Source organism: Ornithorhynchus anatinus, chromosome X5 (assembly GCF_004115215.2).
Source record: "Ornithorhynchus anatinus isolate Pmale09 chromosome X5, mOrnAna1.pri.v4, whole genome shotgun sequence".
Taxonomy (NCBI): domain Eukaryota; kingdom Metazoa; phylum Chordata; class Mammalia; order Monotremata; family Ornithorhynchidae; genus Ornithorhynchus; species Ornithorhynchus anatinus.
The window spans coordinates 1030001-1144514 of record NC_041753.1 but is presented as its reverse complement, the minus strand read 5'-3'; the positions used below and the strand labels follow the sequence as shown (position 1 = coordinate 1144514).

The window sequence follows — 114514 nt, the reverse complement described above, 5'->3', positions numbered from 1 at the left end:
CTGAGGCTCAGAAGTGAAGTGATTTGCCCACAGTCACACAGCTGACAGGTGGCGGGGCCGGAATTCAAACCCATGACCTCTGACTCCCAAGCCTGGGCTCCTTCCACTGAGCCACGCTGCTTCTCTAATAATAATAATAATAATAATGTTGGTATTTGTTAAGCGCTTACTATGTGCCGAGCACTGTTCTAAGCGCTGGGGTAAACACAGGGGAATCAGGTTGTCCCACGTGGGGCTCACATCTTCATCCCCATTTTACAGATGAGGGAACTGAGGCACAGAGAAGTTAAGTGACTCGCCCGCAGTCACACAGCTGACAAGTGGCAGAGCTGGGATTCGAACTCATGAGCCCTGACTCCGAAGCCCGTGCTCTTTTCCACTGCGCCACGCTGCTTCTCTAGGCTGTGAGCCTGTTGGGCAGGGATCGTCTGTTGCCAAACTATACCTTCCGAGCGCTTAGTACAGTGCTCGGCCCACAATAAGCGCTCAATAAATACAATTAAATGAGTGAGCCCGGGGTTTTGCCAACGGGCCCTTCTGAATGCTCCCAATTCTGGCTCCGCCATTTGTCCGCCGTGTGACTTTTGGAAACGTGATTTGTCCGGCGCTTACGATGTGCCAAGCACTGTTCCACATGCCAGGGTGATCGCAGGCCAATTAAGGCTTCCAATCTAAGAGGAGGGAGAACGGGTACCGAATCCCCATTTGACAGTGGGGGAAACGGAAGCACTGAGAAGCCGAGCGAGTTGCTCCAAGATCACACGGCGACCTAATAGGAATTAGAACCCAGGTCCTCAGACTCCCAGACCCACGCTCTTTCCTCTAGGCCATGCTGAACCCTGGGGCAAGTCCCTTCTTTGTGCCTCGATGACCTCAGCTGTAAAATGGGGATTAAGATTGCGGGCCCCATCTGGGACCGGGCCCGGGTCCGATCTGGTTTGCTTGTACCCACAAGAGCATTTACCTACAGTGCCTGGCACGCAGTAAACACTTTTAAGAGTGTAATTATGATTATTACTCCCCACCCCCGGCTCCTTCCCCCGGGGGCGGGGCAACCCCTTGAGGTCAGGGACCGTGTCTCCTCCTCCGAGGGACAGAGACACACAGTGAATGTGAGAGAGAATGTGTGTGTGTGGGCATTTACACGCGCTCAATAAATACCATCGCTTGCGTGTCCAAGTTCCAGGAACCCCGCTGCCCGGGACAGGGATGAGGCCCAGGCCCTTTGCCCCCTCCCACAGACAAAAACACGCCCCCCTCCCGGTTAAACTGGGGCTTAAGCTCACCCCCGACCTCACGCTGTATGGAAAGGAGACTCCGCGGCTCAGAATGGGTGGAGGGACTGTCTTTTATTTCAAAAATTCATCTTTTGGGTGCGTGTCAATTTTCAGTATCAAAACCGTGCTGTTCCCGTTTCCCGGCCGCACCCGGCCCTCGAGGAGCAGCGCTGCCGCGGGGTTTCGGGGGGAGGCGCTGGGGCCGGAGCTCTGCCCGTCAGGTCGGGGGGCGGAATCCAGCTCCCCTTGGTTAATAAGAGGCCCCCCGGGGCCCTGGTTGGCCCACTACCCCTATGAAGCAAAGCAACAACAACACAAAAAAAAAACAAACAAAAACCTGTATATAAAATTTAAAAAGAGGTTGGTATTTTTTCGGCCCATAAGTGATTCAAGCTTTTTCCCTCCTGGCGTTATGGGGGTGGGGGTGGGAGGGGGAGGGCGGGGGGCAGAGCCCAGAGGCCATGGCACTTTAGGGGGCGAGGGGGTGTGAAAATCTCCCCTCCACAATAATTCCAACACAAAATAGAAAACAAGGCAGGCGGCTGGTGGGGAGGGACGGTCCGCGGCCCAAGCCGGACTCGACCCCGGTGAGGGCAGAGCGCTGGGGTGGGGAGGGAAGAGGGGGCGGGGAAGGGGCGTGCAGGGAGAAGCGTGCAGGAGCCAGCGTGGACCCTCGGAACGAGGCCTTAGTTCCCGGGACCCCTCCCGGGCGCGCACGTGGAAAGTCTACGGAAAACGGCAGGCCTCGCGGCAAGGATGACGGGGGTGGCCGGCTTCCCTTGGAAAATTGGTCCCACGGATTGGTCTCTCACCACCCCCTCGCACCCCACTGACCCCAGCGAGGCAGGTAGGCAGAGATTGGCACGGGTGCAGGGGGACGGAGCGGGCAGGCCCGGGATAGGGGTGGGGGGTGGGGTGGGGGGAGAGGAGATGGGGATGGATTCGGGGGGGGGGGGGGCGGGGCGGGAGGGGTGTTGAGGTCCGCACTCCTCTACATCTCGTTCAGATCCAGCAGGGTCTGGTCCAGCATCCGCTGTGTGCACAGGTGGTCTTCTTTGGTGCGTTTCAGTTTATCTGGTGGGGCCGGGGCGGGGAGGGGGAAGGGGACACAGGGGGAAGAGGTTACGGTCGAGGGGGAGGGGCAGCGCGCACTTCCCGTTAACTGGCGGTGACGGGCCGACGGCGCTCGACCCCGAGTGATCCTTACCGCGGTCCTCCCCCGAGCCCCCGGTACCTGCCAGTCCCGGGACGGGGCGAGGGGAACCTTCGGTCGGGGAGGGAGGGGGGGACCGGGAAGGCTGGCGCCAAGGGCGCGGGGCGCTGGACCCTCGGCTCCCGCCGACGCCCGGAGGGAGTGGAAGGAATAGGGAAGACCGGGAGTGGGAAGAGAAACACGGGGGGGGCGGGGGGGAAAATCACGCTCACTTCCCCAGCATCTTGGGGGGTTGTGGAAAGAGACCATGAACCCCCCTCCCCCATCTACCCACACCCACAAGAAGCCCCACTCCGGCCCCGTGAGTCCCTTCCGACCCCTGAATCCGCGGGGTGAGGATGTGCAGGCCGCCCCGGGCTCCGGTTGGCCAAGACCCCCTCCCCGATCGGCCCCTCTCTAGCACCACGACGACGACGACAAACAAGTTGCGTGACCGCACGCTCTCCCCCTCCCTCCAGGCAGTCACGGAGAAGCCCCCCTCCGGCTCGGGGAGGAAGAGGAATGGAGGCCGGGCCAGGCCCCGGCCGCCGTCCCCCACCCCCCTCGCCCCCGATCAGTCACACAGATCGCGCAACATTAGCTTCAGCTCGGTAGAGAGCACGCGGTTTCGTTCAAGCTGGCCGGAGAGGCGCTCTGCAGGGGAGGAGGGAGCGGGAAGAGGCCAGGGAAGACGGAGGACGGAGAGATTTGGAGGAGCGGGGGACGGGGAGGGAGGACAGGCAGGGATGGAGACAGAGAAAGAGAGAGAGGGAAGATTAGTCAGTGGTGCCAGTTCGCTCGCCATGCAGCGGGGGAAATCAGAAGGGGACGAGAGGGCAGACAGACAAAAGCAAGGGAGTGGGGGGCAGGGGACAGCCCGAGGCACCACACACGTGGGTTTGTGGGGGGCGGAAGGCCACGAGGGAGGCGAAGCGTGGAAGAGCCGAGCCCCCGACCGACTCCCGCGTCCGGGATGGGTACGGCACGGGGTCCCCGGTGGTCGGTAAAGCCGAGCGACGCCCCCGGCCGCCCACCGAGAGGCTCGGGAGGGGAAGGGAGTCGGACGACCGCGAGGGATGCCGCGGGTCGGTTCTCCGAACCGGCCGGATGCCCGTCCGGGGACTGGCGGGGGTCAACGCCGCCCTCCCCGACGCACCCATCGGCCAACCCCCGAGCGGGAAGACTTTGGTTTTCCCTCCAAGACCCCTCCCCCGTCCGCCGCCCCCAACCCAGCCCCGTGAGCCTGGCTTTGTGCAAGAGGCAAGGTGCGGGGGGTCCGGGGATCCAAGGATTCTGTCACCGTGGGGCTGGAGGGGTCAGCTCCCACTGACGTCCACCCCAAGTCCCTCAGTCCCGGGAGCAGGAAGGGGAGGACGGATGGAGTCGCGACGCCCACTCCCCACCCCAAACGCAGGGTAGCTGCCCCAGGCGGCGAGACCGGCGGTCGGCTGGAGGGGGCTGAGAATGAGGAGCGCCAGGCGGACAGGTCAGACTCAGTGGCCACGGGGGCGGGTCGTGAGACCTCAGCTTGGGAACCGACAATCCCTGGAGGCCTTTCGGCCGGAAAGGCCCGGCGTCCCCCCGGCTCCACCCCCCACCACTTACCTGTCCAGCTGGAGCGGGGTCCACCAGTGGGGTGGGAAAAAGGGGGCGGTGGGGGGGAGGGAGGGACAGATGGGGCGACGGACGTGGACTCGGCCACGCCACGGGGAGACTCCACGCGTCAGACACCAGCCTCCCCCATCCGACCCCCAGCCCCGTGACCCCGTCGGCCGCCCGAGGGCCGACGGCGGCACGTTTGGCCGATCCCCACCCCCGTCCCAGCACGACTCGAGGCGGGCGGCGGCTTGGGGGAGAATTTTAATGGCGGCGGAAGGCCACGCGGAGCCGGGCGGGCGGCGGCGGGTCCGGAGCGGAGCCGGGGGTGGGGGGCGGGGGGCGGCGTGGGCTTATCTGTGTGGAGAAGGAGACACGGGGTGGGAGGTGAGGAAGAGGGGCGGGGAGGGGGGTCACACAAGCCACTCTCGGCGGAGCGGGAGAGGGAAAGAAGGCCAGGAACGACAGGCCGAGGGAAGACTGGGTTAGTGGGGGAAGGGCGGGGGACGCCAGCCTGGTTTTAGGTCCACGGCACACGCTGGGACACGTGTCCACACGGAGGCCAAACAACCGGGTTAACGGGAGGAGTGAGAGACGGGACGATCCACGGCACACGGAGGGAAAGATCTGCACACGCTCCCCGTCGTAGGGCGGGGGGACGACTCATCTCCCTTCCCACGGGCCCCTCACGGACTCCTTTTTTTTCTTAAATGGTACCTGTTAAGCGCTTACTATGTGCCAGGCACTGCACCGGCTGCGCAGATCGGACACAAGGCCCCGTCCCTCCGAGGGCTGTCTTAATTTTCCATTTTCCGGATGAGACAACCGAAGCCCAGAGAAATGACTTGGCCAAAGTCACACGGCAGGGAGGTGGCGGGATGAAGTCTCCGCTCCGCCACTTGCCCGCTGCGTGACCCCGGGCGAGTCCTTAACTTCTCCGTGCCTCGGTTCCCTCATCTGGAAATGGAGATTGAGACTGTGAGCCCCACGTGGGACAGGGACCGTGTCCAACCTGGTTATAAGACAGCCGCCCCAGCACTTAGAACGGCGCTTGGCTAATCTAAGCATTAAGTACCCGTAATTATTAACAACCGCCCAGGTCCTTCTTAGTCCCAGGTCTGGGCTCCAGCCACTAGGCCATGCTGCTCCTCAGCTCTCCGGCCCCCGATTCCCTCTGCTTGTTCAGGACTCATCTTCTCCTGTCCCAGGCTCCCCTTCCTCCGACGTCTAGCTCTTCGAGAGTTTGATACTTCCGCCCCCTCCTGCCTCCGTCCCTCTGGATCTGCCCGACCGCCCCCTTAAATCAGAACCTCTCCAAGGGCACAGAACGGGTCTTCCCCCTCCGTCTCTTCCTCCCCCCTCCGTGGCCAGCTCTAGCCCCTTCGTGGGGCCGGGATCGAATCCCGCTCCGCCACTCTTCTCCTGGGTGACCCTGGGCCGGCCACTTCCCTTCTCTGGGCTTCAGTTCCCTCCTCTGTAAAATGGGAATTAAGGCCGCGAGCCCCACGTGGGACAGGGACCGCGTCCAACTTGACTAGCTTCTATCAACCCCGGCGCTTAGTATGATGCCTGGAACATGGGAAGCTCTGAAATGCCATTTTACACAAAGGGGGTGGGGGGAAAGGGGCGACTACCAGTCCCTCCTCAGCACAACTATCAGCTCAACCGTCCGGCCACGGCAGACCGCACGAGCGCTGAATCCAGTGCCCCGGACGCCCGAGCTGTCGCTCAATAAGTACTCACCCGACTGCTCCCCCAAGCCTCCCGCCCCCCGGCAGACCTAGCGAGCGGCGGAGGGGGAAGCCTCTGGGCCCCCCCCGCACGACGGACAGGCAGGCAGGCGAGGCCACGGCACACGCATGCCCCACGCAGCCCCATAGTTACATGGAGGTCATGTCATTGAGGGCGTGGTCCAGCTCTTCACTAATGGCCTTGTACTTGAGTTTCTGCGCATAGAGCTCGTCTGGAGGGGGGCGAGGGAGGAGCAGCAGCAATAGCAAGGTGGCCAGAGAAGGGGGCAGAGGAGGAGGAAGAGGTTGGAGGAGAAGAGGAGGAGGAGGAGAAGAGGCGGAGGAGAAGGAGAAGAGGTGGAGGAGGAGGAGAAGAGGCGGAGGAGAAGAAGGGGCAGAGGAGGAGGAAGAGAAGGGGCAGAGGAGAGGAGGAGAAGGGGCAGGAGGAGGAAGGGGCAGGAGGAGGAAGAGAAGGGGCAGAAGAGAAGGGGCAGAGGAGGAGGAGGAGGAGGAGGAGAAGGGGCAGAGGAGGAGGAGGAGGAGGAGGAGAAGGGGCAGAGGAGGAGGAGGAGGAGGAGAGGGGCAGAGGGAGGGAGGAGGAGGGGGAGAGAAAGGGGCAGAGGAGGAGGAGGAGGAGGAGGAGGGGGCTGAGAGGAAGAGGAGAAGGGGCAGAGGAGGAGGAGGAGGAGGAGGAGAAGGGGCAGAGGAGGAGGAGGAGGAGGAGGAGAAGGGGCAGAGGAGGAGGAGGAGGAGGGGCAGAGGAGGAGGAGAAGGGGCAGAGGAGGAGGAGGAGGAGGGGCAGAGGAGGAGGAGAAGGGGCAGAGGGAGTGAGGAGGCAGGAGGAGAGGGGCAGAGGAGGAGGAGGAGGGGAGGGAGAAGGGGCAGGGAGGAGGAGGAGGAGGGGGAGGGCAGGAGGGGAGGAGGAGAAGGGGCAGAGGAGGAGGAGGAGGAGGAGGAGAAGGGGCAGAGGAGGAGGAGGAGGAGGAGGAGAAGGGGCAGAGGAGGAGGAGGAGGAGAAGGGGCAGAGGAGGAGGAGGAGGAGGAGGAGAAGGGGCAGAGGAGGAGGAGAAGGGGCAGAGGCGGAGGAGGAGAAGGGGCGGAGGAGTCGGCGCACAGCAGAGAAGTTTCCTTGTGACCACAGGTAGCGTCGGCAGGAATTGAACACCGCGCCCCCATCCCGCCCCCCAACCACCCACCGACTCCCTCCCGGCCATAGGGTGGTCCAGTAAGGGCAGGCCCGCCAGAGATTCACGGGCACCGTGTCCACTCACTCCCCGGAAACCACACCCCACTCAGCGCCGGCTCCCATGCCTGCCTGGGCGGGCGCCACCCTCACCCAGGCTCCCCCGACGAGGAGGCGGGCACCCAGGGCTCAGGGCCAAGACCCGGGGCCCACGGCCGGCCGCCCCGGGGAACGGGCCACCCCGGCTGGGTGGGACTTGCATGTGCGAGACCCCCGGCGTGTGCCCCCCCCCCCCCCGCCCACCCACCAGCAGGTCAGCCCGTACCTTCCAAGTCGTCGATTGTCTTCTCCAGCTTGGCGACCGACCGTTCGGCGAACTCGGCCCGAGTTTCCGCCTGGGGGGAGGGGGACCGGCGCAGGTGGTTAGGCCCCGGTCAGGGGTGGCGAGGGGCAGGTCGTCCCCCTCCCCGCTTGACCTCTCACCCCCGGCACCGCCGCCGACCCCTCACCTCTTTAAGCTTGTCTGTCAGGATCTTGATCTCCTCTTCATACTTGTCCTCTTTCTGGGAGTACTGTCGGGGTGGGAGAGAGAACGGGGCCCGGCCTCAGGTACCGGCTCCCCTCACCGACCCCCAGACTCGGGCAGGACGACGTCTCCCTCTCCTGCCCTAACAGGGCGCGCGCGGGCACGTACACACACACACATACTCTGCCCCCACCTCCCCATCACGCTGCCGGGCACCCGAGGGCGGGGACCGTGTCTTTTTCTTCCCCTTTCCCCGGCACGGGGAGCGGGGTGGGCGCGTGCCTGCCTTTCTGCCCCGGACCTCCGAAGGCCCGGAACGTGAGTCTTCCTCTGTCCCTCCCCCAAGTGGGCACGTGTACATGTGTGCGTTTGCGTGTACTCGCGGGCGTGTGCCTTTCCCCTCCGGACTGGCAGCTTCCCGAAGGCCTGGAACGTGCGTCTTCCTCGGTCCTTCCCCCAGCGCACACGTGTACGTAGGTGCAGGCACGCATTTCGCCAAGCCGGCAGGCAGCCCTTGAGGGCAGGCACTACCTTCCTCCTCCCTCGGTGCCCAGGCACACGGAAAGAGGGGGACGGTGTGCGTATGTGTGCGTCGGGGGGGGGGGGATGTGTGTGTTGTGCGCACGCACACGTGTGCAGGGAGGCTTGTGTGTCTCCCACCACCCCACGCCCCGGCGGGAGGCAGCTCTGGCGGCTTCCGGAGCTGGCCGACGGCACCAAGGTCCCCCTCGGGCACCAGAACTCTGCCTCCGCGGGACGGCGGGGAGGGGGCCGGCCCCTCTCGCGCGTCGACCAGCCCCTACCTTCTCGGCCTGAGCCTCGAGGGATTTCAGATTGTTGGTGACGTTCTTCAGCTCCTCCTCCAGCTCGGAGCACTTACTGCCATCGCGGGGAGCAGGGGAGGGGGAGCGCCAGAGAGAGACAGAGACAGACACCGAGAGAGAGGAAGCGCGAGGAGGGGACAGACGCGGGAATCCATCCCGAGGCGGCAGGGGTCAGGAGTAGAAGAGATGCAGAGACAGAGAGAGACACAGAGAAAGGAGAGAGGGAGAGGTCCGACCTTGCTGGACAGGCCCCACCCCCCCGTCCGCCCCTGCCCTCCACCACCCACGACTGGGGCGGAAGGGAGGGAAGGAATAAGGGAGCTGGGCGGGGCGGACCCAGGGCTGGCAACCGGGGATCAGCCCAGTGTTTAGCACACGGTACCCTTCCTTACCAGGGCCCCGGCCTGCTCCCCTGAAGGCTACCTTCCGCTGACTCAAACCCGCCAGGACAGGAGGAGGAGGAGGGAGTTAGGCAAGGGGTGAAGGGAAAAAAATAAAATAAAGGACACAGAAGATGGAGCATTCCACGTGCAGCGGAGGCAGGGGGAGGGGACGGAGCATGCCATGTGTAGCGGCGGCGGGGAGGGACGGCGGCACAGTCACGCATTCGAATCCCCGCGTGCCCGCCCTCCCCCGCCCCCCCAGTACCTTCTCCTCGGCCGCGTTCAGGCCCTTGAGGTTCTGGTCCATCAGTCGGATCTGCTCATCCATTTCCCGACAGCGACTGTGTTGTGGCCGTCATTCCCGGGGGGTGGGGGTGGGGGGGGCACAAGCAGGGAGGATGGGGATGGGGGAGAGCATGTTAAATCAAACACAGGCGATGGAGGGGGCGGTGAGGACACAGGCCAAAACGGGGTGGAGGTCAGAGGGCGGGTCACGAGCATGCCATGCAACGGGTGAGACGCACAGGCAGCTCCGCAAGCCGACGGCGGTGACGGGTGGAGTCGACGGGGCCAGGGAGGGGGTGGGGGGTGGGGGGAGAGGGCATCTGTCCCGGCCTCTGCTTACTCTGGCCCCTAGCCTGAGCCCAGTCCCCCCACCGCCCTCCAGAGCCCCCCGGACCCAGGTTTGCCCGGGACGGGGGTGGGGAGGGTCGTCCCCGGGGGGGGGGGAACCACTCACGATTCGGCCAGTTCTGCCCGCTCTTCCGTGCGCTCCAGATCCCCTTCGATGATCACCAGCTTGCGTGCCACCTGGGCCAAACCCACCCCGCGACCCGAGCGGTGGGGGGGTCAGCCAGAGGCCGCACCCACCCTCCCTATCCTTCACAGCTGGCCGGGCCTCGCCCTCCTCTTTAGGCGCTTACTCTGTGTCGGGCCACTTGCCAGCTGTGTGACTGTGGGCAAGTCCCTTAACGTCTCTGGGCCTCAGGTACCTCATCTGTAAAATGGGGATTAACTGTGAGCCTCACGTGGGGCAACCCGATGACCCTGGATCTCCCCCAGCGCTTAGAACAGTGCTCTGCACAGAGTAAGCGCTTAACAAATACCGACGTCATTATTAAGCGCTGGGGTAGATGCACCGTAATCAGGTTGGCCACACTCCCCGTCCCCCAGCCTTCATCCCCGTTTTACAGATGAGGTAACGGAGGCCCGGAGGAATGAAGTGACTCGCCCACGGTCACGGAGCAGACGAGCGGTGGTGCCGGGATTTTAAACCCGGCTCCTCCTTTCTGATTCCCGGGGCCGGGATCTATCCACCGGGCCACGCCGCCTCTCTTCCGCCTCCCAACACCCTCTTTGGATCGGGCGAGGGGGTCCCATCCGCCTGGCCCCGGGGTTTCGGCTTCGTGTTCCTCTCTCCGCGTCTCCTCCTCCTCCCCCCGCCCGCCGGCAAGCAGCCCGGTCACCCCGTCCCGAGCCACTCACCTCCTCGTACTTCCGGTCGGCCTCCTCGGCGATGTGTTTGGCCTCCTTCAGCTGGATCTCCTGCAGCTCCATCTTCTCCTCGTCCTTCAGGGCCCGGTTCTCGATGACCTTCATGCCTCTGCCCGGGGAGGGGGGGATACGGAGGAGGTGGGGGACGGTCCGGCGTCGACGCCCCCGTGCCACCGGCCCGGGGCCGGCGGCCGAGCCCCGGACGGAGGGAGGGGAAGACGGACGGACACGGGGACGGGAGGGCTGGGGGGACGACGACGACGGACGGCCCCGGCCCACCTCTCGCTCTCGTCCGCGGCCTTCTCGGCCTCCTCCAGCTTCTGCAGGGCCGTGGCCAGCCGCTCCTGGGCGCGATCCAGTTCTTCCTCCACCAGCTGGATGCGGCGGTTCAAGGAGGCCACCTCCGCCTCGGCCTGCGCGGGGGCGGACGGACGGACGGGGCGGTCGGGCACGCCGTGTGTCCTCGGGGAAGCCGTCCTTCCTCTCCGACCTTCCCACCCCCGGCGCCTACCCACCCGGGGAGGCCGAAGGAGCCGCGAGGCCCCGTGGCCGGAGCCCGGCGGGGACCCGGGTTCTCCTCCCGGCCCCGCCGCTCGTCTGTCGTGTGGCCTCGGGCGGGTCGCTTCCCCACTCCGGGCCTCGGTTCCCTCGTCTGTAAACGGGGACGAGGACCGCGGCCCCGCGAGGGGACAGGGGACCGCGTCCAACCCGCTCAGCTCGTAGGCGCCCCGCGCTCCGCGCGGGGCCCGGCCCGGGGGAGGCGTCAGATCGTTGCGGGCCGGCGAACGCGTCTGTCAATTCCGCGGGACCGTCCCCTCCCGAGGGCTCGGTCCGGTCCCCCGCCCAGAGTGAGCGCTCCACAGCTACGGCCGAAGAGACGGAGGAAGGGTCCCGCCCCCCGCCTCGGCCTCCGCTCCCATCGCCCCCCGGTCCGCGGACGCCCTCCCCGCGGGACCGCCGAACCCTCCCCCGGGGGAGGGTTGGGGGGGGGGGGGAGACCTTTCGGCCTCACCCCGACCGCCCACCCCCGCGGGCCGCGGGGACCGACCGTGGGTCCGGGGGAGGGGCGGGTTGCCGGGGCGACAGGGCCGGCCGGGCCGGGAATTCCTGGGAGGGCGGGGAGGACGTGCCACCCGCACAGAGTCACAGACGCGCACACACACACACAGAAGACAGCCAAGGCCGGGCGGGGCTGCGGCGCAGCCCCGGAGCGGAAATGCTAAGCGGGGCGAGGCCGGCCACATTGCCCCCCTCCCTCCCAGCCCGGCCCTGCCCTGGGGGTCCACCAGGTCCCAGCCCCCCACCCGGGGGTCAGAGCTGGGGGGTCGAGGGACCCCTCCCCCGGGATGGACGTCGTTGGAGGAGGCGGCGGGGGAGAGAGCAGATAAGGATCTCCTCCCGGGGTGACCCGTGAGGCCCCCCACCCCTCCTGGGACCCCGGGGGGCGGGGGGCAGGCCAGGGGCCCGCCCGACCTCGGGCGGCGGCTCGATCCCCGCCGCCCCGCCCCGCGCCCAGGGGAAAGTTCCAGGGAGTTGCCCGCTCTTCGCCCCAACCGGGCGGAGGAGGAGGACGGGTGGGGGGGGGGAAAAAAAAAAATCTAATCAGCCCTCCCGCCCCCCACCCCCCTCGAGGCCCGATTTCCTTCTACCCACCCCAGCGCTTAGCACAGTGCCCGGCACCCAGAACGAACACCGCAGCTATTATCACTACACGCTGTGGGCGGGGATCGTGTCTGGGAATTGCCCCCCCCCCCCCCCCCGCCCCAGCGCTCAGTACGGTCCTCTCGCTCAGTAAACAGGACCGCCTCCCGCGCCCACCCAAGCGCGGGGCCCTCCACGCCGGAAGCTCGTTGGGGGCAGCTAGGGTGTCCGTTTATAGCTAGAGAGTACCCTCCCAGGCGCTCAGTACAGTGCTCTGCACACAGCAGGCGCTCAATAAGTACGACTGACTCCCCCGGACGGCTCCCGGAGCCGGGACCTTCTGCTCTGGAGCTCGTTGTGGGCAGGAAATGGGACCGCTTAGGGCTATAGGGCACCCTCCCAGGCGCTTAGTACAGTGCTCTGCACATAGTAGGCGCCCATTAAATACGACTGACTCCCCTGCAACACCCCCCCGGATCTCAGGCGCGGGGCCTTCTGCTCTGGAGCTCGTTGTGGGCAGGAAATGGGACCGCTTTGGGCCGTAGAGTACCCTCCCAAGCGCTTAGTACGGTGCTCTGCACGCACTGAAGGCTCAATAAAAAGGACCAGCCCGATTCCCGCACGCTCCCCCCGGATCTCAGACCCCGGGGCCTTCTGCTCAGGAGCTCGTTGTGGGCAGGGACTGTGTCCGCTCCCGGCTAGACTGGCCTCTCCCAGGCGCTTAGTACAGTGCTCCGCACGCGGTAGGCGCTCAATACATGGGCACGCCCCGGAGGGGGACGAAGCCAGGGGGCCCCGGCTTCCTCTCCGCCAAACTGCTGCCTCATTTCCTGCGAGGAGGGGCGGAAAGGAGGCCGGACTCGGAGGCTTTCCTGCCGCCGCGGCCCCGCCCCAGCGCTTAGCGCAGCGCTCGGCACCCCGTAAGCGCCGCCGTCACAGGTCGTGGGTTCTAATCCCGCCGCCGCCACTCATCGGCCGGGTGACTGTGGGCCGGTCGCTTCCCCGGACCTCAGTGACCCCCCTCTGGAAAATGGGGATGAAGCGCGGGGGGGGGGGGGCGCGGGCTCATCCCCTCCTATCTCCCCCGGCGCTCAGCACAGTGCTTGGCGCCTACGCAAGGTCTCCATCATTATTACAAACCGTGTCTCGGTGGCCAGAGGCCGGGCTGGGGAGTCAAAGGTCGTGGGTTCCAATCCCGCCTCCGCCACTCATTCATTCCAGAGTACTGATCGAGCGCTTACTATGTGCGGGGCCCTGGACTAAGCGCTGCGAATGCACAGACCGACACTCATCAGCCGGGTGACTTCCCTGGAAAAAGGGAGCGCCCCAGGTGGGCCGACGCCCTCGCCCCAGCGCTTGGCACAGGGCCGGCGCGGACCACGGGCCGCCACCCTTCCCATGCATCCATCCCATGGTATCCCCTGAGCGCCTACTCTGCGCAGAGCGCTCGGGGCGGCACGTTATTAACCTAAATACGAAGGGGAATGAATGCATGACGGCATGAATGAATGAATGAATGATTGCGCCTCCCTCCCCTCCCCCTCCCCGCCCCCGGCGGCCCTACCTGCTCCCGGGCCCGCTTCTCCCCCTCCACCTCCCGCTGCAGCCGCTCGGCCCGCTCCTCCGCGTCGTCCGCCTGCTGCTGCAGCACCTGGATCTTGCGCTTGACGGCCTCGATGGTGGTGATGCCGGCCATGGTGCCGCCGCCGCCGCCGCCCTGCCCCGGCCCCTGCCCCCCCCCCGGCCCTGCTCTTCCCCTCCGCTCCGCTCGGAGCCGCCGCCGCCGCTTCTCTCCCCCGCCCCGCGCTTCCGCCCGCTCCGCCCTGAAATACCGGAAGTCGCCCACCCCGCCCGGAAGTGACGCCGCCCCGGCCGCCCCGCGCGCCCCTCCTCGCCCGCCAATCAGGAGGGCCGGGGGCGAAAGGGGGCGGGGCCTGCGGCCGCCTCGCTGACCCGCCCCTCCCCCCTCCGCCCGTCAATCACTCCCTCAGCCACTCATTCATTCATTCGTTCGTAGGGATTGAGCGCTCCCTGGGCGCGGAGCACTGGGCTAAACGCTTGGAACGTACAATAGGGCAACAGATCGATGCCATCCCTGACCCACAACGGGCTCCCAGTCTAGAAGGGGGGAGACAGACCACACAACAAAAGTCATTCATTCATTCATTCGTATGGATTGAGCGCTCCCTGGGTGCAGAGCACTGGCCTAAGCGCTTGGAACCCGCAGTTCAGCTGCAGAGAGGGACCATCCCTGCCCACAGCGGGCTCCCAGTCTAGAAGGGGGGAGGCAACACAACAAAAGTCATTCATTCATTCATTCGTATGGATTGAGCGCTCCCTGGGTGCAGACCGCTGGCCTAAGCGCTTGGAACCCGCAGTTCAGCTGCAGAGAGGGACCATCCCTGCCCACAGCGGGCTCCCAGTCTAGAAGGGGGGAGACAACACAACAAAAGTCATTCATTCATTCATTCGTATGGATTGAGCGCTCCCTGGGTGCAGAGCACTGGCCTAAGCGCTTGGAACCCGCAGTTCAGCTGCAGAGAGGGACCATCCCTGCCCACAGCGGGCTCCCAGTCTAGAAGGGGGGAGGCAACACAACAAAAGTCATTCATTCATTCATTCGTATGGATTGAGCGCTCCCTGGGTGCAGACCGCTGGCCTAAGCGCTTGGAACCCGCAGTTCAGCTGCAGAGAGGGACCATCCCTGCCCACAGCGGGCTCCCAGTCTAGAAGGGGGGAGGCAACAAAACAAAAGTCAGTCATTCATTCATTCGTATGGATTGAGCGCTCACTGGGTGCAGAGCGCTGGCCTAAGCGCTTGGAACGTGCAATTTGGCTACAAAGAGGGACCATCCCTGCCCCACAACGGGGTCCCGGTCTAGAACGGGGGAGACAGCAAAGAAAAAAGTCAGCCAGTCAGTGATTCGTATGGATTGAGCACTCACTGGGTGCAGAGCACTGTACTAAGCGCTTGGAAAGTACAATTCAGCAACAGAGACCATCCCTACCCAACAACGGGCTCACAGTCTAGAAGGGGGGAGACAGACAACAAAACAAAGCAGTCAGCCAATCGTATTTATTGAGCGCTTCCTGCGTGCAGAGCACTGGACTAAGCACGTGGAAAGTACAATTGGGCAACAAAGAGAGGCAATCGCTGCCCAACAACGGGCTCACAGTCTAAAAGGAGGACACAGACAGCAGAGCAAAACAGTCAGTCATTCAGTCATATTTATTGAGCGCTTCCCGAGTGCAGAGCACTGGACCAAGCGCTTGGAACGGACAATTCGGCAACAAAGAGAGGCAATCCCTGCCCAACAAGGGGCTCGCAGTCTAAAAGGGGGAGGCAGACAGCAGAGCAAAACAGTTAGTCATTCAATCATATTTATTGAGCGCTTCCTGAGTGCAGAGCACTGGACCAAGCGCTTGGAACGGACAATTCGGCAACGAAAGAGAGGCAATCCCTGCCCAACAAGGGGCTCACAGTCTAAAAGGGGGAGACAGACAGAGAAACAAAACAGTCAGTCATTCATTCGATCGTTATATATTAAGCGCTTACTGTGTGTCCAGCACTGTACTAAGCGATTGGGAGAGCGCGCTAGAACAGTAAACAGACCATAATGGGGTGGGGCAGTAGAGGAGGGCAGGGGAGGGGGAATTTTACAACCCTTCTCTTCCCCCGACCCCCCAACTCCCACTCTGGCAACCGAGCAGGCCCCGTCACAACTGCCCCTTCCTCAACATCATCACCAGCAACGTCAGAAGTATATATCGGTCGCCTACTATAAATAAGAATAATAGTGGTATTTGTAAAGTGATGATTATGGTATTTTGTTAAGTGCTTACTATGTGCAGAGCACTGTTCTAAGCGCTGGGGGAGATACGGGGTCATCAGGTTGTCCCCCGTGAGGCTCCCAGTCTTCATCCCCATTTTACAGATGAGGTAACAGGCCCAGAGAAGTGAAGTCACCCAGCTGACAAGTGGCAGAGCGGGAATTCGAACCCATGTCCTCCGACTCCCAAGCCCGGGCTCTTTCCACTGAGCCACGCCGCTTCTTAAGCTCTGGGGGAGGGGCCTCGGTTTCCTCATCCGTAAAATGGGCACGGTGAGACCTGCCTCTCCCTGCCCCGAGGGGAGGTTGTGAGAACGTAAATCAGATAAGGGATGTGAAAGAAAGGGCTTTGGGGAAGTCAAAATGTGGTGCAAATTTGAGGTATCATAAAGTGACCCCATCCCTTCCTGGCCCTTTTCCCCTTGAGAAAGATAAGGTCAGGGCTCCCACAGACACACACCCTCCCCTACACACTCCGTCCCCTCCCAGAGAGACAGAAGGCCGGCCTGCCCCCTCCCCAGATCTCCTCTCCCCTGGATGGGGCTAGCTCAGGGTCTTTGCCAAAATGGAGACCCCCAGCGCCCCGCTCCTCCTCCGACTTTCTGAACTCAGTGAGGTGTTTGAGGAGGAAGGAGAGACAAGCGAGAGGGAGAGAGGGGAAGAGGGCCATTTCTGGCCCAGACATTCTTCAGCCCCAGCCCCAAGGGCTGTAGGCTAATAATCATAATAATGTTGGTATTTGTGAAGCGCTTACTACGAGCAGAGCACCGTTCTAAGCTCCGGGGGAGATCCGGGGTCATCAGGTTGTCCCACGTGAGGCTCACAGTTAACCCCCATTTTACAGATGAGGTAACTGAGGCTCCGAGAAGTGAAGCGACTCGCCCACAGTCACCCAGCTGACAAGGGGCAGAGCGGGGATTCGAACCCATGACCTCTGACTCCCAAGCCCGGGCTCTTTCCACCGAGCCACGCTGCTTCTCTTAAAGAGCCGAGGGCCCCACCCTCAGGGATTTGATTTTTTTTCCCCGAAGAAGAGGGAGGCCTGTCTACCCCGGCTCCATCCCGCTGCAGCCAACGTTTGCGCCGCAAGCCGAGCTCCCGCCTGCCTCTCTGGAGGGCCCCGACTGGACTCTCGGGGTTCCCATGGGCTGGTGCTCGGACCGACCCTGTAGGGTGACCTTTTGGTCCTTTTGGGCTTGGGAGTCAGAGGTCACGGGTTCGAATCCCAGCTCCGCCACTTGTCAACTGCGTGACCGTGGGCAAGTCACTTCACTGCTCTGGGCCTCAGTTCCCTCTTCTGTAAAATGGGGATGAAGACTGTGAGCCTCACGTGGGACAACCTGATTACCCTGAATCTACCCCAGCGCTTAGAACAGCGCTCTGCACATGGTAAGCGCCTAACAAATACCAATATTATTATTATGATTATTATTTTCCCTTCTCCACCTCCTGAATCCCATCCCCTCTCCGCTGGAGACAAAGGGATCAGGAATCCCTCAGTCTGGAATCAGTCGGTCGATCCTATCTAATAATTCTGGTGTTTGTTAAGCGCTTACTATGTGCCCGGCACTGTACTGAGCGCTGGGGTAGAGGCGAGCAGATCGGTTTGGACACAGTCCCTGTCCCACGTGGGGCTCACAGTCTCAATCCCCATTTTACAGATGGGGAAACCGAGGCAAGGAGAAGTCAAGTGATTTGCCCAAGGTCACGGAGCAGACAGGCGGCGGTGCCAGGATCATTCATTCATTCAATCGCATTTATCGAGCGCTTACTATGTAGAGAAGCAGCGTGGCTTAGTGGAAAGAGCACGGGCTTTGGAGTCAGAGGTCATGGGTTCGAATCCCGGCTCAGCTACTTGTCAGCTGTGTGACTTTGGGCAAGTCACTTAACTTCTCGGTGCCTCAGTTACCCCATCTGTAAAATGGGGATTAAAACTGTGAGCCCCACGTGGGACAACCTGATTCCCTTGTGTCTACTCCAGTGCTTAGAACAGTGCTCGGCACATAGTAAGCGCTTAACAAATACCAACATTTATTTTATTTTGTGTGCAGAGCACTATACTATGAGAAGCAGCGTGGCTCGGTGGCAAGAGCCCGGGCTTGGGAGTCAGAGGTCATGGGTTCGAATCCCGGCTCTGCCACTTGTCAGCTGTGTGACTGTGGGCGAGTCACTTAACGTCTCTGGGCCTCGGTTCCCTCATCTGTCAAATGGGGGTGAAGACCGGGAGCCTCACGGGGGACAACCTGATGACCCCGTATCTCCCCCAGCGCTTAGAACAGTGCTCTGCACCTAGTAAGCGGTTACAAAGACCGACATTATTATTATTATTACTATTATCACCCAGGAACCTGCCGCCCCGCTCCCCAGTCTTGGCTTTCAGGGCCCTGGACGTCCCCCACACCGCCCCGGTGGGGTGCAGAACGGCCCGGTGCCGCCCCGGAGGACCTAAGGAAGAGTTCACCGTCAACTCTGAGCCTGAAATTCTGCTCTCCCTGTCCCTGTTGAGCTTTGGCTTCATCTTAGCTTTGTGTTTCATCTCTTCTTGTGGATCCGTCGCCAGTCCCCTCTTCCCCCTCCCCCTTTTTTTTTATGGTATCTGTTAAACGCTTCCTAAGTGCCAAGTAGAGTTCTGAGCGATGGGCTGAGCACAAGACAGTCAGGTTGGACCCAGTCCCAGTCCCCTATGGGGCTCCCGGCCCTAAATTGGTGGGAGGGGGATCAAATCCCCCTTTACAGCTGAGGCAACCGAGGCACAGAGAAGTGACTTTCCTAAGGTCACAGAGCAGACAAGTGGCAGGGCCGGGATTAGAACCCAGGTCCCCTGACTCCCAGGCCCACGTTCTTCAAACCAGCCCACGCTGCTTTCTATTTTCAGATTGTTAGCCCTCCTAGGGACAGGGAGAACGTCTGACTCCCACCTGTGCGTCCCTTCCCGGTGCTCAGTACAGTGCTCTGAGCCCATTAAACACTCAATAGTTACTACTAAAACTAATAATAATGGTGATATGCGTTAGCGCTTGAGAAGCGGCGCGGCTCGGCGGAAAGACCCCGGGCTTGGGAGTCAGAGGTCACGGGTTCGAATCTCCGCTCTGCCACTTGGCAGCTGTGTGACTGTGGGCGAGTCACTTCACTTCTCTGGGCCTCAGTGACCTCATCTGGAAAATGGGGATGAAGACTGGGAGCCTCACGTGATGACCCTCTATCTACCCCAGCGCTTAAACAGTGCTCTGCACATAGTAAGCGCTTAACAGATCCCAACAGTATCATTGTTATTACTATGCGCCAGGCACTGTACTAAGTGCCAGGGTAGAGAGAGGCGGGTGGGTTGGGCACAGTCCCCGGCCCACGTAGGGCTCCCAGTTGTAAGCCCCGTTTTCCAGATGAGGTCACTGAGGCCCAGAGAAGGGACGTGACCGAGGTCACACAGCAGGCGAGTAGCGGGAGCAGGGAGGAGGACTCGGGTCCGTTCCGCTGAAGCGCGCTGCTTCTCCCTGCGGGGAGGGACCCTGGGGGGGGGACGGGCTTGGGGGGGCTCAGAGGGTCACGCCAGCCCACCCCCCTCCTGGGCCTGATTGGGCAGCTGCGGATGGGCCGGCTTGGGTGACCGGGAGGAGGAGAGGGGGACGGGGCGGCCGGCCAAGCCCCTCTATTGTTTTCCTAGAAACGGTCCCAACGATGGATTCCTTCCAGGGGCACCTCCATCCCCCACCTCTGTCCCAACCTACCCCCGCTAAACCTGCCTATTTTGGCTGCTGGTCCACCCTGCCCCCCCTCTCCCACCTGTCTCCGGCCCCTCTTTGACCCCCGGGGCTACACGGACCAGAGGGAAGGGCTGGGGGGGGCGGATGGGGGAGGAGGAGTGCCTGGGTGGCAAGAAGAAGAATAATAATTGCGGTATTTGTGAAGCGCTTCCTATGTGCCACGCACTGTACTGAGCCCTTGGGAGAATACAATACAGAAAAGTAGCGCGGCTCAGTGGGGAGAGCCCGGGCTTGGGAGTCAGAAGTCATGGGTTCGAATCCCCGCTCCGCCGCTTGTCAGCCGGGTGACCTTGGGCAAGTCACTTCACTTCTCTGGGCCTCGGTGACCTCCTCTGTCAAATGGGGATTAACTGTGAGCCTCATCCTCAGCCTCATCGGCACTGAGTAAGCGCTTCACAAATACCAACATTATTATTATTCTCTGGGCCTCAGTTACCTCATCTGTAAAACGGGGATGAAGACGGTGAGCCCCAAGTGGGGCAACCTGATCACCTTGTATCCCCCCCAGTGCTTTGCACGTAGTAAGCGCCTAACAAATGTCATCATTCGTTAATTAACACTGGCCGGATCCTCCTACCTATAATTCATCTTAGTTTCTGTCTCTCCCTTCCCCGCTAGTTTATAACCTCCTTGAGGGCAGGGGTCAGATCAACTAACTTCACCGGCCACCTTACGGTGCTCCTCAAGAAGGTCATTCATCCGTATTTACTGAGCACTTACTGTACGCGGAGCACTGGATTAAGCACTTGGGAGAGGACGATACGACAATAAAGGGACACATTCCCTGCCCACAACGAGCTCACGGTCTAGAGGCGGGGAGACGGACAAGAATAGAAATAAATTCATGACGGATGTGGGCATGAGTGGTGCGGGGCTGGGAGGGCGGGAGGAATAAATGGAGAGAGTCGGGGCGACCCAGAAGGGAGTGGGAGAAGAGGAAAAGGGGGTTCAATCATCCCTGGAGGAGATGAGCTTTCAATAAAGCTTCAGAAGGGGGGAGAATCGTTGTCGGGGGATTTGAGGAGGGAGGGCGTCCCAGGCCAGAGGCAGGACGTGGCCCACGGGTCGGCGGCGGGACCGGCGAGATGGAGGCCCGGGGAGGAGGTCAGCGCCACAGGAGCGAAGTATGCGGGCAAGGTGATGGAGGACTTGAAACCCAACGGTGAGGAGATTTTGTTTGATGCGGAGGCGGACGGGCAACCACGGGGGCTTTTCGAGGAGGGCGGCGACGTCCTGAATGTTTCTGCTCAACAGGTACTACTGTCTGCCCAAAGTCACAGCCTCTCTGGCTCCGACTTCCTTTTTTTATGGTATTTGTTAAGCACTTCCTATTTGCCCGGCACTGTTCTAAGCACCGGGGCAGATGCCAAATAATCACAAAGCAATAATAATAATAATAATAAGGTTGGCATTTGTTAAGAGCCTACTATGTGCAGAGCACTGTTCTAAGCGCTGGGGGAGATACAGGGGAATCAGGTTGACCCATGTGAGGCTCACAGTCTTCATCCCCATTTTCCAGATGAGGTCACTGAGGCCCAGGGAAGTGAAGTGACTTGCCCACAGTCACACAGCTGCCAAGTGGCGGAGCCGGGACTTGAACCCGTAACCTCTGACTCCCAAGCCTGTGCTCTCACCACTAAGTCACTTCCTCATCTGTAAAATGGGGATAATCTCCGCCCCCCCCTTAGACCGTGAATCACATCGGTGACAGGGAAGGGGACTCTCTAGACAGTGAACTCGTTGCGAATGTCCGGCTTAGTGCCGTGCTGTCCTTTCCCAAGCGCTCAGTACAGTGCTCTGTACCCAGTAAGCGCTCAATAAATAAGATTGAATGAATGCATGACGGGGAGCCATCTCTTTACCTTCCATCTACCGTACTGCTCAGCGCTACTTAGCGCCTGTAAAACGAGGACTGAGACTGTGAGCCCCACGCGGGACAGAGGCCGTGTCCAACGCGGTTTGCCCGTATCCACCCCAGCGCAGAGTGCCTGGCACGTAGTAAGCGCTTAACAAATTCCACCATTATTATTTTTATCAGGGAGCGTTACACGGAAAGAAGAGCTAGACACCAAATGGGTCGGGTTGGCTGAGAAGAGACGGCGTCCGTTTTCTAGCCGGGATGAACGGGGAGCCGGAGAGGGGGTCGCGTGTGGACCTCCGCTCGAGGCGGCGCTACGGAAACGGGACCTGAACTCGGCACCCCGGCTCTGGCCCGGCCCCCGCTGCCCTCCCGGGGAGGTGGGGGAGGGCCGGGACTGGGGATGACCAAATAGAGTCTCCTGGTGGCCCTCGCCCCCCTCCGCCCCCCTGAATCCTCGCCGCCCCCCACCCCCAACCAGAATGCCAAGCTCAGGGACAATGCGACCTTTTCCTTTGTGAAACCCAAGCCGTCCAGCCTCGGCGGGGGAGAGGCTCAAGTAATGCCCTATTAATACCCATCTGCGTGCCAGGCTCTGGACACAAAAGCCGAGGGGTCCCGGGGGTGGGAGGAGGGGACGGGGTGGCAAGCGCCCGGTCTTATGCCCAGAGGAAGGTGACCCCATCCATCCCTAGGGTTCTCGTTGGGCGGGAGAGGCGGGGAGGTCGTGAAAGATTGCGGGGGGGAGGCCTGGGGGCGGGGAGGGGGTCAGAGGGACCACTGGGATCACGGCGGGGAGTCACGCGGAGGAGGGGGAGAACAATAATAATAATATTTGTGGTATTGTTAAGCGCTTACTATGTGCCAGGCACTGTACTAAGCACGGGGGTGGACACAAGCCAAACAAGTTGGACACAGTCCCTGTCCCATGTGGGGCTCACAGCTTCAATCCACATCATCATCATCATCATAATCATAAGTACTTGTAAGCGCGTACTATGTGTAAGCACCCTTCTAAGCACTGAAGTAGATAACAATAATTATGGTATATGTTAAGTGCCTAATTTGGGCCAGACACCGTACCGAGTGCCGAAACAAGGCGATGGGGTTGGCCACAGTCCCCGTCCCACGTGGGGCTCGGAGTCTTAATCCCCGTTTTACAGATGGGGGAAGTGAGGCACAGAGAAGTGAAGTGACTTGCCCAGGGTCACGCAGCAGACAAGTGGTGTTATTATTCTCATTATTATAATTAGGCTTGGGCATTCCAGGTGTCCCGTAAAGGCGAGACGGGGAGGTGTGTGTGTATGTCTCTCTCTCCCCCAAGTTCTTCTCCGTTTCCACCTGTTTCCCCCGCGCCGGGCACTCACGTCAGCCGCCTTCTTCTCGGCCAGTTCCAGCTTCTCCTGGGCATCCTTCAGGGCTTCCGAGTACTTGTCCAGTTCATCCTCCGTCCCCTTCAGCTTCTTCTGCATGGCAGCCAGCTCATCCTCTAGCTGTGGACCACCCAGGTTGGGGGGACGGGGGTCACCGACGGTGCCCCCGCCCCCCCGGCCTCCGCGCCGGTCCCCCCTTCCCCACCCCGTCCCCCAGGACGAGATGGCCAGGTCCGACGGGGAGGAGACGCCGCCCGAGTTGGACGCAGTTTGGTGGCCGGGGATCAGAGAGGGCGTCCGCTCAACCCGAGGTCACGCGGCGACGGAAGTGCGGCTGGCACTTGGGCCTCCCGACACCCGGGGCGGGGGGGGAGGGTCCTTGCTTTGGACCCCAGACTCACAGAGACGCTTCCTCTGGGTGAGGAGATGGGGAGATTAGAGGTCGGAGGGGTTGGGCGGGGACCGGGGAGAAGCCGAGGATCAGAGAGGCCGCGGGGCCCGTCCCGGGAGGCACAGCAGCGGGTGAACGGCGAAACCGGGGCGTGGGTGGCCGGGGGGTGGGTGGCGGTGAGACCCCAGTCCAAACCTGGCTGCTTAACCTGGATCCACCCCAGCGCTTAGAGCAGTGCCAGGCACCCGGTGAGCGCTTAACAAGTACCATAATCACTTTGATGGTGATGGCGATGATCGGCTCACCTGCTTGCTCCTCTCCTCGGCCTGCTTCTGCTCCGCCTCGGCCTGCTCCGCCCGGTCTAGGGCGTTCTCCTTGTCCAGCTTCAACATCTGCATTTTCTTCTTGATGGCCTCCATGGCGGGAGAGACGGGGGACGGAGCCCAGAGATGCGACGGAGAGACGGGGGAGAGATACGGGCAGGGGGCCGCTGCCGACCGGTGCCCCTGCCCGTCCCGCTCCTGGGCTTTTATCCCCGTCGGGGATCACGCCCAACACCCCCTGCCTAGCCTATCCGGGACCCCCCAACCCCCCACCCCCGTGGGCAGGGGGAGGGGTTGCCAGGGGAGAGCAGCTGGGAGCTGATTATAGACAATGGAGAAGTGTTTGGGGGGGGGGTCTCCCATCTGCAGCCCCCCCACCCTCACCAGGCGGGTGGAGTGACGTCAGGAAGGCCGGGGGGGGGGCTGGTCTGAGTTTTGATACCTGCCCCACCCCCCAACCATGTGTCCCCTCGGACTCTTTAAATAGAATCCGGAGACCGTCTCCCCGACCCCCACCATGCCTGGCGGAAAGAGCCGGGGCCCGGGAGTCAGAGGACCCGGGTTCTAATCTCCCGCTCCGCCGCTCGCCTGCCTCGCCACCCGGTGACCCCTCTAGACCGTCAGCTCGTTGGGGGCAGGGAACGTGTCTGTTTATTGTTGCATCGACCTCTCCCAAGCGCTCGGTACAGTGCTCCGCACATGGTAAGGGCTCGGTAAATACGACTGAGCGAATGAATGAATGGACCAGGGAAGCGGTCTAGAGGAGTCTAGCACAGGCCTGGGAGTCAGAAAGGCCTGGGTCCTAATCCTCGGTCTGCCACTCGTCTGCTGGATGTCACTGGGCGAGTCGCTTTGCTTCTTTGAGCCTCGGTTCCCTCATCTGTAAAATGGGGTTGAAGACGGAGAACTCCGTGTGTCCAACCTGATTATCTTGTATCCATCCCGGCGCTTAGTACAGGGTCCGGCACAGAGTGAGGGCTTAACAAATACCCCACCCCATCCCACGGAGCCCCCGAGGAGCTTCGGGGGTAGCGGGGGGCTGAAGGTCGTTGAGGGAGAAGGAGGGCACGGGTAGTCGCCCAGCCGCTGTAGGAATATGTCTGATATTCAGGTGAGGTCTAGCGTAACAACCTAATATCAAACATATCACACAGAGGTGGGCAGCGGCTCCCCCGCCCCCGGGAGCCGGGAGGGCGGAGGCCGGGAGGCCTTTCAGACGTGGGGGTGGACCGCCCCCCCCCCCAGACCAACCGATCCAGCTCTGCCTGGGGTCTGGGGTCCCCTCCTGAAACGAGATGTTCCTCTCTTTCGATGCCCGGCCCCCTCAGATCCTGCCTCCTCTCTCCGCCCGGCCCCCTCTCTGCCCCTCCGGCTCCACTGCCCATGCCCTCCTCCTCCGTGCCCACGGCTTGTGCCCCCGCCCTGCCCCTCAGCCCCCTCCGCCCATAGCACCCCTACCCCAGCCCTCAGCTCCGCCGCCAAAGCCCCCGGCCCTCCACGCCCACATCCCCCTACTTAGCCCGATGAGGCCGGTCCAGCCCGGAGAAATGGCCGGGGCGGAGTGGGCGGCCTCGCCAGCCTCACCCGGCCCAGCCGCCGGTTGCCCCGGCCGCCGGGGGTGCCCTTCCTCCCTCTGGAGGTTTCCTGCCACCCCTTCCGAATCCAGCCCGGCCCCCTCCACCCACGCCGCTGACCCTCACCCGCCTCCCGGGCTTCCCTGCCCCGAACGGAGGGAGCGGGCGAGGGGGTCCCCACACGGGGCGGGGGGAAGTGGTATGGAGAGGGGGAGCTGGAGGACACGAGCAGCACCCCCGAACCCCGGCCACCCCCACCACCGAGTCCAACCCCACCCGGGGGGTCAGGAGCTGGGACCAGAGTGGTGGACTCTCCAGGCACCCCCCGCCCCCGACCCCAGCCTCCCTGGCCTGAGTCACCCTCCGATGCCCCGCAGCCTGTCATGTGAGCAGAATTGAAACCCGAGATAGGGAAGGAGAGGGAGGAGGGAGGGGTGCCCTCACCCCAGCCGGGGCCAGGGTGCCAGGGGCAGAGGGGCACCCGGGGAGGGGGGTGGGCCGGGAGGGAGCGGAGGGCACCCGGGGAGAGCGGGGCAGCGGGGGGAGAAAAGGGGGCAGAGGGCACCGAGGGAAAGAGGTAGGGGCAGGGGAGGAGAGGATGGAGGCTTCTGCCATCCGGGAGGGACCGGGATGGGCAGAGGCGGCGAGGGGCGCGCGAAGGGACCCGGGGCTCCGGACTCCTGGCCGGGAGGGGGTGTCCCGCCCCCGCCAACCCCCACCCCGGTCCGGATGACCTGAGACTCTTTACCTGGCAGCGGACGACAGCGCGGGAGAGGCCTGATTTCTCTCCCGGAGCTGCCGTGGCTAACATCCTTTATAGAGGCCCAACCTGGGGGCGGGGGAAGGGGCGCCCATCTGTCCTCGTTCCCCCTCTCCACCCCCGGCCCCGGTGCCCCTGGGCCCGATCGACACCTCCATCCCCGCCGCCCCTCCCCGCCCCCACCGGCCGGGGCCGATCTCTTCAACTGGGGCAGCGGCTGCCCCGGGGTTCACCGCGTGACGGACGGGCTTGGGATCGATCCGCAGTCCCCGGGCAGCCGTGCGCCGGGGGTGCCCGGTGCCCCCCGTCCCGGCTCACTGCCCACGCCTGGCTGCCGTTCTGTCCTCCGGGCAGCACGGGGGCGAGGGGGGCGTCTGCGGGCACCTCGATGCCAGCCTGGCCTGGCCCAGAGGAAAGCAGCAGGAAGGGGTGGACGGGGTCCTGGGGGCACCGCGGTGGGGTGGGGGGGGTGGAGGGAGAAGGACAGAGGCCGGGGGTACCGGGAGAAGCAGCGTCGCTCAGTGCATAGAGCCCAGGCCTGGGGGTCAGAAGGTCGTGGGTTCCGATCCCGGCTCCGCCGCTTGTCTGCTGTGTGACCTTGGCAAGTCACTTCTCTGGGCCTCGGTGACTTCATCTCTAAAATGGGGATTGAGACTGGGAGCCCTTCACGGGACAGGGACCGTGTCCAACCCGATGTGCTTCTACCCACCGCAGTGCTTAGAACAGTGCCTGGCCAACTGTAAGGACTGAACCAATACCATAATTCTTAATTACTCTCATTATTACCAGGCGCAATGGGGCTGAGGGTACCAGGAGCAGAGGGGCAGAGGCTGGGGGTACGGGGAGGTGAGGGGCTGGGCGTAATAATAATAATAACAATAGTGACATTTCTTCAGCACTTACTATGTGCCAGACACTCTTCTAAGCGCTGGGGTGGATACCAGCAAATGGGGTTGGACACAGTCCCTGTCCCGCCTGGGGCTCCGGGTCCCGATCCCCCTTGGACAGATGAGGGAACCGAGGCCCAGAGAAGTGATGTGACCTCCCCAAGGTCACACGGCAGACAAGCGGAAGAGCCGGGATTAGAACCCGCGTCCTTCTGACTCCCAGCGGGGTTGGGGGTGCCAGGAGGAGAGGGGCTGGAGATAGCGAGAGCGGGAGCAGTGTGGCCTAGTGGCTAGAGCCCAGGCCTGGGAGTCAGAGGACCTGGGTTCGCATCCGGGCTCCGCCGCTTGCCTGCCGGGTGACCTCGGGCAAGTCACTTCACTTCTCTGTGCCTCAGTTGCCTCATCTGTAAAATGGGGCCGGAGACGGCGAGCCCCACGTGGGACAGGGACTGTGTCCAACCCGATTTGCCGGTAGCCACCCCGGCGCTTAGCACGGTGCCTGGCACATAGTAAGCGCTTAACAAACACCGCAATTACTATCAATGGGAGGAGAGGGGGAGAGATGGGAGGCAGAAGCCTGGGGCACAGGGGCTGGGGTCTCTCTGGATGTTTGACCAGGAAGCTAATCTTGATCCAAACTGGTTTGGCGACCCCCTACCTGGGCAGCCCCCTGCCCCGGCGTGAACTTAGAGAAGCAGCGTGGCTCAGTGGAAAGAGCACAGGCTTGGGAGTCAGAGGTCATGGGTTCGAATCCCGGCTCCGCCGCTTGTCAGCTGGGTGACTTTGGGCAAGCCACTTGACTTCTCTGGGCCTCAGTCACCTCATCTGTAAAAGGGGACTAAGACTGTGAGCCGCACCGGGACAATCTGATCGCTTTGTATCCCCCCCAGCGCTTCGCACATAGGAAGCGCTTAACAAATACCAACGCTATTATTATTATTATATAATAGTAACTTATTATTATTATTCAGGTGGGGGGCCGGTGTAGGTAGGGTGTGCGTACGAATCGAGGGTGGCCAACGGGTTGGTTGCGGTGAGAGTGGCTGAGAATGCTTCAGCGGGGAGCCGGAGGGTGAGAGGGACCCCTCCCGCTCAGCTCCCGGCCCCCCCACCCCAAGCGGATGATGGAATGGAAACAGACAGTTCTCCGAGGGGGGCGATCGGGGAGCGGGGCTGGGGTCGATGGAGCCCCGGGGCAGGGAGATGTCAAGGTCAGGGAACGTGGAGGGGGCGGGGGGGGGGGGGGGGGGGGAAGTGGGCAAGGGGCAGCGGGAGGGGGAGGCCGGCGGACGGACAGAGAGATGGCCTAGAATAATCAATGGAGAGATGGGGTGGGGAGGTAGAGAGACGGATCGCCGGGCAGAGAGAATGATAATTATAATAATGATGGGATTCGTTAAGCGCTTACTATGCCTTAAGCGCTGTTCTAAGCGCCGGGGTGGGTACTAGTTAATCGGATTGGACGCAGTCCCCGTCCCGCATGGGGCTCCCAGTCTTAATCCACCTTCTGCAGATGAGGCTCAGAGAAGTGAAGCGACTTGCCCCGGGTCACACGGCAGAGGAGCGGAGGAGCCGGGATTAGAACCCAGGGCCTCCCTTAAGAAGCAGCATGGCGTAGCGGCTAGAGCATGGGCCTGGGGGTCAGGACGCCAGGGGTTCTCATCCCTGATCCGCCGCTGGGCTGCCGGGTGACCTTGGGTGAGTCGCTTCCCTTCTCCGGGCCTCAGTTTCCTCATCTGCAACGTGTGAGCCTCATGTGGGACAGGGACTGTGTCCAACCCGATTCGCCTGTATCCAGCCCAGCGCTTAATATAGAGTGCCTGGCACATAGTAAGCGCCTAACAAATACCATCATTATTATTATTCTGACTCTACGCACTAGGCCACGCTGGTTCTGAGACGACGGGGGGACAGACAGAGGGACGGATGTGGGAGGCGGGCAGCGATCCAGGCTTTGACGGGAAGGGGAGGAACTAAGGCAGGGCAGGGACAGGGCAGGGGCAGGGGCAGGGGCAGGGGCAGGGACAGGGCAGGGGCAGGGGTGAAAGGTCAGACCAGCCCACGCCACCCTCTCTCCAAGGACAACCAGAGGTCGCTGTCAGCTGGCCAGCCTTTAATCCCAAAGGGCGCCCGACTCCAGGTGGCGGGGGGCAGAGAATCACTGGGGGTGGCAGAGAATGGAGGGGGCAAAAAATCGGGGGGTGGCAGAGAAAGGGGGGCAGAGAACCCGGGGGCGTCGGACAGTGGGAGGGCAGAGAACCGGGGGGGAGGTCAGAGAATGGAGGTGGCAGAAAACCGGGGTGTGTCAGAGAATGGGGGGGGCAGAAAATTGGGGGCTGTCAGAGAAGGGGGGGGCAGAGAACCGGGGGGACCAGAGTATGGGGGGCAGAGAGCCAGGGGGTATCAGAGAATGGGGGGCAGAGACCCCGGGGGGTGTCAGAGAATGGGGGGCAGAGAGCCAGGGGGTGTTAGAGAATGGGGGGCCGGGAACCGGGGTGTGTCAGAAAGGGGGGAGCAGAGAACCGGGAGGTGACCTGGAGGGAGAGAGCCGGGGCGGTGTCAGAGAATGGGGGGACAGGGAAGCAGGGGGTGTCTGAACTGGGGGGGGCAGAGAGTCGGGGGTTATCAGAAAATAGGGGGCAGAGAGTCGGGGGGTATCAGAGAACGGGGGGGCAGGGAAGCAGGGGATGTCTGAACCGGGGGAGCAGAGAGCCGGGGGGTGTCAGAGAACGGGGGGCAGAGCAGGGGGTGTCAGAACTAGGGGCGCAGAGGGCCAAGGGGCATCAGAGAGCCCGGGGCGTCAAAGGACGGGGCGTGAGAGTTCCGCGGGCAGGAAGGCCGGAGTCAGGGGACCGGGTTGGGGGCGGTTTCCCGGGTCCGGAGGGGTCCTGGAGAACGGCCGGCGGCTCCGGGGGCCCTCACAGCCGCTCCACGTAGAAAGCCTTGCCCAGCAGGTTGAGCTCCCGCTGGTACTCCCGCCGCTCCGTCTCCAGCTGGTGGAGGAGGGCGGCCCGGCGGACCTGCGGCCGGGAGGAGGGGGCCCGAGCTCAGCCCAGCCCTCCCCAAACCGGACGGACTCCGCCCGCGCCCTTCGTGGGGAAGCAGCGTGGCTCGGTGGCAAGAGGCCGGGCTTGGGAGTCAGAAGGTCGTGGGTTCTAATCTCGACTCCCCCACTCGTCTGCTGGGTGACCTTGAGCAGGTCACTTCACTTCTCTGGGCCTCAGTGACCTCATCCGGAAAAATGGGGATTAAAAAATGTGAGCCCCACGGGGGACAATCTGATTACCCTGTAATAATAATAATAATAATGTTGCTAGCTGTTAAGCGCTTACTAGGTGCAGGGCACTGTTCTAAGCGCTGGGGGAGATACGGGGTCATCAGGTTGTCCCACGTGAGGCTCACAGTCAATCCCCATTTAAATAATAATAATGTTGGTATTTGTTAAGCGCTTACTATGTGCAGAGCGCTGTTACAAGGTAATGAGGTTGTCCCACGTGAGGCTCACAGTCTCAATCCCCGTTTTACAGATGAGGGAACTGAGGCATTGAGAAGTGAAGTGACCTGCCCACAGTCACACAGCTGACGAGTGGCGGAGCCGGAATTCGAACCCATGACCTCGGCCTCCCAAGCCCGGGCTCTTTCCACTGAGCTACGCTGCTTCTGTATCTCCCCCAGCGCTTAGAACCGTGCTCTGTACGTAGTAAGCGCTTAACAAATACCATCGTTATTTTTAGTAGTAGTATTAGAGAAGCAGCCCGGTGTGGTAATAATAATAATGATGATGTTGGTATTTGTTAAGCGCTTACTATATGCCGAGCACCGTTCTAAGCGCTGGGGTAGATACAGGGTCATCAGGTCGTCCCACGTTAGGCTCACAGTCTTAATCCCCATTTTACAGATGAGGGAACTGAGGCACCGAGAAGTGAAGTGACTTGCTCAAAGTCACACAGCTGACAAGTGGCCGAGCCTGGATTCGAACCCTTGACCTCTGACTCCAAAGCCCGTGCTCTTTCCACTGAGCCACGCTGGTGGAAAGAGCCTCCGCTTGAGAGTCAGAGGTCATGGGTTCGAATCCCGCTCTGCCGCCTGTCAGCTGGGTGACTGTGGGGGCAAGTCAGTGCCTCAGTGACCTCATCTGTCAAATGGGGATGAAGACTGTGAGCCTCACGTGTGGCCACCTGATGACCCTATGTCTCCCCCAGTGCTTAGAATAGTGCTCTGCACATAGTAAGCGCTTAGCAAATACCAACATTATTATTATTATTATTAAAATGGGGATTGACTGTGAGCCTCAAGTGGGACGACCTGATTCATTCATTCAGTAGTATTTATTGACTGCTTACTATGTGCAGAGCACTGTCCTAAGCTCTTGGAATGGACAAATGGGAAGCAGCGTGGCTCAGTGGAAAGAGCCCGGGCTTGGGAGTCAGAGGTCATGGGTTCGAATCCCTTCTCTGCCCCTTGTCAGCTGTGTGACTGTGGGCGAGTCACTTCACTTCTCTGTGCCTCAGTTCCCTCATCTGGAAAATGGGGTTTAACTGTGAACCTCACGGGGGACCACCTGATGACCCTGGATCTCCCCCAGCGCTTAGAACAGTGCTCTGCACATCGTCAGCGCTTGACAAATACCAACATTATTATTACAAATGGGTAACAGATAGAGACGGTCCCTGCCCTTTGACGGGCTTACAGTCTAATCGGAGGAGAAGGACAAAAACAATAGCAATAAATAGAATCAATATAGACCCTGTATCTCCCCCAGCGCTTAGAACAGTGCTGTGCACATAGTCAGCGCCTAACGCATACCAACGTTATTAGTAGTATTATCCCGGCGGGGTGCAGTTCGGAGGGCGGCCGGGAGGAGGCGCCGCGGGGCACAGAAGCGCCAGCCCGGACCACTCCCGCTCTGCGCATGCTCCGTCTGGGGGGCGCGAGGCCCGCCCCTCGCGCCGGCCCCGCCCTCTGACGTAAGCCACGCCCCCAAGCCACGCCCCCTTAACGCAGGCCCCGCCCCGTCTCACCTTCAGCAGCTGCTTGTTGGCGAGCGCCACCTCCTGGACGATGGCGTCCCGACGCGCTCGCAGGGTCTGCAGGTCTCCCCGCTCGCACAGCCTCGACTCCCGCAGGCTCTGCCGCCGCATCGTCTCCCAGCTGGCCGGGCAGGGGTTAACGGGGGCATGGACCCCCCCCCCCCCCCCCTTAATCATCACGGTGGTATTTGTTAAGCGCTGACTAGGTGCAGAGCACTGTGCTGAGCGCTGGGGGAGATACAAGGTCCCCAGCTTGTCCCCCGTGGGGCTCACGGTCTTCATCCCCATTTTACAGAGGAGGGAACTGAGGCCCAGAGAATAATAATAGTAATGGTGGCATTTGTTAAGCGCTTCCTATGTGCTGAGCACTGTTCTGAGCGCTGGGGGAGATACGGGGTGATCAGGTTGTCCCCCGTGAGGCTCACAGTCTCCATCCCCATTTTCCAGACGAGGTCACTGAGGCCCAGAGAAGTGAAGTGACTTGTCCACAGTCACACAGCTGACAAGTTTGCGAGCCCTCCTCTGTCCTCACCCCTGGACTCTACTGGACCCTCGGCCCTCCCGAGACCTCACCTCCTCCAGGAGGCCTTCCTAGGCTGAGCCCTTCCCACCGCACTTGGGCCTATTTGCATATATTCTTTATCACTCTTTATATATCATATCTGCACATAATAATAATAATAATTATGGTATTTGTTAAGCACTTAGTATGTGCTGAGCACTGTTCTAAGCGCCAGGGGAGATACAGGGTCATCAGGTCATCCCACGTGAAGCTCACAGTTTTAATCCCCGTTTTACAGATGAGGTGACCGAGGCCCAGAGAAGTAAAGTGACTCGCCCACGGTCACACAGCCGACAAGTGGTGGGGCCGGGATTAGAACCCACGACCTCCGACTCCCAAGCCCGGGCTCTTTCCACTGAGCCAAGCATATGTGCATATCATTCTTTATTCATTTTATTCCCCATGCGTATAGATCTAATAGATGGTTCTATTTGTCTTGGGCCTATTTGCATATATTCTATATCACTCTAGTCATTTTATTCCCAATGTGTATAGATCTAATAGATGTTTCTATTTGTCTTGGGCCCATCTACATATATTCTTTATCACTCTATTCATTTTATTCCCGATGTACATAGATCCCTGGTTCTATTTGTCTTGATGGTACTGACGCCGGGCTCCTTGTTTTATTTGGTTGACTGTCTCCCCCTTTTAATAATAATAATAATAATAATGTTGGTATTTGTCAAGCGCTTACGAGGTGCCGAGCACCGTTCTAAGCGCTGGGGGAGACACAGGGTCATCAGGTCGGCCCACGTGAGGCTCACGGTCTTCGTCCCCATTTTTTACAGATGAGGCAACTGAGGCACCGAGAAGCCAAGTGACTCGCCCCAAGTCACCCAGCTGACAGGTGGCGGAGCCGGGATCAGAACCCATGACCTCTGACTCCTAAACCCGGGCTCTTTCCACTGAGCCACGTTTTAGACCGTGAGCCCGTTGTCGGGCAGGGATTGTCTCTATCTGTTGCCCGATTGTACATTCCAAGCGCTTAGTACAGTGCTCTGCACATAGTAAAAGCTCAATAAATTCCCGACTCTGCCCCTTGTTAGCTGTGTGACTGTAGGCGAGTCACTTCACTTCTCTGTGCCTCAGTTCCCTCATCTGTAAAATGGGGGTGAAGACTGTGAGCCTCACGTGGGACAACCTCATTCCCCTGTATCTACCCCAGCGCTTAGAACAGTGCTCTGCACGTAGTAAACGCTTAACAAATACCAACATTATTATTATTAGTAAATACGATTGAATGAATAACAACTGTCTCCCTTTGTTGCTGTATTGTACTTTTCCAGGTGCTCAGTACAGTGGTCTGCACATAGTAAGCGCTCAATAAATACGATGGAATGAATGAATAAAAATAATAATGATAATTGTGGTAATTGGTAAGCACTTATTACGTGCCAGGCACTGTACTAAGCGCTGGGGTGGATCCGAGCAAATCAGTTTGGACACAGTCCCTGTCCCACGAGGGGCTCACAGTCTCAATCCTCATTTTAAAGATGAGATCACTGAGGCACAGAGAATAATAATAATAATGGGTGTTTGTTAAGCGCTTACTATGCGCCAGGCACCGTACTAAGCGCTGGGGTGGATCCGAGCAAATCGGGTTAGACCCAGTCCCTGTCCCACGTGCGGCTCACAGTCTCCAGCCCCATTTGACCGATGAGGGAACTGAGGCACAGAGAAGTCAAGTCACTTGGCCAAGATCACACAGGAGACAAGTGGCAGAGCCAGGATTAGAACCCATGACCTTCGGACTCCTAGGCCCGCGCGCTGACCACTCCACCGTACCGCTCCTCAGCATGTAAGCTGAGAAACGCCTTGCCGTAAATTCGGTGTGGGCAGAGAACGCGTCTACCGACGACTCTGTTGCGGTGAGAAGCGGCGTGGCTATTTCATTCCGTGGTATTTATTGAGCGCGTACTGTGTGCAAAGCACTCTACCGAGCGCTGAGCCGACAGAGCACGGGCCCGGGAGTCAGAAGGACCTGAGTTCTAATCCCACATTTCTGCTGCGTGAACTTGGGCTAGTCACTTCACTTCTCCGAACCTCAGTTCCCTCCTCTGTAAAATGGGGCTGAAGAGCGTGAGCCCCATGGGGGACGGGGACCGGGTCCAGCGCGAACCCCGGCTCTGCCACTTGGCAGCTGTGTGACTGTGGGCAAGTCACTTCACTTCTCTGGGCCTCAGTCACCTCATCTGGAAAATGGGGATGAAGACTGTGAGCCTCACGTGGGACAACCTGTATCTCCCCCAGCGCTTAGAACAGTGCTCGGCACATAGTAAGCGCTTAACAAATACCAACATTATCATTAAGTTGTATCTACCCCGGTGCTTAGAACTGCGCCTGGCACATAGTAGGCATTTACCAAGTACAATAATGATAATAATAGAGTACTCTCCTAAACTACTCTCCTAAACTCTTAGCACAGTGCTCTGTACCCAGTAAGCGCTCACTAATTTAATTTTAATTTAATCATATTCGTTAGGCACTTACTATATGCCAGGCTCTGTACTAAAGCAGCGTAGCTCAGTGGAAAGAGCCCGGGCTTGGGAGTCAGAGCTTGGGAATCCCGGCTCTGCCACTTGTCAGCTGTGTGACTTTGGGCAAGTCACTTTACTTCTCTGTGCCTCACTTACCTCATCTGTCAAATGGGGATGAAGACTGGGAGCCCCACGTGGGACAACCTCATGACCCCCTATCTCCCCCAGCGCTTAGAACGGTGCTCGGCACATAGTAAGCGCTTCACAAATACCAACATTATTACACCCAGGTCCTTGACCGATCCCCCCGCTCTCAACGTCTCCACCCCCACGAGGGTTCGTGGGAAATGGCCCCCTCCTCCTTTTCCTTTCATTCATTCCATAGTATTTATTGAGCGCTTTCTATGTGCAGAGCACTGTACTAAGCGCTTGGAATGGACAATTGGGCAACAGAGAGAGACGATCCCTGCCCATTGACGGGCTTCGTTTCCTCGCACCTCTCTCCCCATGGGGACCCTGGGCATCCCCCCCGGAGGAAGGGGTGCCCGGAGACCCGTCCGGGGTGAGGGGCTCTGAGGGGATGGGGCAGTTTCACCCCCCACCCCGGGGGAGACGGGGAAGGGTCTTCTCCCGGGGGGTCAGTTACCTCTCGCAGGACTTCCGGAACGCCATCTCCTGCTGGAACATCTGGGGGGGAAAGGTCTCCCCCGGTCAGCAGAGAGCTGGGCGGGGGGCACTTACCCTCACGGGGGGTGGGGGAAACGTTTTGGGGAGAGGGGGAAGAAGGGGAAGGGCTCAGGGAGGTGAGGCGGGGGGGATCGGAGAGGGCCAGTGTGGGAGAGAGGGACAGGATTTAATAATAATAATCACGATGGTCCTTGTTAAGCGCTTACTCTGTGCCAAGCCCTGGGGCAAGCTAATCAGGTTGGACCCAGTCCCTGTCCCCCAGGAGGCTCAGACTCATCCCCATTTTACAGATGAGGTGACATCGACTTGCCCAAGGTCACGGCCGATCAAGAAGCAGCAAGGCCTAGTGGCCAGAGCCCGGGTTTGGGAGTCAGAGGGCGTGGGTTCTAATCCCACTCCACCATTTGTCTGCCGTGGGACCTGGGGCAAGTCACTTCTTTGGGCCTCAGTTCCCTCGGTTGGAAAATGGGGGTGAAGACGGTGAGCCCCAGGTGGCACAGGGACCGGGTCCACCCTGATTACCGTGTATCTCCCCCAGCGATTAGAACAGTGCCTGGCACATAGTAAGCGCTTAACAAATACTATAACTATTAAGTGGCGGAGCCCCATGTGGGACTGGGACCGTGTTCACCCTGATTACCGCGTATCTACCCAAGCGATTAGAACAGTGCCTGGCACATAGTAAGCGCTTAACAAATACTATAATTATTATTCTTAAGTGGCGGAGCCCCATGTGGGACCGGGACTGTATCCGAGAAGCAGCGTGGCTCAGTGGAAAGAGCATGGGCTTGGGAGTCAGAGGTCATGAGTTCGAATCCCAGCTCTGCCACTTGTCAGCTGTGTGACTGTGGGCAAGTCACTTAACTTCTCTGGGCTTCAGTTACCCCATCTGTAAAATGGGGATTAAGACTGTGAGCCCCACGTGGGGCAACCTGATTCCCCCGTGTCTCCCCCGGGGCTTAGAACAGTGCTCTGCACATAGTAAGCGCTTAACAAATACCAACATTATTATTATTATCCCCCCTGATTACCGTGTATTTCCCCCAGTGCTTAGAACAGTGCCTGGCACAGAATAAGCGCTTAACAAATACTATAACTGTTAAGTGGCGGAGCCCCATGTGGGACAGGGACCGTGTCCACCCTGATTACCGTGTATCTCCCCCAGCGATTAGAACAGTGCCTGGCACATAGTAAGCGCTTAACAAATACTCTACTATTATTATTAGGTGGTGGAGCCCCGATTGGCTTCAGGGGAGGGGGGAAGAGGACAGGGACCACTTGGGGGGAGGAGGAAGAGGAGGATGGATGGGGGTCTCGGGGGCAGGTTGGAGGAGTCGTTCGGCCGCCCCCCCGCACCTTCTCCAGTTTGATCATCTCTTCCAGGCTGTGGTACTTGGGTTTGAACGCCATGGTCCCAGGCCCGGGGGTCCCCCCGCTCCCTGCTCGTCCCCTTTGGCGTCCCCGTCACCATGGCGACGGCCCGACCCTCCCGCCCTCATTGGGCGACGTCGTTGCCATGGAAACCACCCCCCCCCCCCGCGGGAAGTCCCCGGATGGAAACCTCTTCCTCCCCCCTCCCCATCTCGGAGTTGGGGACGGCCTAGTACGTAGCCAATCAATCGTATTTACTGAGCGCTTACTCTGTGCAGAGCACTGGACTGAGCAGGTGGGAGCGGACGACGGAACACTAGGACAGATTGCCTGCCCGCAATAATAATAATCGTATTTGCTAAGCGCTTACTATGGGCCAAACGCTGATCTAAGCGCTTAGTAACAAGTTTACAGTCTAGAGGGGGAGACTTATTTATTTATAGCCAAGTCCGAGCCTATAATTTATTTACCTCTCTACCTATTTTTTAATCGACATTCGTTTATATTAGTGTCTCCCCCTCTAGATTCTAAACTTAGTGCCGTCAGGGAATCTGTTATGGTTTCTACATTGTCTTCTCCGAAGCGCTCAGTACAGTGCTCTGCACCGGGTAAGCGCTCGATAAATATGATTGAATGAATGAATGCCCTAGTGAGAGCTCACCTCCTCCAGGAGGCCTTCCCAGACTGAGCCCCCCTTTCCTTCTGCTCCCCCTCCCCCCCACCCTCTGCTCTCCCCCTTCCCCTCCCCACAGCACTGTGCCTATTTGTCGATATTATTTATTACCCTATTTATTTTGTTAATGAGGTGAATATCTCTATGATTCTATTTATCTTGATGATGTCTGCGCTAGACCGATGATGTCTGTTTTGCTCTGCTGTCCGTCTCCCCCCGTTGGACCGTGAGCCCGTTATTGGGCAGGGACGGTCTCTATCTGCTGCCCAATCGACCATTCCAAGCGCTTAGTACAGTGCTCTGCACCTAGTAAGCGCTCAATAAATACTGTTGAATGAATGAATAGTAAGTGCTGAATAAATACCGCTGAATGAGACAGACACTAATATCAATAAATAAAAGAGGAAGATGGACATGAGTGCTGTGGGGCTGGGAGAGGGGATGAATGAAGGAAGTCAGGGGAGACACAGAATAAATGAACTGTGGTATTTTTTAAGTGCTTACTATGTGCCGAGCACTGTTCTAAGTGCTGGGGGATACAAGGTGATCAGGTTGCCCCACGTGGGGCTCACGGTTTTAATCCCCATTTTCCAGATGAGGTAACTGAGGCACAGAGAAGTGAAGTGACTTGCCCAAAGTCACACAGCTTGAGAACCTAATGGTGGGGGTCCCCAGCCCCCCAATACCCCCCAGTCCATCCTCTGGCCCGGCCCACCCTCTTGCCTGTCCACTGGACCCGCCCCCAGCCACTTTTTTTTCCTTCTGGTATTTGTTCAACGCTTACTAGTAAGAGGTCGTGGGTTCTAATTCCGGCTCCGCCGCTTGCCAGCTGTGTGACTTTGGGCAAGCCACTTCACTTCTCTGGGACTCAGTTCCCTCATCTGGAAAATGGGGATTAAAACCGTGAGCCCCACGTGGGGCAACCTGGTCACCCTGTATCCCCCAGCGCTTAGAACAGTGCTTTGCACACAGTAAGCGCTTAACAAATACCACCATTTATTTAACAGTAACAGTGCTTTGCACATAGTAAGCGCTTAACAAATACCATTTATTTATGTGCTCAACTGTGTGCTTGGTGACTGGGAAGACTAAGCCTTCCCAGACTAAGCCCCCTTTTCCTCAGCTCCCCTTTCCTTCCGCGTCACCTCGACTCGCTCCCTTCGTTCTTCCCCCACTCGACATTTATGTATATACGTATAGATCTATAATTTTATTTCTTTACATTGATCCGCTGCCTGTTTCCCCTCCTCTGGACTGTGAGCCCGGTGTGGGCGGGGATGGTCTCTCTTTATTGCTCTATCGGCCTTCCCACGCGCTTTCCACAGTGCTGTGCACTCAGTAAGCACTCAATAAGTACGACTGAATGAATGACGATGTGGCAGGCACTGTACTAAGCACTGGTGGAGATACAAGATAATCAGGTTGGACACAGTCCCCGACCTGGAACGCCGTCCCTCCTCATATCCGAGGATCGATGACTCTTCCCCTCTTCGAAGCCTGATTGAAGGCACCCTCCTTTCCTCTTCTCCTCTCTCATTCACCCTGACGTCCTCCCTTTAGTCATAATAACGTTGGTATTTGTTAAGCGCTTACTAGGTGCAGAGCACCGTCCTAAGCGCTGGGGTAGATACAGGGTAATGGGGTCGTCCCACATGAAGCTCAGTCTTCATCCCCATTTTACGGATGAGGTCACTGAGGCACAGAGAAGTGAAGCGACTTACCCAGTCACACAGCTGCCAAGCTCATCCTCCCCCCGCCTCAGCTCCACGGTCCTCGTGCACATAGCTGTAATTTTTAGTTATTTATTTAGTCACCTTGTGTCTCTCTTTCTAGACCGCGAGCTGCTGGTGGGTAGGGAATGGGTCTGTTTTTTGTCACATGGCGCTCTGCCAGGTGCGCCGTACAGTGCTTTGCACACAGTCGGCGCTCCATAAACGTGATTGAATGAAATGCAGGACTGTCCTACACGGGGCTCCAAGTCTTCATCCCCGTTTTAGAGAGGAGGTAACTGCGACAAAGAGAAATGAAGTTCAGACCTCCTTCAAGAGGCCTTGTCGGACTAATCCCCTCCCTTTCCTCCTCTCCCGCTCCCTTCTGCGTCCCCGACTCGCTCCCTTTCTTCATCCTCCCCGTTATCGCTCGCTGATTTCCACTCTTGTCCGTCTCCCAGCTCTACACCGAAACCTCACTGTGGGAAGGGAATGTCTGTTTATTGTCATATTGTACTTCCCCAAGTGCTTAGTACAAGTGCTCTGAAAACAGTCAGCGCTCAATCGATGTGATACAATGGATGAAAGTGACTTGCCCAAGGTCACACGGGAGGAAAGCGGCAGAGCCAGGACTGGCCTTCCTGGTCGATCTGATTCCCTGGGAACTTTGAGAACTCATTAATGACGACTTCGAGTCGTCTTTCCACATCTGAGGGGGTGGTATTTGCGTCTCCTCTCACCCCACCGTGTCCCCCACACCTCTCCCGTCAGCCTGGACGAGGACATCCCCCCTCACCCCGTCCACCCCTACCTGTGAAGACCGGGCCCCATAATAACATTTGTTGAGCGCTACGTGCCAAGCGCCGTTCTAAGCACCGGGGTAGACGCAAGTCAGTCGGGCTGGACGCAGTCCCTGCCCCACCCCGGGCTGACGCTCTTCGCCCCCATTTTACAGCTGAGCGAACCGAGGCGGAGAGAAGCGAGGCGGCTTCGTTTCGTGAGACCTTTCTTTTATTAAATAACCCCTTCACAGAATCAGGCTGCGGCGTCCGTCCGTCCGGGGAGACCGGGGAGTCCTTTCCCTTCGGGCCCTTGGGGATTGAATGAACCCCCTTCCCCGATTCGGGCGTGTGGGGAGGCAGCCAAAAACTAACCGTCGTCATGAGGGAGGCGGGCGGGTAGGGGCATCGGGGCGGGGGCGAGGCGGGAAGGGGGGAGGGTGTGGGTGGGTGCTTTGGGGAGGGGGGCGTCCGGGGTGACGTCACAGGGTGCTTTCCAGTGTATTGTAGCTGTCCTTGAAGCTCTTCAACTCCAGGAAGTGCTTGGCCCTCTTGCTCCTGTGGGCGGGCGGGAGGTACGTCACCTGGATGGTGGAGGGCGACGGGGACGAGGGCAGGGGAGCCTCGGGCGACTGAGTCAGGTCCTTGGCCGCCGTCTGGTGCTGCCGCTGGGAGCCGGACCCCCGGGCCTTGACGCTGGGGGGAGCGGGGGAGAGGGGCCGCTCACAACCCACCCCCGCCGCTGACTCCCGCCCCGCACCTCCGCCCCCCGCCCCGGTGCCCGCCCCCCGGCCCGGCTCACGTGGCCGCCAGCTCCCGCAGGGCTTCCCGGTAGCTCAGGTACTCGCTGCGGCCGAAAGCCTGAGGGAGCGACGGGGAGTCGGGTCGGTCGGTCATATTTATTGAGCGCTGGCTGTGTGCGGGGCACTGTACTAAGCGCTGGGGGGGGGGGGGAACGGACAATATAAAACTATAAAGGACACGTTACTGGCCCACAGTGAGTTTACAGTCTGGGGGGGGGACAGACATAACATAATAAATAAGTGGAGCTGGGAGAGGGGATGAAGAGAGCAAGTCATGGCGATGCCGAAGGGAGGGGGAGAAGAGGAAAGGAGGGCGCAGCCTGGGAAGGCATCTTGGAGGAGGTGGGCCGTCGATAAGGCTTGGAAGGTGGGGAGAGTCAGCGCCGGTCAGATACAAAGTAACTGTCTGTCGGATACGACGGGGGTGAGTGAGGCCCCGAGGGGTGGCTGGTTGCCTCCCTCCCTCCCTCCCTCCCTCCGGCCCGGCTCTCTCACCCCCGTGCCGTAGCGCGCCGTCTCGTAGCCGTCCAGCAGGGTGTCGACCAGGGCCTTGCGGACCCCCTTAAAGGGGGTGGCGGAGGTGCGTAGTTCCAGCAAGTAGGAGCGGAAGCTGGTGCCCACCAGGGAACGCGGGTGCCGGCTCTCCGCGTGGTGGAACGGGATCTCTGCCGGGGGCGGAGGGGACGGTGCCGCTGACCCCGGGCCCCCAGCCGGACCCGGATCCCGCCCCGGCACCCGCCCTCTCCCCCTCGCGCCCGCCCCTCACCTGAGGTCCGGATGGCATCCAGGGCTTTCATCCGGTACAGGTAGTTGAAACAATCTGCCGACACGAGGCCGCTGTTAGCGGTCGGCCCCGGGACCTCGGGCTCTTCTCCCATCGGTCACCCCCCGGCCCCCCGCCCTGACGCTCCCTCCCCTCCCGGCGAACCCGCCGAGCCACTGCTCTCCCCATCTTCAAAGCCTCCTGAAAACCCACCGTCTCCGGGAACCCTTCCCTGCTTAACCCCCCCGCCCCCAACATCCCCAGCACACCCTCCCACCTCGGCGCTTCTGCGTCGACTCCACCCCCGAGCATTTCCGGGCACCCGCAGCTGCTCTGCCCAGGCTGAGTTACACAACACCTGTTTCCTCACGCGGTCGGTCAGTCGAACGTATCTGTCGAGCGCTTACCGTGTGCAGAGCACTCTACTGGGAGCTCCATGTGGGCAGGGAATGTGTCTTTTTATCGTTTTATTGTACACTCCCAAGCGTGTAGTACAGTGCTCTTTACTAAGCCTCCTGGCTGACCTCCCAACCTCCTGTCTCTCCCCACGCCAGTCCTTACGTCACTCTGCTGCCCGGATCATCCTTCTGTAAGTGTTCGGGACACGTCATCTCCCTCCTCAAAAATCTCCCCTGGTTGTCTATCCACCTCCGTATCCCACAAAAACTCCTCGCCACTGGCTTTAAAGCCGTTCACCCCCTCGCTCCCTCCTACCTCACCTCGCTTTTCTCCTTCTCCAGCCCAGCGCGCACATTCCGCTCCTTTCGGGCCGCTGACCTCCCCGCCGGGCCTCCAACTCCTGTCGCCGCCGACCCCCGGCCCACGTCCCGCCTCTGACCCGGAACGTCCTCCCTCCTCAAATCCGCCAGACAATTGACTCTCCCCGGCTTCAAAGCCTTATTGAAGGCTCACCTCTTCCAAGAGGCCTTCCCGGACTAAATCCCACTTTTCCTCATCTCCCACTCCCTTCTGGGTCACCCTTTCTCCCTGTGCTCTCCTCACCCCCAGCTCCACTCCATGGCACTTACGTACAAATCTGTAATTTTATTTGTATTGACGTCTGTCTCCCCCCCCCCCCAGATCGTGAGCTCTTTGTGGGCAGGGAATGTCACTGTTTCTTGTCGTTTTGTGCTTTCCCAAACGCTTAGGACAGTGCTCTACACACGGTAAGTGCTTAATAAATACTATGGAATGAATAAATGAGCTCGAACGAATGACAATACAGTACGCATGGCATGGTAGATAAGAGCACGGGCCTGGGAGTCAGAGGGTCGTGGATTCTAAACCCGGCTCTGCCATTTGTCTGTTGTGTGCCCCTGGGTGGATCACTTCACTTCTCTGGGCCTCGGTGACCTCATCTGTCAAATGGGGATGGAGACTGCGAGCCCCCCGTGGGACAGGGATTGGGTCCGACCCCCTTTGCTTGTAGACACCCCCAGCGCTTAGTACGGTGCCTGGCACACAGTCAGCGCTTAACAAATACCACAATTATCATTACGACAAAAACAGAACCAACACATCCCCTGCCCTCAACGAGCTTAGAAGACTACTCACTCCGTGGACACTCCCAAGTCCTTAATACAGCGGCCTACACGTAGCGGGCACTCGAATGCTGCCGATCGAGTCTCCTTCGTCTGCCCGTTCATTCAAGAGTATTTATCGAGCGCTTACTATGTGCAGAGCACTGTACTAAGCGCTTGGATTGTACCATCCAAGATCCCTGCCCATCTCTGGTTCCCACGGAGAGTGTTGTGTGGGAGCTGTCACTCACAGATTAGCGTGTCCCCCCACGGGCAGGGAACCTATCTCATCCAGACTCTCTCCTTGTCATGCCCCCCCACTCCCTGGCACGGGCCTCTGCCCAGCGTGGAGCTGTGCTGGGCACTGCCGGGACCCCCATACCTGGCACGGTACATTGGTTTCCTTGTGCCTCCAGCTGCAGCAGCCTGGCATCGTCCTCGGCGAGGAGTCTCGGCTCGTATTTGACGTCTTGGACCTTGGACAGGCGAATATCTATCTCCTCCTTCAGGTCCTGCTCCCGGGGCGGGGAGGGAGGGAGAGAGGAGGCAAGATTACCCTCCAACGGGTCACCTGGCCGGCTGCCCAGCCCGGCACTGCCCAGAGAAACTGCACAGTCTATCGGCAAGAGCCCGGGCTTGGGAGTCAGAGGACGTGGGTTCTAATCCCGGTCCCGCCACTCAACTGCTGCGTGACCTTCGGCAAATCACTTCACTTCTCTTTGCCTCACTTCCCTCATCTGTCAAATGGGGATGAAGACAGTGAGCCCCACGGGGGACAACCCAATTCCCTTGTATTTTCCCCCAGCGCTTAGAAGAGTGCCTGGCACCTAATCAGCGCTTAATGCCGTAATCATCAACGAATACCGTCATTATTATCGTAGCTGGACAGGGGTCGGTGAGCAGCTGGGGATAGGACAGGGCAAGACACCACCCGTCCCTCCACCCCACCAGTCAGTTGCAGCTGGAAGGCTTAGGGTGAGAAGCAGTGGCAAGAGCGCGGGCTTGGGAGTCAGAGGTCGTGGGTTCTAATCCCGGCTCCGCCGCTTATCAGCCGTGTGACTTTGGGCGAGTCACTTCACTAGGCCTCGGTTCCCTCATCTGTCAAATGGGGATGAAGACTGCGACCCCCACGTGGGACAACCCAATTCCCTTGTATTTTCCCCCAGCGCTTAGAAGAGTGCTTGGCACATAGGAAGCGTTTAACCAATCCCATCATTATTATTACAGGACGGCTTTACCCTTTCGTTGGACACTATCGTGGGGGGGGGGGGGGGTGGAGAGGACCGCACGGGTGAGGGGTGGGGCGTCTGCCGGGAGACAGGGGCGCCCCCTTAATAATAATATTGGTGGTATTTGTTAAGCGCTTACTATGTGCCAAGCACCGTTCTAAGTGCCGGGGGAGATATCGGGTTATCAGGTGGTCCCACGTAGGGCTCCCAATCTGCATCCCCATTTTCCAGATGAGGGGACTGAGGCACGAAGGGAAGTGACTCGCCCAAAGTCACCCAAAAGACAGGCGACGGAGCCGGGATTCGAACCCACGACCTCTGCCTCCCAAGGCCGGGCTCTTGCCACCGAGCCACGCTGCCTGTGAATAACGTCCCGATGCCCCTTCCCAGGGTGGGATGGGCCTCCCCTTAGCGTCTACTTTTTTGGGGGGGGAGGGGGAGATGGAGAAGCAGCATGGCTCAGTGGAAAGAGCCTGGGCTGAGTCAGAGGTCATGGATTCGAATCCCACCTCCGCCACTTGTCAGCTGCGTGACTTTGGGTGAGTCACTTCACTTCTCTGGGCCTCAGTCCCCTCATCTGTCAAATGGGGATGAGGATTGTCAGCCCCACGGGGGACCACCTGATGACCTTGCCTCCCTGTGCCTCAGTCCCCTCATCTGTCAAATGGGGATGAAGACTGTCAGCCCCACGGGGGACCACCTGATGACCTTGCCTCCCTGTGCCTCAGTCTCCTCATCTGTCAAATGGGGATGAAGACTGTCAGCCCCACGGGGGACCACCTGATGACCTTGCCTCCCTGTGCCTCAGTCTCCTCATCTGTCAAATGGGGATGAAAACTGGGAGCCCCACGGGGGACCACCTGATGACCTTGCCTCCCTGTGCCTCAGTCTCCTCATCTGTCAAATGGGGATGAAGACTGGGAGCCCCACGGGGGACCACCTCATCACCTTGCCTCCCCGTGCCTCAGTCCCCTCATCGCAGACTGTCAGTTGCATCCCCTCCCGCGCTGACCACAGTGCTCGGCACAGAGTAAGCGCTTAACAAGGCCCGTGGCCCCGGGCCCCACCTTGGGCGCGTTGTGTCCCACCGGGACGTGGGGACCCCGTCGGGACTTCATGGCGAAGCGCATAATTTGCCTCTTCACGAAGATGAAGAGCAGCACGAAGACCTGCGGAGGAGGAGGAGGAGGAGGAGGAGGAGCGTGAGGAGGGCGGCCATGAGGACGGCGGCCATGACAGGACTCGACGCCCTCGGGCCTAGCCGGGCCCAGACCCGTGGCGGGTGAGGGGAGCCCCCCGAGCCCCCGCGCCCCGCTCGGTCCGGTGGGTCCCGTGGGTCCGGTGGGTCCGGTGGGTCCCGCGGGTCCGGTGCCCCCGGGCGGGGCGGGTGTCGGGGCTCCGGCTCACCAGGCTGCCGTAGGCCATCACCAGCACCACGTTCACCCCCGACAGCCAGTTGCCGCCGCTCCCGCCGCCGCCGCCGCCGCCGGCCGCCATCCCCCCCGGCCCCCTCCCCCGGTTATCCCGGGGGCGTTGGCGGCGCGGCCCGGCCTCCCCGGCACCGCCCGGCCATTTCCTCAGCGGGGAAGCCCGGGCCGGGCCCGGCCCCAAAACATGGCGGCGGCCTGAGGGAAGGGGGGGAGGGGGGGGAGAGGAGGAGGAGGAGGAGGAGCCAGGAGGGACACGTGACCCGGGCGGCGTGGCGGGGGGAGGGGGGAGGCGCGCGCCGCCGCGCACGCGCACACGCGCCCCCTCCCGCCCCTCGGCGCGGGCGCCGCCGGTCACGTGACGCCGAGGCGGGGTGGAACGAGGCGAGGCGGGCGCGGCGCGCGGCCGCCGGGTCACGTGCCGGGGGCCGGCTCGGCGGCGAAGGCGCGCGCGGGCGAGCGCGAGGGGGGGAAAGGCGGCCGGGCGCGAGCGCGGAGGGAGGGAGACCTCATCACGTGACGGGGGCGGCGCGGCCCGGGGTGTCAGTGTGGAGGAGACTGAGGTAAAGTTGGGAGCGGCGGCGGCGGCGGCGGCGGCGGGAGCGGGAGCGGCGGCGGCGGGTATCGTCCGCGCCCCCCCCCCCCGTCCATCGGGGCTCCCCGGCTGGGCGGACGGAAGGGCGGGCGGGCGGGCGGGCGGCGCCGGCGGGGCGCGCTCCCGGCCGGGGGCCGGCGCGGAGGACTATGGGGCGGCGGTGCGGCCTAGTGGGCCGCGCCGGAGCCGGGGCCTCGCGTAGGGCGCGTGGCCGGCCGGGACGCCCCCCCCCCCGGGGGGCCGCCGCCCCCTTTGTCAGCGCCCCCCCGACGCGGGGGCGTCGTCCCCAGCGCCCGCCCCTCCCCCCGACGCCGTGCCGGACGCCCCCGCCCGGGGAGGAGGCGGAGGCCGCGGGCCGCCGTTTTGTTATTGTTGTGCCGTCGGCCCCGGCCGCTCCCGCGTGGCCCCGGCTCGGCCGCCTCCGGGGGCTCCGGCCATCTTGGCTTCCATCTCCTCCTCCCTCGCGACCTGTCGCGACCCGTCGCGACCCCACGACCTCCCCCTCCCCCCCCTCCGCGGCCCCGAAGAGGAAGCCGCGCCCGCACGGTAGGAAAGGCCGGGGGCGCTCAGCCGGCTCCCGCCGGGGCCGGAGCGACGTACTGAGCGAGCGCCCGGGGACCTGCCCGCACAGCGCTTAGCGGCCCCCCCCCCCCCCCCGACCCCATCCCCACCCGAATAAGAGCGGGCGGGAGGCGCTTACTGTGATCGAAGCGTTGTGGCGAGCCGAGGTCATCGGGTGGGCCCACGTGGGGCTCGCCGCCCCCGCCCCCGCCCCCATTTTGCAGACGGGGCCACCGAGGCCCGGGGAAGTTGGTACTCGTTAAGCGCCTGCTAGGTGCGGAGCACTGTTCCAAACGCTGGGATCGCTGCAAGGTAACGAGGTGGGCCCCACGGGAGCCTCCCGGCCTTCAGCCCCGTTTTCCAGGGGAGGAAACTGAGGCCCGAGACGTGACCTGCCCACGGCTGACAAGGGGCGGAGGCGGGATTCGAACCCGTGACCCCCGACTCCCCAGCCCGGGCGCTTGCCGCCGACCCAAGCCGCCGCAGGGACTTGGCCAGAGTCGCCCACAGCCGGCAAGTGGCCGAGGTGGGATTGGAACCCACGACGTCTTTCCGCCGCGCCACGCTGCCTCCTCGTGTGATAATGTTGGTATCCGTTAAGCGCTTACTCGGTGCGGAGCACTGTTCTAAGCGCTGGGGGAGAGACGGGGTCATCGGGTGGTCCCACGTGGGGCTCACGGTTTTAATCCCCATCTTCCAGACGAGGGAACTGAGGCCCAGAGAAGTGAAGTGACTTGCCCACAGTCACCCAGCTGACGAGGGGCGGAGCTGGGATTCGAACCCATGACTTGGGACTCCCAAGCCCAGGCTCTCTTCCACTGAGCCACGCCGCTTCTCCTCCTCTCCGAGTGGATGAAGCGTGGGGGTGGATAGGCAAGTCGACCCGGGTCGTTTTATTAATAATAATAATAATAATAATGATAAGGGTGTTTAAGCGCTTACTACGTGCCAAGCACCGCTTCCCAGCGCTGGGGTAAATACGAGGTGATCAGGTTGTCCCGCGCGGGGCTCACAGTCTTCATCCCCGCTTTCCAGGTGAGGTCGCGGAGGCAGTGAAGTGATTTGCCCAAAGTCCACCGGGCGCTTAGTACAGTGCTCTGCACACAGTCAGCGCCCAGTAAATACGGTCGAATGAAAGTCACACGGCCGACAAGTGGCGGAGCCGGGATTAGGACCCACCACCCCGGACTCCCAAACCTGGACGAGGGCCCTAGGAGAGAGGCGTCCGATCTCAGGGGACCCTGGGGGTCTCAGAGCCCCCCACGCCCTCCTCGGCTGGGTACCCGAGGAAATAATGGTGCTTACTAGAGGCCAGGCACTGTTCGAAACGACAAGATTAATCGGGTCAGAGACAGTCCCTTCCCCACGGTCTCGAGCCCCATTTTCCAGATGAGGCAACTGAAGGTACAACCGAGGAAGCGAAGCGGTTTGCCCAAGGTCACAAAGCAGGCCTCTTGGCGGATTGGCCAGGGAGAGCAGCCCCCGAACTTCCCCAAGTCAGTCCGCCAGTCAGGGCTACTTACTGGGCACCTGCCGGGGCCATCCTGGGGAGGGTACTAGTCAGTCGTATCTATTGCGCGCTTACCGTGTGCAGAGCACTGGACCGAGCACTTGGGAGAGGACGATACAACGATAAACAGACGTTTCTGGCCCACAGTGAGCCGAATAATCATCATAATCATTCCGGTATCTGTGAAGCGCTTACTGTGTGCCAGGCACTGTACTCAGCGCTGGGGTGGAGACAAGCAGATCCGGTTGGACGCGGTCCCTGGCGCACAGTCCCCATTTTACAGATGAGAACGGAGGCCCGGTGAAGTGACTTGTCCAAGGTCGCACGGCAGATGAGTGGCAGAGGCAAGATTAGAACCCATGACCTGACTCCCGGGCTCTAGCCGCTACGCCCTGCTGTTAATCTTAATATCTTAGAGGTAGTGGGACAGCAAGCGGAAAGAGCAGGGGGCCGGGAGTCAGAGGACCCGGGTTTTAGGCTGGCAGGGCCCCTTGGCCGCTGTCTGATCTGTGCTTAACCTCTCTGGGCCTCAGTTTCCTCATCTGTAAAATGGGGATCAGCCACTTCTTCCTCTTGGACACACTCCCCACCTTGAAAGCCTCATCGAAGGCCCAGCTCGAAGAAACCTCCCCCCGCAAGACCCTCCTTTCCTCTGCCCCCGCTCCCTTCCTGCGTCGGTCTGCCCCCTTTATTGCCCCCCTCCCTCAGCCCCGCGGCACCTCCGTCCGCATCCCTCGTTTATTTACGTTTAATATCTCCCCTTCTGGACCCGTAAGCTCATCGTGGGCAGGGAACGAGTCTGCCAACTCGGTCATTTTGTCCTCTCTCAAGCGCGTAGTACAGCGGTCTGCACACAGTAAGCGCTCCATAAATACGACCGGCACGGTGTTTCCACCCCGGTATTCAGCACGGCGCGCGGCCCGCAGGAAGCCCGTACCGAATCCCCGAGTTGTTAAAATGACATCAAGTGCCTGGGCCCCGCCCTCGAGAGACTAAGGCGGGAGACGATGAATTAATAATAATAATGCTAATGGTGGTATTTGTCAAGGGCTTTCTGTGCGCCAAGCACTGCGCCCGGCGCCGGGGTGGTTGCAAACGGATCGGGTTGGACACGGTCCCTGACCCGCCCGGGGCTCACAATCCTAATCCCCATTTTGCAGATGAGGTCCCCGAGGCCCTGAGAAGCGAAGCGACTTCCCCAAGGCCACGCGGACAAGTGGCGGAGCCGGAATTAGAACCCACAACTTTCCGAGTCCTAGGCCTGTGCTCTCTCCGCTATGCCGGGCTGCTTCCCCATACGGATTTGGGGGGGGGACGCGGGAGGGAGAACGGGGAGACGTGGAGGGGTGAGGTGGCCGAACGAGCCGTTAAAAGTCGCCAGGTGTGAGCACCCGGGGGCCGCGAAACCCCCGTAAGCGTGCGGAGGACGGCTCATTTGGCAAGTTGCTGGAGAAGAGGCTTCCTGGAGGAGGTGGGGCCTTCAGGAGGGTTGGGGGGGATGCAGAGGAAGAGAGCGAGGCTTCCCCCAGACCGTCAGCTCGTTGTGGGCAGGGGACGCGTCCGTTTATTGTGGCATCGTCCCCTCCCGAGCGCATAGTCCAGTGCCCTGCGCACAGCGCTCAACAGACACGATGGAATGGATGAGTGAATGAGTGCCGGGTCGGGGCGGGGACCGGGTGAGTGACGGGGGTGGGGGCGGGGGTCTGTTTAGTGCTCAGGAGGTAGTGAGCGCTCAGTAAATATGAACGGATGAGGTCGGGGGGGGGGATGGGGTGAACGATTTGGGAGGGGGTCTGTCCGTCAGCCCCAAAGGTAAGGCGGACACCCTGGGCGGCGTCCTAGGAGCTTGCCAAATTCCACGGTCCCGAGGGGAAGGGACCGCCCTGGCCACCCCGCCGCTCGACCGAATCGAGTGAGGGCCTTCTGCACGCAGGACACTGTGCTGAGCGCCGGGAGGTCCAGTCCCCGCCCTGGGTGGGGGTCTTCCAGCGTAGAGGATTGTAAAAGGACCCGAGCTGCCGGATTTGCGCAGCTCCCAGTTTTGCCTCCCCATCTCATTCGTTCATTGCCGCATTTCCTGAGCCCTTACCGTGTGCAGAGCTCTGTGCCAAGCGCCTGGGAGACTGCAGGACAACAATAAACGGACGCGTTCCCTGCCCACAGCGAGCTTACGGTCGAGAACGGGGGAGACAGACACTATTAGAAATAAATGAATGAGTGAGACGGACATAAGCGGGACTGGGGGAGAACAAAGGGAGCGAGTCAGGGCGACGCGGAAGGGAGTGGGAGAAGAGGAGAGGGGGGCTCAGTCTGGGAAGGCCTCCTGGAGGAGGTGGGCCTTCAATAAAGCTCTGAAGGGAGGAGAAGGAATTGTCTGTTGGATTTGGGGAGGGCGGGCGGGCCATGGTTCATGGCCGCCCGGCTGTGCTGTCACTGGACGGTCTTCCCCAGCGCCGCTTGGGTCCGGGACCTCGCCCCTTCGTGATGTGCCTTCGTTCCCGCGCCCACTGTGCGCCGAGCACTGTACGAAGCGCTGGGGCAGCTAGGAGCAAATCAGGGTGGACGCGGTCCCTGTCCCACAGGGGGATCCCAGGCTTAATTCCCCCCTGTACAGATGAGGGAGCTGAGGCACAGTGAAGTGACTTGCTCAGGGTCGCCCGGCAGAGCCGGGATTAGAACCCGGGTCCTTCGGACTCCCGGGCCCGGGCTCCGTCCACTAGGCCACGCTGCCTCCCTTCTCTGATGTTCCTTCCCAGACACTCGGGACACGCTCTCGGTGGCCGGACTGACTGTTGGAGTCCAGCCCGGGGCGGGGGAGACTCCCCCGGGCGTGATGGACTCCGAGGGGGGGTGAGGCTGTGGTCTGGCCTCTCCCGGGGTGGGGGTTTGGGGGTCTCCGTCATCCTGGGGCCGGCAGCCGCGTGACTCCGGGGACGGTGTGTGGTTTGGGGGAGGGGGACGCTCTTCAGCCCGGCCTCCGCAGCGACCCTCAAACAGCCGCGTCTGCCCCGGCCCCACCCAAGACCCCCGGGTGGCGGCACTGGGTGCCGACGTGCCGACGGCCTCCTTCCTTGGGGGAGACGGCGGGGAGGGGCGGGGGGGGACCCTCGGTTCTGGGCAGGAGGTGTACGGACTTGTGGTATTCATTAAGCGCTTATTACGTGCCAGGCACCGGACTAAGCGCTGGCCTGGGTGCAAGCAGATCGGGTGGGACACGGTCCCTGTCCCACGTGGGGCTCCCAGGCTCCATCCCCGTTTTTCAGGTGAGGTCGCCGAGGCCCAGTGAAGTGACTTGGCCAAGGTCACCCAGCAGGCAGGCGGCGGAGCCGCCGCCAGACGCGCCGTGACCCTCTGACGCCCGGGCTCTCCCCGCTTGGCCGTGCCGCGTCTCTCACTTCCTGGGCCCCCTTCCACGAACTGCCCGTTAGGGGACTGGGGAGGATGGAGATTTGGGGAGGCTTGGACTCTAAACGCACCATCTCCCCCCCCCCCCCCCCCCCCGGTCTCTGTATGTCTCTCTCTCCGTCTCTTTCCGTCTCTGTCTCCCGTGCGTCGCCGTCTCCCCGCCGCCGCCGTCCCCCCGGGGCCGCATCTCCAGCATTCCACCTTGTAAATACCGTTATTTGTATATACTGTAAATGATGACATCCGTGGGGCCTGCCCGGGCCCGGGGGACCTGGGAACAGACACAGACACAGACCCAGACACAGCACAAGCAGCGGCCACAGGTGAGGGCCCTCCCGGGGCCGGGGGGCCGCGGCGGGGGGCGGGCGCCGGCTCCGATCCCGTGAGAGCCCGCCGGGCGCCGGGCTTGGAGGAAGTTGGGACGGTCGCCCTGGTCACCTCCCAAAAGACAGGGTCGCCCCCTCCGCCCCCTTCCCGTGCGTGGCGGCGCCGGGAATCCCCCCGCCTCGGCGCGGGTCGCCGGTCCGGTCCCGAGCCTCCCCGGCGGGGTGGCCGCCCGGGTTATGTGGTAACGGGTGGCCCGAGGGGACGGGTAATGGGGTGCCCTGCCGAGACTGGGGGTGACGGGTCCCCCTCCGGGGGTCCGGCGGGGCCGAGCGGGGCCGGAGACGGAGGCTCCGCTCTGGTCCCCAGGCCACGGCCGAGCAGATCCGGCTCGCACAGATGATCTCGGACCACAACGACAGCGACTTTGAGGAGAAGGTGAAGCAAGTGAGTAGCGTCTGCCCGGCCCCCCGGGGAGGACGGTTGGGCGGCCGGACCGGCCCCCGGGGCCCTCTCCCTGTCCCGGGAAGGTGGCGGCCGTGAGTGGCGGGGAGGGCGAGGCCCCGCCGGTGACCGTGTCCCTCCCGCAGCTGATGGACATCACGGGGAAGAACCAGGACGAGTGCTTGATCGCCCTGCACGACTGCAACGGGGACGTGAACCGAGCCATCAACGTGCTGCTCGAGGGCAGCCCGGACACGGTCAGGGCCCGGCGGGCAGGGGGGCTGGGACGGGGGCGCGCGGGCGGGCCCGGTCGGGGGAGGCGGCCCGGGTCCGGTCCCCTGACCCCGCCCCCCCCCCCCGGACACCCCGAAGCGGGGTCACGGGCGAATGGCCGGTTCTAGGCTCGTTTTGACGCCCGGCCCTTACTCTGTGCCCGGCGCCGGGCTGGCGGGCGGAGGAGACGCAGGAGGGTGATGGTGACTAAGGTGTTTGCTCAGCGCGAACTCTGTGAGCGGAGCACTGTCCCAAGCGCTGTCAGATACGAGTCAGGTCGGACAGAGTCCCTGTCCCACGTGGGGCTCACACTCTCAATCCCCATTTTACAGATGAGGTCACTGAGGCCTAGAGAAGTGAAGTGACTTGCCCAAGGTCACACAGCAGACGTGTGGCAGAGCCGGAATTAGAACCCAGGTCCTTCAGACGCCCGGGCCCGGGCTCTGTCTGTTAAGCCACGGGTCCCCCTCGGGAGCGGGAGCGCTTGCCGGATCTTCGCGCCCCCTGACTAGCCGGCTGTCTCCCCTGTCCTGTCCTGTCCTCCGGCCAGCATTCCTGGGAGATGGTCGGGAAGAAGAAGGGCGTGTCGGGCCTGAAGGACGGCGGGCAGGCGGAGCCCAACGAGGAGGGCAAAGAAGACCGGGACCGCGACCGCGACCACAGCCGGCGCCGGGGCGGACCCCCCAGGCGGGGGAGGGGAGCCAGTCGCGGGCGAGAGTGTACGTCCCGGGGTCGCCCGCGCCGCCCCGTCTCCCGTCCCCCTGGGCTCCGGTCCCCGTCGCCTCGGCCACCCCCCCCCCCCCCCCGTCGGCGGATGAGAGCCGGTGTCCCGGGATTCCCGGCCCCTTCGGACCACCGGGCCCCAACCCGGGTCACTTCGGGGCGGGGGGCGGGCGGGGTGCTGCTTCCGCCCCGTTCCCGGGGAGGGGACGCCCCACAGGGCGGGCCCCGGGGTCACGGTACCGGGGGGGGCTCCGTGTGTTCCAGTTCGGGGCCAGGAGAACGGAGTGGACGGGGTGAAGAGCGGGGGCCTGTCCGGCCGGGGGACGGAGCGAGGCAGGAGGGGCCGCGGGCGAGGCCGAGGTCAGTGGCGGCCGGGAGCGCGGGGAGGGGGAGGTCCGTCCGTCTCACTGGGGCGGAGGAGGGGGCTCTCCTGGGGGGGACGACCAACCGTCAGCCGTGAGTGCGGATGATGGGGGGCAGGAGCACGGGGCCCTACGCCTAGACCCCCCCCGCCCCCAGCCCGTTCGTGTGTCGCCTTGCTTCCAGGCGGCTCTGGGCGGAGAGGAGGAAGGTTTTCGGCCCAAGGCATGGGGTGAGTGATGGCTCCGTCCCGCCGCCTCGCGGCCTCTCTTCCCCTTCCGGGGACTTGATTCCGTCGCCCGGGACCCATTCGCCCCCAGCCGCTCAACCGTTTCAGTCATTCGTTCGTATTCATTGAGCGCTTACCCCGGGCAGAGCACCGTACTAAGCGTTTGGGAGAGTACTATACAACAGTACAGCAGGCACATTCCCTGACCACGGCGAGCTTACAGTCTGGAGTCGGTAGCGGGGGGGACCCGGTTGGGGTGTCCCGGCCCCCGGCGGGGGAGGGGGATGCTGGGGGAGGAGGTTTCGGAGTCCCCTCCCCGGTGACCCGCCCGTGGCGTCCCTCCTCCCCAAAGGACCTTCAACCCGGCGGACTACGCGGAGCCGGCCAGCGCCGAAGAGAGCTACGGCACCGGGGCCGGAAACACGTGGAACAGCACCGGCAGCTTGGAGCCGGACGATGGGGCCAGTGAGCGTTCTCCCGGGGGGGGTGGGGGCGGCGGGGAGACGCCGGGGCCGGGGGGACGGGACCCTCTGCCGCCCGAGGGCCCGGGACGCTCAGTCCGGCGCAGTGGGGGTCGGCGGTCGGGCCCGGAGCCGAGGCAGGGGGACGGCAGCGGGGACGAGGCCCCCGGGGGGGCGGCCCGGGCGGTCACACGACGCTCGGTCACCGGGGTGTCTGTTTCAGGACTTGACTTCATGGGCGTGGAGGGGTCTAACTATCCCCGAAAATTTGAGACCGCTCCTGGTAGGCACTGCTTCATTCAATCGTACTTAGCGAGCGCTTACCGTGTGCAGAGCGCTGAACCGGGCGCTCGCTTACCGCGTGCCGAGCACTGTACTGAGCGATGGGGAGAGGACAGTACGACAGTAAGCAGACACACTCCGTGCCCACAACCTGCCGACGGACTCCTTGCCCCCGCGCCCCTAATTCCGGGGTTTGGTGGGAGCTGGCAAGGGGGGGGTGGCCGGTGAACGTGCAGACGGGCCTTCTGGGCTGCTCCGGGGCCCCGTTCCCCTCGCCCAGCACTTTGACGCCCGAAGGGTGGGGTCGGAGGCCCCGGTCCCCCCGCCGGCCCGCGGGTGGGCCGGCCCCGTGGGGGCCCCGGGGGATGGCAGACGATGGCCTGACCGCACCTCCCCCCAAAATGACAGAAGGCCGGCCGAGCCCGAGGCCCCTACCCCCCCCCCCCCGGGCCACCGGGCGTCTCTCTTGCCCGGGACCTGCGCCCCCGTGCGCCCACGGCTCGGAGCTGGCAGGGGGTCACTTCCCTTCTCGGCACCCAGACTGACCCTGACTTCCCGCTTCTCCCCAGGTGCGTGGAGGAGCGCGACGGAGGAGTGGGGAACCGAGGACTGGAACGAAGATGTGAGTGCCCCCCGACCCCGGCCTGTAGATTCTGGAAGCTCAACTCCGTCATGGCATGCCCCTTCTCCCCCTTCTCCCACCTCCCTTCCTATCCCCATTTTCCTCCTCTCCTCTTCCTCCTCCCTCCTCTCCTCCTCCCCTCCTCCTCCCTCCTCTCCTCCTCCCCTCCTCCCCCCTCCTCTCCTCCTTACCCTCCTTCTCCTTCCTCTCCTTCCTCTCCTCCTATCCCCCTTTTCCCTCTTCTATTTCCCTTTTCCTCCTCTCCTCTCCTCCTTCTCCCTCCTCTCCTCCTATTTCCCTTTTCCTTCTCTCCTTCTCCTTCCTCTCCTCCTACCCTTCTCCTTCCTCTCCTTCTACCCCACTTCTCCTTCCTCTCCTCCTGTCCCCCTTTCCTCTCCTTCTACCCCACTTCTCCTTCCTCTCCTCCTGTCCCCCTTTCCTCTCCTCCTATTTCCCTTTTCCTCCTCTCCTCCTTTCCCTTCACTCTCCTCTCCTCCTACTCCCCCTTCTCCCTCGTCTCCCCCTTCTATCCCCTCTCACCCGGCTCCCTGGCCGGCAGCCTCACTGTCGGGGCGGTGGGATCATCCGGTCCGGCCCCGGCCCCCCGCGCCCCGGTAACGGATGGCCGTCCAGTCGGCCGGACCCCCGGGGTCGGGCCCTTGGCAGCGATCGATCGGTCCGGTCTCCCTCCCCTCCCCCGCCGGCCCCGGGAACCGACGGTCGTCCCGTCGGCCGGGTCCTCGGCCGTGACCGGGCCGTCCTCGTTCCCCCTCCCCCCCGACCCCCCACCTCCTGGCCTCAGCTGTCGGAAACCAAGATCTTCACGGCCTCGAGCGTCTCCTCTGTCCCGCTGCCTTCAGAGAACGTGACCATCACCGCCGGGCAGAGGTGAGCGTCCCCGGCCGCCCCGACCCCGGGCCGCCTCCATCCGCTGCGGGTGCCGGGGGAGGGGGCCGCGGCGCGGGGGGCGACCCCCCGCTCCTCGACGCGGGCGGCTTGCAAGGGGCTCCTCCCCGCGACGACCGGGCGGTCCGGCACCGGGGACCCCGCCGGACGCCCGGCGGCCCCTGAGTCTCCGCCGTCCCCAGGATCGACCTGGCCGTGCTGCTGGGCAAGGCGCCCGCCTCCCTGGAGAGCGAGTCGGCCACCCTGGACCCCTCCCAGGCCCCCTCGCTGTCGCAGCCCCTGGTGTTCAGCAACTCCAAGCAGACCACGGTGTCCCAGCCGCCCTCCAGCAGCGCCTTTGCCCACCACAACATGGTGAGGGGACACCGGGCGCCCGGGCCCGGGGCGAGGGGACGCTCGGGGGCAGAGGGTTCAGAGCTAATAATGAATAATTGTGATACTTGTGCCGGGCTTTAGTATGTGCCAAGCACTCTTCTAAATTCCAAGGGAGGTACAAGCTAAACGGATCGGACGTAGTCCCTGTCCCAGATGGGGCTCACAGTCTTAATTCCCCTTCTACAGAAGAGGGAACCGAGGCATGGAGAAGGGAAGTGACTTGCCCAAGGTCACCCAGGAGACGGGCGGCGGAGCCGGGATTAGAACCTACAACCTCTGACTCCCCAGCCTGGGCCACTAGGCCATGCCGCTGCTCTATACTAGGCCACGCTAGCTCAGGGACGACCCACGAGGGCCTGTTCGGAGAGTACGGCGCTTAGGACGGTGCCCCGCACGCAGGAAGCGCGCGATACGATCGACCGACGGAGTATTGCGCCTCAGCCGGGGCCCGGGGACCGGGCCTTCCCCGGCACCCGGTGGCCCGGGCCTCCTTGGAGGACTCCCCAGCTCGAGGCTGGCCCCCCGGGGCCACTGGGCAGAGCGGCGTGGCCTAGCGGATAGATCGCCGGCCTGGGACTCGGAAGGACCCGGGTTCCGATCCCCGCTCCGCCCCTTGTCTGCCGGGCGACCCCGGGGGCTTCTCTTCTCGATGGCTCAGTTTCCCGCACCTGTAAAAGGGGGATGAAGACTGTGAGCCCCGTGTGGGACGGGGACCGTGTCCAGTCCCATCAGCTTGTATCCCCCCCCCCCCCCCCCAGCGCCCAGTACGGTGCCCGGCAGGGAGTGAGCCTTGAACAGACGCTATGCAGAGAATAGACCCGGCCCGACTGAACCGGTCGTCGGCCGGGCCCGGGTATGGGAGGGTGGCTCTGCCGAGAGTCTCTCCGGGAGGTCTCTGGCGGGCTGGGGGAGGCTCGGTGGGGGTCGGGGAGGGGTCACCCCTTCTCCTCGCCGCTCCCCGGGCGGACCGGTAGGTCCCCGCCGGAGAGTCGGGGGGACGGTGAGCGGCGAGAGGGCGGCCCCTGACCCCCGGGTCCTCGCGGCAGGTGGGCATGCTGGGCAAGGGGTTCGGCGACGTCGGCGAGGCCAAGGGCGGCACCACCGGCTCGCAGTTCCTGGAGCAGTTCAAGACGGCGCAGGCCCTGGCGCAGCTGGCGCAGCACGCCCCGCCCGGCGGGCCCACGCCCGCCCCCGCCCCCGCCGCCACCTCCTGGGACCTGGGCACCGCCGCCACGACGCAGGCCCCGGCCCTGGGGCCGTACGGTGAGGGGCCCGGCCGGGCCGGGGGGGGGGGGGGGGGGGGCGGCGGTCGGAGGGGGCCGGGGGGCGGCTCGCGGCCCCTCTCACGGCCGCCCGCCGTCTCCCCGGCAGACCTGAAGCCCTCGGCGGACTCGGCGGTCCACAGCCCCTTCGCCAAACACCAGGCCTTCCCCGCGTCGGCGACCATGATGGAGGTCTTCCTGCAGGACAAGTCCCCGGCCGTGGCGGCCGCCCAGCCGCCCCCGGCCTCCCCGCTCCCCGCCAAGCCGGCGCCGCCGCCCGCCGCCGCCCAGGGCTCCCCCGGCGCCTCGGACCACCAGCCCTCCAGCCCCCAGCCCGCCCACCAGAAGCTCCGGCCGCAGAAGAAGAAGGCCTCGCTGACGGCCAAGGTAGCCGCCCCGGGCCCGCTCCAGAGACGGGGAGGAGAGGCGATCCACGCCCGCGGAGGGGTGCCGCTCCGGTGGGGCCCGGTCGGCTCGGAGCGGTCCCCCGGGGCCCGGAGGAGAGGGGAGAGGCGGAGGGACGAGACGGGGGGAGCGGGGGAGACGGGGCTCGCGTCACCCCGGCGGGCGTCCCCTCCCTCCCCCCAGATTCCCACGCTGGCGGTGGAGATGCCGGGCTCGGCGGACATGTCCGGGCTGAACCTGCAGTTCGGGGCGTTGCAGTTCGGGTCCGAGCCGGTGCTCCCAGACTACGAGATGGCCGCCGTGAGCACCCCGGGGGCCAGTCAGCCCCCCAACAGCTTGTACACCAGCACCGCCAGGTACCGCCCGGGGCGGGGCACCCACAGTGGCCCGGTGGGTAGAACCCGGGCCTGGGTTTTGATCCCGGCCCCGCCGCTCCGCTCCCCGTGGGACCTCGGCCGAGTCACTCGGCTGCCTCGGGCTCCCTTCCCTCAACTGGGAGGTGGAGGTTAAGGCTGGGAGCTCGACGCGGCACGGGGACTCCGTCCAACCCGACTGTCTCACGTGGACCCCAGCGGTTAGTACAGTGCCGGACGCGTGCGAGTGCGTAACGGGTACCCTGAGAAAACGGCTGAGGCTGGCGGGAGGCCGGGGCCGCCCCACGGGCCGGAGCGTGCGGTCCTGGGCCCTGAGGGGGGAGGAGCGAGGTGGCCAGCGGGTTCGGAGGGGACCCGGGAGCCGAGCGCGGCACGACAGACAGAGCCCGGGCCTGGGAGTCGGAAGGTCGTGGCTTCCGATCCCGTCTCCGCGTAACAGATACCAGAGTTATCGTTTTTATCGTTATCACCGTCTACCGCGTGACCTCGGGAAAGCCACGTTGCTTCTCTGGGCCTCGGTTCCCTCGTCCGTAAAACTCGTTCGGTCGTATTTATTGAACGCTCACCGCGTGCGAAGCGCCGTAGCGAGCACCGTACCGCTGAAAAGACAGACACGTCACCGGTCCGCGGCGAGCTCACGGTCTAGAGGGGATTAAGACTTCGAGCCCCCCGTGAGACGTGGGATACGTCCGACCCTGGCTAGCTCGTATCCACCCCGGTGCTCGGTCCCGTGCCCGGCACATAGTAAGCCCCCCGACGGACGCCCGAAAAGCGGCAAACGGAAAAGACCGGGTCCGGCGGGTGGCGAAGAGGGTGGGATGGGGGTCCGGCGAGGCCCTGACCACCCCTCCTCCTCCCTCCGCCCCCACAGCGACGCCCCGTCCACGATTTCGTCCAGCCAGAGCCAGGAGTCCGGCTTCCCGAGCGGCCCCGTGGCGCCGGCCACCTTCCCCTCGCAGGCCAGCGGGCCCGGCCCCCTGTACGAGCAGCGGGCCACCCAGACCCGCCACTACCCGGCCTCCATCTCCTCCTCCTCCATGTCCTCCTCCATCTCCTCCTCGCCCCAGAAGGATCTGGCCCAGGCCAAGGTAGCCCCCGCCCCCACGGGTCCCTCCCCCGGCCCCGCCCGGGGGCCGGCGAGGGGGACGGCGCGTGCCAGAGGAGCCGCGGAGCCGCCCGCCCGACGCGGCCGGTCCGGCTCGGTGGCCGGCCGGACCGCGGCGGCTCCCACGGGGACGAGGGTGGGGGCGGCGGCCGCGCCACGCGGCCCGGCCCGCCCCCCCCACGCCCCGGCCCGCGTCTCATCTGTCCCCAGAACGGCTTCGGCTCGGTGCAGGCCTCCCAGTTACCCGCCACCCAGGCCGCCGAAGGTGAGCGGCGTGGGGCCGTGGGATCGACCGGCCGCCCCGGGCCTCCCCCCGGCGGGGGTTTGGGGGGCGGGGGTCCGGCCGGGGCGGGGGGCGGACTGTCGATGATACCTGCCGCGTGACCCCGGGGCAGGTCATTTCACTTCCCCGCGCCTCGGTTAACTTAACCGGCAAACGAGGATGGCGACGGTGAGTCGCTCGGGGCCCGGGCCCCGTCCAGTCGGGCGCTCGGCCCGCCCCCGGTCTGGCTCCCGGGTGGGCCAGCCGCCCCCAGCCAGCGCCCTGACCGCCCGCCGCAGGTGCTCCCGGCCCCGCCGCGAAGTCCGACTCGTCCTCCAACCCCGGCATCGCCTCCCTGACGGACGCCGTCCCCCAGGCCTCGCTGCTGACCGCCGCCAACCCGCACGCGGCCACGCTGAGCGGCCTGAACCACAGCGAGGAGCTGCCCGCCACCACCGCCCCCCCGCACAGGTGGGCGGCCCGGCCGGGAGGGAGGGAGGCGGGCGGCCCCGGGGCTCGGGGGCGGGGTGGGGGGCCCCGCGACTGAGCTCTCCGCCCCTCTGTCGTCCTCCCCGCCACAGCGCGCTGTCCACGCAGCAGAGCACGCTGTCGTCCTCGACGCCCTCCGGACGCACTTCAACAGCCGCCCTTTTGGTGAGCGCCGGGTCCCCGGGCTGCCCTCGGGGTCCCGCCGGGGCACGGGAAGGGGGAGCCGGAGGGAGCCCGGCCCCCGCCCCCCGGGGCGCCGCGCGGCGGACCAGTAGACCCCATCTGGCTCTGCCGTAGCCACGTGGGGGGGACGGAACCCGCCAGAGGAACCGCGGGGGGCCGCGGCCCGGCACCATCGGGCCGCGTCCGTGCCCGATGGGGGCGCCGCCTCCCCCACAGGCGCCACCCGCCCCCGTCCGCGTGCCCGGGGGGTGGGTCGCGGCCCTCGGGAGACGGGTCAGAGGGGGCGCGACCCCGCCCGGGGCCCATCGAGCGTCCCAGGGGGCCAGGAGGCCGATTCCCGCTCGCGGTGGAGGGCGGCCCCGGGCGGGGGCCCGGGGGGAGGCGGTCGTTGTCCCGAGCGTGATCCAACTCCGCGCCCCCGTCCCCCCCCGTCCCCTCCTCCCCTCCCCCGCCCCGGTCTGTCGACAGCACACGAGCGTGGAGAGTGAGGCGACGCTCCATTCTTCCGCCAGCACTTTCTCCACGGTGTCCAGCTCCGCGGCGGGGCCCCCGCCCGTGGTCAGCGCCTCGGCCAGCCTGGGCCTCGGCCTGGGCAGCACCTCCTCCGTCACCGCCTCCACCCGCGGCTCCGTCGCCACGACTTCAGGTGGTCGCGCCCGCCGCCCGATGCGGGGGGGCGGGGGGCGGAGGGGGCCCGTCCGCCCGCCGGGGGGGGCCCCGTCGTGACGGGCCCGCGTCTTCCATCTCTCCAGGAAAAGCCCCCCCGAATCTCCCACCCGGGGTGCCCCCGCTGTTGCCTAACCCATACATCATGGCTCCGGGCCTGCTGCACGCCTACCCGGTGAGCGGGGCGGGGCGGCGGGGGAGCGGGCGGGGAGGCCGGGCGGCCGGCCCCCGGCTGACACCCGTGTCCCCCCCACCCCCCGTGTCCCCAGCCCCAAGTGTACGGTTACGACGACCTGCAGATGCTCCAGACGAGGTTCCCTCTGGTGAGTGGCGGGGGGCGGGCGGGGCGGGACCGGGCCCCCTCCCGCTCGGGCACGGCCGGAGACCTCGGCCGGCCTCCCCCGTGGCCGGGGCCGGGGACGACGGCGCCCGCCGGAGGCGCCGCGGGGGCCGCCCCGGGCCGGGCCCCCGGCCCTCCCCGCCGACGGTTTCCATCCGCCCCGTGCCGCCTTCCAGGATTACTACAGCATCCCGTTCCCCACGCCCACCACCCCGCTGACCGGGAGGGACGGCAGCCTGCCCAGCAACCCCTATTCCGGTAGGCCCGGCGAGGGGAGGGGCGGGGGCCGGGGCGGGACCGCCGGGGACCGGGGCCGGGGACCGGGGCCGCGGGGACCGCCAGCGCCACCGTCCCCCTCGCCCGCCCCGGGCCCAGGTGACCTCACGAAGTTCGGCCGCGGAGACGCGTCGTCCCCGGCCCCGGCCACGACGCTGGCCCAGCCGCCGCAGCCGAGCCAGACGCAGACGCACCACACCACGCAGCAGACATTCCTCAACCCGGCGCTGCCCCCCGGCTACAGCTACACCAGCCTGCCCTACTACACCGGGGTCCCGGGCCTGCCCAGCACCTTCCAGTACGGGCCCGCCGTGTTCCCTGTGAGTCGCCGCCCCCTCCGTCCCCCACACCCCGGCCCGGGGCGCCGGGGTTCATCCCACCCCGCCGGGACCCTCCCCCTCCCCGCCCCCTCCGCCCCTCGGCTTCCTCTGAGCCCGTCGGCCGGAGCGCCCGGTAGCGACGGTCGTAACGGTGGGATCTGTTAAAGCGCTTACTGGGTGCCCGGCGCCGTCCCGAGCACCGGGGCAGGTACGGGGCGTTCGGGCTGGACGCGGTCCCCGTCCCACACGGGGCTCGCGGTCTCCGTCCCCGTTGTATGTACCGACGAGGGGACCGACGCCCCGTGATGTTTCAGGCGACCCGCCCGAGATCCCACAGCGGGCAGGGGGGCCGGGATTAGAACCCACGACCCTCTGTATCCGCTTGGCCGGGCCGCCCCTCTCCCTGCATTCGCCCGGTCGTCTTTATGGGGCGCCGCTGGCGTGCGAAGCGCCGCGCCGGGCGCTCGGGACGGGACGGTAGGCGGACGGAGAGAGCCGTTCCCGGCCGGCCGCGCGCTCTCGCTCGGTCCCGTCGACCGACCGGTCGGTTGCCCCCAGGTGGCTCCTACCTCTTCCAAGCAGCACGGTGTGAATGTCGGGGTCAGCGCCTCGGGGACCCCCTTCCAGCAGCCCAGCGGCTACGGCTCTCACGGATACAACACTGGTGAGCGGGAGCGGGGGGGTCGCGGGGTTCGGGGGGGGGGTGGTGCTCGGAGTCCCCGCCCCCCCCCCCCCCCCCCCCCCCCCCCCGCGGTTCGACGTCCGCCTCCCGTCATCCCGCCGCCTCCCGCGCGCTCAGTCGGGCGCCCGGCACGTGGGTGGATAGGATCGAACGACGGGGTGAGTGACCGGGCCGGTCCGCCGCTGTCGTTTCAGGAAGAAAATACCCCCCTCCGTACAAGCATTTCTGGACGGCCGAGAGCTAGTCGCGCCCGAGACCGCGGGCTGTGTTTTGTGTGTGTGTGTGAATTTGCACTGAAGTCTCGTTTCAGACCACCGAGGAGCCGGCCAGCCCGATGACCCCCCCCCCCCCCCACCCCCACCCCCCCCCCCCGCCCATCCCCCCACCCCCCCCCGCCCCCACCCCCGCGGCGGGCCTTCCGGATGGGGCGGGGGGTGGGGAGCGGGCGGGGGGGGGAGGGACCGGGGCTGGGGAAGGGGGAAAGGCCGCCTCGCCCGGGCTCTCCACCCCCCGCCCGGTCCCCCTTCCCCTCCGCCGGCCGGCCGCCCCCCCTCCGCCCCGCCGTCGTCCCCGCCCCGCGCCCCCCCCCCCCCCCGCCCCCCTCCCCCGTGTGTCTGACCCGTCTGTACCGTTTCCCGTCCAATCTGTGCAGCGGTTCCGGGGCGGGACTGCACACACGCGCTGTTGCTTTTGATTTCTGGAAGGCATGTAGTTGCAACTGTAACAAAATATTTGTAGTCTTCAATAAACTGTGGTATTTCTTTAGCTAACGCTGGCGTTCTTTCCGTGCCTGTCTCTGAGGCGGGGGGAGTGTCGACGACCAGGCGTTGGTTCGGCGCTCACTGGGCGCCGGAAGCGGATGGGCCGGGACCCGGTCGTCCCCGGCCCACGTGGGGCTCGGTCTCGGTCCCCGCTTGACGGGCGAGGGGACGGAGGCACGTACCGGTGAAGTGGACTCGCCCGAGGTCGCCCAAGCTGACGGGGAGGAGCCGGGATTAGAACCCACGACCTCTGACTCCCGAGCCCGGGCTCTTCCCACTGTGCCGCGCCGCTTCTGGTCGATCGAGTCCGCTCCCCAGGGACGGGCCTCAGTTAACTCACCTGTGAACCGGGGATCGAGACGGTGAAGCCCCACGTGGGACGGGGACTGCGTCCGACCTCGTTAGCCTGTATCCACCCCGGCGCTTGCTACGGCGTCTGGCACATAGTAAGCGCCCAAGATCGGGGTTCGCAAGTCGGTGCCGTCGGCGAGAAGCATCTTTAAGAGACGGTAAGCAGCATCCGTCTGGTGCAGTGTTCCGGGCTAGTCTCCTTGGAGTGGAATAAAACGTCCCCGATGTCCACCGTATCCTCTGTCGAAGGATCGCCTGATTGCTACTGGGATGTCTTTATTCATTCAATCGTATTTATGGAGCGCTTACTGTGTGCAGAGCACTGGACTGAGCGCTTGGAACGTACAGTTCGGCAACAGATAGAGATGATTCCCTGCCCACATCGGGCTCACAGCCTTAAAGGGGGAGACAGACGACAGAACAAGTGAATGGGCATCGGTGGCATCGATGTAAGTAGGATTATAAATATAAATACGCATGTAATAAAATTGTAAATATGTACATATATATACAAGCGCTGTGGGGTGGGGGGGAGAGCAGAGGGAGGGAGTTGGGGAGGGGGAGCAGAGGAAAAGGGGGGCTTAGTCCAGGAAGGCCTCCTGGAGGAGATGAACTTTCAGTAGTGTGTACATTCATTCAATTGTATTTATTGAGCACTTACTGTGTGCAGAGCACTGTTGTGTGTGTATACATATTTATATATGTGTATGTATATATAAATATACATAATATACCCAAATTATATATCTGTAATTTTTGTCTCCCCCCCCCGGCCCCCACTATCTAGACTATAAGCTTGTGAAGGGCAGGGAGTAATCATTCCTCAAGTTAGACACACTCAGCGTCCCACAACGGGGAACCGAGGCCTAAACAAGTCAAGTGACTTGTCCAGGGCCCCACCGGGGACGTGGCCGAGCCGAGGTTATACTAACTGTGATATTTGTTAAAGCGCTTACCGTGTGCCAAGCACCGCACTAAACGCAGGGGTGGATCCAAGCAAATGGGGTTGGGCACGGTCCCAAACCCTATTTTCCAGATGAGGGCACTGAGGCCCAGAGAAATGGAGTGGCCTGTCCAAGGTTCCCCGGCAGAGACGTGGCGGGGGTGGGATTGGAACCCAGGCCCCGGTGACGCCCAGGCCCGGGCTCTGTCCACTAGGCGGCGCTGCTTCGCCCGCCCCTCCGCTTTTCCGTCATTTTACGGCGGCGGGGGGGCGGGGCCCGAGGTCTCCCTTTACGGCGGAGTGGCGGGTTGGCTTTTGCAGCAGAAGGGCGTTTCGCCGCGGTCGCGCTTTACGGCAGCGCGCGCCCCCCTCTCCGCCCTCCTTTTACGGCAGCGCGCGCGCGCGGCCGGCCTGGCCTCTTTACGGCGTCGGGACGCTTTCCGGCAGTGTGGCGTCCGGATCCCGCCTCGCTTTACGGCGATGTGGCGGAGGAGGAGGAGGAGGTAGCCTGGAGGGCGGCCGGAGGCGGCGGGCCCGGACACCAGCTGGGAATGAGCCTCTTCGACCTGTTCCGCGGCTTCCTCGGCCTCCCGGGGTCCCGGAGGTGAGAGCGACCCCCCCCCCCCCAACCGGCAGAACGGCCAAGGGGGGCTCGGGGCCTGGCGCTCAGAGGGTCCTGGGTTCTAATCCCGCCTCCGCCACGCCTCTGCTGTGTGACCTTAGGCGGGTCACCTCGCTTCTCTGGGCCTCGGTGACCTCCTCTGCAAAATGGGGATGAAGGGGATTCCCCCCCCGCCAGGGGACGGGGGCCTTTTGTCCAACCTGATCACTTTGTATCTACCCCAGCGCTTAGTGCAGGGTCTGGCACATAGTGAGCGCTTTACCAAATACCATTAAAAAGAAGAAGAGTACGCCATGATCTTCCAAGGAGCGGTGGGCGGGGCCCGGGTCTGCCGGAAGGAGAGTAGATAGTAATAATAATGGTATTTATTAAGCGCTTACTATAATAATGTTGGTATTTGTTAAGCGCTTACTACGTGCAGAGCACTGTTCTAAGCGCTGGGGGAGATACAGGGGCATCAGGTGGGCCCACGTGAGTCTTCAGCCCCGTTTGACAGATGAGGTCACTGAGGCACCGAGAAGTCAAGTGACTCGCCCAAAGTCACCCAGCTGACAGGTGGCGGAGCCGGGATTAGAACCCATGACCTCTGACTCCTAAGCCCGGGCTCTTTCCACCGAGCCACGTGGCTTCTTATTGATTGAGCACTTATTGGGTGCCAGGCGCTGTACTGGAGAAGCAGCGTGGCCTAGTGGTTAGAGCCCGGGCCCGAGAGTCAGAAGGACCTGGGCCCCGTCACTTATCTGCTGTGTGACCGTGGGCAAGTCACTTCGCTTCTCGGGGCCTCAGTGACCTCATCTGGAAAATGGGGATTAAGAGTATGAGCCCTATGCGAAAAAGGAACCGTCATTCATTCCGTCGTATTTATTGAGCGCTTACTGTGTGCAGAGCACTGTACTAAGCGCTTGGAAAGGACAATTCGGCAAGAGATAGAGAGAATCCGGTCCAAACTGATGATCTTGTATCTACCCCAGCGCCTGGGACAGTGCCTGGCATGTAATGAGCGCTTAATAAATATCACAGTTACTATTATTAATGATAATAATAATAATGGTATTTGTTAAGCGCTTGGGAGAATTGGTATTATTATTACTAAGCACCTGGGAGAATATACTGTAACAACTGGCAGACACATTCCCTGCCCACCAAGAGCTGACAGTCTAGAGGGGAGACAGACATGAATAGAAATAATAATGTTGGTATTTGTTAAGCGCTTACTATGTGCAGGGCACTGTTCTAAGCGCTGGAGTAGATACAGGGTCATCAGGTTGTCCCACGTGAGGCTCCCGGTCTTCATCCCCATTTTCCAGATGAGGTCACTGAGGGCCAGAGAAGTGAAGTGACTCGCCCACAGTCACCCAGCTGACAAGGGGCAGAACCGGGATTCGAACCCACGACCTCTGCCTCCCAAGCCCGGGCTCTTTCCACCGAGCCAGAAATAAATAAATCAGGGATCTGGACATAATCGCCGTGGGGCGGAGGGAGGGGGGAAATCAAGGGTGCAAATCCAACCACGAGGGTGGCGCAGAAGGGAGTGGGAGAAGAGGAAATGGGGGCCTGGGAGGCAGCGTGGCTCAGTGGAAAGAGCACGGGCTCCGGAGTCAAGAGGTCGTGGGTTCTAATCCCGGCCCCGCCCCTTGTCAGCTGGGTGACTTTGGACGGGTCACTTAACATCTCTGTGCCTCAGTTACCTCATCCGGAAAATGGGGATTAAAACCGTGAGCCCCGCGTGGGACCACCTGATTCCCTCGTATTCCCCGCAGCGCTCGTCGCCTCGTAAGCGCTTAACGAATTCCATTATTTTTTATTAATAATTCCAAGTGCCTCCACCTCTAGGTAGACTTCCCTGCTAAGCCCTCCTGGGCCAGTCCGCCGGCTCCGGGCACCCCCTCGGCGTAGCCTGCCGCACCCAGGGTTTGCCTGTACGTTCGGGGACGTGGGGGAACTCCGCGTGGTTGGGGGTGGTCTCCTTGCCCCCGCCTCCTCCTCCTCTCTTTTCCCCAAGGGTGATGCAGCATCCATTCGTTCATTCAAGCGTACTTATTGAGCGCTTACTCTGTGCAGAGCGCCGTACTAAGGCGCTTGGAAAATACAATTCGGCAACCGAGAGTGGCGATTCCTACCCGACGCCGGGCTCACGGTCTAGAAGGCTGGCCAGGCGAAGGGGTTAGGGCACCGGCCCGTGGCGAGCAAGTCACGGGTTCTAATGCCGACTCCGCCACCTGTCTGCTGGGTGACCGTGGGCGAGTCGCTGTACTTCTCCGGGCCTCGGTCCCCTCGTCTGTAAAACGGGGGCGAAGGCCGTGAGCCCCGCGTGGGACCGGGTCCGTGTCCAGCCCGATCTGCCGGTACCTCTCCCGGCGCTCGGTACAGAGCCTGAGTAAGCGCTTAACGACCGCCCCCTCGCCCCCCAGCCGCAGGGACCCCTTCTTCGGCGGGATGACCCGGGAAGACGACGATGAGGACGAGGAGGAGGAGGAAGAGGGAGGGGGCCGCCCCTGGGCCCCGCGGCCCCCCGAGGAGGAGTTCACCTTCCGGTTCCGCTTCGGGCCCGGCGGCGAGGGAGGGGGGCTGCATTTCCACGACAACTTCGGCTTCGACGAGCTCGTCCGAGATTTCAACCGGATCTTCAGCCAGATGGACACCTGGACCCTGCCCGCTCGGCGCCCCGGTACTACGGCGCCCCTCCCCATCCCCCCGGGCCTCCTCCTCCCCCCGCCCCACTGAGAATCGATGGTATTTATTGAGCGCTCACTGTGTGTCGAGCACTGTCCTAAGCGCTTGGGAGAGGACGGCGGGACGATATAACGGGCTCGTTCCCCGCCCACAACGAGCTTACGGGCTAGAGGAGTGGATAGAACCCAGGCCTGGGAGTCCAAAGGACCTGGGTTCTAATCCCGACTCTGCCACTTCTCGGCCGAGTGACCTCGGGTAAGTCGCTTCGCTTCTCTGGGCCTCCGTTCCCTCCTCTGTAAAATGGGGGTGGAGACTGTGAGCCCAGCGTGGGACGAGGACTGCGTCCAACCCGATTTGCCTGTATCTCTCCCCCGCCCCCCCCCGCCCCGCCAGCGCTTAGTCCGGTGCCTGGCACGTAGTAAGCGCTTAATATCGTTTAGAGAGAGAGAAGTGCTCCCCCCTCCCTGTTAGGGTCCCCCGCTCCGCCCCTCCACCCTGACCCCGCGCGACCCCGCCCCGCACAGAGCTCCCGGGCGCCGAGGCGGAGCCGGGACCCCCGGGACCCTCAGGATCCCCGGGCGGACGGCGGGAGACGCTCCGGGACTCGATGCTGAAATACCCCGACAGCCAGCGGCCCCGGATCTTCGGCGGGAGCGGGGACGAGGGGCAGGGCGGATCCCCCCGCCCCCAGCCCTTCCGCGGGGTGAGCGGGGGCAGGGGCCGGCGGGCAGTGGGGGAGGACCGGGGGGGGTGGGGAGGGGCCCCGGGCCGAGGGGCAGGACCTCACCCCGGTCGCCCCCGTGCAGTTGTTGGACCCCTGGCCAGGCCCCCCACCCTCAGGAGCCCGAGAAGACAATGGTGAGTCCGGGACTGGGACTCCACCTCCCAGACCTTTACTGCCCGCCTGCACCGTCTCCTCCCGTCTCTCTCCGTCCCCGTCTCCCCCGTCTCTCTCCGGCCCCGTCTCCTCCCGTCTCTCTCCGGCCCCATCTCTCTCTGACCCCGTCTCTCCCATCTCTCTCCGACCCCGTCTCTCCCATCTCTCTCTGACCACGTCTCCCCCATCTCTCTGTCCCCATCCCTCTCCGGCCTCATCTTCCCGTCTCTCTCCGGCCCCGTCTCCCCCGTCTCACTCTGGCTCTGTCTCCCCCCCATCTCTCTCCGGTCCCATCTCCCCCTCATCCCCCTGGCCCCGCTTCTGCAAAAGTTCATTCGTTCATCCAGTAAAATGTATTGAGCACCTGCGTGTGTTGGCTTCTGGGAGGGTCCAGCCCCCCTCCAGCCGGCTCCCCGCCCCCTAATCCCCGACTGCTGAGCCCTGCCCCCCCTTTCCCGGTCCAGATCTGGACAGCGAGGTCAGCGAGGCGGGCCTCGGCCCCCTCCTCAAACCCCAGCCCAAGTCCTACTACCAGAGCGTGTCCGTCACCACGGTCCTGGCGCCTGACGGGGTGAGTGAGGGGCTCCCCGACCTGGGGGGCGGGCGGGGAGGGGCTCTCGGGGGCGGACCGGGGGCTGGGGGGCGCGCCCAAGCTGGGGAGAGGGTGATATTACCTTGGGCAAGTCGCTTCACTTCTTTGGGCCTCATTTACCTCATCTGTAAATGAGGTGAAGACTCTAGACTGTAAATTCGTCGTGGGCGGGGAACGTGTCCGCTTAAGGTTCTGTCGGACTCTTCCGAGAGCTCGGTCTAGTGCTCTGCACGCAGTGAGCGCTCAGTAAATAGGACCGACTGACCGAGCGTCCTGCCGGCTCCTCCCAACAGACGGTAGAAGAGCGGCGCACTGTGGTGGACAGCGAAGGGCGGACGGAGACGACCACGGTGACCCGGCGAGGCGGGGACGGTACGGACCCCGGTGGGGGGGAGCGAGGGAAGTGGTCCCCCGGGGCCGCCCCGGAGACCGGGAGCGAGAGACGGGCCCTCCGCCGGAGTCGTACTGAGCGCCTCAGCCCGTCCCGTCCCTGACCGTCCGGCTCCCCGCCTCTGCCGTCCCCAGGAGACGCCCCCGCCGGAGCCCCCCGGACCCCGGCCTTGGGTGACGCCACCTCAGTCTTGGACCTGCTCCTGGGACGCTGGTTTCGGCCGCGCTAGCCTGACCGGACGCCGGACGTCTCCGCGCGTGCGCGCACGCACGCACGCAAAATCCCCCCCTCCCCCCCCCGGGCGGGGCTGGGACTCCCCACATCCTGCCTTACCTGGAGGGAGGGAGAAGTGCCCGCTCCCCGGAATAAAATCTCTATTTATGCAAACATTTCCGCCCCAGGCTGATTGTCCCCTGCCCTCTCCCCGCTGGCCACCGTGGTCCACGGGTCCACCTTCATTCAGTCGGATTTACTGAGCGCTTACCGTGTGCAGAGCACTGGACTAAGCACTTGGAAAGTACAATTGGGCAACAGATGGAGACAATCCCAGCCCAACAACGGGTTCGCTGCCTAACGGGCGAAACAGACACCAAGACAGAGGTGCTTCTGGAGAGCTGCCCCTGCGTGAAACAGGGTTAGCAGACATAATTCCTGCCCTCGAGGAGCTTCCAGTCTTGATAATGATAGTTTTTTTCGTAAGCGCTTACCGTGTGCCAAGCACTGTACTCTAAGCACCGGCGTGGATCCAAGTATATCGGGTCGGACACGGTCCCTGTCCCACCTGGGGTTCGCAGTCTCAATCCCCATTCTCCGGATGAGGGAACTGAGGCCCGGAGAAGCGAAACGACTTGCCTAAGGTCACACGGCAGATACGTGGCGGAGCCGGGATTAGAACCCATGACCTTCTGAGGCCCAGGCCCGGGCTTTAGCCACCGGGCCGTGCTGCTGCTCCTCAAGGCCAGCTCGCCTCCCCACGCTGGGGTGAGAGCGGGGAGAAAGCCAGGAGAGGCGGGGGTGAGGGCAGGGGCAGCTCCGACTGGCAGCTGTCACCCCCTGCACTAAGCACTGGGGTAGATACACGATAAGCAGGTCCCACGTGGGGCTCGTGGTTTGAGTAGAATAATAATAGTAATGGTATTAAGCGCTTACTGTGTGCAGAGCACTGTTCTAAGCCCCGGGGTAGCTTTACAGGGTAATCAGGGTAATTGTCCCCCGTGAGGCTCACAGTCTTAATCCCCATCTTACAGATGAGGTCACTGAGGCACAGATAAGTGATTGGCCAACAGTCCCACAGCTCACAAGCGGCAGAGCTGGGATTCGAACCCATGACCTCGTACCCCCAAGCCCAGGCTCTTTCCAGTGAGCCACGCTGCTTCTCTAGAAGGGAGACCAGGTGTTGAATCCCCATTTCGCAGATGAGGGAACTGAGGCCCAGAGGAGCAAAGTGATCTGCCCGAGGTCACACGGCCATTTATTCATTCAGTGATATTTACTGAGCGCTCACCGTGTGCGGAGAGGTCAAGAACATACCGAAGGTTAAGGTTAGGAAGAATTGCTCTGAAGAGCCCGGACAGAGTCACGCGGTGTGCTGATGCAGTAATTGGCAGGGAAATCCAAATGGTGAATTCTGTGGTCTTCCCAGTGCCAACGTACGGATCCCAAAGCTGGACGGTGAACAGACGGGATAGAAAGAACATCGATCCCTTTGAAACGTGGCGTCGGGAAAGGCTTTTGCCGATTCCGTGGACGGCCCGGAAGACAAATGGGTTGGGGAGCGAATGAAGCCAAAGTGGTCTTTGGAAGGCCAAACGATTCCACTTGGATGAGCGTATTTTGGACACGTCAATCAGGAGGACCGTAGATCCTCCGGAGGAGACGCCAATGCCAGGAAAAGGCCGGAGAAAACGCCGAAGAGGAGCCCGGCAGCTAGACGGATGGAGACGTAACAACGAGAACGGAAGGACCCTTAACAAGGTTGTGGATCACGGCAGAAGACGAGACGTTCTGGAAAAAATACAGAGTCGCGACGCATCGGAAACGACGGCACTTAATTGTAGTAACTACACTGTGTGCGGAGCGCTGTACTAAGCGCTTGGGAGAGTACGCTATAGCAATAAGCAGACAGTCCCTGCCCACAATGCCTAGAGGGGGAGATAGGCATTAATTAATATGTAGTCAATGGTATTTAGTGAGTGCTTACCGTGGGCAGAGCACTGTACTAATAATAATGTTGGTATTTGTTAAGCGCTTACTATGTGCTGAGCACTGTTCTAAGCGCTGGGGTAGACACAGGGGAATGAGGTTGTCCCACGTGGGGCTCACAATCTTAATCCCCATTTTACAGATGAGGTAACTGAGGCACCGAGAAGTTAAGTGACTTGCCCAAAGTCACACAGCTGACAAGTGGCCGAGCAGGGATTCGAACCCATGACCTCTGGCTCCAAAGCCCGTGCTCTTTCCACTGAGCCACGCTGCTTCGCCAAAGCACTTGGGAGAGGGAAATATAAAAATCGACAGTTCCTGCCCACAACGAGCTGACAGTTTAGAGGGGGAGACAGGCGTGAATAGAAATAAATGACAGATACGGACGTAAGTGCTATAAATCACAGCTATGTACAAAGGCTGGGCCCTCCCCGTTCTCCCTCTCACTTCTGGCCCTTTTAGGGTTCCGGGGGAGGGGTTGTGGGGTCTAGGCGACCCCTGAGCCCACCCCCCTCTCACCCCCACCATTCATTCACTCATTCCGTCGTATTTACTGAGCGCTTCCTGAGTGCGGAGCACTGGACTAAGCGCTTGGGAGAGGACAGTACAATAATCAGACACATTCCCTGCCCACAAAGAGCTTACAATCCGGGGCCGGGGGCAGAGACAGACATGAACAGAAATCAACAAATAAGTAACAATAATAATGTTGGGATTTGTTAAGCTATGTGCAGAGCACTGTTCTAAGCGCTGGGGTAGATACAGGGTCATCAGGTTGTCCCACGTGAGGCTCACAGTTGATCCCTATTTTCCAGATGAGGGAACGGAGGTACAGAGAAGTGAAGCGTGTCACACAGCTGACAAGTGGCAGAGCCGGGGTGCGAACCCATGACCTCTGACTTCCAAGCCCGGGCTCCTTCCATTGCGCCACGCTGCTTCTCGTGGCCTAGTGGCCAGAGCCCGGGCTTGGGAGTCAGAGGACGTGGGTTCGAATCCCCGGCCCGGCCCTTGTCTGCTGGGTGACCTTGGGCAAGTCATTTCACGTCTCCATGCCCCCCTCTGTCAAACGGGGAGGAAGACTGTGAGCCCCAACCTGATGGCCGCCTATCCACCCCGGCGTTTAGAACGGTGCTGGGCACCTAGCGGATGCTCAACAGATGCCATGATTGTTCAGCGCTTAGAACAGTGCTGGACACCTAGTCGGCGCTTAACAAATGCCATTATGATGATGGTGCTTATAGCAGGGAGGGCGGCGTGGAGGAGGCGATTCTCCCCTGGCTCCCGCGGCGCCGCGCAGGGAGGCGCAGTGCCCGCCGCCGCCACCAGAGGGCGCCCCCGGACCGCGAGAGACCTTGCCCCTCCCCCCGGCCACCTAGGCGATCATTCATTCATTCATTCATTCATTCATTCATTGTTATTGAGCGCTTACCGGGTGCAGAGCACTGGACTAAACGCTTGGAAAGTCCAATGCGGCAACAGGGAGGGACCACCCCTACCCAACCAACGGGCCCACAGACCAGAATAATAATAATAATGTTGGTCTTGGTGAAGCGCTTACTATGTGCAGAGCGCTGTTCTAAGCGCTGGGGTGGTAATAATGTTGGAATTTGTTAAGCGCTTACTATGTGCAGAGCACTGTGCTAAGCGCTGGGGGAGAGAGAGGGTCATCAGGTTGTCCCCCGTGAGGCTCACAGTTCTTCATCCCCATTTTACAGATGAGGGAACTGAGGCCCAGAGAAGGAAAGCGGCTGGCCCATGGTCACAGAGCCGACAAGTGGCAGAGCCGGGATTCGAACCCATGACCTCTGACTCCCAACCCTGGGCTCTTTCCAATGAGCCACGCTGCTTCTCCAGAAGGGGGGAAGACAGACCACAAAACGAGTAGACAGGCATCGTTAGCATCCAAATGGATAAATAGGATTATAGATACATATCATTAAGAAAATAAATAGAATTATAATAAGCCTACTAACATCCCCATCCCCCACAGACACACCCCTCTTCCCTCGGAGATGGGGGGGGGGCGCCCCTCTCCCAACCCCCCAGGCCCGGCCCCCCCAATCTCCAGCCCCTGTTCCGCCTCTCAGGCATTGATTCAATTGCATTTAGTGAGCGTTTCCTGGGTGCAGAGCACTGGACTAAGCGCTTGGAAAGTACAAATCAGCGACAAATAGAGACAATCCCTACCCCCTCGAAGGGTCCCTCCCTCCTGACTCAGCCTCCCCATCCCTCCCCTGCCCTGCCCTGCCCTGTCCTGCCCTGCCCTGCCCCGCGGGGAGGGGCTGAGGAGCGGGCAGGACACAAGGGGGGTTATTAGAGGGGAAGCCTACCCATTACCGGCGCCGCTCTGGGCCCCCGGAAGGCTTGGGGTGGGGGAAACCGAGGCACAACTCCTGCCGTGACGGCGGGTCACTGCGCTGCTCTGGGCCTCAGTTTCCTCATCTGTAAAATGGGGGTGACGGCTGTGAGCCCGATGTGGGTCAGGGACTGTGGCCGATCCAATCTGCCTCTATCCATCCCCCCCCCCCCCCCCAGCGCTTAGTATAGTGTCTGGCACGTAGTAAGCCCTTAAATACCACCATTATTATTATTATGAGCACGGGGCAGGGAGCCAGAGGATGCGGGTTCATCAATCAATCAATCGTATTTACTGAGTGCTTACTTTGTACGGAGCACTGTACCAGGCGCTCGGAAAGTACAGCAACAAGGAGAGACAACCTCTGTCCGCAACGGGCTCACAGAGTAGATGAGGCAGCAATACCAAAAAATAAAATGACAGATATGTCCAGTACATAAGTGGTGGGGGGCTGGGAGAGGGGAGCGAGTCAGGGCGACGCAGAAGGGAGGGGGAGATGAGGAAAAGTGGGGCTTAATCTGGGAAGGCCTCTTGGAGGAGGTGGGTCTTCAATCAGACTTCGAAGGGGGGGAAGAGCAAAGGGGGCAGAAGGGAGTGGGAGATGCGGAATTGAAGATTCCGAGCGCTTAGTACAGTGCTCTGCACATAGTAAGCTCTCCATAAATCCTGTCGAATGGATGAGGAAAGGGGGGGCTTAGTCTGGGAAGGCCTCTTGGAGGAGGCGGGCCTTCAGGAAATCTTTGAAGGGGGGTGGTCTGTGGGATTTGGGGAGGGAGGCCGTTCCGGGCCCGAGGCAGGACGTGGGCCGGGGGTCCTAATCCCCCCTCCGCCACACGTCTAGAGAAGCAGCGTGGCTCCGTGGAAAGAGCACGGGCTTTGGAGTCAGGGCTCATGAGTTCGAATCCCGGCTCTGCCACTTGTCAGCTGCGTGACTGTGGGCAAGTCACTTCACTTCTCTGGGCCTCAGTTCCCTCATCTGTAAAGTGGGCATTAAGACTGTGAGCCCCACGTGGGACAACCTGATTCCCCTGTGTTGACCCCAGCGCTTAGAACAGTGCTCTGCACATAGTAAGCGCTTAACAAATACCAACATTATTATTATTATTACGTCTGCTGCGTGACCTTGGGCCGGTCACTTTCCTTCTTTGGACCTCAGTTCCCTCATCTGGAAAAGGGGGCCGGAGACCCTGAGCCCCCCCGGCGGGTCAGGGACTGGATCCCTCTCGATTTGCTTAGATCCACCCCGGCGCTCGGTCCAGTGCCTGGCCCATAAGGGAGGGCATCGCAAAGACCATCGTGGTCTTGGGTTCTAATCCCCGCTCCGCCACTTATCGGCTGGGCGACTTGGGGCGAATCCCTTCTCTGGGCCTCAGTTTCCTGCTCTGTGAAATGGGGATGAAGGCGGTGGGACCAGCTGACGACCTCGGATCTCCCCCAGCGTTTAGAACAGTGCTGGGCGCCTAGGAAGGGCTCGCCGGAGACCATCAGTATTGGTGGGAGGAGGAGGAGAGGGCCTGGCATATGGTAAGAGCTTGACAACTTCCATCATTACGAGCTGAGCCCGGGTCGCTGCAAGGGTTAACCCCCCACCCCCCCCAAAGATGGCGGCCCCCCCCCTCCAAACCCACCCCCCATCCCGCCCCCCACTCCCCGGACACCTCTCTCTCTCTCTCTCTCTCTCTCTCTCTCTCTTTTCCAAATCCCCCCTCCTCCGCCCCGCCTGCCGTCATTTCCGCCCCGCTGCCGCCTTTGCCGTCTCCCAAGTAGCGGCCCGGGGTCCGGGGGGCGGCGGGGGGCGCAGGCGGGGGGCGGGGGGCGGCGGTGGAGCCCGCGGGGACCCCAACGGGGCGCCCCCAGCCCCAGCCCCCAACCCCCAACCCCCGGCATGAGCAGGACCGGGGAGGGATAAAGGTGAGTCGGGGGGCTTGGGGAGGGGGGAGAGGGGCAGGGATGGAGGGCGGCCTGGAGACCCCCGGGGTCCTGCCTGGGCTGGGGGTCGGGGGCGAAGGAGGCTGTTCTCCGGGCCCTCCCCTCCGGCCCCCCCACCCCATGCGGGAAGGACCTGACACTCCTCGGGAAAGTTGGGGAGACTTTCTCCCCTGAAGGCCCCCCTCCCCTAGTTCCCTCCGCCGAGGGAGGTCTCTCATATGCGCCGCGACCCCCCATCCCGGGGGGGGGGGGCCGCAGGACCGGTCACTTTCCGCCCCCCACCCATCGACCCGTCGTCCCGGGCCAGCGCCCGTCTGTCCCCCCACTTCTGCAACTCGGGGGACGCCGGCCCCCTCCCCACTTCTGCAACTGGACGGAGTCCAGCGGGTCCGGGCCCCGATGGGGTGCAGGGAGGAGCTGGGGCGGGGGTCTCCTTAGGCTTCTGGGGGCGGTGGGCTCGATCCGGAGTCCCTGGGGTGGGGGGCAGACTGGGGCAGGCCCATCCTCGACCCCCGACCCCCAGCCTTTCACCCCCTCCAGGGGCCCGGGGAGGGAGCTGGCAAATGCAGCCCCCTGGGTCGGGGGGCTTCCCCTCTCTGGGCCCGGGGAGGGGGCGTCCAAACCGACTAGGTGCGCCCTCCCCCCAGGCCGGGCCCTTCTGCCCCGGGAGGAGGGGGCTGGGGGGACGAGGGGTAAAAAGAGCCTCTAGTCGGGGAAGGGGCTGCGTCCCGCCTGATTAGCTTCTATCTACCCCAGCTTGGCATAGAGTAAGCACTTCAATACCCTTAGGAAAAGGATTCAGTGCACTCTCTGCACACGGTAAGTGCTCACTAAATAGCATTGATTGGTTAAAAAAAGCGCTCAGTACAGTATTCTGCATACAGTAAGTGCCCGGTAAATATCGGTTGGTTAAAAACAAGCGCTTAGTACAGTGCTGTGCACACAGTAAGTGCTCAGTAAATAGTGATTGGTTAAAAACAAGCGCTTAGTACAGTGCTCTGCACACTAAGTGCTCAATAAATGTCATTGGTCTAAAAAAACGCAAAGTACAGTGCTCCGCACGCAGTAAGCGCTCAGCACGCAGTAAGCGCCCAGTAAACATCATCGGTTAAAAAAACCAAGCGCTTTTGTTCTGCTTACAGTGGTGTGCGTACAGTAAGCGCTCAATAAACATCAGTGCCTAATAAAGTCCTCCGCACACAGTAAGCGCTCAATAAATACGACTGAATGAAGGAATGAATAAGCATCATTGATTGGTTACAAGAACAAGCGCTTATTCATTCCTTCATTCAGTTGCGTTTATGAAGCGCTTACTGCGTGCAGAACACTGTACTAAGCGCTTGGGAAACTACACCATCAGGCAATAGTGACAGCCCCTGCCCATAAGGAGCTCACAGTTGGGGGGCGGGGGACCTCAATACAATAAACAGCAATATAAATAAACAAAATTTCAGTTATGTACCTAAGTGCTGTGGGGTTGGAGGGGGGAAGAGCAGAGGGAGCAAGTTGGGACGACGCAGAATAATAATAATAATGTTGGTATTTGTTAAGCGCTTACTATGTGCAGAGCACTGTTCTAAGCGCTGGGGTAGATACAGGGTAATCAGGTTGTCCCACGTGCGGCTCACAGTTAATCCCCATTCTACAGATGAGGGAACTGAGGCACTGAGAAGTGAAGGGACTTGCCCACAGTCACACAGCTGACAAGTGGCAGAGCCGGGAGTCGAACTCATGACCTCTGACTCCGAAGCCCAGGCTCTTTTCCACTGAGCCACGCTGCTCAGTGGGAGTGGGAGCTGAGGAAAAGTGGGGCTTCGTCTGGGAAGGCCTCTTGGTGGCTTAGTCCAGCGGCCTGCACACCGGAGGCGCTCAGTAAATACGACTGAATGAGTTCAATCGTATTGAGCGCTTACTATGTGCTGAGCACTGGACCAAGCGCTTGGAATGGACGATTGGGCAACAGATAGAGAGCATCCCTGCCCAGTGACGGGCTCATGGTCTAATCGGGGGAGACGGACGGGCGAAAACAAGACCCCATCATCACGATGGAAAGAGGGGCGGCGTGTGGGAGGGTGAATGGACCCTGACCCTCTGGGCCCTGGCCCCGTCTCTCCCCCGACCCTGTGTCTCTGTCTCTCTCTGTCTCCCAGAGACGCCCATGGGCCAGAAGGAGCGGGCTGGGGGAGATGGCTCTCTGGGCGAAGAAGCGCCCCCCAGGTAAGGCCACAGGCCTCCTTCCTGCCAGCCAGTACTGAGCGCCCCACACGTGTTGGCCGGAGACACGTAATCATGCTACTTGCTAAGCGCTTCTTACTGTTCCAAGCGCTGGGATAGCTGCTACCCGATGGGGTCGGACACAGCCCCCGCCAGTCCCCCCTCCTTAACTTTTCTTTTAATGTGCCGGGCACTGTACTAAACGTGATTTCATACAAGATTGGGGTCCCTTTTGGCCCTCGCCCGATGGGGGCAGTTAGAATAATAATAAGGATGGTAAGCGTGGCCTTTGCAAGGCGCTTACGGTGGGCCGGGCACTGTAGTAAGCGCTGGAGGGGGGAGGGAGGGAGGGAGGGAGGAGCGTGGCCCCCCCCCATGTCGTGGGCCCCCCCCCATGTCGTGCCTCGCCGTCGCCCGCCCTCGCGCGGCTGAGGGGGAGGCCGCGAGCTGGCCGTTGAAAGCGGTTGCCCCGGGCAACGCGGCGGAGGGGGAGGGGGGAGAGAGACCGAGCCGGCCCCCTCCCATTGGTCGAGCCCGCCGGGGGGGAGGCGGGGCTTGAGTCGCGCGCTGACGCGGCGCGCGGGCGAAGCGGGTCCCCACCGCCCCGCGCCGAGAGGGGCGCGCGCGCGGGGGGGGCGTGGCCGGAGGGGGCGCGCGCCGGAGGGGGCGGGTCCGCCCGGGGGCTCGCGCCGCCGCGCAGGCGCGCTGGCGCCCCCTCCCCCTCCCTCCCCCCCCTCCCCCCCCGGCGGGCGCGAGCGGCGGCGATGGCCGGGTCGGCGGGCGGGGCGCGCGCGGGGCTCCCCTCACAGCGGCCGCCGCTCCGGCGCGGGCTGCTCCCCGGGGGGCCGCCCTGAGGCGACGGCCAGCGGGACCCGCCGCCATGACGGTCCCCAAGGACGTGCCCGACAAGCGACCCCGGGCCGGGCCCCCCGCCGACTGGACCCGCCGGGGGCCGCCCTGGGGGACAGGTAATGGCGGGGCGGCCCCGCCCCCCCCCCCCCCAGTCTCCATCCCCCACCCCCCACCATGGAGCCATCCTCACCCTCTTCCGGTTCCCGGCATCCTCCTCTCCACCTCTCCTGCTCACACCTTGTCACCTCCGCCCCCTCCATCCTCCTGCCACCCTCTTCCCAGCCGGGCCGGACGGTGGGGTTGGTGCCCCTCGGGGTCGGGGGCACGCAGGGGGTCCCGGGGCCGTTTGCGGGGGGCGGGGGGGACGCACCGGGGCCGAGGTGTGTGCGAGGAAAGAGGTCCTTCCCCTCCGCTGCCCTCCCCTCCTTCCGTCCATCACTTGGCACGGCCGGCCGAAAGCCCCCCGACTCCGCCCCGACTGCCAGGACCCCCCGAGAGGCCGCCCCCCGCCTCGCCGGGACGGACAACGGCGGCACCGGGACGAGGGCCGGCGCCCGGGGCCCCGGCTCCGTCCTCCCCACCGGACCGGGACCGGCCTCCCTCCCCGCCCCTCCGTCCCTCCGTCCCCCGGTACCCCGGGCCCGACTTGAGGACGAGTCTGGAAATAGGCTGATGTCATCGCGGGCCAGTGAGGCGCCGGGGCCGGGGACATGTGACCGCCACCGGCGCCGGTCCGGGAGGCCGCACGTGGGGGCTGGGACGCCGCGGCGGCGGCCCCGCTGAGACGCTTCCCGTCCCCCTCCTCCTCCACCCCGTCCCTCCCCCTCCACGGCCCGGCCGGCGTCCCGCGCACGGTGCTCCGGCCGCCGGGAGGACCGGCTTCCCCTGTCCATGCCCCCCCGCCCCGGGGAACAGTCGGGATAACGGTGCGATTTAAGTGCCCGCCGTGGGCCGAGCACCGGGGTAGACGGAGGATGATCAGATCGGACGGGGCCCGGAGGGACCGAGTCGATAGCGCAGGCCGGGCGTCCCCCCGGACGCCCTGGGTCCCGGCCGGGCGTCCCCCGAGGCGGGGAGAGGGCGTGCGGGCGGGTCGGAGCGGACCCGGCCGCGTCCGGGGAGGGGGCCGGGGCGGAGTGACGCGGAGGCCCCGGGGGGTGGGGAGGGGGCGCGGGGGCGCCGGCCCTCCGAGCGGGGCCCGGGGCCCCTGACCGCCCTGTCCCTCGCAGAGGAAGAACGGCGCGCACGGGCCAACGACCGGGAATACAACGAGAAATTCCAGTACGCGGTGAGTGGTCCCGGCTGAGCCGAGGGGGCCGGGGGTCCGATCCCGTCGGGGCGGGCGGGGAGGCCGGGGGCCGGCGCCCTCGATCTGACGCTCCTCCCCGTCCCCCTCAGAGTAACTGCATCAAGACCTCCAAGTACAACATCGTCACCTTCCTGCCCGTCAACCTCTTCGAGCAGTTCCAGGAAGTGGCCAACACGTACTTCCTATTCCTCCTTATCCTGCAGGTGAGCGGCCTGGGGTGGGATGGAGTGGGGATGGGGACCGGGAAGGGGCCGGACGGGGGAGCCCACCCAGGCCTCCTTTCCCCGCAGCTGATTCCTCAGATCTCGTCACTGTCCTGGTTCACCACCATCGTGCCTTTGGTTCTCGTCCTCACCATCACGGCTGTGAAGGACGCCACCGACGATTATGTGAGTCTCCCGGGCCCGGGAAGGGCAGGGTGGGGGGGCGGCGCCCTGCTCAAAATCCTCGGGGAGGGGCCCACCACCGTCTTGACTCTCACTTTCTGCCTAAACGGTCAGCTCCCCGTGGGCAGGGAACTCGTCTCCCAACCCTCTGGAACTGTCCTCTCCCTAGCGTTTAGTACAGAGCTCCACACGTAGTAAGGGCTTAATAAATGCCGGCGATTGATCGTCGATCGATTTCTGCCCCCCCCCCCCCCCCCGCCCTCTAGTTCCGCCACAAGAGCGACAACCAGGTGAATAACCGCCAGTCTCAGGTGCTGATCGGTGGAATGTGAGTACCGGCTGTGAGGGAGGCCGGGGTGAGGCGGTGGACCGGAGACGGTGGGGGTGAGGAGTCCCGACTCTGCCTTCCCCCCTGCCCCCCGCCCCCGGTCTCTGCAGCCTCCAACAGGAGCAGTGGATGAACGTCCGCGTCGGCGACATCATCAAGCTGGAAAACAACCAGTTTGTGGCGGTAAGGGCGGGTGCGGCCAGCCGGGCGGCGGGGTGGGGGGCTGCGACGGGGGCCAGAGCCCCCATTCATCCCTCCCCCTGGACTTCTGCCCCAGGCGGACCTCCTCCTGCTGTCCAGCAGCGAGCCCCACGGGCTGTGCTACATCGAGACGGCTGAGTTGGATGGGTACGTGACCCGGCCCGAGGCGGCGGGCTGCGGGGAAGGCGCCGACGGGGTGAGTGGGGGGGCGCGGGGCGACCCCGGCTCGAGGAGCCGGTGATCTCAGCGCGGCCCTGTCCTTGCAGAGAGACCAACATGAAAGTGCGCCAAGCCATCCCCATCACCTCGGAGCTGGGCAGCACTAGCAAACTAGCCAAGTTTGACGGTGAGGGGCCGGGGGACCACTGGGGCGGGGGCGGACCCGGGAGGGCGGCGGGTGTAGAGCTCCGGACCCACCGCCCATCGGGAGGCTGGGATCCCGGCGTGGCGGCCAGAGCCCGGGTTTGGGAGTCAGAAGGTCCATGGGTTCATTCATTCAATCGTATTTATTGAGCACTTACTGTGTGCAGAGCGCTATACTAAGCATTTGGAAAGTACGGTTCGGTAACAGATAGAGACAAACCCTACCCGACAACGGGCTCACGGTCTAGAAGGGCGAGACAGACAACAAAACAAGTTCTAATCCCAGCTCCGCCACCTGGCTGCTCTGTGACCTTGGACGAATCACTTTACTTCCCTGGGCCTCAGTTCCCTCATCGGCAAAATGGGGATTGATACTGCGAGCCCCATGCGGGACAGGGACTGTGTCCAACCCGATTGGCAGGTATCCCACCCCGGCGATTAGTAGGGTGCCTGGCACCGAAGAAGCGCTGAACAAATTCCGACGACGTCGTCGTCACCTATTGCACCGTCCCCTCCCGGGACCTCCCCTCCGTGCCTCCCCGCAGGCGAGGTGATCTGCGAGCCCCCCAACAACAAGCTGGACAGATTCGGCGGGACCCTGTACTGGAAGGAGAGCAAGTTCCCGCTGAGCAACCAGAACGTGCTGCTGCGTGGCTGCGTGCTGCGTAATACCGAGTGGTGCTTCGGCCTGGTCATCTTCGCAGGTGGGCCGCCGGCGGGCCGTCCCCGGGGGTCGGGGGGAGGGGATCCGCGGGCCACCTTGAGAAGCAGCGTGGCCTGGTGGTTAGGGCCCGGGCCTGGGAGTCAGAAGCCTCTGGGTTCTAGTCCCAGCTCCGCCACTTGTCTGCTGGGTGAACTTGGACAAGTCAGTTTCACCCCTCTGGGCCTCAGCGACCTCATCTGTCAAATGGGGGCGAAGACTGCGAGCCTCACTTGAGACCGGGACTGTGTCCAATCTGCTTAACTGGCATCTCCCCCAGCTCCTGGCACATAACAGATACAGTAATAAAGGGGGGTGGGGAGGATGGAGACGGTCCCTGCCCTCAGGGAGCTGCCGGTCCAGTGGGGGGACAGGACACCCGCACACACCCTCTGTCTCTCTCTGTCTGTCTCCATTTGGTGCTGTGGGGAGGAAGGACGAGGAGACACGGGGGAGCCGCCTGTCGGACGGGGAGTCGGGACGCACACACAAACGAGCATGTGAAGAAGCGTGTGGGGGGGGATAGGTGTGGGGTGTACAAGCCACAGGAAGTCACCCAGCCAGCCCAGAGCCGTACAGGTCGGGCTGGCGGAAGCCAAGTGTGGTTCCTAGGGGCAAGGTGCAGGCGGGACGGTTGGGTTTGGCAGGGCGGACGGGGAGCCAGGACGTGGGGAAGAGGCTCCCAGCTCTCCCTCTCTTCCATCCCCTGTTGTCACTGCCGCTATCCCCGCCCCGCCATCAGGCCCTGACACCAAGCTGATGCAGAACAGTGGGCGAACCAAGTTCAAGAGGACCAGCATCGACCGGCTCATGAACACGCTGGTGCTCTGGGTAGGGACCGCTGCACCACCCTACCGCCGCACCCCGTCCTCCCTCCCTCCCTCCCTCCCTCCCACCCCCACATCTCTCTCCTCTGCTCCCCTTCTCTCCGACCCCCACCCGGTCTTCTCCTTTTCCCTCTATTTCACTTCCCTCAGCCTCCTTCATGCCTCCTCCTGTCAACCTCCCCCATGTCTTCTCCCCACAGCTTCCCCCATGTCTCTTCCCCTCAGCTTCCCCCGTGTCTCTTCCCCTCAGCTTCCCCCATGTCTCTTCCCCTCAGCTTCCCCCTGGTCGCTTCCCCTGTTTCCGTCGTGTCTCTTCCTCTCAGCCTCCAATGTCTCTTCCCCTCAGTTTCCCTCATGTCTCTTCTCCTCAGCTTTCCCCATGTCTCTTTCCCTCAGCTTCCCTCATGTCTCTTCCTCTCAGCCCCCCATGTCTCTTCCCCCACCTTTCCCTGTCTCTCTTCCCCTCAGCTTCCCTCGTGTCTCTTCCTCTCAGTCCCCCATCTTCCCCTCAGTTTCCCCCATGTCTCTTCCCCTCAGCTTCCCCCATGTCTCTTCCCCTCAGCTTCCCCCGTGTCTCTTCCCCTCAGCTTCCCCCGTGTCTCTTCCCCTCAGCTTCCCCCATGTCTCTTCCCCTCAGCTTCCCTCATGTCTCTTCCCCTCAGCTTCCCTCATGTCTCTTCTTCTCAGCCCCCCGTGTCCCGTCTCCTCAGTTTCCCCCGTGTCTCTTCCCCTCAGCCCCCCTCATGTCTCTTCTCCTCAGCTTCCCCCATGCCTCTTCCCCTCAGCTTCCCCCATGTCTCTTCCTTTCAACCCCGTGTCTCCTCCCCTCGGCTTCCCCCATGTCTCCTCCCCGCCACTTCCCCCATGTCTCCTCCCCTCAGCCCCCCTCGTGTCTCCTCCCCTCAACCTCCCCCACATCTCTTCCCCTGAGTCCCTCTAATGTGTCTTCCCCTCAGCCCCCCCTTGTCTCCTCCCCTCAGCCCCCGTGTCTTCTCTCCTCAGACCCCGATGTGTCTTCCCCTCAGCTTCCCTCACCTCTCCTCCCCTCTGCCACCATCGTATCCCCTCGGCCCCCCACCACGTCCCTTGGTCTTGCCCCCCCCCCCCCGGCAGCCCCCTCCCACCCCGCCCCCCTCCCTCTCCCCTCCGCCACCCACCGCGTCCCCTCCCCGCTCGGCCCCGGCCCCCGGCTCCCGGGCCCGGCCCCGGGTTCGTTCCTGGCCGCGGCCCCGGCCGGACTCGGAAAATATGACGGGAGCCCCGGGAGCGTCTGCGGTGAAAACAAGCCGGAGAACAAGCCCGGCCTTCAGCGGGCCGCCCCCGCCCCCGCCGCCCCCGCCGGGCTCCTGGGCCCCCCGGCCGTGGCGGCGGGGGGGAGCGGGCGGGGCGCGGCGGTCTGAGCAAACACGGCCGCCGCCCGGCCGCCCTGGCCGAGCCTCGGTCCCGCTCCTCGTGGCGCCCGGCGCCGGCGCGCTGGCGCTCGCTGCCCGCCGCCGGCCTCGGCCAGACGCCCGGCTCGGCCCTCCGGGGATCGCGCTCGCCCCCCGGTGGCCGCGAGCGGGACCGATCCCAGCCTCGGCCTTTCCCGACGGAGCCCCCCACCCCGCCCTCACCCCCACCCGGGGCCCCCCCCCCCCAGCCCCAGGCCGCTCCGCCCTCCCCGTCCCCCCATCCGCCTGCCCGTCTCCGTCACTGAATGCCCCCCCGCCCCCTCCCGCCCCCGGCAGATCTTTGGTTTCCTGGTGTGCATGGGGGTGATCCTGGCCATCGGCAATGCCATCTGGGAGCACCAGGTGGGCGCCCGCTTCCAGGCCTACCTGCCCTGGGACGAGGCGGTGGACAGCGCCGCCTTCTCTGGCTTCCTCTCCTTTTGGTCCTACATCATCATCCTCAACACCGTGGTGCCCATCTCCCTCTACGTCAGGTACCGCCCGCCGCCCCCCGGGGTCATTCGTTCATTCGTTCAGTAGTATCTATCGAGCGCTCACTACGTGTCCCACCCCCTCCACGAGGCGCCGCGGTCCGAGGGGGGCCCGCCTCCCTCCCCGCCCCCCCGGCCGGCCCGGCCCGGGCTCCCCCTCCGCCTGGCTCTCGTCCCTCTCACGCTCTCTCTCGTTTCTCTCCGCACGGCCCCTGTCACAATAACCCGGAGGTAAGAGCCGTCCCGCCCCCCGGCCCAGCGGCCTCCTCTGTCCAGTTCCCCGCCGCCCCGACCCGGCCCCCCTCGCCCCGCGGGCCGGACGGCCGGAGCACCTCCGGGCCTCAGTTTCCCCCAGCTCCTCCGCTCCGGGTGCCGCCCCCCCCCCTCCCCCCCAGCCCCGTCCCCGTCGACCCCTCCCTCCCTCGGCGGACGTTCCCCGCGGCCGGTCCTCCTGCGCGCGTCGGGGTGCGGGCGGGCGGCCGCCCCGGGTGGAGGTGGGAGCGGGCCCGGCCCCCAGCCCCGCCCCGTCCTTCCCACAGCGTGGAGGTCATCCGGCTGGGCCACAGCTACTTCATCAACTGGGACAAGAAGATGTACTGCGGCAAGCGTCGCACCCCGGCCGAGGCCCGCACCACCACCCTCAATGAGGAGCTGGGCCAGGTGGAGTACGTCTTCTCCGACAAGACCGGCACCCTCACCCAGAACATCATGGTCTTCAGCAAGTGCTCCATCTACGGGCGCAGCTACGGTGGGGAGTCGGCCCCGGGGACGGGGGCAGGGAGGGAGGGAGGGCCGCGGGGGCGGGCGGGCCGAGGCACGGGAGGGAGTCAGCCGGGGGGAGGGAAGGCGCAGCGGGAACCCCCGGGAGGGCGGCGCTGCCCGAGCTCCGGCGCAGACGCCACCATCTCCCGCTCCCCCGATCTCTCCCGGGCAGGCGACGTGGTCGACGTCCTGGGACACAAAGCGGAGCTGGGAGAGGTAGGACCCGGGGGGGGCCGGGAGGCCGGGGGCTCGCGCCCGCGGGTCTGCCGCCGAAGCCGGCGCGAGGACGGTTGGCTGGTCGGGCGGGGACCCTCCCCGGGCGGCTCGGCTGACCCCCCGCCCCCCCCCCCCCCGCCCCAGAGGCACGAGCCCATCGACTTCTCCTTCAACCCGCTGGCCGACAAGAGGTTCCTGTTCCGGGACGCGAGCCTGCTGGAGGCGGTGAAGGTGGGAGACCCCCACGCCCACGAGTTCTTCCGCCTCCTCTCGCTGTGCCACACGGTCATGTCCGAGGAGAAGAGCGAAGGTGAGGCCGGGGGCCGGCGGGTCCCCGCGGCGCCCCCCGCCACGGATGGTCAGGCGGGTGGCCGGTCCGTACTTCGCCCTGCTGCCCCGATCATTTTTCTATAAAAAGGTTCAGACCGTGTTTCCCCGCTCCTCGGGAACCTCCAGCCGTCGCCCATCCACCTCTGCGATAAACAGAAACTCCTCATTCCCCTTGCCCTCCTTCCCCTTCGCCCCCTCCCACCTCACCTCGCTACCGTCCTCCTCCAGCCCGGCCCGCACACTTGGCTCCTCTAACGCCACCCTACTCACCGTCCCTCCCTCTCGTCCGTCTCTCCGCCGACTCTTGCCCACGTCCCGCCTCTGGCCCGGAACGCCCTCCCTCCTCGTATCCGACGGACGACGACTCTCCCCGGCTTCAGAGCCTTATCGAAGGCCCATCTCCTCCGAGAGGCCTTCCCTGACTTCAGCCCTCCTTCCTTCTCCCACTCCCCTCTGCGTCCCCCCCCCCCCCCCCCGGCCCCGCACCACTCACGTCCTTACCCGCCGTTATATCTATCTGTAGCCGTGTCGGTCTCCCCCTCGAGACTGTCGGCTCGCCGTGGGCAGGGAACGGGTCCGTTTATCGTCGTGTCGTCCCCCCCCGAGCGCTTAGGACAGTGCCGTGCACATAGCGGTCACTAAATAAGGTCGGTTGAACGGTCCCACCGCCTGGCTCTCTTCCCCCACCCCCCAGGCGAGCTGTACTACAAAGCGCAGTCTCCGGACGAGGGCGCGCTGGTGACCGCCGCCCGCAACTTCGGCTTCGTCTTCCGCTCCCGCACGCCCAAGACCGTCACCGTCCACGAGCTGGGCCGGCCCGTCACCTACCAGCTGCTGGCCATCCTCGACTTCAACAACATCCGCAAACGCATGTCCGTCATCGGTGAGCCCCGGGGCCGGGGCGGGACACCCCTCCGTCCACCGGTCGGTCGCTCAGGCGGGTTTGTCGGGCGCCCGGGGTGGGCGAGGGCGCCTGCCGGGCACGAGGGACAATTCCGTGGGAGCAGAGGACGCGGCCCCCGCCTCCCCCTCGAGGAGCTTCCGGTCTCAAGGGAAAAGTTGAGCGGAGGGATCTGTGGGGCCTCCGACGTCCGGGCCGGGGGAGCCGCAGCCGTAGCCGTGGCGTGTCCTGAATGCCCCTCTGGTGCGGGGCACTGTAGCAGGCACCTGGGAAGGGCAGCGAACCCACCCGGGTGAGCCGATCTCTGCCGGCGCCTTAGCCAGGGAGAGCCGGCCCGCGGGACCCGGGGCCGGGGGGTGAGACGGACAGACGGTTGGACACGGGTCCCGGGGGCCGGCGGGGCAGTGGGGTAGACTCACCCTCCGCCCCCCACCTGACGTACGTGTCTCCCCCGCGGCGGCAGTGAGGGACCCCGAGGGCAGGATCCGCCTCTACTGCAAGGGGGCCGACACCATCCTCCTGGAGAGACTGCACCCCCCGCCCCCCGAACTCCTCAGCGCCACCACCGACCACCTCAACGTGAGGCCCGGCCCGGGACCCCCGCCCCCCGATTCGCCCCTTCGAGATCCTCATCGCCCTCCCTACAGTCTCCTCGCTCCCTTCGCATTGCCCTTCCCCTCAATGATAATGATAAGGATGATATTTATTAAGCGCTGGCCATGTGCCAAGCACTGTTCTAAGCACTGGAGTAGCTACAAGGTAATCGGGTTGGCCCCGTGGGACTCACAGTCTTAATCCCCATTTGCAGTTGAGGTCACCGAGGCCCAGAGAAGTAAAGTGGCTTCCCCAGGGTCACACAGCAGACAGGTGGCGGAGCCGGGATTAGAACCCACGACCTCTGACTCCCGAGCCCCTCCCTAGCGTGGCCTAGTGGAACAAGCGCAGGGCTGGGAGTCAGAGGCCCTGGGTTCTAATCCCCGCCCCACCCCCTGTCTGCTCCGTGACCTCGGGCAGGTCACTTCACTTCTCCGGGCCTCAGTCTCCTTCTTTGGAAAATGGGGGTTAAGACTGGGGGCCCCATTTGGGACCGGGACCGCGTCCAACCCGATGACCTTGCGTCTACCCCAGCGCCTGGCACTTAGTAGGCGCCTAACAGAAGGATCATCATCATCCCCTCACCCCCTCCACGCCCCCTTCACCCCATCCTGACCCTGGGCCGGTGTCCGCCCCCCACCAGGAGTACGCGGGGGACGGGCTGCGGACCCTGGTTCTGGCCTACAAGGACCTGGAGGAGGGCTACTACCAGGCCTGGGCGGAGCGGCGGCTGCAGGCCAGCCTGGCCCAGGACAGCAGGGACGCCCGGCTGGCCAGCGTCTACGACGAGGTGGAAAGTGGCATGACGGTGCGTGGAGACGGCCGCCCCGGGAGGCGGGAGGGAGAGGGGTCCCCTCCCCGCCCCCGCGGACCTGGAGAACCCCCTCCCAACCCCCGCCCTCTGCCCCCGTCCCCCAGCTGCTCGGGGCCACGGCCATCGAAGACAAGCTCCAGCAGGGCGTGCCCGAGACCATCGCCCTCCTGACTCTGGCCAACATCAAGATCTGGGTGCTGACGGGCGACAAGCAGGGTGAGGGCCCTGGCGGGGAGGAGAGGCCGGGGCCGGGCGGGGGGGAGGCACCGGGTAGGGCGGGGCGGTCCCGGCCCCGGCCCCGACCCACCCCGCCGTTCCCCGCCCAGAGACCGCCGTGAACATCGGCTACTCCTGCAAGATGCTGACGGACGACATGACCGAGGTGTTCGTGGTCACGGGGCACACGGTGCTGGAGGTGCGGGAGGAACTCAGGTGAGGGGCCCGGGGGAGCCCCGCGCGCGACCTCGGGGAGGGGCTGGGACGGCAGGGCCGGGGTCCGGGACCCCCTCCCCCTGCCCCGGACCCCCACGTGGGGGGGGGGGGGGGGGGGCCCGTTACCGATTCACTCGCCCTCTCCCGCCGGGGTCCGCCTACCCCGCCCGCCCCCGATCCCGCATCTCTCTCGGTTCTCTTGGTCCTCGCTGTCGGCCTTCCGGCGGTTCACACGTTTCCTCTTGGCTCTCCCCGTCCCCGTCCCCGCCCCCCCCCCCACCCCCCGTCTCCTCGGCCCCCTCCCCCGGCCGCCCCTCAGGAAGGCCCGCGAGAGGATGATGGACTCCCAGCCCCCCGCGGGCAACGGCTTCTCTTCGCCGGAGAAAGTGTCTTCGGCCCAGCTGACGTCGATGCTCGAGGCCATCGCCGGGGAGTACGCGCTCGTCGTCAACGGGCACAGCCTGGTGAGGGGCCCCCGCCCGACCCCTTTCCTCTTCCTTCCCCGCCCCCTCTGCCAATCTGCACCCAAAACCACCACCCTTCTCTCTCTCTCCTCCAAGAAGCCTTCCCCGACTAAGCCCTCACCTCCTCTTCTCCCACTCCTGTGTCTCCGTTCCACTTGGATTTGCTCTCCTTATTCCCTCCTTCCCTCAGCCCCACGCCACTCACGTCCGTATCCCTTATTTATTTATTTATACTGACGTCCGTCTCCCCCTCTGGACCGTAAACTCGTTGTGGGCGGAAAACACGTCTACCAGCTCCGTAATGGTTTGCCCTCCCTAAGACGGCGCTCTGCACACGAGTAAATCCTCAGCAGGTACAACTGACTGATAGGCAGTCTGGCAACTCTGTGGTATTGGACCTTTAGTCCATCGGTCGTATTTATTGGCTGTCGATCGTGTGCAGAGCCCTGTGCTGATAGAGCAGTAGAACAGACACATTCCCTACCCACAGCGAGCTTAGTCTAGACCGGGGGACGGACATTAGTAGACATAAATAAATGACGGATGTGGACGAGAGCGCCATGCGGGGGAGGTGAATAAAGGGAGCGAGGCAGGGCGAAACAGAAGGGAGCGGGAGAAGAAGAAAGGGGGGCTTGATCAGGGAAGGCCTCTTGGAGGAGATGGGACTTCAGTGCCGCTTCGAAGGTGGGGAGAGTCGCCGTCGGAGACGGGGAGGGCAGGACGTTCCGGGCAGGACGCGGGCAGGAGCTCGGGGCGATCTCCCAGCCACTCGATCGCTCCACGGATTCATTCGGTCGTATTTACCGAGCCCTTACTGCGTGCGGAGCACTGTACTAAGCGCTCGGGAGAGGGCACGGATGCGGTGGATTGCCGGTCGACCGACCCGCGCCGTCCCCCCCCGGCCCCACGCCTCCCCCCCCGCCCCGTCGCGTCCCCCTCAGGCCCACGCGCTGGAGGCCGACATGGAGCTGGAGTTCCTGGAGACGGCCTGCGCCTGCAAGACGGTCATCTGCTGCCGCGTCACCCCCCTGCAGAAGGCCCAGGTGGTGGAGCTGGTCAAGAAGCACAAGAAGGCCGTGACGCTGGCCATCGGGGACGGGGCCAACGACGTCAGCATGATCAAGAGTGAGCCGGGCCGGCGGGCGGGCGCACGGGGCACCCGGGGGGCCGGTGGCGAGGGGGAGGCGGGCGGGGGGGGGGGCGGCCCGGGCCTCCCTGACGGTCCGCCCTGTCCCCTCCCCCCACAGCCGCCCACATCGGGGTGGGCATCAGCGGGCAGGAGGGCATCCAGGCGGTGCTGGCGTCCGACTACTCCTTCTCGCAGTTCAAGTTCCTGCAGCGCCTCCTGCTAGTGCACGGCCGCTGGTCCTACCTGCGCATGTGCAAGTTCCTCTGTTACTTCTTCTACAAGAACTTCGCCTTCACCATGGTCCACTTCTGGTTCGGCTTCTTCTGCGGCTTCTCGGCCCAGGTCGGGGGGTCCGGGAGGTCCGGGGCGGGGTGGGGTCCCCGCCCTCGTCCCTTCCCCCGCCCGCTCTCCCCTTTCCGCCTTTCCCCTTTCTCTCGCCCCCCGCTTTTTAAAAAATGGTATTTGTTCAGCGCTGGCCGGGTGCCAGGCTCTGTACTGAGCACTGGGGTGGTTACAAGCAACCCGCGTTGGATACGGTCCGTCGTCGGGCAGGGACGGTCTCTCTCCGTTGCCGAATTGCACCTTCCAAGCGCTTAGTACAGTGCTCTGCACGCAGTAAGCGCTCAGTAAATAAGATGGAATGAAAACAGTCCCTGTCCCACGTGGGGCTCCCAGTCTCAGTCCCCATTTTCCGGACGAGGGAACCGAGGCCCGGAGAAGTGAAGCGACTTGCCTTAGGTCACACGGCAGACAGGTGGGGGAGTCGGGATTAGAATCCACGACCTGACTCCCAGGCTCGTGCTCTGTCCACTACGCCGTGTATGTCTACTCCCCTCTCCACCTCCCCTGGTGGGTCCGGGCCCCCCCCCCCCCACCCCACCCCACGTCTTCCCCGCCCCGTTATCGAGAGCCGCCGCGGGTCTCCGGTGGGTCCCGCGACCCCGTCGGTCCACCCCCTCCCCACAGACGGTGTACGACCAGTATTTCATCACCCTCTACAACATCGTCTACACCTCCCTGCCCGTCCTGGCCATGGGCGTCTTCGACCAGGTGAGCCCGGACCCCCGGACCCCCGGCGGAGGGGACGGGGGCGCGGGCGGAAGCGGAGGAGGCGGGGTCAGGTGGGCCCCGGGCCAAGAGGAGGCCGCCCTCGGCCGTGGGACTAGCCAGTGGGGAGGAGGCGGGCAGGGGAATAATGACGACGGTACTTGTTCGGTGCTTACTCTGTGCCAAGCACCGTCCTCGGCGCTGGGGTAAATCCAAGGTAATCAGGTTGGACGCAGTCCCTGTCACCCGTTCGTTCAGTCGTGTTTGTCGAGCGCCAACCGTGTGCAGAGCACTGCGCTCCGCACCCGAGAGCGGACAGCGCGACAGCGAGTAGGCACGTTCTCTCCCCACGACAAGCCGAAGATCTCGAGGGAGGGAACAGCCGCGCGGGGCTCAGAGTCTCAATCCCCATTTCCCAGATGAGGTCAGTCGCCGAGGCCCAGAGAAGCAAAGTGTCCTGCCCGGGGTCACAGAGCGGACACGGGGCCGAGCCGGGATCAGGACCCGTGACTCCCGGGCCCGGGCTCCGTCCGCCACGCCAGGCTGCTTCTCCGCGGGAAGCGGACCGGCTTGGGGTTACCCTCCGGGAGAGGCGGGCGGGACGGGGGGTCGCCCTGACCTCGGCCCCCCCCCCCCCCCACCCCCCCCGGGGTCGCGCAGGACGTGCCGGAGCAGCGCAGCCTGGAGTACCCCAAGCTGTACGAGCCCGGCCAGCTCAACCTGCTGTTCAACAAGCGCGAGTTCTTCATCTGCATCGGCCAGGGCATCTACACGTCCGTCCTCCTGTTCTTCGTCCCCTACGGCGCCCTGGCCCACGCCACGCGCGACAGCGGCCCGCAGCTGGCCGACTACCAGTCCTTCGCCGTCACCGTGGCCACCTCGCTGGTCATCGTGGTCAGCGTGCAGGTGCGGCGGGGCGGGGGCCGGAGGGGCGGGGGGCGGCGGCGCCCCCCCCGGGGGGCCGGCTCCCCGTCGCCGACCGCCCTCGCCCTCCCCAGATCGGGCTGGACACGGGCTACTGGACGGCCATCAACCACTTCTTCATCTGGGGCAGCCTAGCCGTCTACTTCGCCATCCTCTTCGCCATGCACAGCGACGGGCTCTTCGCCATGTTCCCCAACCAGTTCCGCTTCGTGGGTGAGGCCGCCGGGACCCCGCCGAGGCGCGCCCAAGCCCCCTGCCCCCCGGGAGCCCTCCCAGGCCGCCGCCCCCGGTTCCGGACCCTCCCCCAGGGCCGCGGCCGTGAGCCCCCCGGGGCCCGGGGCCGGCTCGGCCCCGGGCCGGGGGGCCCGGACGGCGCGCCCGGTCCCCCCGGCGCCCGCCGACCCCCGCCCCTCCGTCCTGTCGTCCCAGGGAACGCGGCCAACACGCTGGGCCAGCCGTCGGTGTGGCTGACCATCGTGCTGACCGCCGTGGTCTGCGTCGTGCCCGTCCTCGCCTTCCGCTTCCTCAAGCTGGACCTCAAACCCGAGCTGTCCGACACGGTGGGCGTGCGTTTGTGTGTGTCTGGGTGAGACCCCCGACTCACCGCCAGGCGGTCAGCTGTACCGGTCGAGCGTTTACCGCGTGCGGAGCACTGGGCCGAGCGCTCGGGAGGGGACAGTACAACAGCAGAACAGACACGGTCCCTGCCCACGGCGAGCCGACGGTCCCGAGGGGGAGACGGACAGGAGTAGAGATGAAATTAGGGAAACGGACCTAAGTGCTGTGGGGCTGACGTGGGGCGGTTGAATAAAGGGAGCGGGTCAGGACCTCCCAGAAGGGAGTGGGAGGAGCGGCGGTATTATTTATTGAGCGCTCCCCGGGCGCGGAGCTCTGTGCCGAGAAGCGCCCGGAGAGGACGGTACGACAGGAAGCTTACAGTCCAGAGGGGGAGGGAGACGGACGTCCATCCAGTCGCGTCTGTCGAGGGCTTACTGTGTGCAAAGCACTGGACTGAGCGCTTGGGAGAGTACGGCGAAACGGCAGATAGATACGTTCCTGCCCACGGGGAGCTCGCGGTCTAAAGGGGGAGACGGACACTAGTATAAATAAATAGATGAGCAAGTAGACCACGCGTACACGGATACGTGCCGTGGGGATGGGAGGGAGGGCGAGTGAAGGGGCGAGGGAGTGGGAGGAGAGAGGGGGGCTTAGCCAGGGAGGGCTGCTTGGAGGAGGTGGGCCTTCGGTAAGGTTTTGAAGTGGGGGAGAGCAATTATCCGTCCGACAGGAGGAGGGTGGGCGTTCCGGGCGCGAATAGAAATCATTCAGTGAGAGGTACGGACATAAGCGTCGCGGGGCCGGGGGGCGGATAAAGGGAGCGAGTCAGGGCGACGCAGACGGGGGGGGGGGGGGGGGGGAGGGGAAAGGAGGGCGTAGTCAGGGAAGGCCTCCGGGAGGAGGTGCGCTCCCCCGGCCCCCCCCCCCCCCCCCCCCCCGCCGCCGGGGACCAACGCCTCCCCCTCCCCCTCCGGCCCGCAGGTGCGCTACACGCAGCTGGTGCGGAAGAAGCAGAAGGCGCAGCATCGGTTCATGCGCCGGGTGGGCCGCACGGGGTCTCGGCGCTCCGGCTACGCCTTCTCCCACCAGGAGGGCTTCGGCGAGCTCATCATGTCCGGCAAGAACATGCGCTTCAGCTCCCTGGCGCTGGCCGGCTTCGCCACCCGCCCGGGCTCCGGGTGGATGGACACCCTGCGCCGCGCCAAGAACCCCGCCGGCCCCGCCAGCCCCGCCGCCCCCGCCAGCCCCGCCGCCCCCGCCAGCCCCGTCGGCGCCGCCGGCGGGGGCGACCGGACCCTCAGGGGCTGAGCGGGACCGCCCCCCTCCCCGCCCGGCCCCAAGCGACCAAAGTGAGCGAGCGAGCAGCCCGCCACGGACGGACGGTCGGACGGACGGGGCCCGGGCCGGTGCCCTCCGCGCCCGCACGCCCCCGCCCCCTCCGGCCCTCTATTTTTTTACTGCCCGGCGCTCGGAGGGGCCGGGCCGCCCCCTTCCTCCCGCCGCCCCCCCGTCCGCACGGATGTACCGTCCGGCCCCGACCTTCCGCGTGTCCCGCCCGCTCCCCGACGGCCCGTCTCGTCCCCTCGTCCGTCCGTGTCGCCGGGCCTCTCGATCGGGGGGGTGCCCGGGGCCCGGCCCCGCCCCGCCCCCCCCCCCCCACCGCCTGCCGTCCGTCCCCCACGCGCGCACACACGCACACGCACGCATGCACGCGCCGGCCGACCGGCCGGGAAGGCTGGAAGAGAGAAGCCCCCCGCCTCCCTCCCTCTCCCCCGGCGCGGGGAGCCCGTCCGCCCCTCTCCCCTTGGAGCAATAGGTCAGTTAGCCGTCCCCGTCCCCCCGCCCGAGCCCCCCAGCAATAATCCCGCGGGCCCGACGGCGGACGGGGTCATCGCCGACCCCCTCCCTCCTCGCCCCGGCCGGCCGACCGACCGCCTGTGGTCACCGATCCCGAGCCGCGACGGCCAGCCGCATTCGGTCCGGTCCGCCTGGGCGGGAGGGGAGAGGGGGCCGGCGGCCGCCCCTCCTCGTCCACAGCCGCTCCGGCCCCCGGCCCCGGGACTCGTCTGGTAGCCGGGGGGCGCCTCCCCCGTCCCCCCCCCCGCTCCCCCCGGGGGACCCCCGACCGACACCCCCCGGGAGGCCGGGGCGGTGTGGGGGGGTGGGGGTGGGGAAGCAAGGCATGGCTCAGGCCGGTGGGTTTCACGGCCCCCTCCCCCTCTTCTCGGTCCACGAACGGGTGGACCGGGCCGGTGGGGAGGGGGAACGGGTGGGGGGTGGGACAGCCTCGCAGTTTACAACCCACATCACGTCTTGTCTGTGTGCGTCCCGGCGAGTCTGATTTTTATACCAAAGAGGAAATAATTTTTTTTCATATTTGGTTGTCTATATTATATATATATATATATATATATATACATACAGTTCTATATATTATTTTTGGTTCTCGTTTCGTTTCAGTTTTTTTGTTTTTTTTTTTAGGGAGGGGGGTCAGTACCAAGCTGCGTCAAGCAGGAACCGAGGGACATTCCGTATAATTTATTACATATTTCTATACTGGCAGAATTGTATCATTTTATGGGGGTAAAGAGAGAAAAAAAATGAGCCTTTTATAAAGCTCGTGTTGGTTTCTGAGCCTTTGCCTGTCTGGTGTCCGCGCAGTGTGTCCGGGGGTGGGGTGGGGGTGGGCTCGAGGGGCCGGGGACCCTCCCCCCCTTTCCCAGTGGGGATGGGGTGGGGTAAATGGCAGGAATCTCCCTTCCTCCCTCCCTCCCTCCTCCCTCCCTCATCCTCCACCTGGTCGGCACCGCAGGGTGGAGCTGGGCCCCTGGAGGGGAGCAAATATTTGCTGTGACCAAGCTGCAGGTGAAAGGTTAGTCAGTCCATCAATCAATCGTATTTATTGAGCACTTACCGGGCGCAGAGCACTCTACTGAGCGCTTGGGCGAGGACGGCGGAATAAACAGTCCCCTTCCCTGCCCACGTCCCGTCATCCGGATTAGAACCCACGTCCCTCCGACTGCCCGCTAGGCCACGTTGCTTCTCGTTAAGACTCTCGCCCCCCCCCAAATGACCCTGAAAGGGATGGCGGGGGGGGGGGGCGCCCCTCCCCAGGGATGTCTCCCCCAGCCTCCCCCCGGCCGGGTCCCTCCCCCTGCCCCCCTTAGCTGTTGGGGTGAAACGTCAACTGGGGGGGCCCGGATCAGTTCAGACACCCATCTCCCAGACATGAGGGGTGGCCCCCTCTTCCCCCCCACTTTCTCCCTTTCCCTTCTCCCCTCCCTCTTCCTCCTCCTCTTTCTTTTTCGGTGTGGTATCTGTTGAGCGTTTACTATGGGCCGGGCACCGTTCTAAGCACCTGAGTAGATGCAAGCTAATCGCCCCGGACGCAGTCCCCGTCCCACGCCGGACTCAGAATCTTCATCCCTATTTTCCAGCTGAGGTCACTGAGGCCCGGAGAAGTGAGGTGACTTGCCCAAGGTCACCCAGCGGAGAGCGGAGGAGCCGGGAAGAGAACCGAGATCCGGCTCTCGCCACTAGGCCACGTTCCTTCTCTCCCCGACCCCCCTCCCCTTCTCCTCTCTCTCCTTCCCTGTCTCTCCCGTCTCCCCATCTCCTCTCGCCGACCCCCCTCTCTTCTGTCTCTCCTCTCCTCTCCTCTCCTATTCATTCATTCATTCATTCAATAGTATCTATTGAGCGCTTACTGTGTGCCGAGCACTGTACTAAGCGCTTGGAATGGACAATCCGGCAACGGATAGAGACGATCCCTGCCCAACAACGGGCTCCTATCTCTCCTCTGTCTCTCCATCTCCTCTCCCCGACCCCCCACTCTCTTCTCCTCTCTCTCCTGTCTCCCCATCTCCCCTCCCGCCCCCTTCTCTCCTCCTATCTCTCTTCTATCTCTCCGACTCCCCGGCTCCTCTCCCCACCCCTTCTCTTCTCGTATCTCTCCTAACTCTCCTCTCTCTCCTCTCCCCTCCATCTCTCTTCTCCTATCCTCTGTCTCCCCATCTCCCCTCCCCGACCCCCTCTCTTCTCCTATCTCTCTTCTATCTCTCCTTTTTCTCCCCATCTCCTCTTCCCGACCCCCTCTCCTCTCCTATCTCTCCTCTCTTATCTCTCCTCTCCTATCTCTCCCCTCCCCTCTCCTATCTCTCCCCTCCCCTCTCCTATCTCTCTCTCCTCTCCCCCCCCCCCCCCAGTCTCCCCTCCCTCCAGTCTCTCCTCCCTCCCCTCCTATCATCTCTGCTATCTCTGCCGTCTCCCCTCCCGCGCCCCCGGGCCCTCGGATTCCCCCGCCCCGCGGCCCCGGAGGTGGCGGGGGGTTTCCCCCAGCGGGCCTCGCCCGGGGGGGCGGGGGGGCGGCTAGACAGACAGACGGACAGAGCCAGAGCCAGAGCCAGAGCCAGAGGGGTGGGCGGGTCAGTCCCGCCCCCCGCCCCTCCGCCCGCTTTCACAATCGCGGAGGAGGGAGGAGGAGGAGGAGGAGGAGCGGGGGAGGGGGTGGCCGGGGTTGGCGAGTTCCTCAAATGTTTTCCTGTGCGGTGGCGGGGGCGGGGACGAGGACGGGGGCGGGGGCGGGCAGGACCGGCCTCGCCGCTGCTCCCGGTGCTCCGGGCATGTGCGCGCCGGGCCCGGGTCCCGACACCCGGCGCTAACGGACGCGGCCCCGCCCACCGCCCACCGCCCGCCCCCCCACGCCCCCGGCCCGAGGAGGAGGAGGAGGAGGAGCGGGGGTCTCCCGGGGGGGGTGGCGCCCCCCTACCCCATGCCGTCCGGGGAGCATGAGCGCCCTGGTCCTCGCCGTCCTGCTGGCGGCCGTCGGCGAGGGGCTGGACGGGGGCCGCTGCCCCCCGCTCGGTAAGATGGCAGGGCCCGGGGGGCGCCCGGCCCTACCGGCTAAGGGGGTCGGAGGTCAGGGGAGGGAGGGAGGGTGGGACCTGGTCCACGCTGCCCGTCCCCCCCCCCTTCCCCGCCCCCCGACGCCCCGACGCCCAGACCGGAGGGATGGGGCCGGACCGCGGAGCCTCAGTTTCCCCCGCCCCGGGTGGGGGGGGGGGGGATCCAGGGGGGCCGGGGCGGTGAGAGGCCAGTGAGCGGCGCTCCAAGGAAACCGCTGAGTCACCGGGCAAAACGCATCCCCGGGCCCGGACCCCCCCCCCCCCCCGACCCCCTCCCACCGTCCCGTCCCCCCCCCGACCCCTCCCCGCCGGCCCCGGCGGGTCCCGGGGGCGGGGGAGGGGCGGGCGGGAACCCCGGTCTCCCGCCGGGAACGGGCCCCGGGGGCCCGGGGGGCGGCCAGAGGGCTCGGCGGCACCGGGCCCGCGTCCAGAGCCGGGAGGGAGGGAGACCGACCGAGGGGTCCCACGGACGGAAGGTCGGACCCCGGGGGACGGGAAGGGGGAAGGGGCCGGGCCGCCCGTGCCAGCTGCTGCGGGGTCCCAGAATAGCCGGAGGGGCCTGGCCGGACGCCCGGGGCCCTGGCCGGCTCCAGCTCTGCCCGGGGGAGCCGCCGCCCCTCCCCCCGGCCCCGCCCCGCCCCAATCGGAGGGTGGGGGGCGGGGATGGGGTCGTCGGGGAGACCCGCCGGACCCCCCTCGGGCAACAAGGCCCCGCTGCCCCCCGGGGGCCGGGGACAAACGAGGGGGCCCAAGCCGGGTGGGCGTTTCGGGCCGGGGACGCTCGGACCGGTCAAGGGATGGAGTTGATGGAGGGGGGGGGGGGGACCCGCCCCGCCGGAGGGAGGGGGTCCGCACCCCCGGGGGAATCCCGGCCGCGCCCTGGGAGTTTGGCCGGCTCACGGGCGAGGGACCGGGAGATCCCTCGGGGAGAGTCGGGGGTGCCGGCCGGGCCCCGGCTGGCTCCCCGGGGAGAGTCAGAGACAGTAATCATCCTCACCGTGATAGGTGTTGCGCGCTTACTATGTGCCGGGCACCGCACCGAGCCCCGGGATGGATACGGGCAACCCCATCCCGGACGGTCCACGCTGGGTCACTGGGGAGAGCCGGGGATGGAGAGGGGCGAGGCAGAGGGGTCGGGTGGTCCCATGCCGGCTCACTGGAGGAGTCAGGGGTGGACAGGGGAGAGGCAGAGGGGTTGGAGGGTCCGTGCCGGGTCACTGGTGGTGGGGGGAGTCAGGGGATGGAGAGAGGAGAACCAGGGGTGTCCTTGCTGGGTCCACCGGGGGAGAGTCAGGAGGCCTCGGTGTCGGACGGGGGGGAATCGGGGGTGTTGGGTGGTCCGTGGTGGGGCACTGGGGGCAGACAGAGGTGTTGGGTGGTCCGTACTGGGGCGCCGGGGGAGAGTCCGAGGTGTTGGAGGGTCCGTGCCGGGGCCCTGGGGGTCAGTCGGGGGCTGGAGAGGGGAGAACCGGGGCGTTGGATGTTCCGCGCCGGCTCCCTGGGGGACAGACGGGGGTGTTGGTCCCCGCTGGCTCACTGGGGGACGGTCGGGGGGTGTTGGCTGGTTCGTGCCGGGTCGCCGGGGGGGGGGGGGGGGACAGTCGGGGGATGGAGAGGGAAGAGACGGGGTGGTCCGCGCTGAGGCCCCGGGGGAGAGACAGAGGTGTTGGACGGCTCGGCCCTTTCCTCCTGGGGAGTGTTGGGGTGCGGGAGGGGGAGGCGCCCCCGATCCCTCCCCGAGCAAGTCCGGGGGGCGACCCGGGAGGGGGTCCGGAGCTCGCCCCCGGCCCTCTTGGTCGGGCGGGGCGGCGTCCGGGGCCGCTGTGAGGCTGGAGGGGTGCAGTCGGGGAGGTCACCTGTTGCCCTCCGGTCCCGTCCGAGCCGCCGCCCGGACCATTGTTTCGCAGCCAACCGAAAACCGGGCGGGGCGGGAGGGAGGGGAAAGGGAGAGGCCGCCGGGTCTTCCCTTTCCGTCGGGGACTTGAGGGGGGAAGGGACGAGGGCCAGGAGGAAGAGGAAGGCTAGAGAGGTGGGGGGCTGGGGAAGGAAAAGGGAGGAGGGTTTAAGGAGATCGATCGAGACGGTTTATTGAGCGCCTGACGCCGCACTAAGCGCTTGGGAGAGTCACAACGGAGTTGGTAGAGACGTTCCCTGCCCGCAACGAGCTGACGGTCTAGAGGGGCGGCTGGAAGGGGCGGGGGGGGAGAGGAAGAGAGGAGGAGGAGGTCCGGGAAAAGGGGAGATTAGTGGGTGGGGAGGGTTAATAACGATAATATTGTCGGTATCTGTTAAGCGCTTACTATGTGCAGAGCACTGTTCCAAGCGCTGGGGTAGACACAGGGGAATCAGGTCGTCCCACCTGGGGCTCGCGGTCTCAATCCCCATTTTACAGATGAGGTCACTGAGGCCCAGAGAAGTGAAGTGACTCGCCCACAGTCACACAGCTGACAAGTGGCAGAGGGTTAGTGGGGAGGGGGAGGTGGGTGGGGAAAGGCGGGGAGGAGGGTTAGTGGGGAGGAGGTGGGGGGAGGGAGGAGGGTTAGTGAGGAGGGGGGAGGGGAGAAAAGGAGAGAGGAGGGTTGGTGGGGAGGGGGAGGAGGGAAGGGAGGGAGGGGGAGTTGGGGGGGTATCCCGCGGGTCCAGGGGTCCAGGGGTCAAGGGCACCCGGAGAGGAGCCGAGGGAAAACAGGTGATGTCATTTCTGGGCCCAGCTCCTGGAGGGAGGGCAGGGCAAGGCAGGGCGGGGGGGGGGGGGGAACCCCCAGCCCAACCCCCGGGGTTTTCTCTGTTCCTGGGGGACGGGAAGGGGGCTCACCCCTCCCAGCCTCTGCCTAGGCCCCTTCCCCCGGGGGGGGGACCCAGGAGAGTCAGCTGGAGGAGGAGGAGGAGGGGGAAGAAGCGGAGGCGATGTTCTCTGATGGAGCCATCTGACCCCGACAAATATTGACACAGATCTCCCCCCCCCCCCCGCCCCCGCCCTCTCCCTGGCTTGTGGAGGGGGTTGGTTGAGCATCGAGGCAGAGGGATGGACGAGATGACCTCTGGAGATAAACGGCATTGATCGAGCCCTCGCTCGGGGCCCAGTTCTGCTTTCGGGACTGAGAAAGGAGATCTCTGTCCTCATCAACGACTGGTATTTACTGAGCCCTTGCTGCGTGCGGAGCACTGTTCTAAGGGCTTGGGAGAGTGACTGTGCCGCAGAATCACAGCTGCCTTCCCTGTCCCTGAGGAGCTGTGAAGCAGCGTGATTTGGTGGATGGAGCCCGGGCCCAGGGAGCCAGAAGGTCATGGGTTCTAATCCCGGCTCCGCCTCGTTCTGCCGTTCGACCTAGAGCCAGTCGCTTCACCTCTCCCGGCCTCCGTTCCCTCGCCTGTAAAAACGGGGATCGAGAGTGTGAACCCCGTGTGGGCCGGGGACCGTGTCCAACCTGATTAACTTGTATCCACCCCAGTGTTTAGGACAATACTCGGCACCCAGTAAGTGCTTGACAAATACCGTTATCATTATGGGGGGGGAGACATAGTTGTATGAGTCATTTCTAATTTAAATACATGTACATTATTGCTCAGGGGTACTTACTGAACGTTTACTGGGTGCAGAACAGTTTACTTCAGTGCCTAGCCTCAGAGGGGCTGCCAGTCTGAGGGGGCTAAAGGGGGGACCCCCCCTCCCCCACGCACAAACGGGCTGCCAATCTGAGGGGGCACACAATTCCTTGGGCCCGAAATTGTCCAGCGGAGAGGCACCAGCTGAGGAGTTGACGGTTCTTCCGGGGTCCACGGGGCTGGGGTTGGGGGGTGGTCTCCGAAGGGTGCAGCGGAGCCCGAGCTGGCAGGAGTCGGGGTGCGGAGGGGCAGGGGTGGTTAGAGGTCAGGAGGAGTCGGGGAGACGGACCGGGGGTCGGAGGGTCGGGCCGGGCCTCGTTAAGAAGGTTCGGCTCCCCCCCCCCCATCCCGGGAATCTGATCCGCCTCCCTCCTCCTCCTCAGGTGTCCCGGGAGGGGTCCTGCCGAGCGCTCCCGGGGCCAGGGTCGCCCTGCCCTGTCCGGCGGGCGGTCCGGAGGCCGACGGCGACGACCCGGCCTCCGCCTCGACCTCGGCCTCCTGGAGCCTTGAAGGCCGGGTCCTGGAGCCGGAGCCCGGCCGCCTGGTGCCGCTCAACGGGACCCTGTTGTTGGGTCCGGTGCAGCCTGCCCACGCCGGGACCTACAGCTGCTATCGCCACGGACGCCTTGTCCGGAGGGTCCGGCTGCTGGTGGAGGGTCAGCCCGGAGCCGGGGGGTGGGGACGGGACGGGGGGGACGTGCAACTGGGGGAGGGGGATGGAAGGAGGCAACGGGAGGGGATGGCGAGGGAGCGGGGAGGGGAGGGGGCGTCCGGGAGGAAGCAGTCCGTCGTTCCCTGAACAGGCCCGGGGTCTCAGCGGGCCCAGCCGGGGTCTCCAGACTCCATCGCCCTCGGGGGCCGCAGCTCGGGGGCAATGGGCGGCGGGGGGGGGGGGGTCCCCGAGACCCCGCTCCCCCTTCCCTCACAGCCGCCCCCCCGTCCCGCCCCCTGCAGCTCCGCCCGAGGCGCCCCAGATCTCGTGCTATAGGAAAAGTCATCACAGCAGCGTCCTGTGTGAATGGGTCCCGGACCGCCCGCCGTCCCCGGGGACCCAGGCCACCCTCTGGGTGAGGCACTGGTGAGTGTCCACGGCTGGACGGTCCCTTCCGCGTGGGGTCCCGGGGGTTGGCTGTCGTCGTGGGCAGGCAGCGTGTCTGTTTACGGTTGAATTGTCCTCTCCCAAGCGCCTAGTACAGCGCTCTGCACACAGTAAGCACTCCATAAATGCGACTGAATGAACGAATGTGCTCGCCAATCCCCTCGGACCCGGGCCTCCGTCCACGGGGAGCGGCGAGGCCTAGCGGCTGAGCCCGGGGCCCGGGAGTCAGAAGGACCTGGGTCCCGACCCCGGCTCCGTCGCTTGTCTGCCGTGTGGCCGGGGGCGAGTCCCTTCCCTTCTCTGGGCCTCGGTTCCCTCCTCTGGAAAATGGGGACGAAGGCCGCGAGCCCTTTGGGGGACGGGGACTGGGAACCCCCTCGCGCTCAGTACAGTGCCCGGCACCTGGTAAGGGCTAAACAGATACCATTATTATTATCCGGACGAGGGGTGGGTGGGCGTCCGCAGCCGGGAGGGGGGTCCCGGGTGTACGTGTGTCCCCGCGCCCGCCCGGGGGGTCGCGGCGGGGGCGAGGCCCATCCTCAGCGGGTCCGGTCCCCCAGGATCGGGGCCGGGGCCGGAGAGCCTACGCGCGCGGACTGCGAGTACGTGCCGGGACGTCGGGCTTTCTCGTGCCCGCTGACCTTGTCTGGCTGGGACGACGAGGACTACGTGGCCTCCGCGTGCGTGGCCAACAGCGTGGCCGGACGCCTCGGCCCCTACCACCGCTTCAACGGCTACAGATGCGGTAAGCGCAGCGGGACGCACCGGGCCCCCGACCCGCACCCCCTTGGCCACCTCGACGTCCCCCGCCACCGGCCCCCGTGGGCGGGTCACGTGACCCCTGCCCTTCCCTCTGACCCCGCCCACCGCGGCCACCGGCCCCGCCCCCTTCCGCCCCTCCCACCCCCCAGGCCCCGCCCTCCTCCCTCCCTTTACCCATAGCGGCCCCTCCTCCCACGGCCTCGCCCTCCTTGACCCCGCCCCATTTCCAGGCCCCGCCCCTTCCCCCTCCCCTCTCCACACAAGCCCCTCCCGCTGCCCCGCCCCTCCTCTCCCTCATTGGTCCCTTCCCAGGCCCCGCCCCCTTCCCGCCTCGCTGGCCACGCCCCCTTTAGCCCCCGCGGGCTCCGGGTCCTCCTCGACCCCCGCCCCTCTCCCCAGGCCCCGCCCCTTTTCCCCGAGACCCCGCCCTTCGCCTCCCTCATTGCCCCCGCCCATGGCCCCGCCCCTCTTCTCCCTCATTGGCTCTCACGGCCCCGCCCCCTTTAGCCCCTCCGAGGCCCCGCCCCTTCCCAGGCCCCGCCCCATCCCCTCCTCACAGAAGCGCCCCCCCGCCCCACCCCTCCTCTTATTCCTCCTTGGCCCCGCCCCGTTTAGGCCCCGCCCTTCTCCCCCCTCAAAAGCCCCCACACGACCCCCCCGGGCCCTCCTTGGCCCCGCCCCCTTTCCAGGCCCCGCCCCTTCCCCCCCTCTCTCCACAAAGGCCCCTCCCGAGGCCCCGCCCCTCTCCCCCCTCATCGGCCCCTCATGGCCCCGCCCCCTTATCCCCCCACGAGACCCCGCCTCTTTCCAGGCCCCGCCCCTCTCTCCCTCCTCGGCCCCGGCCCTGATTGGTCCCGTCCGCCCGAGGCCCCGCCCCCCTCAGACTTCCCCCTTCCCTCCCCCCCCCCCAGTGCGCCCGGACGCCCCGGCTGACGTCACGGTGACGTCGGTGGCGGGAAGGCCTCGCTGGCTCAACGTCACGTGGAGCTACCCGCCCTCCTGGGAATCGCTCTTCTCCCTGCTGCGCTTCCAGCTGCGCTACCGGGCCCGGGGTTCGACCGCCTTCACCACGCTCTGGCCGGTCAGCACCCACGCCCCCTCCCCTTCCGCCCACCCCGGGCCTCCGGGACCTCGACTACCCCTCAAGCGCTGGGTGACCTCCAAGGTGGCCCCCCCCCGTGGGGCGCGCGGTCTCCGTCCCCATTTGACAGATGAGGTCACCGAGGCCCAGAGAAGTGAAGTGACTCGCCCAGGGTCCCCCGGCCGACAAGCCTGGATTCGGACCCCTGACCTCGCCCGGCCACCGAGCCACGCCGCCTCTCGGCCGGGTCCCCGCGCTCCCCCGGGCCTCGGTTCCCCCTTCCGTGAAATGGGGATGGAGACCGGGAGCCCCGCGTGGGACAAGCCCGTCCCCTTGGATCCGCCCCGGCGCTTAGGACGGCGCCCGGCACGTGATAAGCGCTCGACGCATACTATAACGACGATGGGGGCGTTTCTTGAGCGCTCACTATGTGCCGAGCACCGTTCTAAGCGCTGGGGGATACAAAGGGAATCGGGTTGTCCCCCGAGGGGCTCCCGGTCTTCATCCCCGTTTTCCAGATGAGGTCACTGAGGCCCAGAGAGGTTAAGTGACTTGCCCAAAGTCACCCAGCTGACACGTGTAGGAGCCGGGACTGATAATAATAACGATGGCATTTGTTAAGCGCTTACTATGCGCAGAGCACTGCTGTAAGCGCCAGAGGACACAAGGTGATCCGGTTGTCCCCCGTGGGGCTCACGGTCTTAATCCCCATTTTCCAGATGAGGGAACCGAGCGCACATTAGAACCCGTGACCTCTGACCCCCAAGCCCGGGCTCTTTCCACTGAGCCGCGCTGCCTCTCAATAAATACCCCCGGTACAATGCGTCTGTTGTTCTCTTGTCCACTCCCAAGCGCTCAGTACAGTGCCCACTGTAAGCGCTCCATAAATACAGCTGAATGAACGAGTGGTCGGTCGGTCGTCTTTATTGAGCGCCTACCGCGGAGGACTGTACTGAGCGCTTGGGAGAGGACAGTAGAGCAGATCGATCACAGCCGATAGATTGATCTATCCCAGCGCTTGGCTCCGAACGGACCCGGTGACGGGGAGGCGGGAGGGGGGCGGCGGGGGGCGGGGGGCGAGTGTCCGGCGGTCTGAGCGTCCGCCTGTCGCCGTCACCCGCAGGAGGCCCAGTCGAGTCGGCGGCAGTCACACCTCATCAGCGACGCCTGGGCCCACGTGGATCACGTGGTGCAGCTCCGGGCGCAGGAGGAATTCAACATCGGAGAGTGGAGTGACTGGAGCCCGGAGGCCAGGGCCGCGCCTTGGACCGGTAGGGGCCGGGGTCTTGGCCGCGGCGCCGCGGCGTGAGGGACTCGGGTTAGACCCGAGGAAGGACTCCAGGACCGCGCGGGAAAGCGTGACGGGAGTCAGGGGTGGACCGGAGAGGGGAGGCGGGCTCGTCGTGAGCAGGGAGCGGGCCCGTTGATTCTTATAGCGTGCCCTCCCGAGCGCTTAGTACGATGCTCCGCACACGGTACGTGCTCAGTAAGTACGATCGAATGACTATATAAAACAATCCCACGGGTTTATAACGTAGAGCGGGAGGCAGACGTTAAGAGAAATAAATAGATTGCAGATACGGACATGTGTGCGGTGGGGCTGGGAGGGGGGATCGGGGGGTCTCTGACCCCTCCCACCTCCCCTTTCCAGAACCCAGAGCGCCCGTGGCCAGAACAGAGGCTAGCAAGGCCCCGCAGGTAGGTCGGCCCGCTCCGGACGGTGACCCTCGGTGGCGGGGGCCTCTCCCTCCCAGACCCTCGGGGCCGGGGGTCTCCGGGGGTGGGGGCTCGGGCCAGGGCTTACCCGTCCTGCTTTCCAGCCGCCTCCTGCCTTTGACCACTTCACCAAGTTCCCCACCGGGCAACCGGACGAAGCCGGGTCGGAAGACCATCCCAGTAAGTGGAAATGGGAAGGGGTGGGGAGGGGTGGGGAGGGGGCTCCGCCGGCTGGGGGGGGGGGGCGCGGGAAGCTTTCTTCAAGCCAAATCCCATCTCCTCCTCTTTGACCCTGCTGATTCCCTACATTAGCCTGTAAACTCACCCTGGGCGGGGAACGTGACCACCAACTCTTTTCTCTTGTCCTCTCCTAAGCGCTCAGCCCAGTGCTCTGCACGTAGTAAGCGCGCCGTAAATACGACGGATGGATTTCCAGCTCTATGGGATTTTATAATAACACTAATTATTATTATTATTAAACACACTCTGTGCCAAGCACCGTTCTGAACACTGGGGTGATAGTAATGATGGTATTTTTTAAGCGCTTACTATGTGCCAGGCACTCACTGTTCTAAGCGCTGGGGTAGATACAGGTTCATCAGGTTGTCCCACGTGGGGCTCACACTTTTAATCCCCACTGTACAGACGAGGTAACCGAGGCACAGCGGACAAGTGGCAGAGCCGGGATCGGTACCCCCATCCTCTGACTCCCAAGCCCGGGCTCTTCCCGCTAAGCCACGCTGCTTCTCTACTATCCCCCTGCTTAGCGTAGTGCTTGGTGCATAGTATGTGCTTTTTATTGTCATTATCATTATTTTATTATTAGTATCCTACACTGAACTGAGCATTGGGGGAGTAATTAGTAGACATCGGAGAACTCTGTTCTAATTATGACTCGGTTGTAATTCTACTCTCCCAAGCTGCGGGGCGAGGAACGGGTCTGTTCTTATCTTGTATTCGTTCATTCAGAAGTATTTATTGAGCGCTTCCTGTGTGCAGAGCACTAGACTAAGCACTTGGGAGAGAACGATAAGGCGATAAACAGATATTCCCTTCCCACAACGAGCTTGCGGTCTAGGGAAGGGAGGAGGCAGACGTGACTAGAAATAAATAAATGAATCGCAGACCTTGTCCTCTCCCAAGCGCTCAGTACAGTGCTCTGCACCCCCCCAGGCGCTCACTGAGTATGATTGACAGAAGTGCTTAGTCCAGCAAGCGCTCCACAGATATGATTCACGGATTATTGGAAAGGAATTTCGGTCTTGCCGGGAGACACACCCAAATTCAGTAATTATCGTCGTGACATTATTTACCGAGCGCTTGGCCCCATGACCTGTGCTTGGGAGACCGTAACAGCGCCGGCGCTTAGAACGGTGCTGGGCACGTAGTAAGCGCTTAACAGATACCAACGTTAGTATTCTTAAGGTACATCCCCCCCCGCCCCCGAGGAACTTCCGGCCTCTTGGGGAAGACAGACAGACGGGTCGAAAGCATGGTCAGATAGTGAAAGCCAGAGGAAGAAAGGGTTAAGCATCCATGCGGCGTATTTATTGAGCGCTTCCTCGGTGCAGGACACTAGACTGAGCACTTGGGAGAGGACAATGCACAGTAAACAGACGCGTTTCCTGCCCACAGAGAGCTGAAAGGCCGGAGGGGATTCGTAGGTTATAAGCCCCCTCCTTGCCCCCCCCAAGCCGTTGCCGTCCGTTGCCCAGTTAGATGCCCGTGGCCCCCAGCACCAAGCCAGGCAAAGAAAAGCAGTGGAAAGAGCCCCGGGCCTGGGAGTCGGAGGACCTGGGTTCTAATCCCGGCTCCGCCACCTACCTCCTTTGAGCGGGTCACTTCAGTCCCCTGTGCCTCCGTTTCCTCACCTCTGAAATGGGGGTTCAGTAGCCATTCTCCCTCCTACTTAGTCTGGGAGCTCCGACTTCATTCCGCTGTATTTATTGAGCCCTTACTGGGTGCAGAGCACTGTACTAAGCGCCGGAGAGAGGACGGTGCGACAATAAACAGATACGCTCCCTGCCCACAACGCGCTGAGAGTCTAGACGGCGGGGAGACAGATATTAATATAAGAAAATAAGTGACAGATGTGGAAATGAGTGGCGGGGGGCTGGGAGGGGGGAAGAAGTTAGGGAGCAAGTCAGGGCGACGTGGGAGTGGGCGAAGAGGACGGGGGCGCTTAGGGAAGGCGTCTGGGAGGAGTTGGCGCGGGGTGGGGGGAGAGTAGCTGTCTTAGTAGAGTGCTCGATCGCTTAGTACAGTGCTCCGCACACAGTGACGCCCGTTCACCTGTCCTGCTGCTCGTCTCCCCACTTCTAGACCGTGAGCCCGTCGTCGGGCGGGGATCGTCTCTAGCTGTTGCCGGACTCTGCGTTCCAAGCGCTCAGTACAGTGCTCGGCGCAGAGCAAGCGCTCAGTGGATACGATCGAGTGAATGACCGAGTGAATGAGCGCTTAAGGAATACGATTGAATGCATTTGGAGAGGGAGGGCGCTGCGGGCCAGAGGCAGGACGTGGGCCAGAGGCCGGCGGCGACGTAGAGGAGATGGAGGAGGTTAGCGTTGGTCTTGATGATCTCGTTTCTGCCCGGGTGCTTAGTACAGTGCTTGGCGTATAGTAAGCCCTCGGCGAATACCACAGAGGTTTGCGAGTTTCCCCGGGCAGGCGGGGTCCCCCCGAGGCGGACGGACGGGCCGGCGGGGACCCCCTGGGACGGTTCCTGTTCCTTTCTCCCAGGGCAGCTCCCCACGGGCCCGCAGTACTCCTTCCTGGTGGCCGGAGGAAGCCTTATCCTGGGCATGGCTTTGTTCGTCGGTATCATGATCAGGTGAGGCGGGCGGGGGGTCCCCCACATCCTGAACCCCCCCCGCTCCCTCGACCACCCCACCCCCCCCATTATAGTTTCCCTCCTGGACGAGAGGTTTTTTGCCAGATTTTTCGGTTGTGCCGGATGCCCGACCCATCCGAGGATGGGGATCCCCCGCCCCGCGCGCCGGGCCCGACGACCCCAGCGCCTTCCCCAACCCGTGAGAGCCGCTTGGCGCCGGCTTCGGGTGGAGGAAACGGGGCGGAAGATTTGGGTCCTCCTTCCTCTTTCCTCTGGGGGAGGGGAGCGCGGCGGACAGAAAAATCCACAGCGGAAAATCCCTTCTGTCTCCACTTCCCTCGTCTCCGGGGCCGGGCCCCAGGGGGCTCCGGGTCGTGAGAGCTTCCTCCCCCGGGCCCGGGCACCCCCCGCCCCCCCATCGTAAAGCGGGGGGAAGGGGCGGGGGTGGGGAGGGCTTGATCCTTCGTCTCTCGGCTCACTTGGGGCCCTCCTGCTTCCCGCAGCCGACCCGGGTGGCTCAGTCTTCCCGGCCCCCCCGGGGATTACTGGGGTCCGCGGGGGAATCCGGGGGACACCCACGGACTCCGTCTCTCCGCGTGTGTGTCTGTCTCTGCGAAGGTACTGGAGAACGTGGAAAAAACAGAGCAAGCTCAAGGGGGTCAAAGCGTCCGGACCGCCCCAGTGTCCTTGGGGCCGGCGAGCGGCCGTGTGGATCGGTCCCGGCCCGGCCCTGGCCTCCCTCATCTCGGGCCCCGGGCCGGCGCCCCCACGGACCGAACCCCCCACCCCGAAACCCCCCGTGAACGGAGGGAAGACGCCCCGAGACGGAGGAAGAGGGAGGATCGTCTAGAAGAGGAGGTGGATTGAGGACGTTCCCCCCCCCGGCTCCTTGGACCCCCGGCTAGACTGCTGAGACTGACCGAGCCCACCTGGACCGGACCTCTCCCCTCCTCCTCCTCCTCGGTCCCCAGCGACCCCAGCAAGTAGCCTCGGCTTCCCCCCCCCCCCCCGGGGAGGGGGGGTTCCTCAAAACAGCCCGGGGCTTGGGCAGTCCCGGAGCCTCCACCAAGAGAGACGGGTCACACGGACCGCCGGACCTTGGCCCGGACCCCCGGGCTTCCTCGGGCAGTCTCTGGGAGAAGGGGGTGACCGGGGAGGGGAGGGGGCGGGTGTGTGTACGTGTGTGTGTCGGTCTGTCCGTCCCAGGGGGACCCTTATAGGGAGATGGGGACGTCAGGGACACTTTATTAGGGGTGGCCTGGCTTTCCCCGCTGTCCAGACGCTGGCTTAGGGGGTCGGGCTCTCCGACCTTCCTCCTGGGCCGGACGGCTGACTGCACGAGGCGGAGGAAGAGAGGAGGGGGCCTGCACGCCCTCCCCCCCACGCCCCCTACCACCCGGCCCCCCCCCCCCAGGGGTCCGGACCCAGGGATCTCTGTGGGGAGCCAGGCTAGGGAAGAGAGAGTGTGTGTGAATGTGTGCGCCAGAGGGCTGGCATCGATATGGCCTAGTGGCTGGTGGCCGGGCCTGGGCGTCAGAAGGTCGTGGGTTCCAACCCCGGCTACGCCACGTGTCTGCTGCGTGACCCTGGGCGAGTCACTTCACTTCTCTAGGCCTCAGGTACCGCATCTGTAAAAATGGGGATGAAGACTGGGAGCCCCACGTGGGACAGGGACTATGTCCACCCCGATTTGCTCGTATCCCTCCCGGCGCTTAGTACGGTGCCTTGCACGTAGTAAGCACTTAACAGATACCGTAACGATGGTGAGGACTGTTATGCCGTTCCCTGGAGGGGGTCAGCCTCTTCCCGCCCCCTTCCCCGTCCCGGCGGCCCTTTAGGGGGGATGGCGGGGGAGAGAAAGCCCTCCTCAGCCCCCCACCCCCAGCCTCCGCCTGAAATCGCTTATTCCGAGGAAACTTCATGACCGAAACCGAGCGAGCGAAAGAGCGAGCGAGGCCCGGGGGCGGAGGCGGGGGAGGCAGGCAGAGACGCACACGCAGAGACACAGAGAGATGGCGCGTTATCACCCGACGCGAGGGCTCTCTGTTCTCTGCGCTCCCCACTTTTGGCGGCATCGAAACTCTGAGGCTCCCCAGGCCCCCAAAACGCACACTTACCTGCACACGTGCGCCTATGTGCACACACATGCTTACACACACGTGCATACACACCTACGCACACGCACAGGTCTCTACCGATTCCTCCAAGAGGGAGGGAAGGGCAGGGCGTAATCTGGGGGGACCCCCCCGAGGCCTGGGGGGGCTCCGGCCACAGCACTTTGACCCCCCCCCAGGTGGGTCTTGGGGGGCCGGGGGATCTGGTCCCTGGGTGAGGGGGCTATCGCAGAGCCAAATCGTGGAAAGGGCGGCTATGGGGGAGATTCCCCACCCACCCGCCCAAAGTCACACGTGCCTCAGTTGGTTGTAAAGAATTAGGGAAGGGGGTTATAACCCCTAACGGCCCCCCCTTCCCCTCTAGACTGTGAGTTCACTGTGGGAATGTGAATGGGTCCCTTTACTGTTGTGTGATCCTCGACCAAGCGCTTAGTACAGTGCCCCGCACCCAGGAAGCGCTCAATAGATGCGAACGAATGAATGAACCTCCCCAAGCTCCCCCGGTTTTCGGGCCGGGGGATATTGGGCTCGGCCGGGGGTCCACGAGGCCTCCGGCGAGGCTACCGAAATACCTCACTCCCTCCCCTGGGCCACCCATCCACCCCACCCCGGGGTGGGCCACCCAAAGCTAAGCGCCCCGCAGGGGCCGGGCCTCCCGCGCGCACCTATTTTCCGAACGCTTCTCTGAAACGCGTGGTTTTTCTTTTTTTAATAAACGGTGTCTGAAAGAGCCTCCCCGGACCTCTTAGTCAATCCGGGCCGCCCCCTGCCACTTGTCTGCTGGGTGACCTTGGGGAAGTCACTTCACCTCTCTGGGCCTCGGTGACCTCATCTGGAAAATGGGGGCGAAGACTGTGAATCCCCCTTGGGAGACAGGGACTTGATGCAGCCTAGGATCGACCCCAGCGCTCAGTACGGTGCCTGGCACGTAATAAGCACTTTACCACTTATTTACAATTATTATTATTATTAGGAAAGGAAATGAGGGACTCTCTTCTCCTGCTCCAGTTTTTCTCTCCCCGTCACCGCCCTCCAGGAGCCCCACCTCCCCCAGGAGGTCTTCCCCGATTCATTCGTCCCCTCTCCCCGACTTTATCCCCCCCTCCCCCACACCACCGACACCCCAGCACTCTGTCCCAACTCCACCTCGTGCACTCCTAATCTTCGGGGCACACCTACCGATTCACCTAATAATAGTATTTATTAAGCAGCTACTATGTGCCGAGCAGTGGGGTGAACCCAAGGTAATTGGGTCTGATGCAGTCCTTGTCTCACACGGGGCTCGCAGTCTAAGAGGGGGAAGGAGGAGGACGAGGAAGACCTAGTGGGTACAGCCGGGGCGGGGGGGGGGGTCAGAGGACCTGGGTTCTAATCCCGACTCTGCCGCTCGCCTGCTGTGTGACCTTGGGCAGGTCGCTTAACTCCTCTGGGCCTCACTTGCCTCATCTGTAAAATGGGGATTAAGACCGTGAGCCCCATGTGGGACAACCTAATCACCTCGTATCTACCCCAGCGCTTAGAACAGTGCTTTGCACACAGTAAGCGCTTAACAAACACCATCATCGTCATCATCATTATCATTACCTCCTCGACTGTAAAATGGAGATTAAATACCCCCGTTCTCCCTCCTACTTTGCCTGAGCGTCATGGGGGACAGGAGCTTTTACCGGTCCCAGTGCTTAGGACAGTGCTCGACACATACTAAGAGCTTAAAAAATACCATTAACAAACCACAAAGAGTTGGGTAAGAGCAGCTGCACTCCCGGGGCCGGGGGTGGGGACAACCGTCAGGGTGGGAAGGGCCCCGACTTCCGCTTTGGGCCTGACTCGGCCTCTGGAAAACCGCACGGGACACAGATGAAGGACCCGGGACCCAGGGACTGGGGAGGGGGAAGGAAGGGGAAGGGGAGGGAGAGGAGGGGGTCTCGGTCGCAGCCCCCAGTTCGGCGTTTAGAACAGTCCTCGGCACGTAGTAAGCGCTGAACCAACGCCATCGCTATTATTAGTAGTATTATCTGTGCCTGCGGTTTCTTCCTTCCCCTCCCCGCCACCCCCGTCGCCCAATCTTCCAGCCAGCCGTCGGTTCAGCCCGTCTTGGGTGCAGGCCTCTCAGCTGGACGACCGCTGGGTGTGAAATGCTGCTGTACTGAGCACCTGTTGGGCCCCACCTCTCTGTAGGGTGCTGGACTGAGCGCCTACTGTAAGCAACCGCTGTGTTTTGGGCATCTCCTGGATACGGGTCACCTAGCTGGGCACCCACCGTGTGCGGAGCACTGGGCGCCAACTCTACGGAGCTGCCGTGCCGAGCGCCTGCTGTACGTAGCTCCTCGACCCGGGCGTCTCCTGCGCCGGGCACCGAGTGA

At 63.7% G+C, this 114514-nt stretch overlaps 8 protein-coding genes and 1 non-coding gene across 20 annotated transcripts; 4 read left to right on the top strand and 5 right to left on the bottom strand.

Annotated features, from left to right (window-relative positions):
• Window positions 1-2225: 2225 nt before the first annotated feature.
• Window positions 2226-13583, bottom strand: LOC100074158 (tropomyosin alpha-3 chain). Of its 7 annotated transcripts, none has more exons than XM_029054815.2 (9): window positions 13411-13581; window positions 10485-10618; window positions 10197-10314; window positions 9451-9521; window positions 8977-9052; window positions 7488-7550; window positions 7304-7373; window positions 5950-6028; window positions 2291-2351 (listed from the first exon to the last, which is right to left on the bottom strand). In XM_029054815.2, exons 1-9 carry the CDS (start codon window positions 13540-13542, stop codon window positions 2348-2350), a joined length of 747 nt encoding a protein of 248 aa, XP_028910648.1. In that variant the 5' UTR covers window positions 13543-13581; the 3' UTR covers window positions 2291-2347. The 7 variants fall into 7 exon arrangements, with proteins under 7 accessions (XP_028910647.1, XP_028910646.1, XP_028910648.1 ...); XM_029054812.2 differs by lacking the exons at window positions 2291-2351; window positions 8977-9052 and adding exons at window positions 3087-3123; window positions 8308-8383 and having other exon boundaries at window positions 13411-13583; XM_029054811.2 differs by lacking the exon at window positions 2291-2351 and adding an exon at window positions 3087-3123 and having other exon boundaries at window positions 13411-13582.
• A 7898-nt stretch (window positions 13584-21481) lies between these two features.
• On the bottom strand, window positions 21482-23578 carry LOC100081283 (tropomyosin alpha-3 chain). Its single transcript, XM_001512054.4, has 3 exons — window positions 23365-23578; window positions 22551-22788; window positions 21482-21498 (listed from the first exon to the last, which is right to left on the bottom strand). The coding sequence occupies exons 1-3, from the start codon at window positions 23476-23478 to the stop codon at window positions 21482-21484; spliced, it is 369 nt and encodes a 122-aa protein (XP_001512104.3). The 5' UTR covers window positions 23479-23578.
• An 839-nt stretch (window positions 23579-24417) lies between these two features.
• Window positions 24418-24561, bottom strand: MIR190B (microRNA mir-190b). The gene has a single exon (NR_034740.1). It is a non-coding gene; the product is annotated as a microRNA mir-190b (primary transcript).
• A 4510-nt stretch (window positions 24562-29071) lies between these two features.
• CX5H1orf189 (chromosome X5 C1orf189 homolog) lies at window positions 29072-36830 on the bottom strand. The gene is made up of 4 exons (XM_029055944.2): window positions 36719-36830; window positions 35322-35362; window positions 31625-31754; window positions 29072-29623 (listed from the first exon to the last, which is right to left on the bottom strand). The coding sequence occupies exons 1-4, from the start codon at window positions 36770-36772 to the stop codon at window positions 29522-29524; spliced, it is 327 nt and encodes a 108-aa protein (XP_028911777.1). The 5' UTR covers window positions 36773-36830; the 3' UTR covers window positions 29072-29521.
• Window positions 36831-40104: 3274 nt separating this feature from the next.
• Window positions 40105-45848, bottom strand: CX5H1orf43 (chromosome X5 C1orf43 homolog). Of its 2 annotated transcripts, XM_029054618.2 has the most exons (7): window positions 45617-45844; window positions 45277-45378; window positions 43363-43492; window positions 41464-41517; window positions 41193-41362; window positions 40697-40755; window positions 40105-40590 (listed from the first exon to the last, which is right to left on the bottom strand). In XM_029054618.2, the coding sequence occupies exons 1-7, from the start codon at window positions 45704-45706 to the stop codon at window positions 40377-40379; spliced, it is 819 nt and encodes a 272-aa protein (XP_028910451.1). In that variant the 5' UTR covers window positions 45707-45844; the 3' UTR covers window positions 40105-40376. The 2 variants fall into 2 exon arrangements, with proteins under 2 accessions (XP_028910451.1, XP_028910452.1); XM_029054619.2 differs by lacking the exon at window positions 45277-45378 and having other exon boundaries at window positions 45617-45848.
• Window positions 45849-46099: 251 nt separating this feature from the next.
• UBAP2L (ubiquitin associated protein 2 like) lies at window positions 46100-63427 on the top strand. 3 transcript variants are annotated; one of them, XM_029055637.1, is made up of 26 exons: window positions 46100-46199; window positions 51901-52030; window positions 52401-52478; window positions 52622-52732; window positions 53299-53467; window positions 53736-53831; window positions 54018-54063; window positions 54413-54525; window positions 54745-54804; window positions 55373-55425; window positions 56228-56313; window positions 56514-56685; window positions 57753-57969; window positions 58078-58355; window positions 58557-58729; window positions 59619-59835; window positions 60063-60117; window positions 60414-60585; window positions 60696-60768; window positions 61255-61432; window positions 61539-61627; window positions 61722-61775; window positions 61969-62050; window positions 62168-62388; window positions 62947-63052; window positions 63265-63427. In XM_029055637.1, the coding sequence occupies exons 2-26, from the start codon at window positions 51941-51943 to the stop codon at window positions 63312-63314; spliced, it is 3039 nt and encodes a 1012-aa protein (XP_028911470.1). In that variant the 5' UTR covers window positions 46100-46199; window positions 51901-51940; the 3' UTR covers window positions 63315-63427. The 3 variants fall into 3 exon arrangements, with proteins under 3 accessions (XP_028911470.1, XP_028911471.1, XP_039766732.1); XM_039910798.1 differs by lacking the exon at window positions 46100-46199 and adding an exon at window positions 46680-46777; XM_029055638.1 differs by lacking the exon at window positions 54745-54804.
• Window positions 63428-65566: 2139 nt separating this feature from the next.
• HAX1 (HCLS1 associated protein X-1) lies at window positions 65567-70669 on the top strand. Its single transcript, XM_029055631.2, has 7 exons — window positions 65567-65729; window positions 68159-68415; window positions 68945-69123; window positions 69227-69278; window positions 69762-69868; window positions 70183-70261; window positions 70415-70669. Exons 1-7 carry the CDS (start codon window positions 65677-65679, stop codon window positions 70507-70509), a joined length of 822 nt encoding a protein of 273 aa, XP_028911464.1. The 5' UTR covers window positions 65567-65676; the 3' UTR covers window positions 70510-70669.
• Window positions 70670-76688: 6019 nt separating this feature from the next.
• On the top strand, window positions 76689-95425 carry ATP8B2 (ATPase phospholipid transporting 8B2). 3 transcript variants are annotated; one of them, XM_029055611.2, is made up of 28 exons: window positions 76689-76749; window positions 78918-78984; window positions 81063-81121; window positions 81232-81345; window positions 81433-81531; window positions 81795-81856; window positions 81967-82039; window positions 82134-82204; window positions 82324-82403; window positions 82966-83124; window positions 83863-83951; window positions 85675-85871; window positions 86408-86616; window positions 86803-86846; window positions 86991-87156; window positions 87871-88059; window positions 88541-88656; window positions 89315-89479; window positions 89590-89701; window positions 89812-89917; window positions 90237-90381; window positions 91323-91506; window positions 91629-91852; window positions 92477-92560; window positions 93218-93463; window positions 93556-93694; window positions 93911-94041; window positions 95021-95424. In XM_029055611.2, the coding sequence occupies exons 2-28, from the start codon at window positions 78954-78956 to the stop codon at window positions 95345-95347; spliced, it is 3621 nt and encodes a 1206-aa protein (XP_028911444.1). In that variant the 5' UTR covers window positions 76689-76749; window positions 78918-78953; the 3' UTR covers window positions 95348-95424. The 3 variants fall into 3 exon arrangements, with proteins under 3 accessions (XP_028911444.1, XP_039766731.1, XP_028911443.1); XM_039910797.1 differs by lacking the exons at window positions 76689-76749; window positions 78918-78984 and adding an exon at window positions 79814-79949 and having other exon boundaries at window positions 87036-87156; window positions 95021-95425; XM_029055610.2 differs by lacking the exons at window positions 76689-76749; window positions 78918-78984 and adding an exon at window positions 79814-79949 and having other exon boundaries at window positions 95021-95425.
• Window positions 95426-98611: 3186 nt separating this feature from the next.
• On the top strand, window positions 98612-110997 carry IL6R (interleukin 6 receptor). Its single transcript, XM_029056225.1, has 10 exons — window positions 98612-98902; window positions 102933-103205; window positions 103504-103627; window positions 104209-104393; window positions 105322-105491; window positions 106615-106762; window positions 107143-107189; window positions 107312-107387; window positions 109947-110037; window positions 110656-110997. Exons 1-10 carry the CDS (start codon window positions 98827-98829, stop codon window positions 110885-110887), a joined length of 1422 nt encoding a protein of 473 aa, XP_028912058.1. The 5' UTR covers window positions 98612-98826; the 3' UTR covers window positions 110888-110997.
• The last annotated feature ends 3517 nt before the right edge of the window (window positions 110998-114514 follow it).

Bases quoted from the DNA above. Each gene is read 5' to 3' on its own strand.
- LOC100074158 (XM_029054812.2), bottom strand. From the start codon at position 13,542: ATGGCCGGCATCACCACCATCGAGGCCGTCAAGCGCAAGATCCAGGTG. The intron at 8,384-9,450 runs GTGAGTGGTTCC...CCGCGATGGCAG, and splicing joins CGGGCAGAACTGGCCGAATC to TAAGTGCTCCGAGCTGGAGG. The intron at 7,551-8,307 runs GTAGGGGCTGGT...CCACCCCGACAG, and splicing joins TCGAGGCTCAGGCCGAGAAG to TACTCCCAGAAAGAGGACAA.
- LOC100081283 (XM_001512054.4), bottom strand. From the start codon at position 23,478: ATGGAGGCCATCAAGAAGAAAATGCAGATGTTGAAGCTGGACAAGGAG. The intron at 22,789-23,364 runs GTGAGCCGATCA...GGTGGTCCACAG, and splicing joins CCGAGGAGAGGAGCAAGCAG to CTAGAGGATGAGCTGGCTGC.
- CX5H1orf189 (XM_029055944.2), bottom strand. From the start codon at position 36,772: ATGGCGTTCAAACCCAAGTACCACAGCCTGGAAGAGATGATCAAACTG. The intron at 35,363-36,718 runs GTGCGGGGGGGC...TTTCCCCCCCAG, and splicing joins AGATGATCAAACTGGAGAAG to ATGTTCCAGCAGGAGATGGC. The intron at 31,755-35,321 runs GTAACTGACCCC...CTGCCCGGCCAG, and splicing joins TTCCGGAAGTCCTGCGAGAG to CTGGGAGACGATGCGGCGGC.
- CX5H1orf43 (XM_029054618.2), bottom strand. From the start codon at position 45,706: ATGGCGGCCGGCGGCGGCGGCGGCGGCGGGAGCGGCGGCAACTGGCTG. The intron at 41,518-43,362 runs GTATGGGGGTCC...TCGTGTCGGCAG, and splicing joins AAACCAATGTACCGTGCCAG to ATTGTTTCAACTACCTGTAC. The intron at 40,756-41,192 runs GTGAGAGAGCCG...TCGCTCCCTCAG, and splicing joins CGGCGCGCTACGGCACGGGG to GCTTTCGGCCGCAGCGAGTA.
- UBAP2L (XM_029055637.1), top strand. From the start codon at position 51,941: ATGATGACATCCGTGGGGCCTGCCCGGGCCCGGGGGACCTGGGAACAG. The intron at 61,628-61,721 runs GTGAGCGGGGCG...CCGTGTCCCCAG, and splicing joins GCCTGCTGCACGCCTACCCG to CCCCAAGTGTACGGTTACGA. The intron at 63,053-63,264 runs GTGAGCGGGAGC...CTGTCGTTTCAG, and splicing joins CTCTCACGGATACAACACTG to GAAGAAAATACCCCCCTCCG.
- HAX1 (XM_029055631.2), top strand. From the start codon at position 65,677: ATGAGCCTCTTCGACCTGTTCCGCGGCTTCCTCGGCCTCCCGGGGTCC. The intron at 68,416-68,944 runs GTACTACGGCGC...CGCCCCGCACAG, and splicing joins CCTGCCCGCTCGGCGCCCCG to AGCTCCCGGGCGCCGAGGCG. The intron at 70,262-70,414 runs GTACGGACCCCG...TGCCGTCCCCAG, and splicing joins GACCCGGCGAGGCGGGGACG to GAGACGCCCCCGCCGGAGCC.
- ATP8B2 (XM_029055610.2), top strand. From the start codon at position 79,862: ATGACGGTCCCCAAGGACGTGCCCGACAAGCGACCCCGGGCCGGGCCC. The intron at 83,952-85,674 runs GTAGGGACCGCT...CGCCCCCGGCAG, and splicing joins TGAACACGCTGGTGCTCTGG to ATCTTTGGTTTCCTGGTGTG. The intron at 93,695-93,910 runs GTGAGGCCGCCG...CTGTCGTCCCAG, and splicing joins CAACCAGTTCCGCTTCGTGG to GGAACGCGGCCAACACGCTG.
- IL6R (XM_029056225.1), top strand. From the start codon at position 98,827: ATGAGCGCCCTGGTCCTCGCCGTCCTGCTGGCGGCCGTCGGCGAGGGG. The intron at 106,763-107,142 runs GTAGGGGCCGGG...TCCCCTTTCCAG, and splicing joins CAGGGCCGCGCCTTGGACCG to AACCCAGAGCGCCCGTGGCC. The intron at 107,190-107,311 runs GTAGGTCGGCCC...CCTGCTTTCCAG, and splicing joins AGGCTAGCAAGGCCCCGCAG to CCGCCTCCTGCCTTTGACCA.